We start from the raw sequence: 126,531 nt of genomic DNA, 5'->3' as shown, positions 1-126,531 counted from the left end.
GTTCAGTCGCTGCTCTAAACTGGATCTTCTTACAGGGGAGAGGAGAGGACAAAAGAAAGTTGTTGCAGATCACGATCAGGGGCGTGGCCAGAACTTGTTTTCAGGGGCGGCCAGGTAAGACCCATCGATGTCTTTGGGGTGAAAAAAAAAGAAGAATGGATTATATCGGCTCCGTGGCGTAGGACATAAAGCGCTTTTGACAAGATCCTGCTTCTGCCGTGGCCTCTTTTTGTTTTTCATCATATATCAGATCGGAGAGCCATTTTTAAAAAAAAAATTTTTTTTTTTAAATCTAAAAAAAAGTGAATTTAATAAAGTGTTTATCGGATAGGCAATATTTAGCAATTGTATATGATAGTTTACAATCAGTGTTATAACTGCATACTGTTTCATAAATGCACTACAATACCGATGTAAAAATATCTGCCATTTTTGCACTGCATCTTATTGCAAATGCTGCTATTTTTACAGGCTAAATAGTATCTCGTTATTGCACTATAGTGTAAATAGCATATGGCTAATAAAATACTGATATTTTCACTTAGTGTAATTAGAATCCATTTCTATTTGCACAATGCATCTAATTGCTATTTACATTTAGTATTGGCCTAAATCAGGGGCAAGGCCAGACATCTTTAAGTGGGTGGGCTAGATAAGACTGGGTGGGCCAAACTTGAAAACTGCATGTCAATACAGAAAATACAGCACAAAGGTTCGATATAGGCTATAATACTTGCTAATTAGTAAAATTAGTATAATACTATACTAATAAGGTAGAGTGGGGGAAAACGCCCCCTTAAGGACTGTGTAATTTTTTTTTTCTTCTATAAAACAAAGGTTAAATGTGTTCAGAAAAAAATATCATAGTTTTAGTGACACTGACATAAATTATAAACCAAGTAGTTTTCATGTTGTTATGGGGGTACAAATTAAATGTTTGTTAATAAATTGGTGCAAATTGTACAAAGCAATTTGCTTTAAACATTTACAGCAAAATCAGAGTACATGCAGTTTTAACTTAAAATAATATAATCAATAATTATGGATTACAAATTTATAATTACCTATTTGAAAAGTTAGCTGATGCTAACTGGCTAGCTAACTAGCTACCTGATGCTAACTTGAGGTAATTTTTAAATATAAAGTCCAAATATTTTGATTGAACTAACTAGCTAGAATACATTTGATGGAAACAAAGGATTTGGTGTCCAGAACAGAATAACTACAGTAATTGCCCATTGCCCCCTGGGGGGCGTTTTACCCCACAGACTATGTTTGAGAAAACAATTATGTCATTCTGAAAATATAATGATATTTTTATGAAATAACACGTACTCCCTACTGTTCTCATATCATATATAACTGTGATATTCTACAAAACAAGCTTTAAAACACTTGTTTTCTTACTGAAAATGATACCATTTACTGTGAAATCTGTTTTCTTTCCGGTGCATCACCGGTGTAAGCTTCATGTGAAAACTGCCACATCACTCTCGGCAACGTAGTCCATAGTTACAATAAAAATTGATCTTGAATTTAGCTTGTGGTTATTTTGGGATAACTCTACCCTACATACTAATATGATGTATAAAACACGTTTGGCTCTGAAATCCATCACCCACAGGTGGTCTGGCGTAGTTTCAATTTTTATAGGCCCTTATTCAATATATGCTTTTTAAAGAATTAATCTGATTGAAATGTGTTTGTGGTGGAAATGGCTGGGACTCTAGCTACAATGTATTTAATTATAAAGCCCTTTATAATCTATAATAACATTAAACTTTTTCTTTAAACCTTCTTGGATATTAAGAGACGTCTGCCATTCTGGCCAAATTAAAGATGCATTGTGTGTGAATTTGCACGTTATAATGTAAGCATCATTATGTGTTTAATAAAAAAAATTTAAATAAAGACTGATTAGTGAAATGAAGGAATGATTAAAAAATGAGAATGATTAGTAATTGTTTAATTGGCCCTCAAAACACTTCTTATTTAGTGGTACAGTATTGCATGATTTGTAGATCATATTTAATAGTTTACACTTTGCATAAACGTTTGCAATTAGTTTTTAAAAGGTAACATTACATTCTTAAGGACTAAACGCCGCATACATTTATTTTTAGGAGCATCCTAAGAATAGGAACACCTTCTGATCAATGACAGAATTAACCTTCCCATTATAAGGCCATATTTAACACCTTAAAGGGTTTTTTTCAACCTTTGTAATGCCTCTAACTTTAATAAATGTATGTCATATTTTGTGCCAATACATTTTTATTTAACTTTTTTTATTGAAATTTTTAAATAAACAAATTAAATTAAGATAAAATCAGGAAGGATAAATTACTAGTGAGATGAAATCAGCATTAACATTTCATCTTTGCACGGCACAGAAGAGCAGAAATGTGGCATTAAGGAATATTTACAGACTTTTTGACAAGACCAGAGGTGGCATTAATGCATTTCATAATAACAATGTTATGAGATTAATGTTTTAAATATAAAGTTTTGAATATAAAAATATCAAACAATTAAATGACAATTTATCATTTAAAAATGAAACTGAAACCGCCAGTAGGTGGCAGCAAGTCACTGTCTTTGCCACTGAATCATTCATTTAATCGATTCGTTCAAACGGCTGATTGATTTAGGAACAAAACAAGTGACTCTCTTTATGAATGGGTCATTGAATCATTGACTTGCTAGATTTGTTCAAAAACGTTGATTCATTCATAAACACAGATATTAGATATGTTTTTGCCCCGCTCACCCCACCTTTGAGAAAGCGTGTATAACCATTAAATATATTTGTTAATTTTGTTGCGCTAAGCCTTTATTTATTTCTTTATTTTTTTAAGTTTGATCTTTGAGCTCGCGTCTGTTATTGTCTATGCCTGTAAAGCTGCTTCGCTAAGCGCTCGCAGCGTTGCCATGTCTACTTATATGCATCTTTGAGCTTAGTTGTTTCACATTAAGAGGTGAAGAGACAACTTAGTTCAGTTAGAGTGTGCACACCTTTGTGCCAGTGTCGTATATTTGAGCGGAGAAAAGTCATCTGTTAAAGCTGCCAAAACGCTTGCGCAACAGGGGTGGCCAAGCTTTAATTAGGGGTGGCACTGGCCACCCATGGCTCGAGCAACAGGTTGAGGATTTACAGGATCACAATAGGTGCAGCAATCTGCATCTGGCCGGATTGCCTGAAGGTTCCGAAAAGGATGACCCTATGCTTTTTGAAAAGATCGCTACCGCTTGGCTCCCGTCTCTGGCTCTCCTCAGATGGCGCTAAACCACGGGTTTTCATCTTTAAACTGCTACGGTACACGGACAGGGAGCTCATTCTGTGGGCCGCCAGACTTCATGGCCCGGTGAAAACATCCGACGGAGCGACGCTGTCTTTCTTTCCAGATTTTTCTCCAATCACCGCAAAAAGAAGAGACGCTGGCATCCAGAATTTTCTCCTTTATCCTGCAACACTGAAGGTCATTCTCAATCAAGGTGAGCCTAAAATGCTACACTCCCCAGAAGAAGCAAGAGTTTTTCTCAGATCCCTTTCATCCACCAACTCTCAGTGAACTCCAGCTGGACATTTGCTGTCTAAACGGAGAAGAGATGCTCTAAATGGTTAGGTGACTGTGTCTTTCACTGTTCACTTGTGCACATTGTGTACAGTATTGCTACTGATTATGATATGTTACTTGCTTTAGTTGTATTCTTTATCTCTCTTCTCTCTTTTTTTTTTTTTTTTTTAAATACAGATACTACCTTGTTGATATGTGACTATGGGGTCAAATGTTGGTGCTTCAGTAATGTGCAGGGTTTTGTTGACGCCCCGGACCATATTAAGGGGTGCTGGCAGATCAAGGCTTGTTCTTGGTTTGATCTGCCATAGTTCATGGGAATGTGTGTTTTTTTTAATGGTAACGGGGAGGGTTGGGGGTGGTTTAATGGTAGACTCAACTGGTTTTATTCTCAAACTTGTATTTTGTCTTATTATGCAGTAATTCTGTTTGATACCTATGACTGACCTTAATATTCTGAGTTGTAGTATTAATGGGCTAAATAGCCCTCACAAACGTACAGGTTTTCTGGATTTTTTGTGAAGAAGAAAGACTGATATAGTGTTAGTTCAAGAATCCCATTTGAAAGAGGAGGATGTACGCAGGTGTAATAAGTTTTATGAAGTGGTATCTCACTCATCTTTGGATACGAAAACTAAGGGTGTCCTAATATTGGTGCGGAGGACTTTAAATATTACTATTTTAGATAAAGCTTGTGATACAGATGGTAGAATAACACCTATAAACACAATAGTGGAGAATAGGAATATTGTATTTCTCTCAGTTTTGTCAACCTATCTCTTGAAGTTTTCAGATTTGGAAATTGTATTGGGTGCAGATATGAATTCTGTAATGTCGCATATCCTAGATAGATCTGGACCAAAGGAATCACTCTCTCAAGCTTTGTGTTCTGATAAACTTCAGTAATGTGTAACCTCATCCTCGTTGGCATTTATTAAACCCTTCTGCTAAGTCTTTCACTTTCTTTTCTGCTACTCATAAATCCTATTCGTGAATTGACTATATTTTCATTTCTACTTCTTTATCTTCAGCTGTTCGTGATGCCGATATCTGTTCCTTATCTCTGTCAGATCATGATGGAAATTTGTGCTGATTATCTTTGATCCCTCGGCTATCTCGTGCCACTGGATGGCGATTTAACCCTAAATTGTTACAGGATGAAAATTTTTGCAGTCAATTCAGAAATAAATTTTCTGAGTTTATTGAAATTAACCAAGGTTCAGTGGATGATCCTCGAACACTTTGGAATGCAGTTAAAGGATTTATAAGGAATAACTCAATTTCATATGCCTTTCCTTCAGAAAAACCGACACAAAAAGATAGTTGAACTGGAATCACAGCTCCAGAATCTGACTAGAGATAATCAGCGTTGTTTCTCAGACAATACACTCAGTGAAATCATGGCGGTTAGGTCCGAACTCAATTCATTACTGAGATCCAGGGCAGAATTCCTGATCCAAAAGATCCAGGCAGAATTATTATTTTCAAGGGAGTAGACCAAGCCACCTTTTAGCCCTAAGATTACGCAACAATGAAAAGTTTGCTAATATTTCAGCAGTGAAATCCCAATCTGGGCTCATTATGACAGACCCAGAAGACATTAATATCGCCTTTCACTCTTTTTACTCTAACCTATATGCGTCTTCTGCTGATATACTTCTTCCCCAGGCATAGATGGCATTCCAATCTAATTGTATGCTACTTTTTGGTCTGATTTAGGTCCCCTCGTGTTAGATATGATAATTTTTTCAGTTACTCAAGGCTCATTTCACCCATCCATTAATATAGCTGTTATTTCTCTCTTGTTAACAAAAGATAAAGATCCGACTTCCTGTTCTAGTTACCGGCCACTTTCTTTGATAGGGACTGATGTTAAATTATATGCTAAAGTACTATCTCGTCGTCTAGAGAAATGTATGAACAGGCTAGTTCATCATGACCAAACAGGATTCATTAAATCTCGCTCAGCTTCGGATAATTTACGCAGGTTATATCATATTGTTAATTCAAATAATAGTTTGTTCTCTCCTTGCGCAGTACTATCTCTAGATGCGATGTAAGCTTTCGACAAGCTAGAATGGAACTATTTATGGGCGGTTCTACAGCATCTGGGTCTGGGATTGAGTTTCATAAAGTTAAGTTCTGTATGCCAATCCAGCAGCCACTGTTCTCTCAGATGCTGCTCCTCTAACCCATTCTTTATACATCGAGGTACTCGTCAGGGTTGCACGCTGTCTCCTCTGTTATTTGCCCTATCCTTGGAACCCTTAGCTCAAGCGGTCCGACAATGAATTTATTTGACCATTTTGGATCTCTTTCTGGGTTTAAAATTTATTGGAGTAAGTCATGTTTACTTCCCCTCAATTCTAAAATTGATTCCATGTCCCTTTCTATATCTATTCCATTGGTTCAAAACTTTAAGTACTTGGCGATAGATGTTTTTCCTTCCCTACAGGAAGTCGTCTCATAAAACTATAATGGTATTCTAGCCAAAGTCTCCTCAGATTTGGAAAATTGGTCTCGTCTTCCTACTTGTAAATCTCGGTTTGGTCCCATTGTAACCCATCTCCTCTCCACATGGAGGGATGTTGAAAGACGTTCACACCTAGTTATAAAATGGCATAGGCATTCGCCTGTTTTCCACAATAATAACCTTTTGTCAGGCAGTACTCCATTTCATTGTCCGCAATAGACTCATAATAAAGTAAACACTCTGGGAGATATCTATGATGATAGTGGTTTAAAATCCTTCCAGAATCTTAAAACTCAATATAATCTGCCCGGCACCTCCTTCTTTATGTATTTGTGCATTAGATCGGCCCTACGGGTGTATGGGGTGCCTTGGATCTCTCAACTGTCTGTTCACCCTTTACACAAACTAACCCTTCCTTCTGAGGAATCTCCCTCCTCTGCTTCAGTCATCTATCTCTTTCTTCTTGAGCATTCATACAAACCTTTATCTATTACTACTGTTTGGGCTAAAGATCTTAATGAGGATGTGCATGTTTTATTTTCCGATCAGGTATGGGGTATGTTTAAATGATCTTCTAAAACCCTAATCACCAAATGATTCATTGGAAATTGCTGCATAGGGTTTACTTGACTCCAATGAAACGTTTTTATATGAATCTGTCATCTTCTCCTAAGTGTAATCTCTGTTCCCAAGGAGTTTTAGACACGTTTTTGCATTGTTTTTGGGAGTGCCCATCTCTCTCACAGGACCTATCATATTTGTTGGGTACTGAGATATGTTTGACTCCGTGCCACTTTTTCATGAATGACTTTTGGGACTTCACCTTGTCCGTCCACCAAAGATCTTTACTGTTAGCTGATCTCACAGCAGTGTTAATTTCGTTGACGACGACGAAAAATAATTCGTCGACGAACCTTTTTTCTGTGACTAAGACGAGACGTTGACGAGCTAAAACTAATATCTGATGATAAAAACTATGACGAAATTTATGCGCGTTTTCGTTAACAAGACGAGACGGGACTAAAATGTTATTTGAGGACTACTGGACATTCAAAATACATCCTATAGGCTAAGTTAACTGTCAAAATGTGCGTCTCTGTCATTGGATAAGGTGCGTTTGTATATCTAGTATCAGTATGGCAGCCACAGTGGACGGATAGGCTACCAAAACGCGAACTAGCGATCTGAAACAATGGCCTCAGCACCCGAAGGGTTAGGGAGTGGGTGACCAGACGTCCCGTTTTTCCCGGGAGTCACAATTCATTGTCGATTAACTTAAAGTTAGTGAAGGTGCGATAGGTGGAAACGCGCTGATAGAAGTGCTCTCTCTCGCGCACGCTCCACTTCTTCAGTTCTCATACAGCGCGCGATCAGTTCTCAGTGCTCAAATACACCCACAGCAGTCCACATGTCTCTCATGTAGAGTATCTCACAGAAATACAGTCCGTTATGGTTTAAGTGAGCTTAAACAGGTGGTTAAAACTGAATGTATGTCAGTAGGCTATTACATACATTCCTTCCGTCTTAAATGGACAGCATTCCTAATTATCTGTCATAAATGTTAACCAACAAAAGATGTTAAATAAATGTATACTTGTTAAGTAAACATACTGTATCTGAAAAATGAAAAAAAATGAAAATTTATTCCAGTTTTTCCAAATTCAATCCTTGATTCAAATTTCTCATAACTAAGCTTAATTGATTTGGTCTAAAGAGAGAAGTATTGATGACTATTTTTGTTTGAATACTACATATAAAATAGCTTCCAAAATAAATGTTGGTAACTGCAGTTTGACTAAAAGTTGACAACAATGCAATGACTTTTCGTCGACTAAAACTAGACTAAAACTATGATAGACTCAAATGACTAAAATGTGACTAAGACTATTAAGCATTTTCATCTCAAGATAAAGACTAAGACAATCAAAAATGCCTGCCAAAATTAACACTGTCTCACAGCAGCAAAATAATAGCTGGTCAAGCGTTGGAATCCTCCTCAATGGACAGATGAACCTGGACGGTGTATTTGATGGACATCATCTCGATGGAACTCTCTGCTTCTCATGGATCTAACGTGAAAACTGTTCATTCATGGCATTCAGCTTTTAATGTTGTCTTCTTTTCTAAAAATCTTTGTAAAAATCATTTTATTGTTATTTGTTTATCTATTAATATTAATTAATATATTTTTATTATTATTATTTATATTATTATTATTATTTTAATCTACCAGTGGGTGGGATGGGTTGTGGTGGGTTCTAAATAGGGGTGTGCTCAAAATATCGATTCTTAGATACATACCGATATAATAAAAAAAGATACAGTATCGATATTCTAGCCCTTAGTATCGATACTCCGCCCAGCCATTAGGGGGCGCAGCGGCGCCCGCGAGTTTAAAAAAACTCATGGAAAATGTTAAAGCAAGATGTAGCATTTAAGTGATTTCATAGTGAAATATGTTATGGCAGTACATGGTGTCACAAAAAAGAATTATAAGAAGATTTAATAAGAAGTTAAGAATAATAAGAAGAAGATTTTGTGCTTGTGTGAGCTCAGACTGTACCCTTGGAAAGTTAAATGTTGACTTGTGGTAATTTCCAGATTAATACAATTTGTGTACAATTAATCAGAGCACTTAAAGTTGCAAATATTTAAGCAAAATGCACTTTGTTATAATGCACTTTTGTCTTCATTAAATTGAAGAAAAATGCAGAGATCTGTTTGTTGAGTAAATGTGTTCAGCATTAACTAATTGGCTCTGGCCCATGTATTTTTATTGAATCGTATCGAATCGTGTCACATTGTATCAAATCGTATCGAGACAGCTCTGTATCGAGGTACGTATCGAATCGTGACCTGTGTATCGAGGTATGTATCGTATCGCCAGGTTCTCCAAGGTATACAGCCCTAGTTCTAAATTTGTACAGGTGCTTTTTGTTTTGTACTACTGTTCCACAAAATAAAATTCAATAAACAGTTGTTAACAACAACAAAAAAAAAGAAATGTTTTAGAAGTGTGCATAAGCGCTGTCTAAGCCAGGCTTCCTCAGCGCACTGCAGAGTTTCTCTCTAACCCTAATCAAACTCACCCACCTGTGATTCTCCAATGATCCTGAAGACACTGATAGACATGCTCAGGTGGGTTTGATCAGGGTTAGAGCCGAGCTCTGCAGGAACACTGTTGGGGGTAATGCATTACAAGTAAAGTAAAGTAAATTACGTTATCAAATCACTTTTTTTAAGTAACACATTAATCTTTAATATAAGGAAATATCTGAGTTAATTTTTTAAATAGGTAACTCCAGTTCCTGTGTTTGTGATGTATTGAGTGACAGCTCTGGTGTTGAGAGAAATCAGGAGTAAGTGCAGAGCGTTGTGTGTGAACATGATCTTACTGTAGTTCTAGACTAAATATCATCATGATCTTACTGTAGTTCTAGACTAAATATCAACATGATCTTACTGTAGTTCTAGACTAAATATCTACATGATCTTACTGTAGTTCTAGACTAAATATCAACATGATCTTACTGTAGTTCTAGACTAAATATCATCATGATCTTACTGTAGTTCTAGACTAAATATCTACATGATCTTACTGTAGTTCTAGACTAAATATCATCATGATCTTACTGTAGTTCAACACTAAATAGCAACATGATCTTACTGTAGTTCTAGACTAAATATCTACATGATCTTACTGTAGTTCTAGACTAAATATCTACATGATCTTACTGTAGTTCTAGACTAAATATCTACATGATCTTACTGTAGTTCAACACTAAATAGCAACATGATCTTACTGTAGTTCTAGACTAAATATCAACATGATCTTACTGTAGTTCTAGACTAAATATCTACATGATCTTACTGTAGTTCTAGACTAAATATCATCATGATCTTACTGTAGTTCTAGACTAAATATCAACATGATCTTACTGTAGTTCTAGACTAAATATCTACATGATCTTACTGTAGTTCTAGACTAAATTTCAACATGATCTTACTGTAGTTCTAGACTAAATATCAACATGATCTTACTGTAGTTCTAGACTAAATTTCATCATGATCTTACTGTAGTTCTAGACTAAATATCAACATGATCTTACTGTAGTTCTAGACTAAATATCAACATGATCTTACTGTAGTTCTAGACTAAATATCTACATGATCTTACTGTAGTTCTAGACTAAATATCTACATGATCTTACTGTAGTTCTAGACTAAATATCAACATGATCTTACTGTAGTTCTAGACTAAACAGTAAGATCATAACCAGCTCCTGTCGCATCTGTTTGCAGATCTTTTGACCCATCTGTGAAAATCTGAGTATTGTCTATTCCCTGTCTCTATATCTATATAATTAATCTGTTATATCAGCAGCCAGACTGGCTTAACAGGCCATGCCACAGTTCATGCTTCTTTATTATCATATGATTGTTGTGTGTTTGTTTTCACCGAAACATGGCTAAACGACAACATCCCGGACTGCGCCATTCAGCTGCACGGGCTAACCAGCTACCGAGCGGATAGAGATTCATCACTGTCTGGTAAGACCCGCGGAGGTGGCTTGTGTGTGTATATCAACAAAGACTGGTGTAACAATGCTGCGGTATTATCAAAACACTGTTCATCGCTGGTGGAGTTTATGTTTGTGAAGTGTCGACCGTTCTATCTGCCGCGGGAGTTCACGGCCATTGTTATCGTCGCGGTTTACATCCCCCCGTGTGCAAACGCTAAGGACGCGCTTCGTGAACTGTATAGCGCCATCAGTGAACAACAAACAAATAACCCCGACGGCTTTTTCATCATAGACTTCAACCACGCAAACTTAAAGACAGTTTTGCTAAAGTTCTACCAACATGTGAACTTTGCAACAAGGGGAAACAACACATTGGACTTTGTTTACACAACAGTTAAGAACGCTTACAAGGCTGAACCCTGCCTCCACCTCGGGTACTCGGACCACATCACTGTTATGCTAATCCCAGCATACAGACCACTTCTCAAACTCGCCAAACCGGTTCAAAAGCAGATAACAGTATGGTCAGACAATGCCACCTCAGCACTGCAGGACTGCTTCCAGGACACAGACTGGAACATGTTTAAAGAGGCAGCCACCTACAACAACCACACAGACCTGAATGAGTACACTGAAACTGTGACTGCTTACATCAAAAAGTGCACTGATGATGTGACAGTCACCAAGACCATCACCACACGTGCAAACCAGAAGCCATGGATGACAGCAGAGGTTCATGGGCTGCTAAAGACCAAAGATGATGCATTCAGATCAGGAGATAAAGCAGCCCTCAAAACAGCAAGAGCCAGTCTGTCCTGTGGCATCAAAAATGCAAAACGGTCATATGCTCAAAAAATCAACAACCACTTCACAGACAGCAGAGACACACGGATCCTGTGGCAAGCCATTCAGACCATCACTGACTACAAGCCCCTGCCACAGGCCTGTGATGAGGACACATCCCTCCCCGATGCACTCAACCACTTTTATTCACGGTTTGAAATGCAGAATGACACACCTGCACAAAAACTGCCCACACCTCCCAACAACCGGGCGCTCTGTCTGTCTCCAGCCGACGTAAGGAAGACCCTATCTAGGATTAACCCACGCAAGGCTGCGGGTCCTGACAACATACCTGGCCGTGTTCTGAGAGACTGTGCTGCACAGCTGACAGATGTCCTAACAGATATCTTCAACACCTCGCTGAGCCAGGCAGTCGTCCCCACATGTCTCAAATCCACAACAATCATACCGGTACCAAAGAAATCACCTGTGTCCTGTCTCAATGACTACCGTCCCATAGCACTGACTCCAATCATGATGAAGTGCTTTGAGAGGCTAGTCATGCACAACATCAAAACCAGCCTCCCCAACACACTCGACCCGCTCCAGTTTGCATACCGCTCTACGGACGATGCAATTTCCTCCACCCTCCACCTGGCTCTTACCCACCTAGAAAATAAAGACTCCTATGTTAGAATGCTGTTCATTGACTTCAGCTCGGCATTCAACACAATAATCCCACAACAGCTCATAAATAAACTAAACCTGCTGGGCCTTAACAATTCCCTGTGTAACTGGATCCTGGACTTTCTAACCGGAAGACCTCAGTCAGTCCGTGTCGGCCACAACACCTCGAGTACTACCACACTGAGCACAGGTGCCCCACAAGGCTGTGTGCTCAGCCCGCTGCTCTTCACACTGCTGACCCACGACTGCACTGCCAAGTTCAGCTCCAACCACATCATGAAGTTTGCTGATGACACAACAGTGGTAGGTCTCATCAGCAACAACGATGAAACGCACTACAGAGAGGAAGTGGCACAGCTGGCTGAATGGTGTGGCACTAACAATCTGTCCCTCAATGTGGAGAAGACAAAGGAGGTTGTGATGGACTTCAGAAGAAACTCTGTTGACCACCCCCCACCTACCATTGACAGCTCGACTGTGGAGAGAGTCAGCAGCACTAAATTCCTGGGGGTGCACATCACAGAGGATCTCACCTGGACCACCAACACCATGTCACTCTCCAAAAAGGCACATCAGCACCTACACTTTCTCTGCCGGCTGAAAAGAGCAAGTCTCCCTCCAACCATCCTCACCACATTCTACAGAGGCGCCATTGAGAGTGTGCTGACCAGCTGCATCACTGTCTGGTACGGGAACTGCAGTGCTGCTGACCGCAAGACCCTCCAGCGGACAGTGAACACAGCTGCAAAGATCATCGGTGCCCCTCTGCCCTCCATCCTGGACATTTTCCTTACACGATGCTCCAGCAAAACCAACAGCATCGTGAAGGACTCCACCCATCCCTCCCACAGTCTCTTCCAGCTCCTACCATCAGGAAGACGGTACCGGAGCATCAGAGCCCGCTCCACCAGACTGCTCAACAGCTTTTTCCCCCAGGCTGTGAGAGCCCTGAACTCAAATCACCCCGCACCCCTCTGAAACCCCAATGCAAACCCCTACCAGCTGAAACATGGACCACCACCCACCCCAAACACCCCCCCCCCCCCCCCCAACCTTACCACACCAAAGAAAAAACTGTATGGAACTTTTTTGTGCAATTGGAAGTGTGCTACACACAGGTGAGTGGGCCTGTACAAACCACCTGTAGTAACACACTCTCCTCTATGTGCACTATGGACACTTTACACTATGGACACTTACACTTTACACTATGTGCACTATGGACACTTACACTATGGACACTTTACACTATGTGCACTATGGACACTTTACACTATGTGCACTATGGACACTTTACACTATGTGCACTATGGACACTTTACACTATGTGCACTATGGACACTTTACACTATGGACACTTACACTTTACACTATGTGCACTATGGACACTTACACACACTGCTGCGTGTGCACAATCCCACAAAAGACTCAGCAATTGTTGTAATGTCTGTATTTATGTAGCACCGTGGTCCTGCGAGGCACGACATTTCGTTCCACTGTATGTCCCCACATGTAGCGGAATGACAATAAAGCTCAACTTGACTTGACTTGATATGTCTTTGGAGAGACGTATAGCGTCGGACCTCTGATCACTAAAATACTCATCAGAAGATATGCTTCAAGCTTGTGTCCATATGTGGAAATTGTCTAAGTTTATCTAGGTTTTAGAAGCAATCAGAATTTTGATGACTTATGCATTGACGCAATTAGCAACCTCTGTCAGGGTATAATTGCTGGTGTTTGGTCTGCTAAATGACTAAATAATAATAATAATAAAAAGCAGGTCGCCTACGAACTCCATCGTGAGTGTTAAAGCTGACTTCTGCTGATGAAACTGCAAACTATTTCAGTACATTTCTTTAATTAATCGCAGTCTGACTCCTGGTCTTTGTTCATCATACCTGGTCCATGCGTTTTAACCACAGCACATTTATCATTTACTGGGTCACAATTAGGAACTGTATTTTATTTATTTATTAGCATCTGTCTGTCAATCACTGAATTTATTATTCCAAAACAGGTAAAGAAGTCTGAGCTTTAATAAGATCTTAAGAATCAAGTTTCAGCTGACAAAACATCAATTAATACATTTGTGACTAAATATCAGAAATTGCACAATATATATTATATCTGAAGTGTTGTTTCAGATAAAATAAATATGAGGAAAACAAGTTATAGTTATAAATAGGAAACCAACATAATAACGTATCTTTATAGAAATTAAATTAGGGTTAAGAAATATCATGGCTGTAACAAAAAGGCTGTAATTCGCTAATCTTAAAGGCTCTTGTGGCTAAATGGATACAGCTACAGCCGGAAACTAACAATAAATAAGATGCTCTACCTATTAGATTGTGTTTTATTAACGTCCACCCAAAACAACCCTAAACCTCCTCCTTACAATAATGCAAAAACACATTTTTTTTTATTATTCAATTATGTACATATTAATACAAACATATACATCTCACAACAGTACTAGAAAAAAAATATGAAAAAGGGTATACAGGGAAAGAAAAGAAAAAAAATCTAATAAAAAGATCTGTGCCAGGGAAACAAAACAGCAACATTTAACTAACTAAATTAAACTGACATAAATATTTCTAATAGTACCATATTGCTGAATTTCTTTAATAAAATTTGGCTTAGCTTTAGACCATTTCTTTACATGAATATGATATTTTCCAAGTAAAATAATTAGCTGTGTAAGAAAAGAAATTGTACTTTTAGAATCAATGGTATCTCGTACAAAAACGAATATGACATGATATATTCCTATTTGTATTAATGTCCCAAACATCCTAGAAATGAAGTTAGAGACATCCTGAATATAAACAGAAAAGATTGTTTAATAACACCACATATTCAAATAATTCTTTAACGGGTTCAATTCTGTGTAATATTTTAAAAGATACCTCTTTTACTTTATTACTTATGAAAAACTTATGTGCTATTAACAATACTTACTTCCACTCAATGCTTGCAAAAACTGAATTATTGTAGAGTGACGGATTTACGCTGATGTGCGCATGCGCAGTAGCCGGCTCTTCCGGTGAAAGGATGACGTCAGGGACACGCGCAGGCTGGACGGTCTTTTCCGGTCCGGAGCGGCAGCAGAGACATGTGAGTGAGACATAACGCTTCATTTTTACTGAAAATGTTGCAATGATTTATCGTTCCACGCGTAATATACTTGTCTAACAGTGTTTGGCGCACATTAATGGAGCAGCGAGATGTGTTCAGTGTTAGCAGATGTGGCCACGTGCGTTAGTTTGATCCACTGAGGCTATACAGAAGCCTAAAGGTTCGTTTTAGAGGACTTGAATCTGGGGACTGAAAAACACGAATCGCAATACTTTAATCGTGAGCTGTTTCAGAGCAGCTCCATCAATACGAGCATTGTTATGCCAAGCGACTGATGATAATGATTTAGCGATGGATTTCAACGGTCTGCATGATTTTATTTTGTACTAATATGTTGCAGGAGTGCATGTGGAAGCATGGTCGTTTCAAAATAAGAGTCCCTGCGCGCGGATCATGAGCAGAGGACTGATTAAAGACCCTCGCACCGACCGGTCCGCGCAGCGCCGATCTATCCCGAACAAGCCTAAACAAACTATCAGCAATGGCGGACGTTGCGTTGCTATTGATGTTCATGGCTTTGCGAACCTACATCGGCATCCAAACACGGCGAATCAAACTGTTAGCGTTTAGCTGCTATTTCAAATATGGCGGTCCAAGTTTCTGTTTGTCTTGTTGGTAGTGATGGGTCGTTCTTGAACGATTCGTTCATTTTGAACGAATCTTTAATGTGACTCGGGAAGAACGAGTGGTCTCGGGGAGTGAATCGTTCAGTCGCGCATGCGCATTGGTTATAGTCTTGACAGTCCCTGGCTGTAACCGAAATCGCCCCCTATACCCTCATTCACTATTCCCTACATTAGTCCACTCATATAGTTCACTTGAAGGAGTGAATGAAAACGAGTGAGTGAATTCGGACACTAAGTGCACCGGAAGGACTGCCGTTTTTGCATAGTTTGCTTCCTGTTAAATAATAATTTGATACGGGCAGCTCCAATAGTAAGATTGAAGGATTTATCTAGAACTCAGTCACGGAAATTATGTATAAACCCTAATAGTCAATTTACAATTAATTTGTACCTGTGTTGTATTACGCCGTGGACGAGCGCTTCTAAAATGAATGAATGGATGATTCAGCTGTGGGCGCCATCTTCTGGTGAGACGCGGGAATTCATTCGGCGCGCGACTCTCTCAGTGCATTCTGGGGATTCTCTAGCCGTTGAGTGTACATCGCTTGTACACTCGTTTTTGCGGTGCATTGTGGGATTGAATGAGTGCACTCGAGAACATCCACTATGGTTTCGAACACCACTTAAAATGGCTGTCCCCTCAAATAGTGCACTATTTGAGGGTATAGGGGGCGATTTCGGAAGCAGCCCCAGTCACACTTGGTGGGTGGAGTTAGTGTAAATAGTCAATGCCAAAGGTGGGCTATTTGAACTAAGTGTGAGACACTCCGTTTACATTATCAAAGAACATTATCATTGACTAAAGCACTCTCAAAAACTCCCATTAATCACTGAAGTTGCTTACATTGTGAAATTAATATCTTGCTTACATCGTACGCACTTCTGTACTTTGTTGTTTCTGATGAGAGAAATCGTCAGAGATCAGAATTCATTCAGGGAGCACTGAATAAAATGGTTGTTTCAGCGATGACTCATCTGGACGCCTCTGATTGGTCATTGCACTCATAAACTCAACAGAATCATGTGTGATTGGTTATAATGTGCAGTGCTGTAGAAAATCTCCATGTTGAGCGAACACAGATTTTAATTTAGCAGTTGATGTGCCGATCTAATCACACTGGTGGGATTGTTTATTAAATATAAAAAATATTATTTGGCTATTTTTTTCTTTTCTTTTGGAAGTGGCATTCAAAATCCACTAGCCTCCAAAATCTGAGGGGCACGGTTGAAATCGTGTTCTGGGAGTAGAGGTATTTCGGCTGGGCCCCTCTGCTCCAGTGCCCTGGGCCCCTGCGTTCATCCGTCCCTGCCTGTGTGTTTCTGGCTGTGCGCTCTTATTTTTGCAACACAACAAAAGCTTACAAAACAATAAGCTATTTTCTGTGAATGTGTGAAGATGACTAACTATAATAATATAACACCAGAAAACCATTTGCGCAACAAAAGTTTGATTTCGATAATTAAAATGAATGTGATAAATGCCCGTAGGGCTGTGCGATTAATCGAATCGCGATTTGAGACGTTGTGATTTGCTAATCACAAAGCCTGCGATGTGGATGCGATATTACTCAGATCCAGATCATATGCATGACTGCCAGCCTTGAGTGACCGTCTTACTAACAACAGACAGACCTCCGTTCTCCCCGATCAGCACTGCTCTAGCCAACTGCATATACACCCACCGTTTAAAAAGGGTCCGATCGACAGTCAGGCAAATTAAAACTAAAGAAACGTATGTAACTTCAGCTTCGAAATGACAGACAATGAACAAAAAAGGTAATTTGCAAGAGCATATCAAGAGCTCCCTTATCCATTCTGCTTTCAGTACTGGAGAATAAAAGATACATTTTTAGATGTTTTTATTAGTAGGCTACACGAACCTTATCTTACACATTTTATCTCCCCAACAGATTAATTTGAAATAAGTTTATAATGCATGTTGGCTAATTCAGAAGACGGCGCACGCAGCCCGTGTCTCTGAACGCTTCTCATACTCGCTCCGCTCTGTGTCTCACGGACGAGCCGCACACACGCAGCCTGTCTCGTGATGCTCTTTAATACTCACGGTCTCGCGCCCGGCTCTGCTCCGCAAGTCTCTCACGAGCGCATCTGGCAATATAGACGAGGCTGACGCACGCACACAACCTGTGTCCACTCGCGCCTGGCTCCGCGTTTGAAACGAATGTAAATTCAGTCTAACTGCTTGTTAATTTCACTTGGATAAAATGAAGTATTCAGCACATTTCCCACTTGTTCTAAAAAAACCAAATACTCAAAAATGAATAAATCAGCCTGTGTAACATGTAATACTTTAATAATTGACTAAGGAAATAGTTATTTTATAAAAAAATAAACAAATCTTTCCTGTGAAATTCAGTAATTCTGTAAAAGTAGTAATACCATTATAATCTTCCCTGCAGAAAAAAACAACCCCCCCCCCAGTAGAACCCCTCCCAAAACACAACAGAAAATGTAATGGATTTAAGGGTTATGATGGGAATTGTATTGGTTTTAATGTAAACTATAATGGTGTCTGCTGGTATTTGATGCATTCTATTGGTGGGATGTAATCAAAGTTAATTTATATAGTCTTTGATGTAATCTAGCAGATGGCAACCAATAGAACAACAGTGATTCCTAATGGAATAATGCCCAAAACAAAAATTTTGTATTGGTTTTTATGGGAATTATATGAATTTCTGTGACGGTTTCTATTTTTTTTTCAGCAGGGTAACGATACTCATACTGTCCTGCACGTCATTGACTATATTGAGCTGAAGCTTGACTTCGCAAATTTAAAATCGCAATCGCAATGTCAAAAAAATCGCATTTAGATATTTTCCCCAAATCGCACAGCCCTAAATGCCAGTTTACTATATTAAGTAACATAGTTATATGTATGTATGCAAATATTAGTTTTTCTTTTTCCATCTGTTCTGAGTGGGTTTTATCTGCTGACATGTTAATGAATCGTGTCATTCTGAACTATTGAAAGGAAGATGATTCTCTGTTCACAGCGTGGCCCCAGACATCCGGCTCCTCAGGAGATGTGGTTCCATCAGATGGATGATGTCTCTCTGCTTCAGGAGATGTTTGCCAGGTGCCCACTCACTGCTCATCTTCAGTGCTTGTAATATCTCTGATCAGTTCAGAAGCGAGACTATAGAGTCACACCTTGATGCTGCTGGTTGTCCTGGTGTGCTGCAGTTCTCAGAGTAACTCTGCTTATTCATTGGCTGCTGCTTTTCATTGCCCAGCCAATCACCAGCTCAGAAACATGCCAAATATTGTGGCCTACCGTTTCTCTTAACCAGGTGCGATGCTACAATTTGCAATGCCAGATCACTTGCTGTTTTTTGCAGTTTCAGTTCATTAAAGTCTTCAGATTACTAGAAGAGATGTGATTTTTGTCAACATTTGTCCTGTCGCTCCTGGTTAGGACAGTTGAGTTCCTCTGTATTTTCCTGATCTTGGTTTGTACTGACTCCCATTTCTTCATTGGATCAAATAGTTTGTTCTTCTTCGACAGTGGTGTGATCCTGAATGAGACGTGTGCCAGCTGCTTTCTCCTTTCTGCTGTTCCTGACAAACTCTGAAGCATGACCCTGATAACAGCAGCTGATGACCGCAGGAGAGTTCACACGCTGAAGGTGCTGCTGCGGTTCATTTTTCAGATCTGAAATATTCCTGCTTTCAAAGTAATGTGTGAAGAGCGAGACTAAATAGAGTCACACCTTGATGCTGCTGGTTGTCCTGGTGTGCTATAGTCCTCGTAGAGTAACTCTGTGCTTATTCGTTGGCTGCTGCTTTCTGATGCCCAGCCGATCACATGCTCAGAAACAGATCCCTCTTTATCAGACTGTTGTTGGTTCTGTTATATTCTTGCTCAGCCGTGGTTGAAGTGTAATGTGTCGTTGTCTCTCAAAGCCTCTGCAGATGCTGGTGAATGCAGTCATTAATGGTGTATCGGTCAGGAGGAGCGTCGACCGCTCAACAGTGCTGTCAGGGTGAGTTTGCTTCTTACCGAATAACTTCTGACCAAGACCATTATCCCGGAGTTGTCTAGACTAGGGCTGTCACGATTCCTCGGTTTGAGTACTTGATTTTAAAAAGTCCTTTCGTTTTGCCTGTGTTGAGTAACCGGCAAAATTAGTATGTTTTCGGTCATATCTATTCGATGAAGTAAAGCGAGACTATAGAGTCACATCTTCTTGAGAGCTGTCAAGAAAGCCAAGTCTCTCTATTTTTCTAATTTGATCGAGAAACATCATCAAACTCCTAGAGTTCTTTTCTCTGTTATAAACTCGGTACTAAATCCTTCTGTACAGACTTTCCAGAATCCTACCAGTGCATTATGTGAAGATTTCTTGAATCATTTTGGGAACAAAATTACTCATCTGAGAGCTCAAATGCAAGTGACCAATGATGAAATGATGACGTTAATGAGTCCATCGGCCTCTTGGACCACTTTTAATTCTATCTCCCTGCAATTTTTAAAGGAAGTAATCACAAAACTAAAACCCTCCCCAAGCCCCCATGATATTATACACCCTCGCTACTTGAAGCAAATAATTGATACTGTAGGATCAGGGCTTGTATCTCTACTCAAATGTCTGCAATCAGGGTTCATCCCTGATAGTTTAAAAATGGCCACAGTCACCCCTGTGCTAAAGAAACCCTCACTGGATGCTTCTATTTTAGCAAATTTTCGGCCTGTTTCTGTTCTACCTTTCATCTCTAAGGTGATGGAAAAAATGGTCTCTTTACAACTCCAGTCATTTTTAACTAATCACATCTACGAGACTTTTCAATCAGGCTTTAAATCACTGCATAGTACTGAAACTGCCCTTGTAAGAGTTCTTAATGATATTCTAATGGCCACTGATTCTGGTGATTCTGTCATTTTAGTTATGCTGGACCTGTCTTCAGCCTTCGACACTGTTGATCATGCAATTCTCATCTCTCGCTTGGAGTCTTATGTGGGTCTGGGAGGGGCGGTTTTAAATTGGTTCAAATCTTTCCTAACAAATAGAACTTTCTCAATTAAAATAGGAAATTTCTCTTCCTCTTTACGCAAACTAACCTGTGGTGTACCCCAGGGGTCTGTTCTTGCACCTACTCTCTTTTCTCTCTATCTACTTCCCTTGGGGTCCATCTTTAGGAAACACGGCGTTTCTTTTCATTGTTACGCTGATGATATGCAAATCTATCTGCCTTTGACCAAAAGCATGTTCTTAATAGTTTATCAGCATGTCTGGATGACGTAAAATCATGGCTCTCAAAAAATTTCCTTTTTCTAAATTCAGATAAATCGGAAGTTATTGTTTTTGGCCCTTCTGAAAATAGAACACAAAATATACCTAATCTTGAGTTCTTAAATTTAGCTATTTCATCCCGAGTGCGAAATCTGGGTGTGGAAATCGACAACAGCTTGAAATTTGACAGACAAATCAGCTCTGTAGTAGGTTCTAGTTTCTTTTATCTTCGATCTCTCTCTAAAATTAAAACCTTTCTTTCTAACGCCTCTTTAGAGGTTGCTATCCATGCCTTTATTACATCTCGGCTGGATTACTGCAACTCTCTATATTATGGTGTTTCAAAGACACAAATTTCCCGTTTACAAGTCGTTCAAAATGCAGCAGCTAGATTCCTGAAGGGATGTGAAAAATTTGATCATGTTACACCCCTTCAGAGATCTATACATTGGTTACCTGTTCAGTATAGAATTGAATATAAAATTCTATTACTTGTCTACAAATCTTTAATCTTGCACCATCTTATCTGACGGGCTTACTCCACCCATACACTCCTAAGCAAGGACTTAGATCAGGAAACAAATTCCTCCTTCAGATTCCCAGAACCCGCTTGAAAAAAAAGGGAAATAGAGCCTTTGATGTGGCTGGCGCCACTCTCTGGAATAATCTCCCGACCCAAATTAAAATGGCTTCCACTTTATCTGAGTTTAAATCTGCTCTCAAAACTCATCTGTTTGTCTCGGCTTTTAACATGTAACTTATCCTGTTTTTATTGTTTCTAAGTGACTATTGATTGTGTTTCTTTCTTGTGTATCTATACTGTAATTATTGTACAGCACTTTGGTCGGCTGGCGGCCGTTAGTAAATGTGCTTTAGAAATAAACGGAACTTGAACTTCATTATTCTTCATTATATCGGCGTTATATTGGCCATCAGCCACCCTGCTTTCCAAGATATCGGCATCAGCTGTCAAAAAACCAATATCGGTCGACCACTACTTGCGATCAGAAGCCGAAAAAGCGTATAATATTTGTGATAATTTAAACCTATTGCAAGGGGGGTGTCACCGCCAACATAAAGCGCTTTAACTTTAACCATCTGTTAAATTAAAGACAATTCTGAGAATTGTTTCTAAACATTACAAATGTTAGAAATGTATTGCTGAAACGCATTACAAAGACTCTGAACTATATAGTACTGAATTGTGGAGTCAAACAGTTTTTCACCAATTCTGTGTTCAGGATGTTTTGGGCGGGGCTAAAACGGTGGCCCGATGATGCAATGGAGCCACCGAGCGTGGCCCCGCCCCTAACACTATAGTAACTGTTGAGAGGTCAAGGTCTTAGTTTGTCTTTTTGAATGTCTGTGAAGTTAGATGCACAGATTCTAGGCAGGGACCGTTCTAGGGTGAATGGATGCCCGGGTCTTAGCCCAGAGACAATATGTGGCAGAATACATAAAATAAAAAAAGGAGCGTTCACAATTCGCATCTAGAAACGCGAGCTGTACCGCTTTCTCTTCTTTCAAAGCTTGCCGGAGCTCACGCTCTCGTGGTGTTTGCCGTTGCTAAGCTACCATGAGCAGCGCTGCCTTGACGACGAGGTTTAGACCGCAGCGCTTACAATTAAATAACGATCTTGCACGCTTAAACATGTATGGCTGTATAAATCCAATTAAGCTACTAGAGGTAGTATCAGTAGCATCCATTCAGGTTGTAGCGGTATTTGACAGCTGAGAGAGACGGCCGCTTTCTCGTGAGTGGGCGTGGTTTCAGCGCCGGCAGAGGACACGCCCCCAGCGTTTGAGAGCAGAGAGGCCTGCTTATTTATTTTTTTTTGAAGATTTTGATCACTTATTTTAGTTATTGGTGGTTTATCATTCAAATTTGGCTGGGTGCTTAACACACTTTTCTGTTGTGTGACAAACTCAGAACACATATTTTAATATCACTTTACATGGACTTTAAAGATCACAGCAGTGTGATTTGAACCTTTAACTCCTAAAGAGAGCAGCTGTCATGTATATGAATGAAACCGTTTTCAACCTCACAATATCGTTATTTCTGTTACAAACATTCAAATAATCACAGAAGTACTGGGATAAAAGTTTATAGTTTGGATATAAACCCTGATGGTGTACGGTAGCAGTCACAATAGAGTAAATCACCTTTTAAAAGTAATTTGAATCTTCAAATAAAGATTTATCGATTGTTATGCCAGTAGGTGGTGAAAAGGGGCTGTTAAAATGTATTTGTCTTTTGAATCATTCGAGTTGTTCAGAAACGCTTCATTCATCCAGTAATGAAACAAGTAAATCTAGAGCTGAATCAATCATTCATAAATTACGTTTAGTTATCTAATGTTTTTTCTTCAGAGTCATGAGAGAAACCTAGGCTCCATTTAAAAACCAAAATGATCCAGAATGGTGCAGCTCTATTTTGCGCACAAACAGCTCTTAAATGAGTCCAGTTTTTAATGTAGCCTGCTAATTTTGTTAATGGTATTCAGCTGCGACTAATGTTTGATTATCTAAATGTTTGACTTTTTTGATCACATTGAAAACGAAAATGGGAATTGATAAGAATTTGAATAAGAAGAATCTGAATTAGTCAAATTTAAACAATGCCCAACCCTACTTGCTGTTTTTTGCAGTTTCAGTTCATTAAAGTCTTCAGATTACTAGAAGAGATGTGATTTTTGTCAACATTTGTCCTGTCGCTCCTGGTTAGGACAGTTGAGTTCCTCTGTATTTTCCTGATCTTGGTTTGTACTGACTCCCATTTCTTCATTGGATCAAATAGTTTGTTCTTCTTCGACAGTGGTGTGATCCTGAATGAGACGTGTGCCAGCTGCTTTCTCCTTTCTGCTGTTCCTGACAAACTCTGAAGCATGACCCTGATAACAGCAGCTGATGACCGCAGGAGAGTTCACACGCTGAAGGTGCTGCTGCGGTTCATTTTTCAGATCTGAAATATTCCTGCTTTCATCAAAGTGATGTGTGAAGAGCGAGACTAAATAGAGTCACACCTTGATGCTGCTGGTTGTCCTGGTGTGCTATAGTCCTCGTAGAGTAACTCTGTGCTTATTCGTTGGCTGCTGCTTTCTGATGCCCAGCCGATCACATGCTCAGAAACATGCGTCATCTGCTGCTCTATAATCTCAGACGAACACAAGCTGATGTCTAACAGCTGTTCTTTATTGTCTTAGGGATCATCACACCACCACCGAAGATGAGCTGGAAAGTGTGAAGCCCACCTGTTAAACATCTGTTGCTTTATAAACTTATGAATAAATGATGTTTCATAGCAGAAATATGTAATGGAATATATACAAACAGCTATTGTGTGCAGTGCAGTTGTGGTCTGTTAAGAAGCGCTACTCACTTTTGTAATATAATGGCATCAACATAAAAATCTCCTATCACACGATGATTGGACTGTTATTCTATGTGTGTGTGTGTATGTATATGTATATATATGTGTGTGTGTGTGTGTGTGTGTGTAAAAAAAAAATATTCAATGCAACAACAAGAGGTATTGCATCCATTTGAGCAATGTTTAAAAACATAAATGCAAGTGCTGTTATAGCCTTGCATGTTTACAGGGTAGTTTTGTTTTAAGTTTGTTCCAAAAGGTTTGTGAAATTTGTCAGATTTGTAAAATGAGGAAATGTGTAGAGGGAGCCCATTTGTGTATCTGGTATTTTCCTAGTAAAATACTTTGTTTACATATATATGAATAAGTGTTGGCCCCCTTCCTGATTTTTTTTTTTTTTTTGCATGTTTGTCACACTTTAATGTGTCAGATCATCAAACTAATTTAAATATTAATCAAATAACACAAATAAACACAACATGCAGTTTTTGAATGAAGTTTTTTATTATGAAGGCAAAACTAAATCCAAACCCACATGGCCCTGTGTGAAAAAGTGCTTGCTCCCTAAACCTAATAACTGGTTGGGCCACCCTTATCAGCAACAACTGCAATCAAGCGTTTGCGATAACTTGCAATGAGTCTGTTACAGCGCTGTGGAGGAATGGTCCACTCATCTTGACAGAATTGTTGTAATTCAGCCACATTGGAGTGTTTTCGAGCATGAACCGCCTTTTTAAGGTCATGCCACAGCATCTCAATAGGATTCAGGTCAGGACTTTGACTAGACCACTCCAAAGTCTTCATTTTGTTTTTCTTCAGCCATTCAGAGGTGGATTTGCTGGTGTGTTTTGGATCATTGTCCTGCTGCAGAACCCAAGTTCTCTTCAGCTTGAGATCACGAACAGATGGCCGGACATTGTCCTTCAGGATTTTTTGGTAGACAGCTGAATTCATGCTTCATTTATCACAGCAAGTCTTCCAGGTCCTGAAGCAGCAAAACAGCCCCAGACCATCACACTACCACCACCATATTTTACTGTTGGTATGATGTTCTTTTTCTGAAATGCTGTTACTTTTACACCAGATATAATGGGACACACACCTTCCAAAAAGTTCAACTTTTGTCTCGTCAGTCCACAGAGTATTTTCCCAAAAGTCTTTTTCACACAGGGCCATGTGGGTTTGGATTTTGTTTTCCCTTCATAAAAAAAACTCCATTTAAAAACTGCATGTTGTGTTTATTTGTGTTATCTTTGATTAATATTTAAATTAGTTTGATGATCTGAAACATTAAAGTGTGACAAACATGCAAAAAAAAAAAAAATCAGGAAGGGGCCAACAGTTTATCACACCACTGTATATATATATATATATATGCGACTCATTCCAGAATTGCGGGTACAATTCAAGCTAAGAACACAAAAAATAGGATTTTTTTTTTGTTAAACTTTTTCATAGAACACACTTTAAATTTAATATTTTCAATGTTTGCTGATCTTAAACTTGTAAGATTTTAAATATTCTGAATATCAATATACAAACAGAAAAATCTGTCAACTCTGTTGTAGACAAATTGGGTCAAACATACAGTTAACAAATGTAACACAATTTAAAAGAACATCTGTCTCTTAAGCCATTCATTCAACTTTAAACCTAAATATAGCTGCAAACAGTGATGGTGGGCCCAAGCCATCAGTGCAAACGCCCCCCCGGGGGCATCAGGAGAACTGCCCAGCGGGCACATGCGTTACAGGAACCCTCTAGCTGTCTGAATTTAAGGATACAGCGATGAAAGGGTTAATCTGAACCATCAAGACACACAACAATATATAAAACTTTGGTAACAGTTTCAATAAGGTTTCAGTTATTGACATTAACTATATTAATGAACATGAACGATAATTATATTTAATTTATTAATGTGACTCTCTCACACACACACACACACACATATATACAAGTTTTGTAACACTTTTCAATAAGGTTTTTGTTTTTAACATTATATAAGTTAACATACAATATTGAGATAGCATTTATGAATCTTGGTTAATATGTTCAAAACTGACTACTACATTAATTAAAATTTATAGTTAATGTATGTCAGTTACTGTACCAAACAATGTTTTACTAACACAAATGCAGTAAAAATATTTTGTTCCGAGTTTGTTAGTTGTGAATTAACTAATGTTAAAAACTATATTAGTTAACATTAACAATTATATAGCATTTGTTAATGTTCAAGTCCAAAATGTATTAATACATTATTAAAATTTAAAGTTGTATCTTTTGAACATGACTATTTTAACTAACAATAAAAATATTAATAAATGCTGTAGAAAATATGTTGTTCATTGTTAGTTCAAGTTAATGTTAAATGAGAGCTTATTATAGTGTTACCTAACGCTTTGATGATTCTAAGCATTTTTAAAGGTTTTCTTGCTCTATAAGCATGTGTGAAATATGTTTCCTGCGTTACAGGCTAGTCTTCATCTGTTAGCTGAACGGTTACATTCACCAGATGATGTAAATTCAGATGAAGATCACAGGATGCCATAGGTCAGTGTCAAATTATTATTATCTATATAAAATATTATCTGCAGCGCAAACATTTATAAGACCACGTGCATGTATCTTTAGATTTTTTTTATGTTGTAATTAATTTTATATAATTAGATTAATAATTATGTTATGTTGTCAGTGCCCTACAAATGAACTGGTTGTTGGATTTATTTATTTTTGTCCCTAAGACTGACAGAAACAGAGATTTCTTAAGCTATACTAATAATAGACTTCTTGTTTCTGAGTAAAAATATCAACATGTTTAAATGAAAAGTTGTCAACATGGTGTGTATTTTCTACCTAAGGAAGTGACATTACTTGTTTTTTTCTGTGAAAGCTTTAAAGACTTTTATGCCTTTTTATAACTGAGATAACAGCTGACCAGAACGTAGGGACAGAATCAAAATGTTTGTTTTTTTTATTCATGAAATTACAAAAAATGTGATATGTTATGCAATTGTTTTATGTAAACAAAAATATGAAAATGAGACATTATTTAATGATAATTCAAGCTGAATGTATGAATCAGGAGACTGTAGAGGCAGTTTTTCAGTTATTATTTTCAAGACAAAATGTCCCTTAATATACATAAAAGCATTGTTTTGTTGATAGCTGAATATGATGTGTTGTTATTCAAAACTGATTCAGTGAAGTGTTTGGTTTGAAAAATAACAGGTTTACCTGGGAGACGCAAAATGTACCCCCAATTAATTACCCATATATATATATATATATATAGTACATTTTGCCCCCCAAAATACAGCGCACACTAAAATAAATATTTAATGGCAATGATTTGTTGACAGGCTGTCAAAAGCATTTGTTTTTGTTTCCTATTATTTAGTTTTTGTTTCCTATTATTAGTATTTTTAGCAAATTGAAGCCTCTCCTCCAACATCTGTTAAAAAATAAGGCGGCCTCATTGCCAGTGCACCACTGCATTGCCTTGGAGCTCTTTTATTCTTGTTTTATTAGAACAAAGTAGTATATACATATACAAATTTACACAACATGTCTGCGTTAACAAAACATCCACTCATTAATCAGAAACTGATGTTAGTTCATATTATCAGAATTATCCATGCATTTTCCAAAATGCTTATCCTTTGTAGCAGGGGTCACCAAACTTGATCCTGGAGGGCCGGTGTCCTGCAGAGTTTAGCTCCAACTTGCCTCAACACACCTGCCTGGACGTTATACCTAGTAAGAGCTTGATTAGCTGCTTCAGGTGTGTTTGATTAGGGTCAGAGCCAAACTCTGCAGGACACCGGCCCACCAGGACCGTGTCTGGTGACCCCTGCTTTGTAGGGTCACAGGTGAGGAAACACCCTGGACAGACAGGTGGCTCATCCATCACAGGCCTCACACCTGTGGGCAGGTTATTGTTTCCAATTCACTTATAATGCATGTGTTTTGGGGAAAGCGGTGAAGCTTGCTGTGAGACGATTCTCTGTCATTATGATAATCCCGATCATACTGAAATATTCATGAAAAATGCAAGGCTTCTTTGTTGTTTTGATGTTGTCCAAACAGGTGCTGTAGACCTTTGTCTCCTGGAGGAAATTAATGAAATTTGTCATGGACCCTGACCCTTCTGGAATATTTTATACAGGACAAGAAATTTGAAATTATGATATCTTTAATTGGACTAATACATATCAAAATTATCTTACAACTGAGCCTTTTTGGAGATGAAGGCATTCATGTTTTCTTTTGTTGAAAATGAATAATGTAACGCTAAACTGCTCATGATATAAACCACTGGGAGAGCAAACAATTATTTTTTTAATAGTGTCGATACAATTGAGGGACAAAAAACCTACTAAAAAAGTACTTTTTGCATTAATGGAACATCTGAAAAGCACATTACACTGACACCACAACATACAGTAAGGATGCTACCTTGACAAAACTATTTGTGGCCTTATATATCGCAGCCACAACATACTTCACATTCCCACAAGTTCATGTACGTTGTGGTCTCTACATGTTCTGACAGGTTAATATGCGGGTTTTGGTTAGGGTTAGATAAGCACAGTAAAAATCAACCAAACCCATCCCTTCCCGGAGACCTCAATGAACAAGAAACTGCTTCTGTGCTTGATTCTGGGATTTGTCCACTAACACACATCTTAATTGGGCAGAAAAGCAATTAAATTACAGTTCTCAGCTCTGGACCTCGAGGTGCACAATCCTGATCAAACGCACATGAACAATCTGATCTCGGTGTTCAGGACTGATAAAAAGGCTCAAGGTTGGAGCTCGAGGTCCAGAATTAAAAGCCCCTGAACTGGAACAGGAGTAAATAACAGAATTCATGTTTGGGGTGAACCATCACCTTAATCTCAGTCTCACTGTGAGCAAACAGTTCATCTGTTGTTTATTTCAAGGCCATTTATCATAATACTCTCATAATGTGTGTGCATTCTATATATCTAAACAAACCTGCATATAAGAGAGCAAAGAAATTAAAGCATAAGAGAAGCATGGACAGTTGCAGCCCCCAAAGCCTCAGGCTGAAGTGAACGCATAAGAGAAGGTAAGATGTAAAGAAAGTAAATATGATTATGCAGTGATTGTACTGGAGTGTCTCAATAATTGGGTTTCTTGTTGATAAGCAGGCAAAGGGAGGACAGCGCCGCCCCGAGTTTGGAGGCTTCGCTGCAGGCGGTGGGCAGCAGGGTGTAGTCCGTCAAGCGCTGGAAAGCCTGAAACAGAGAAGAAGAAAATATAACAAACACAGCTGTGAGGAAAGCAGCTTTCTTTTACTTCTAGAAACACAACTGTCAGCTGAAGCCAATGTGACAATGAACAAGAAGATTTGCATTTACTCAAATTTATTAGCGTCTAGCAACTAGTTTGACAGGAAAGATAAGTCAGCTTTTCAACCACAGTTAACTCATTCCAGCATCAGTAGACTGATAGGTTTGGGCTAGGCTTTGCATGTCCATTAGCAGACTACAGTGCATGCATAATTATTAGGCAAGTTGATATTCTCATCATATTTTTTCCAAGCACATTTTCAATTCCGAATCAACATCAATCTTAATAACATATTAATATTGTATGCATTATAAGTGATACATAATTGTCCATGAAGGCTGGAAGTGAAAAACACCTTATATTCAGGTGTGAAAAATTATTAAGCAGGTTTTCTTTTACAGATAAAATGAGCCAAAAAGAGATTAACCTCAGACGGAAAAGTAAGAAATTATTAAATGCCCAAGAGAAATATTCAAAGTTAAGGCATGACCATTGGACAGCTCACCGAGTCAGAAAAAATAGAATATCAATTTGCATAATAATTACGCACAATGACTGCTAGTTAACATGGAGTTGCAAAGATAGTAAGTAGAATGTCTGAAGTGGAGTATAAAGTATAAAGAACAGCATTTATTTGAATCTTCTGTAACATTATAAATGCCTTTAATGTCACGTTTGATCGTTTTATTTTTTGTCCTTGTTCAAAGTTTTTGTTAAAAAAAACGTGTTTTTGAATGGTAACATATTATGGTTTCCACTAAAAATATGAAGAAGCACAACTCAATATTGTGCAAAGTCTAAAATTAAAATACTTGGAAGAACGGTTTCCATTGATGACAAAAGCCCAAAACAGGCTTGTGTTGCTGACTGTTGTGCTTTACTGCACATGCTCTGTTACTCACGGGAACACTGTTGGGACACTCCTCGGCTGTGGGGTGCAGGAGGAAGTCCACTTTAGCAGGACCTCTGATGTAAATGCAGTTAGCAGCGACGTCCTCAGGTACAGACAAGATCTCATAGTGATGGTCAGTCAGCTGCTCCATCGCCTGAAACAAAAAGCACTCTTAGATAACGTCATTATCGAAGCGATTATGTCCCGTATTTGACTTGCACACAGACTCACTCGGAGACTTTTCTTGGCCCCGTCGCTGCTGCTGATGATGATGGTATCGGGGCCGGCCATGGAACAGATGTTCTTCAGACGAGAGCCTCCACACACGGGCACAGTGGACACTGTAAAGTCCTGAGCACACAGCCATGCAGCACCAGACCACTGTTATTTGCACTAAAAAGGATTCCCAAGCCATATCCCCAGAGCAGAATATCACAGGCTCCAGGCTGCTCTCCATACACTTCAGTCAGTAACCACTCACAAGCCACAACATCCATGCACTGCAATGCTGTTTTTTACTATAATGCCATTATACTTTGTCAATAATCCACTTTACACATTCTACTAACTAGAAGTAACTTTGCAACTACATGTCAACTAACTCTCATTAGAATAAGTAGATGATTAGGGTAGAATAGGTTGACATGTAGTTGCAAAGGGGAGACCATCCAAATAAAGTGTGACAGATACTAATGACTGCGAGCTCTTTCTTACAGCTAGGAGAATGTCTAAAGGTGACTACTGAAATAAAGTGTTACCAAAAAGAGAAGCACCTTGTGATCATCTGACAAAACAGCAGGAATTCAATTCAAAGCATTTAAGAAATGAAATTCATTAAAAAATAATAATTGATAAGATAATTATCTGCTAAATGATTAAATGTAAATGTAAAATAATTGTTATCTACAATGTATAATGTGCACAATGAGTTTTACATACACACAGAGGTATGTTGTGTGAACGCGCTCAAGACAGTTGGACCGTGCGGCGGATCAGAAGTAAAAAATCGATATAAATACTGTTGAGTTTCTTGCACAGACCGATCATTTCGTGTCTTTAGATCTCAATGTATTATCATGAGCCGCAGGGTTTAATTTGGTTTTGTTTGTGTATGTTTTTTTTTACTCTCAAAGCCGTGGATCCTATTGACTACCATTATATGACTGACAGACTGCAACGGTTTGAGTTAAAAATCTTCGTTTCTGTTCTACTGAAGAAACAAAGTCACCTACATCTTGGATGCCCTGGGGTTAAGCAGATAAACATCAAATTTTAATTTTTGGGTGAACTATCCCAAAGCAAAGCGATTCATTCATTCACAATCGGACAAGTTCCATGGCATTCCGAATTAAACAGTAAATTCCATTTTTATGACTGGATACCGAGATTCTGTCAGCGTTTTCCGCATCAGGGAAATTACAGGGCCCTATTTAACCCCTGCATGTACAGCATTCTAATCAGCCAACACTAACAGACCCAATTCAAGCGAATCACAACACTCACCTTGAAGGTGTCGGCCAAAACTTCTGCCCCACGGTGATTGGTGTGTTTCGAAATGCCCACAAAGAACTCTTTTCCAGTGAAGAGGACATCACTTCCCTCCAGAGTGGCTCCAGCAGAGCCGCCCTCCTCGTCACCCATCTCCAGCACCGTCAGCTTCAGCTCGCTCAGGACACGCCTCACGGCCTCCGCCTGGAGAAAACACAGCGCTGAGCCCCAGTCACGCCAGAGTCTCCCACAGCCCCGCGAGCGGCCCTTACCTCAGCACGCCTCTGCTGCTTGAAGGGTCGCGTGACCAGCGCCGTGTCGCCCTGGATCACAGCCACGTCTTCGATCCGCCAGCTCTCGGGCAGCTCCGAGGCAGCTGGGATCTCTATCAGCTGCAGCCCCACCTTCTGCCTCAGCGCACCGGTCAGCACCCCCATCTGACGCTGGGCCTTGGCCAGGTCCGTCTGAAGCCCTTCTCCACCCTCCGCCGAGTTCCCAAAGGATTCTGGGATACCTCTGACCACAGCATGAGTGAAGCAGCCATATGGATATATGTTGGCCATGACGCCGTGTATATGAACGGTGTGCGTTTATGACAAGCCTGAATGTGTGTGTGTGTGTGTGTGTGTGAGGGACTCTGATTCACAAACTGAGCAAGTTTGACGTCTATGAAGGACAGTCTTGCAGTGGAAGTGATTGGAAGCCAACAGCAACTGGATCAGCAAATCATTCTCGACATCCCTGAATCCACAGGGTAGACAGCTCCAGGAGTGCGTTTGTCCCTTTAATACCGTCTGAGATAGAGAAAATACATTGAGAGAAAAAAACAAACAAACATATTTTGGTTCTCAGAACCTCTAGGATCTAAAGTTGAAATGAATCAACCTGATGCCGTTTGAGAGCTAAATTAAAAACCCTTCAGCAGAATAAATAATGTCTTTGCACCTGGACTTTAAAGTGGACTCAAAGATCTTATTTTTCAGTTGTCACAGTGTCTCATTCCACATAAGTTTCCTGTTCAAGTAAGCAGTTTTAAACCATTCAAGTGCATAACTGCACTGTACAAATCATTTTTTTGTTATAAAATGTTTAATAGTACTTCTGTTAAATGATTTTAAATCTAGGTTACTGCCTCATCGTTTTACTCTTGCATTTAATTCATTATAATGCTTGGTCTAATTTTAACTTATATTGTGTGTATTATTTGTATTATTAGTCTTTTTTAACCTTCCTCTTTTGTACAGCACAGTGGTCAACTCTTGTTGTGTTTATTTGTGCTTTATAAGTAAATAAATGAGTGAAAATGAAATGAAACCGCTCTGTCAGTGGATTGTGCATATTAACTGTTTTCAAATGAACATATGCATAATATTTTAGCATATGTGTGTGACAATTTAGATCAAATGCAGCAAAATTTACTTTGGTTCTAGCATGTAACCAGAGTAGTAGGGGAGTGTGGGGATGGTTGCAACACTTTTTGCATTTCCTTTAGTTTTTCAGAGACTGTTTGCATTCGAAAGCCAGCATTTTAATACAATAAAGCAACATCAGTCGGCTACTCACCCACATTGCTTTAACACGTGCTCATATTATGATATACACAGAATTTATACTTGAATAGACAAAGTCCAATGTTGCAACAGACCCCACAACAGGGGCAGTTGCAACATTCATTAGAATGTAATTAAAACCATTTTTAAATATCATTTTGCAGGTTCTTTATTTGAAATATCATTTTGCAGGTTCTTTATTTTATTTGTGCATAGACATGGTCTTTAAGAAGTTAAACTGGCTGTATAAAAACAAAGAATAGTAAATGGAAGAAAAAAAAAACTCACATGTAACAACCTTGTCTTGGTTAATTATGACAATACATTTGAAATGCAAAATATTAATGTAATCATGATTAAGACACTAAAACGTAATAATAGCCTACTTCTGTTAACATCTGTGAAAGGTTACTGAACTAAGGCCAGTTGCATGCACTTAGTCACTGTCTTAAGAACTAGTTTGACTGAAGTGTATCAATGTTGTGGTAAGAGACAGCATGTTGGGACGGTCCCCACCCTTGACAGCTGTGATAAAACTTGGTATAATAACTTGACACAATTTCTTTGACACATGCTAGCTATGCCTATTAGAAGCTAAGAAAACGCAGATATAAATCATGTTCTTACAATGCTTCACGCAAACAACTTGGACAGTATAACAAAAAAATCTTTTTTACCATGAAAATTATTTTTGGTAAAAGGAAAGGTCACATGTGCCTAATTTCATCCAGGAAGGATAGGGGCTGATTTAGCATGTGCAGTATTAATATCATTACTGTAGCTCATTCCTGATTGAAGAAATAAACCATGTCCCCACTTTTAAGAAATTTCTGCTTTTTAAAACAAACATATTTTGGACATAATCTGAATTTTAAAATAATTTACCAATAATATAAAAAGTTACTGCAGATAAGGGAACAACTGTATCCACATTGTTCAGGAAAAACAAGACGAAGAACTGAATCTAGAAATGTATCCTACTATAACCAACCAAAATACACCACTGTAGCCTCCAGACATAGACGAGAACACCCTACGAACAAAATATTATATATTATCTATTATCTTATTATCTTATCTTATCTTATATTAAATATTAGCTCACGGATATGTTTGGGTAACATCTGAGTTAACATGCTGCCGATATCGGTGTTTGCAAAGCAGCAGCAGCACGCAAACCTTCACAAAACACGCATTCACTGCACTTTTCCCCGAGATTCGAAGAAAGGAAATGTTTCTGTGAAGTCGCCGCTGAAACACAAAAGCGGTTCAAAAGTTGTCCAAAGTGTCTCGGCTGCCAAAGTTGACGCGCTGTTGAAATACGACGAGAAACACAAATCCTACCTTCCGACACGATGAAAGGCGTTAATAAACCGCCTCGCACAGTGTGAACACCACTCCGTTATTCTCCTCTGTCCCTTCCCCCTCAGTCCATCCTCTGTCCAGGCGCTCTGCTTTCCTCCTGCCCGGGGAGCTGAGCTGATGACCAGGGGAACGCAGTCTTCCTACACTGTTCTTAACATTAGCCTACCTCTGAGCCAAAGTGAGACAACGCTTCTTGAAATCTGCCAAACTCTGATCCGCATTAAACACATTCCTGACCATCTTCCAGGATTGTCCACTCCCTCGCCAGTCCTGTAGTTTACTGCGCCACACCCCCGTCCCTCCCTGTCTTTCCCCGTGTGGCTGGACTGGAAACTTCCTGAAACTGTTCTTACAGATAGGGGGAAGTATGGAGGCACACTCATTCCTGCTAAATAATAACAGTGTTCAGTGGATTGTGAGCTATGACACAGTTAACCAGCCCTAGTCTGCTCTGTTCTCTAATCCACTCTTTTAATATGTAGGTCAGGTTTAGCTGTGTCCTCTGTCTCATCAGATCGCAGATTATTTGTCAAAAGTATGTGTTGTTTTGCTATTATGGGGTGGTGGGTTGACCTCAGACCCCCAGGAGGATTTGGGGGAATGCTTTCTTATGAGCAAAATTAAGAGGCCATACCTCTTTCATTGACAAAACTGAACATAATAAAAATGTTTGACATTTATGTATGCTTTATACGTAAACACTGATCACTGACAAGGAAATGTGCCTTTAATTTCACCAAGCCGATTGCTCACTAACAAAACAACAATGTTGTAAGTCATTTTCAGTTTTATTTTGATATTCACTTACTTTTTAATTGGAGTTTTTCCTGTAACACCATCATTTTGTTCATTCAGACTGTTCAAGAAGGAGGGATATATGGCATGAACCAATCATAAGTCAAGTCAAGTCACTATTATTTGTATAGCACTTTTAACAATGCAGATTGTGTCAAAGCAGCTTTACATCGGCTTGATATAAAGCTGGGTGGCCTTATATCAGCGTTACAGTATTTAGACGGGGAAATAATTTGTCGAAATAGTGTCATTCTCCTCTGGCCAGACTAAATCAGCAGTTTAAATCTAGGCTGAAGCAGAATCAGATTGTGCAAAGGACTCATCTGGTTCCTGTGGTCTTGTCCGGATGGCCGTCTTGGAGACAGGGTCTTCACTGGGGATCAGTCTCTGGGGCTCATCTAGGTGTCCTGGCTGTAGAGGTCATCTCTAGGTGCTGATCCACCATCTGATCTGGATACAGACTGGATCTGGGTGGCTACGGTGATTTACATCTACATTTATGCATTTAGCAGACGCTTTTATCCAAAGCGACTTACACTGCATTCAAGTTACAGTTTTTACATTTTATCAGCTCTTGCTTTCCCTGGGAATCGAACCCATGATCTTGGTGTTGCTAGCGCCATGCTCTACCATTTGAGCTATAGGAAAGCCTATCCTATAAGTGATCTCGGAATAAAGAAACAGACTAATATTAGCGTAGATGCCATTCTTCTAACAATGTAACAAGTACATCAGGTGTTTTGGGAAGTGTTCCCGGTTCCGGTTGACCTAATTAATGCAGCCTAACAATCCTTTAACAGATTTTAATTATAGAAATGTGATATTATGTGTAAGCCAGGTTAAAGAGATGGGTCTTTAATCTAGATTTAAACTGACAGTGTGTCTGCTTCCCGAACAGTGTTAGGTAGATTGTTCCAGAGTTTGGGAGCTAAATAGGAAAATGATCTCCTGCCAGCAGTTGATTTTGATATTCTAGGTATTATCAAATGACCAGAGTTTTGAGATCGCAGCGGACGTGAAGGACTATAATGTGATAAGAGCTCACTCAAATCATAACTCACTCAATCATAACACAATGGAGGCATTCCCTCCTCTCACATGACTTTCTCCCATTCATTCTCTATTACCCCCGCCAAACCCAGCAGGAAAAATAAGTACTTAAAATACATTACATTTCTCCTGCCTTTGTCCTGTGTTTTTTGTACTTATTGTTCTGTAATCTTACCCTCTGCTGTCACTTTAGAAAAGCAAGTGCTTTATACACTTTTTAATGTCATATTTTGTAATATTTGCATTGTTTTCTTTTTGTGCTATGGATTATTTTGTCGTCCAATTGTATGAGGAGGTATTGCCTCCTTTGGGCCCTTGGAGGAAACACCGCTGCTGAACTTTAAAGTGGACTCAAACATCTTTTAGTTGTGATAATCTCAGTCCACATTTATTACATTTATTGTGCATCTGTGTCTTATGACAGAGCAGTCTTATGACATGCTGAAAAAACTGCCATGAAGGGAAATCAATTAGTACTGTCATAGATTCTTACCATACTACTTAATAAAAAGTACTAGGCTATGGAAGGAAACAAGTTCTTTGGATCTGATATCAGAGCAAGCAAGATGAACAGATGTTAAAACGAACGGAGCATCGCTCATGCCCCAGTAAAAGAGTCTAACAATGCCCTTGGAGAAAACTGTGCATTTATTAACGTCTATTGCACTAAAATGAAGTAACAAGAATTACATCAGCCAGTGCTACAAAGTTACAGTACATTTTTGTCATTAGAGTAAAATCTAACTCTAAAAAGTAGGCCTACATGATTTCATGGTTGTCTTTTTTAAAGTTTATTTTATTATGATTTCGACTAAAAGTTGCTTTGCCAAAATGTCACAAAACACAATTTTGGAGATCAAAAACATGTTTGGTACATAAAGAATCTGTGACATTATTATACGGGTCGCCACAGTCTAGATAATTAATGGAAACTCTGAGGGTCCTAAATACACAACACTTTGTGTAAAAAGTTTTCTCACTCAATACTGTGCATGAAGCATTATTTGTGCTTCATCAGTCCTCATACATGGAATGGGTGGGTTTTAGGAATTGGTAAACGTTTATAGACCACATGAAATTCGTATGTGGGTTCTTGTGTATAGGGTGTACATCTAAGCTGATAAGAAAGCATTTGGCAGATAACACATTTCAAATTTCCAGTCTTAAGGGGATGATACACACCAACATGTCTCCGTGTATCTTCACATTTACTCTCCCTGAATATCTGACTAGAATGCTCTCTCAGGCACTTGTGGGTGTGTCTAAATTTGTACAATAAAATCTACAATAAAAATCTCTCATGAATGAATAGCACTCCCTGTAATATTAGCTGCCACTGACAAACAGCAACCTACAGAAAATTGGTTCATGGCTGTGAAGTAAACCAAATCCTATAGTTTAATTAATCCTTAGCCCTTCGCTGTGTCTCACCCTATTTCAGAAGAAAATGCAGTTAAACAGTGGTTTTCAAACTCAGAGCCTCTCCAGCACTGATCTAGGATTGTCTGAGAAGGGAAACATCCACGATGTGCAGCGCTGGGAAGATCTGAAAAACCCTGCGGTAAATAAAACTGCACCCAGTAAGGCAATTTTATAGGACCTTCAATGAAATGAGTCAGTCATTGAAAACGCTGTAATATACACAACAGGATAGCACTGGTGCTGATTCAGTCCAATAGCAACAGGACATTTTACTGTTTGCATCACTCCACTTCTTTGTGTTTGCACATTTCAGATAGGCTGATGCTGATTTTGGAGATTTAGGTAAAATATTTTTCTGCTGGTTACATCATTGTGCCAGAAGGTGGCATCTAGTGACTTAAGGTCTGTTACAAAACACCAAGGACAATAATGATAATGATAACTATAACGTTAACGATACGGTTTTAAAAATAATTCTAAATTTTAAAGAACAGCTGAGTCCACACCACAACTATAATGATAATGGCACAGAGGAACAATATCATTGGATTCACTTTCAAAGCAAATTTTCCCAGCTAATGAATGATTAAAAACATTGACAGCCAATCGGAATGCATCCTGCCTTAACGAGCTTGAGGCGAACTCGTGAATCCCTTTCAATAAAACATTTGCATTCGGTGTGTAAATCATTTTCTATGCATGTTTAAGTTTGTGGTGTTTCAAGCGCTTCGAAAAACTTAATCAGTTTGCGAAGCTTTGTTTCTCCCATCACTAACTTCTTGTTTATTGATTGCTGAAGCAATAAAAGCAATATATAAGTAAGTCATGCTGTGGGTCTGAATCTGCTTCTTAAGTCGTGAGGCATCAAATATCTCAACAGCACTATTTTCCGCTGATCATTTAAAAATGTTTTCACTTTAACAAATCTTTAAAAATGAATCGCTGCCTGTGATTTCGCCACAGAGATAAAGGTTAGGATTTGTCAGTAGTAGTACAGCAGTGCACTCACTATAGTAGGTGTTTTCTTGTTTGTGTTTAGGATCTGAAGGAGCGTTTAGGCCCAGGACATGAGGCCACTGATACACAGACAGACATGACTTCAGGGGAATGGAGCAACAGATCGAGATAGAGACTAACAGAGGACAGACGGGATTAAAGAACAGACCATCTGTCCATCCCTCGCTTCTCAAGCAAAACCAGCAAACAGCCTCACATCCGCCATACAGTCATGTCCTCTTTGGCTCCACATGTATGTGCTTGATTCTGTTGGGAGTGAGCAGTGTCAGTCCAACAGAGGCGACTCTGAAATATCTTCTTGCTGTGTCTGTGTGTGTTTGGGTGCCTCTGCTCTGGCATAATCACTAGTAAACGGTTTATCGTGACTGTGTGTCACAAGGTTGCTGTCATTTGATTTCCCTGCTGCGCTGCATGCCTGTAATTTGGAACAAACAGGCTGTGCATTTGTTCGTTGTTGTGCTCACAAATACACATATACACTGCTATAGTGGCGGCACCTCATTATAACAATTATGAAAATGTATAATTTTCCTGTCATAAAAAAAAGATGTCAGATGTTCTGTGTTTTCTAACGGCTAGGTCACACAGACGCAGACGTATGCTGGGCTTTGTCTGATTAGTGTTTGTTTTCGTTGATTGATCATGTTGAATCTGCGTTTGCGGGGTCTTGTTGGATCTGTGTCTGTTGGTGCAGTGTGAATTGGCCTTTAATTTAGGCCCTAACTCCAGTTCAGTTCTCAAGTGATCGCCACTAAATCAAATAAACCACCAGGGTGGAGTCCAAGCCAGTCAAAGCCCACCACAATCCCATTGTGATTTCAGCTCTAGACAACAGCAAACCAAAAGCTGTGGGAGTTTCATAGTGGCATGCATTTAGATTCTGACTCCATCATAGGAAAGGGAAAATGCTCAATTTGATCTAGAAGAATAGGAAAGGTTGACGCTCCTGGCTTTTTGGCGATCAGAGGGAGACGCACCATCATGATGAAATCTAAAGCATTCCTCCTCATCCTCATCGGCTGTCTGCCTTTAGCAGGTAGGATGTATCTAAACTGAGATTATTCTTCATTCAACCTAAGAAACTTGTGATACTTATCATTTTTATGTCGCCTCTCTGAAGACGATGTGCTTGGTTGGTGTAGTGCTGAATGTAGGTAAGATCTCAGCAGTGATTTGCTTTAAGCTGGAGCTGTTTTCTAATTATAAAAAGCATCACTTTGAGTTTTTGCCATCCAAGGCCTAATGAATGAGAGTACAGACTAAGATTTGGATATATTCCTAACTTCATCAGTATCTTCTTAATGTTTAGAATGAATCATGCACAACTCTATTCCATAACAATTGCTAAAGATTTCAATACCATGTGACTATTCAGATCTAGTGTCCTCTAGAAGAATTAGGACTTTTTTAAACTACATGTGACCCCAGGTCTCCTCTACTTTGGCTCTCAAACCTTTGATTTTAGCTAAAAAAGGTGTAGACACAAAAGCATGGTTGAGGAAGGGTGATCAGGACTCAAACCTTGCTCCCCATGTGTTAATGGGGCACACAGACCTCTGCACCACTGCTCTGACACCAGGGGCCAGTTGCATAAATTTAGGGCCAGATTTTCTAAGAGCTTGTGCCAGTGCAAATCCTCTTTTGGTGTAAAAAAACTACTTTCAGGATTTACTAAATACGTGCAGTGAAAAATTAGCGATGCAAAGGCCTGTACACATCTGTGTGGCTGACCTAATTGCATATGCATTTGTAGAAGTTCAGATTGTAGAAGTCCATTCAGACGCCCTTTCAGGAGAGTATTTCCAAGGTTTCCATTCACTGGTATTTGCTCCGTTATTCACCACCCAAAAGCCTGTGTTAACCCATTTTGCGCTTGACATGGCTGTGATTGTTGATGCCAGGAGGAGGCGCCTCAGAGGACAGAGAGCGCGATAGAAGGGAGAGAATGAATTTATTTGGAATGCCAGAGGAAGACATTATCTAAACATATGCGCTGCTCTTGGTTTTGCATTGGTCATTATGGAAATTACATCTGCGTTCTCAGTAAATAACTTTCCACTCCCGTCAGCACTTTTATGAGACTGCTCTCTCACGCTAATTTGCCTTTTTGTTTTTAGTAAATCCGGTTCTTAGTGTTTATTACGACTGCATCTTAAGAAGTAGTCTGACCAACTAGCAGTTCACCAAGGGGTAGTGAGTCTTACTATTCAGATTAGACCAGTGTAAGTTTTTAGGTAAACTTAAATTATGACCAGTTTTAAAGGGGTCATGAACTGAGAAAACAAAATTCCCTTGATCTTTTGACATGTAAGAGGTCATTGTACTATAAAAATATCCTTTAAGTTTCAGATCTCAAAACTTTCTCATTAATCTAAAAACAGCTTATTGAAGCCAATTTGCCAAAATGACAGCTTGTGCCACTCTGTGATGTAATAGTGTGGCTAAGCACTGCCTCCGCTTCTAGATCACTGCCTGTTTAGCCCCGCCCACTGATTGTAGATCATTGCCTGTTTAGCCCCGCCCACTGATTCTAGATCACTGCCTGTTTAGCCCCGCCCAACAAGAGGGGCGAATGCACAGGTCTACGTAGAAACTAAATGATAAAGATGCTCCGAAGACAAGACGCAGTGCAGTGCCAAGCCATGGAAATAGTCTTTGCTTTGCTTTCCTTCTGATCCCAACATTAGGAAAGAGTGGATGAACTTTATTTTTAATGAAGATCCAGACCACGTCAGTAAGAACTCGGTCATTTGTTCACTTCATTTTACTGTGCATTCGTTTACATACAAGGCACAATTATCAGAATGATTGATATGAGTATTTATGTGTTTTTGATCTAAATCCCAGCAGCGTACATCTGTGAGGAATGTAGGCTGTCAATCATACACAACTATTAGCCAATCACAGCAGGGGGCGTTTACTTCAGAGTCTACAATCCTCCACGCCTATTCAAACAGAGCTTTCTGATGAGGGGGTTAACAACAGCACAGAAAACAGACTATTACTTCTAAATAATGTTTTTTTTTTATGTAAAAACTTGATAACATTATAAGTGGACCTCAGAGAGCAGTACAAAATAAAAACAGAGGCAGTTCAGGACCCCTTTAAAGAAAAAAACATTTGAGGACTAACATGTAAGACTAGTCTAAGCATTTTATGTATCAGATGCTGATTCTGAGATGTTGACTGACTATCCTCCCTCTCTTGCAGTGTTGTCCTTGAGATGCTACACATGCATGTTTCCAGCCATCTCTCCTCTGGACTGTCTGAAGTTCCCCCAGGAATGTCCCACGGGCCAGCGATGTCTTGCCAGCACAGCTGTAGGAGTTAAAGGTCAACTGAACCAAACACTGCACAGACAGTCACTGCACTATTGTACTGACTGATTAACAAATCAGCAAAAGAATGAATCAGCAGAATATTAATCAGCACTGTGGGATTGTGTGATCCTGATTTGATTTACTTTCCCACACCATCATTCACACACAAGATACTTATATCTCGTGTGTGTGTGTGTGATGAAAGGTGTGGGAAAGTATAGTGAAGGTTTGTTTTGAATATGAATTAGAGGACTTTGATGTTTTTAAGGTGAGTTCTGCACTCGTGAGTAACAGGGTGTTCCCTAATAAGCCGCCTGGACCTGATTTTGCAGAACCTGATTTAACACTGCGTAACATGTTTAGTTTTGCAAGCATGGTGTTTACTATCAAAAAAGTTGATATTGTCACTTTATTGCCATTCTAGCCATATGAACTAGATGATCGGAAAAACATGTAAAAGGATAAGTGACAGGTGATTTATTTCTCATCAGGTGTGTGTGGCAGGAAAGCCTGTGGCTGTCGATGGCACAATAATAATCCAGCATGCAGCATGTTGTAGCTTGTTCAAATAATGATACAGCGGATGTGCTGTTGACTATAATGTGTCTGTTTACTTTATAATAACTGTCTGAAATGAAACACCTGAATGTCTTTTTAAGATGTCACAAAGCTCACAAGCAGCACACATTGTAACAGCCTGGAAACTTTGTTTTCCAGTGGACTGGCAAAGACCTGTAATCCTGGAACCTCTGGACGTTGTATCTGTATGCTTTTCTTGCCAAAATTCACAGAGGCTTACATGACGCTCAGGGGACAAAGTAGATTAGTTTTAAAAATATTATCTGTATGTCATTAAACAGGCAAGTAACATTGAAAAGATTAATTTATAAATGTTAAATTCAGTAATAAACAAGATCTGAAATTAGGTCAAGTATTGTATTTCAGAATTGATCTCAACTGCATTTATGAAGAAAATAATACTCTAAGTCGATTTGTGGTGGTGGAAAGAATTTTGTTCTGGTCTGGCTATAACATCACAACATGAGCTGCGACCACAATCTTATACTGTCTGAATAGGCACAGCAGGTTTGTGAAGTCAGACAGTAAATTACAACTCTTACAACAAGCTGTCACCCAAGAAGCATTTGTAAATTCACACAACATGTAGTTCTGGTGGAACTGTGTCACATGCATGTGGCATTGAGCTTCTTGTTTGCTGAAATATTTTTGCATGACCTCTTGCAGTTTGTTTTTTTTGGTAACTTTATGTTCATCAGCAATGTTAAATAATCAGGTGCTGAAAATATAGTGAAAAGCACACTGTGATCTCAGCCCCTTGATTGGGATACCCTGCATCAGCATTGAGACGTGATGTTTGTGTGTGTCCAGGGTCAGTGTCTATTGTCCTGTACGAGCGGAGCTGTGCCCTGCCATCACAGTGTGACCTGAGCGGAGAGAAACACGCGGCAGGAATATACTTCAACTACACCAACGAGTGCTGTGACACGGATCTCTGCAACACTGCTGCGCCCCTCAGCTCCCCCCGCTGGACAGGAGCCGTGCTGAGCCTCTGTGGGCCGGCCCTCCTGCTCCAGCTGGGATGAGGAGCTCTTACTCTCACATGAGGTGCTACCACACCATCAACAAAGAGATTCAGAAACACCACGACATACCAGCACCGTCTGTTTAAAACCAATGCATCTGCTCAAATTTGACATGCACACAAAACTGAAACTGTCCATCTACGCACTTTCTTGCAGACGTCATGCTTGAACGGAAGTGCCTGCAACCACACACACACACACACACACACACACACACACACACACACACACACACACACACACACACACACACACACACACACACACAGACAGAGACAGTGAGTTAAGACTCATGAGAATGAGTCATGTATGCTCACAATACTGAAACTCTTCTTCTAAATATAAACGGTCAAACCCACACAATCTCTAAATCTAATAGCTAATTTGCTTTATTATTGCTGTATATACTAATGACAGTAACTTTTTTAGTAATTTGTATTAATTCTAGAAACACAAATGCATATTTTTCATATGAACAGGCTGTGTTCCAGAGGCTTTTCCATTCCTGTACAGCACAACACAATATTTTCTCCTTTTTTACTTATTTTTCAAGTAAAAAATAAATCTTTTTTACTCTTTGAATTAATTTAACAACATATATTATATTAAACCTAAACTATCTAAACATGAAGGATCAAGAAAAAATGTACTCAGTATTTCATTTTTTTATTTTAACTTTATTATAAACTGTATTGTTGAATAACAATTTTAGAAATGCAGGAAGAAAATGACTTTGTTGTAACATCCCTCTAATCAATAAAATCCTCACTAATCAATATTTGCACTGATGTTGTGTTGTCTATTTGAGTGCAGAGTAAGATTTGGAAATGACCATTGAGTGGTTAAGAGGAAGTGAAAACAGAAGTGCACGGGGAGAGGGCTATCCTGGTATCCTGTAAAATATCCTGGTAAGGTCATCTTAGCAACAGGCTGAATCAACTTAAAAAAGGCCGCAGTTGTTACAGTCACTGGTGTCCTCTTTTTCAGAAGACAACAAACGTGCATATACTTCATAAATCTCCCCGCAGACAATAAATAAGAGTGTTTTAAATGTGGACGTCGACAGTCATAATTAGAGATGGAAGAATATTCTAGTCACTCAAATTTGCACATGCATCATATCAACATGAGACTGTCGATTGGGGCCAGTAACTGATCAAAAAGATTTTCAGTGAATAACAACAGTTATTTTAGTTTTTACTTCTCACATAATGTATGGAACTTCACACACGATTCCTCTGGAGTACTTTTATGATACCTTCATAATTTTGTAACATATCAGTCAACGGAATGTAAAGAGCAGCTTGAAAACCAGTTTATGAAATGTACGCGACCAAAGCAGCCGTGAGCGGAAAGCTGTCATTACAGACTCTATGACTCAGAGAGAGAGAGAGGGACAGTAATGGAAGGAATGAGGCAACAGCATCCTGCTTCTAACTGCTAGCAATGCACTCGTCCATAAACCAGTGAAAAATACTGAAAAACAACCACTGTTGCTGCCTGTAAAACTTTTGATGATATTTTGTAACGTATGTGTATAAACAGAAAAGACCTTGACCTTTCAGTTCAGCTGCTTTAAAAAAATATGAACTATAATGCTGCCTTCACATGCTATCGGAAATTCGATAATTCCCACTTCTGAAATCGTGATTACGAGCTTGTTGTGTTCAGGTGCTTTGTTGTCGGAAAGAATTGAAGATGCCATTGTTTATAATCACATTCACAACAAAGGCATAATGTAGACAAGTTAAGGTTGCTTATGGACTAAAATGGAAATATTTTCAATCATACAGCCCTCTGTATAGTTTTACCTATATATCTAGTCTAGATATTCTATTCTATTCTGGAATATTGGTGAAACACATGCTATTTTCGCTGTGTATAAAACATACAATATGCAGGATTCTTCATATTACAATAGCCTACTACTTTAACGATAAGACAAGGCAATGAAGCTGTTGCAGCAAAAACTACTAATAATGCATACACAGCAGAAATCCTTCTCCAAGCGCCATGTTTAAAGTTTGAGGCCCGCCTATCTTGAGAATTTGAGTATTAAAATTATTTCCGAACTTCCCACTGGTAAACACGACATCAAATGGCGTTCAAGCGCACTTTTTTCTAGGAAACTCGTATTTGCGATAATTCCGAGAGCATGTGAAGGCAGCATAAGACTACGTTTAGTTAAAAAGTGAGACCTCAGCCAGTGCAAAAAGCCTCAGGAACATACAGGAACCAACTGAAACACTAGGACACTCTGGAAAGAGAATTGGTAATAGCGCACATGAGTGTGTGACTGTGTGTGTGTGTGTGTTTCCTTCTTCTCTCTATTTGAGTGCCTTCACAACGGAGGAGTAGGCCACGTGTATCTCCTCATCGCTGGGACAGGTGGAGGAGAACTCCTCTCGGGCATACGCCGCATCCAGGTATCGCCACAGAGACGTCAGCGAGCGAGGGATGGAGAAACCTCGAAACCTCTGACACACCACCTGAGAGCCAGAAAAGAGAGGCTGAGCATTGCATTCGGAAACTCTTTTGAATAAGCATCGGTCTGTCTGACTCACTCCATCTCTTTAACCTGGCTTACACATAACACACTAATACACTTCTATAATTCAGATCTGTTAAAGGATTGTTAGGCTGCATTAATTAGGTCAACCGGAACTGGGAACACTTCCCATAACACACAATGTACTTGTTACATTGTTAGAAGAATGGCATCTACGCTAATATTAGTCTGTTTCTTTCTTATTCTGAGGTCACCGTTGCCACCCAGATCCAGACTGTATCCAGATCAGATGGTGGATCAGCACCTAGAGATGACCTCTACAGCCAGGACACCTAGATGATCCCCAGTGAAGACCTCATCTCCTAGACAGCCATCAGGGCAAGACCTCGGGAATCAGATGAGTCCTCAGCACAATCTGACTTTGCTGCAGTTGAATTGAACTGCTGGTTCATCTGGTCAGAGGAGAACTGGTCCCCCGACTGAGTCTGGTTTCTCCCAAGGTTTTTTCTCCATTCTGTCACCGATGGAGTTTTGGTTCCTTGCCGCTGTCGCCTCTGGCTTGCTTAGTTGGGGACACGTCATTTCCAGCGATATTGTCGACTTGATTGCACAGATACTATTTAAACTGAACTGAGCTAGACGATTGATCAATGAATTCAATGATGAACTGCCTTTAACTGAAAATTGAGCGTTTACTGTTGTCCTTTTGCATTATTGACACACTGTTTTCCTATTTAATACTGTAAAGCTGCTTTGACACAATCTGTATTATTAAAAGCGCTATATAAATAAAGGTGATGACTTGAATTTACTCACTTTGACGATGTGGAGCTTGGGCAGCAGGTTGCAGTCGGCCAGAGTTAGCTCCTGACCATCCAGGAAGGGGCGGGAGGAGGAAGTGACATCGTCAGCGCTGTTCTCGTCGATCTCGTCCGGCAGGGGAGAGCTCAGGTAGTCATCCAGCTTCTTCAGGGCCTTCAGCAAACCCTTCTCCAGATCTGCACAAGCAAACGGTTCGTACAGATTCGTTTAAACAAGAACCCACAAAATTACCTGACAGGCGCAATTTCCTTTTCCTGTGACGATGTATTTCCTGTTCGAGTAGGGGCTTGTACTATTTATAACAGCCTATAAAACCATAATTTTCTATGTCAGTGGCCTGTTCACACCAACATGAATCTGATATTCACATGAGATTTGTGTGTTCAGACCAATGTGGAGAAAAACAGCAGACGTGCTGAATGAAAATGCAATTCACTCTGATATTAGGTGGCAGTATGGACAAGCAGAAATACAGCGGTACACAAGGACAGTGGTATAATATAATATATACTTTTTCTTTTTTTCTAGTTCTGACAGCTGCTTATCAACAAAGATAAGCATGTTTTAAAACATCCATTATTTTTAATTTTTTTTTATTTTATGATGTTTATCAGCTGGCTCTCTGTACTCTTGTATTTGGTGTAGTTTGATACACATCATAAAGTCCAATTTCTTTTCCATTTGCGAGTGCCATCAAGTCGACTCTTAAAGTGTCCCTATTATGGATTTTTGGAAATGACCTTTCATGCAGTGTGTAACACAGTGAATGAAAACATCCTGCAAAGTTTTAAATCTGAAAGTGCACTGTGTATAAAGCTATTGTGTCTCAAAAGAAAGAATAGACTCTGAATCATTGAAATGAGTCATTTTTAAAAGGAATCCCAAGCTAGTTGACGTCAACATGAAACATTAGCATATTGTCGCCCACTTGTTGCGCGCAGACCTGGGAAAACTTGATTTTCGTGTTGGTCTGAATGAATATGTAAATTAATTCTTTGCCACAAGATGCTGCTTTTGGAGGGTAAAAATAGCTGTTTCCCCGGTAACACTGTACACAAAGCAGCACAAACACTGCTTTATCAGGCATTACATGCGAGATGAAATGAAAATGAGACCAATCGACCAATCACCGCAGATTAGCGACCTGCAAAGGGGGGTTTGGAAAAATGAATCGTAAAACAAATAGTTTGGGAGTCGTTGAGCAAATAAGGTAAAAATAAATGTATATTATAAGACAATGAAAGTGTTTTTTGACTTTGCATGCATGTCAACCTGTTGTTGGGGACTCCCAAAACCAAAATATGAACCTTTCATAATAAATAATAGGGGCACTTTAATGTTAGTAAAAATACATACTCTTATCTCTATAAAAAAAATTTAAATGTAAAGTTGCATTGACTTTGCATTGAGCGCATTAACTACAGTTCATTCAAATTAAAATATTTATTGCACTAAATTCGTCTTAGTGTGCACAGGCCTTAACCAGGTGAAATGCGAAAAGCAATTTCTACACATAAAAAAAAAGGGATGTGATGCAACACAATCAATCACAAAACTCAATCACCAATTCAACAGTTTTAGGATTTAGGGTGCGTCAAGGGCACTGATCTTTTCAGACCTTGGACAGTCTTGCACACTGTTGCATACATGTGGTCTCAAGCGGCCAAGACCTTTAGATGTGGGTCCCAAATCTAAAAGAATGAAAGCAGTTAGCAGCACTCTTGCACTCACTGTCGTTCATCTGCGGGTTTGAATTCTTAATGTAGGCGGAGAACTTTGAGAACACATCCAGACCTGCGGTGTTAGATTCAGGATTGCGAGCTGCCAGCCGTGGATATCTGTGGTGGATAGAGGGATGAATAAATGGATATCGATAAATGTAACGGTTGTGAAATGTAGGAATGAAATACAAACACAATAAAGCATGTGTTAATGAAGAGAGCTACTTAGGAGGGCAGAGGGTTTCCTCCAGGAACTCTTCTATCTTGTTGGTGTCCGTCTTCACCTCTGTACCGTACAGCAGGAAAGGAGGCTGAGCCCCAGGAGCCAGATCTTTAAGAATTTCTGGCTTCCTACTCACAAAACAGAGAAAGAGGAATAGCACACCACTTGATTTACAGATGCTACTTTTGCAAAATCCCACAATGCAATACGCTTAACTTGACCTTCCATTTTTCCAGTGTGAATGGAAATGTCTTTTTTTGATTGGACCACCAGTTTTTATTTTTGGAGTACAGTGTCCACAATGTAGCATTCTACTGGTCTGAAACAGTAGCATTCTAGGTTTCACTTACTTGAGTTTTGAAAACAGAAACACCCACCTCTTCATGTCCACGGTGGTCACATTAAAGGTCACGCCTTTCAGCCACAGGACCATGAAGAGCCGCTGAGAGAACGGGCAGTTCCCAATGCTCTGACCATCGCTTCCGGCCTACACACACACACACACACACACACACACACACAGAGGGGATCACTGCAGCTTTCTGAAAGACTGTGTACAAAAAAGTACTTGACTGTTGTTTTTGTGAACAGCAAACAGCCACAGCCAGGAATCATCTTGCACCCAAACTGTGAATGTGAGTTTGCAGTCTGAATAATTAGTGCCGTTGAGCATTAAGAGTGATCTGAACATTTACCCTGACATGCATTCAACTAAAACAGTATAAAGACAACACACTTCAGGTTTTGGCTAATCAGCTGCATTGCTTTTGAAAGATTTTGACGCCTGTAACAGTTCAAAAAAGTTGAGGACAATTTTAGGAATCCGATAAGTTGAAGTAACAAGGTAATTTGAAAACCACATTACATGGGAAACACGTTTAAATAGCTGAGGCAGTTATATATAAAGTATATAAAAAATCCTAATCCTTCATGAGTAAAGATAAATCACCCAGACATTGACGCTGAAGACACTGAAGTACTGGCAACGTGTGTGATACACAAGAAAAACTGAGGGTCCGCCAAAGATTTAAATATAGAAGTATGAATTTCATACACAACTTGCAAAATGTTAATAATTTTAACAATATAAGAGGGACTGTTCACCCTGTTAAAAAGTTTACATATGTTTGTTTCTTAACAGTGTTTGTCATTATCTGGACGATCCATGACTGTTTTTATGTTTTGTGAGAGTTGTTCGTGAGCTTCTTGTTTGTCTGGCTCGCTTCAGGAAAATCCTCCAGGTCTCTGCACACACTTTAATTTTCCAGTATCTTCTATTTATTCAAACCCTTTCCAGCTGTGACTGTATGATTTTGATTTACACACTGAGGACAATTGAGGGACTCATACACAACTAAAATGTGCAGACATTCATGCTGAAATAAGCATCATAATTCATTAAGAGCAGGGGTTGCAAACTTTTGAAAAAGATGTGTACATTTTTGTAATTTTATTTAAAATTGTATATTTTATTTTATTTTTAATTTAGGAGGCTTTCACACTAACAACCAGGGTTTTCCCACCAGATGTATTAGACAGAACTGATAAACAGATACAGTGAACTGAGAATGACTGCACTCAGGCGCTGATATTCTCAGCACTGCTAAAATACAAGTCCTGCTTCCAACACTTGTTGACCAAACCGTTAAAATGACAGATAATAAAGTAATAAATCAACTGTAAATGAATTGCTTTTTTTGCATTTAATAGATTATTTTGTGAAACACTTGTTACATTATAAACACATGGTAGCAACTTATAGTAGGCCTATATGTGGAACAAAGTTTACTTAAATTTAATAATTTTCTCTTAACAAAAAATGATGAGCACATTAGGCTATATTGGGAAGTCAAAGTTTTTCATAAAAATGTACATGCTCCATCATTTTAATTTGCTATGGCTGCAAAACAGATTTGACGTTTTATGCACTGGATTAAAACAAACAAGTAATGTGTAGTTGCATTTTTTTTCAAGCTACCAGCCAATTCGTCCTGCAGTAAGCCTAACGCAGGTTCTTCACGAACTGTTTCGCTTCACCATCTTCCCGTGGTGGAAACAGCTTAGGCCCACACGAGACAATACGATATGTGCACCGTAGATGCATCCTCTCTCTCTGTTTGTGGATTTATTACTGTCTTTCATGTGTTGCTGTTTGAAACTGTTATTAGTTTTATTAATATTATTTTAGTTATTAGTGTTAAAAGGGGACTTTTTATCTTTTGCTTTAAGTTGTGACATTGTGCTACTCTTTATACTGCATATGTACTCTTTATACATGCGTATATTTAAAAGTTGTTTTGGGTTTGCATATTATGAGACATTTCTGTCCTGATAGGAGTGGTCTCTTCCAGAATGACAATGCCCCCATCCATAGGTATGAGGGGTCTCCGAATATTTAAGTATAAAATGATCTTTGCAGTGACCAGATCTCAACCCAGTTGAATGCCCATATGGGAGATTTTGGACTGAGGTGTGAGACAGCGCTCTCTCTACCATCATCAAACACCAAACGCAGGAATATCTCGTGGAAGAACGGTTCTGGAGCGTTGCTGGCAGCACGTGGCGGCCCAACATCTTACTTTCCTGTTTATCGCTCTAAAGCTGCTTTCAATCAATCTGTACTGTATAAAGTGCTATATATAAATAAAGGTGACTTGACTGTAATACTATTACTGCTAATAACATTTAAATGTATTTTGGGGTATGTATGTATTATAATATACATAGATTATTTCTTTTATATTTTTTAGGGTGACAATTGTACCATCAGTACAGGGATGCACAATTCTGGCACTTAGTACTTTTATGTATTATTGATGTGCATTGACCTTGTCAAATAAACCTGAAATAATAAAATAAATATTAATAACATTATCAACAGCAATGAAAATACTAATAGTCACAATAAATGCATGAATCTGGTGGATTTTGATTTTTTTACATTTCATAAGGTAATGCCATAATAATAAATAAATAAATAAAAACCTTATTACATTATACATTATTTTATCATGTTTGAGCCAATTACTGCATTACAAATATTTTATTACATAAGTAATGCAAGGTTTATTACATTATGTGAAGGTATTGGACTGTCTAAAAGAGGCCTGATTGTCCAGGAGCCTGCGGGGAAACTGACCTTCACGAAGAGCTCCACCTCGGGTCTCTCCTCACTCATGCTGGACTCCGGCTCTTCAACACCGAGAATAAACCTCACTTCCGCTGTGCCTTCAGCAGCTTCAAATTCTGAGCAACTTTCCCCCCTCGAGCTATGAATTTGGCAGCGCGAGGGAAATTTAGAGAAAGTCCAAACAAGCATAAACAAGTATAAACTGTATAAACGTGTACTGTTCGCGTTTAATATCGAAATCAAGCAAGATCAGCCTCTCTCTCTCTCTCTCTCTCTCTCTCTCTCTCTCTCTCTCTCTCGCTCATTTCCTGATTTGAACTTCCTCTAACTTGTAACAATGTAACTGTTAACTGTTGAAGGTAATGCTACAATATACTCGCTCGAGCTCTATCAAACAAATGAGTCAGCTGATCAATATGCATAAAGACACTTATGTACTGCATATTTTATAAGCACTGCATATTTTAATTACCAGTTAGTAGTTTAAAATAAGTACTTTTCTTTTAGTATATTTCACTTGTGCAAAACAATAATTAATTTAACCTTATTTTAATGACTAGTATCTATTTAGAGCAAATGGTATCCCGAATTGGGTACAATAATAACACGTTTGCTTAGGTAATATATATTTATATATATATATATATATATATAGGTTACATGTATAATATAAATATTCCTTAAAAAGTGAAGGCAGAGTATCATTTTTACAGCCAACGTAATTCTGACACCTAGTGGTAGAAAACTGAAACATGACTATTTTGAATTAGTTAATAGTCTAATGACAAACCCTAACGCTAATTAGGTAGTATTGGAATACTGAGCCAAGCTAACTTTTCCATGGGAATCACTTTTTCTTCGGAATATAAAAGTTACTAGTACATTTTTCGTCTGAATACTGTTTTATAGTTGTCTTTTAGCTGAAGCCCAGTTCCTCCAGTAATTCAAGAGGCGGATAAAGGGCTAAATTCTGGTTTACCAGCGGGTGGAGCTGAAGGGATGGAGGCTTGGGAAGCAGCCAGATGCCTTGTTTATTCATTAATATTATAGATTTATATAATTATTCTATGAAGTGGCAATTCATTTTAATCTTTGCATTTAAATTAAATTAAATATAGATACTTATAGATAAATAGATACATATATAAGCTTTAGTCCAACTTTTAAAACGACTAAACTTAAATGTTTTCCTTTTGAGCTCTGTGTGAAATATAAATCAATTCAGTTGATTCCTTTGCATAGTCATATATTTTCTTTCTGCTGCCTTCCCAATCTTTTGCTGCTGCAGAAGTGTTTATTCCTGCCTTGTAAATGCATTCAAATTTATTTTTAATAACAACATCTCTTAATTTTTAGCAGAAAAGTGAATTGCACCGACTCTTTTGAGAACTGAATCAAACTGACGCATGGCTGTTTGCTGCATGCGTCACGCTTTTATGTGCACACACTCCAGAGTTAATCACACACTCGGGATCAAACTCATTATATCAAGCCTTGTGATCACCGCTGATCCTGATCTAAACCAGGTTGGATTTGTTTGGTTTTGTCAACTCTGAACCTAATCTGAAACTCTGAGTTTGTTCATCTCGCTTCGTGCTACAGACCACTCGAGGACAAATGCCAAAACAACAAACATACATAACTTATCTACCAAAAAAAGAAAAGAAAATACATATACAATTCCATAACTCCCTCTCTGATTAAACACAGGAGAAACTATGGTCCTAAAAAAGGCATCCCTACAAATGTTTCCACGTAAATGATTTAGAATAGCGAGACAATTCAATGGTTAACAAAGTAGAATATCTGCTGTACACAAACATTTATCTGAAAACACTCAGACTGATCTAAAGCAACAGTAAGCTGAAACACAGCTGTTTACCCAAACACTACAGGCAAGAACCAGAAGATGGCAGTGTCTCTCAAAGACAGAAATTCTCTGGGTTCCTTTGTCCTCATGAGCCTGTCAAACAGACAGCAGGAAGAGCAAGAACAACACAGAAAAACAGGCCCCACATCACACACAAATCATTCAAATGAAATAAAACAAGTTCCTACATCCCTATGGACATACTGTAACACTGTGCTTCATCAAATCTGCCTCCATTGATTTATTTACTGAGAAAACAGCACAATACAGAGTGAGCTGATATCTTCAGCAGCCATTGTTCTGGCACTAAAATAAAATACACAGTTTCACAAGTCTTCAGCAATATGTAGCACTTCTCCTTGATACTGAATATATGAAGAGTTCAGATAACTCTGTTCTTGAACAATTCTCGGAAATCATGTTTTTTCAATTCATCTCAATCAAACTGCAGTTGGATTATTTTGACTAGGTTAAAAAATAACTTAAAAAACACCCCCCAGCTAACTAACACAATAAAACATGATAAAAACATGATAACATAATAAAAAAACACGATTGATCAATTTTTGCAAATAAACTCTTCATATGCTACTGCTCATGATATACCACACATTTGAGTGAGAGAGAATTACAGACTTCCAGTCACGCACTGGCCTTAGGCACATAACAGCACAGAGAAACAGCTGGGCGATGGAGACCCTGCAGTGCTCAGGGGGATTATTGTATGGCGGCGATTTGTCTGTAATTAGATTCTATTTACAGTAAGCGCAAATAGCAGATTATCTTAGCAAGACATGCTATTTACAGTAAGTGCAAATAACTGGATTCTATTTACATTAATTGAAAATAGCAGTATTTTTTAACGATATGCTATTTACAGTAAGTGCAAATAGCTATGTATTCTATTTACACTGTTAAAATAGCACGGTTTTCTGCTATTTATACTACTTCATGCAAATAGAGGCAATTATCTGCACCTCAGTATTGTAGTACATTATAAAACAGTACACAATAATAACGTATTGAGTGTAAATCAGGCTAATGGATGCCCTCCCTACACCTACCCTAACCCTACCCAATAATCTATCTTCAACTTTTTGATTGTTTCCTTCATTTTTATTGAAAATAAATGCCTTTCCGATGCAATATGAGATTTGAAAAGGGAGAAAAAGAGTTCGGCAAAAGGCAAAAAGCACACGCCTTACTATCTACCCATTGAAACAGATTTGAAACAGGTGTTTTTTTGCATTGTTGACGATCCCAATCACACGGTGGTGGCTGAAGGAGGGCTATTTGCACTCAGTGTAAACAGACACTCCATTATTGTATTTCCCACAGTAAAAGAACAAAATAATAAACACTAGGCTTCCTGAATGTTTAATCTTCATATATCACAATATGAATAGAAGGTTAACAACAATAATCCGTTAAAATCTCATAAAAACAGGTGGTATTAAAACCTTTCTGGTGCTTAGAGTAAATTCCTTGTATTGATGCTGTTCATTTCTTTGACTTTATAACTTTGTTGTTCACACTATGATGGTAGTGAGATAGGCCTATTCTTGAGAATGCATGGCTAAACACCTTTTTCTCACTAGCTGACAGAATGTGACCACAGAAACAAAAGAAGATCTAGATGGTTATATAAATCTGCATATTTGCATCTATATTCATCTGCAGTGGGCTCTGTGACCGTGGTGCTTTTTTCTATATCTAGATAGATAGATAGATAAACATAAATTACAGAAACAACGTCTGGGCCACCAACAAACCAAGCCTTTTAAGATCCTTTTTTTTTTTTTTTTTATTAACTGATCTTATTTGGTTTCTATAGATGGTAGTGCAATAGAGCTGTACTTCTGGCTTGTCTGCTAGCTCTTCCTCCATGATTTCAGTCAGTTGTGTCACTGTCTCCGAGGAGCTGCTGTAGATTGTAATTATCATTCTGAACTGAAAGTCATTTACAAAAACAACGACAATCCCAGTGTGCTCTTCTTGTGAAGGAATTTTTGTTGCTTGCCTCTGGCTTGCTCCTTAGGGGCTTAGAGACTATTGATTGAACTATCTGGTCAACTTACTGAGACTATATCATCTTCTGTAGAGTTACTTTAGTTAGTTTAGCTAAACAATTTTTTTTCTGTTCAAAGCCAGGCTGTATTTGTCAGCGAATCACAGTCACCCAGTCATCAGCACCCATGCTAACGAGATCACAGTCACCTGCCTTCTAATTCACCGCACCTGCCACGGCCAATCAGCACCACTATATCTGCACTCTGCCAGCACTCCTTCCTCGTCTGGTCTACCGTTCACTAACCCGAACCTAGCCTGACTCGCTTATGCTGTTAATACCTAGAATATCAAAATCAACTGCTGGCAGGAGATCGTTTTCCTATTTAGCTCCCAAACTCTGGAACAATCTACCTAACACTGTTCGGGAAGCAGACACTCTGTCAGTTTAAATCTAGATTAAAGACCCATCTCTTTAACCTGTCTTACACATAATACACTTCTATAATTAAAATCTGTTAACGGATTGTTAGGCTGCATTAATTAGGTCAACTGGAACCGGGAACAATCCCAAAACACCAGATGTACTTGTTACATCGTTAAAAGAATGGCATCTACGCTAATATTAGTCTGTTTCTTTCTTATTCCGAGGTCACCGTAGCCACCCAGATCCAGACTGTATCCAGATCAGATGGTGGATCAGCACCTAGAGATGACCTCTACAGCCAGGACACCTAGATGAGCCCCAGAGACTGATCCCCAGTGAAGACCCTGTCACATAGACGGGTCCTCTGCACAATCTGACTTTGCTGCAGTTGAATTGAACTGCTGGTTCATCTGGTCAGAGGAGAACTGGTCCCCTGACTGAGTCTGGTTTCTCCCAAGGTTTTTTCTCCATTCTGTCACCGATGGAGTTTTGGTTCCTTGCCGCTGTCGCCTCTGGGTTGCTTAGTTGGGGACACTTCATTTCCAGCGATATCGTCGACTTGATTTCACAGATACTATTTAAACTGAACTGAGCTAGACGATGACATCATTCAATTCAATGTGTTTAATCTTGTCATTGTACGTTAATGACACACTATTTTCCTATTTTGATATTGGAAAGTTGCTTTGACACAATCTGTATTGATAAAAGTGCTATATAAATAAAGGTGACTTGATTTGACTTGACATTATTTATTTCTGAGAAGATCAAGTTTGTAAATGAAAGGTGTGGTGTTGTGAGAGTGTGGTTAGAGCTCTCGGACAGGGTGAAGTCATTAGTAGGAGTGGAAATTATGAGGCAATACAGACGCGCCTTCTCGGTCCCTGCCGATGTCTTTCTGTGGTTACCAAACACATGGCTCCAACACACTGAGTTACAGCTAACAGGGATTTCCCATTCTCTCTCTCATACCACTTTTCCACCGACACAGCCATACGCAGCTCCGCTGACAGAGAAGCGTCTGTTTTGGAAACCCTGAGTCTGTACCAGCACCATAATACTGTTAAGAGCTGAGATACTTGGACTACAATTATGAACGAGCTCGGTCTTGATTGCATACATTTCCAAGTCCATGTCACGGTTAACATTACAGATAAAAACAAGTAACAACTTAATATGTTGTCAAGCTGTGTTTTTTTTTTAATTCAGAGCATCACATCAGAGGAATCCAATACACAACCAATTAGAGAATGTATATTGTTTAACTCTTTTAAGTATAATTTTAAGAATGGCTTCTTCATAATCAACAATTTTAACAGTAATGTTGCTTTATCTATTTTGTATAATCTGTTGTTTAATTTTTATTTTATAGTGTTGTTTATAATTTTTGTTTGTATTTCATTGCTGCTGTTCTTCTATTTTGTGTCTTTTCTTTTTGTAGTTTTTAGGCGTAATAACATCTGGTAAAGAGACTAGCAATGAAAACTAGCCTTCAGGCTAATTTGGGGACGTTTATATTCATGAATGTTGATTAATGTACATTGTCTCTTTTTGTGAAATAAATAAATAATTAAAAAGACATGAATAAATGTAAATAAACTCATGCTCAGTGTCTGGACTCTACTGCTAGGATCTCCCACTGGTGGAGACCATGCATGTATCTGACTAAATAATTCAAATATTGCATTTAATATTAGTACTATTTTAACATGCAATCTTATAGATTAAACAAATGTTTATGTTTATGATGGCATAAAGAAGCTGAATTAAATGTATATAAAATATATTTCAAAAAGGCTGAAATGTGTTAAGTTTGTTTAATGGTAATAAATAAGGTTATATTTGGTAACAGTTAATATTAGTGCTGTCAAATGATTAATCGCATTGAAAATAAATGTTTTTGTTTACATAATATATGTGTGTGTACTGTGTATATTTATTTATGTTTATATATTAAATATATTTATATAATATAAAATATAATAATATAAATACTGAAATATATACATTTATATACATGTAAATATTTTCAAAATATGTACTGAATGTATTTAATAAACACAGCACACACACAAAATTTTATGTAAACAAAAACTTTTATTTTGGATGCGATTAATCACGATTTATCGTTTGACAGCACTAATACTATCCAAAACATAACTGAAATAATAAAAAAAATCAGTTCATATTTATTAATAGTTCATCCAAAAATTACAACTCTGTCATCATTTACTAAAAGAGCAAAAGAACAAAAGTCCAAAGCAAGTACAGTACCTAACCCAGAGTCACTGCTTTGAAGTTTATTCAAATATATCATCACCTCATTCCACAGTGTGCATCCAAATGTAGGTTATATATATGTGTATATAAAAACCTTCAGCAAAAGTTTTGAAATTTTAAATATGTTTTACATGGTAAGTAAATGTTTATTAAAAAAAAAACTTTACCACTGCAGATAAACACAGTGGAGTAAACAATTCAAGTTTTGGGATCTATACATTCTAGGGATTATATCTTCACTGATTCCGGTTCAAGGAGTTACTGTGGCATAGCATTGCACAGACATGCAGGTGTTACATCTACAGCACGGAGCTGCTCCAGATGGAGGCCAGCAGAGCAGCGCTGAGAGCCCCAGCCATGGACAGCTGCGCTGCACTCGCTCCGTTGCACAGGTTTACAGCGCAGCAGGTTTTAGTCACGGTGTATCCCGCTCCCAGGACGCTTCCAGCGGTGTTGTTGCAATCAGATGTGCAGCCACTGGAGGACAGACTCAGAAACCCAGTCACATTGAACTCTGTGAAGATTACAGAGGAGCAGAAGCAAAATCTAAGAATTTATTATTCAACTAATAAAAATAATATGTTTTCCAGAAGCCTGTGTTAGTAGCTTTCAACAGTTTGTAACAGTCCTGGCTTTGGTTTTCTTTTGCAGGTAGATCAGTAGTCTTTATAAAAATCATAAAAATCATAAAAAATTATACTTTTTTTTTTTTTTTAAGGTAAGCGGTTTTTATTTTAGCTACATTTAAATAATAATAAAAAAACTGTTGAAAGTTAGTCAACTAAATGTATTTAAATGTAACTAAAATAAATTGATTGCAACCACTTACCATAAAATATTTAACAAATTCAATACATTTTTTTTTGTCATAGCTTTAAGTGGTTTGTGTGAGGGTTTGGCTTTAGCAAATATCATCATCTCAGTATTAAACCATTGTAAATATCACTAAATTAAGTTCTTGTGTGCGTGAGTGTGTGTGTGTGTGTATGTGGGTATACGTGTGTGTGTGTTGCCTGACCTGCTTTGGCGGTGTAGCAGTTGGTCTCGGAGGCAGCGCAGGGCACTTGGGAATTAAATAAACATTTTCCTAGAATGCCCACTTTACAGGAATTACACGTCAGGGCTTCACCTGGAGAAGAACGACAACATGAAATTAAATTAGCATTCTTGTAAACATCTGGACATATCTCTCCCCCAAAAGGTCTGGGTAATCCTGATTGAGTAACTCAGTAACAGCATATAGAAATAATAAAGAAATTTTAAAGAAAGTATAAAGAAATGTAGTATATGTAATTTCAATATCTTCAAACAGAACAGCACAGCATCAACATAGTAACATTTTGATCATGCTGTGTTTACTACAATCTGAATAAAACGGGACTGTTGCGAGTCAATAATCAAACATGTCAAGCTGGTCCAATGTCAATAACTTAAACATTTTTCCCCTCCTCTATCACAAGCATTTTTCTGATGCTTCAACAATATCTGCTATTTCTTTTACTGCAATTGTAATTATTTAAAAAAAAATGGTAACACTTTAGATTGGGGAACACATGTGTGTTTTCCCTCAGTAAAGTCTTAATTACTGGTTATTGATAGTGCATAATGTAGCTGCTGTGGTAGTTATAGTAGTCAACCCTATTTGTAGTAGGGTTAATCCATTTCAAATGGTCATGCAGAGTAAGACATTAATATGTGCTTTATAAGTACTAATAAACAGCTAATATGCTAGTAATATGCCTGCTTATAAACAACTACTTAAGTGAATAGTGCTCCCTAATCTTGTTTTACCAAAAAGCGCTGTTTAAAGAATGGTGTGTTTGAAGTCAAAAACATTACAGTAAAACTATTCTTTAACAATATTTCTTTCATTTGATGTAACAGATCAAAGATTTTGCTCTTACAAATACACTTAAACACACTGCAAATATAATTGGCATCATTACAACAATGTCCTCAAACAAATGCCAGCCATGTATATATTCAGATGAAAATTCAAATATAAAAGTTATTTTAAATAATAGCAATAGTTTTCAGCTTTTATTGTATTTTAATCAAGAAAATGCAGCCTTGGAGAGCAGAAGAGGCATTAAAGAATCTGAATTATTCCATTAATTAAGGCAAGGGGATGATAACGAGCTATTTCTCTGTAGACTTACTGAGAGTGAGGAACCCAATCGCTGCAATGACTCCAATCACAATCCTGATCATCATGTTGACAACGTGTCCACCAGAACTGAATCTGACTGCAGAAGCTCTTCAGAGGACAGCAAGCACACTAGATGGCTGGTCTGAATCTGTCCAGATATATGGCCGTGATAGAGAGGGTGGGGTTTTTGACAGAGGGGACACAATGAATAAGTGCAGGTGGCATTTAAATGTGAAGAATGAACAGAGCAATCTGGTTTGGGGAGTTAAGAGATTCCTGATTATTGACACACACACACACACACACGCACACACACACGCACACACGCACACACACACACACACACATGCACACACACGCACACACACACACACACACACATGCACATACGCACGCTTACTTATATATATTGGGACATTTTGTAGACGTCAATTATTTGTTTTGTTTTGTTTGTTTTTTTAATAGTTGTTTACAAATGTTGTAACCAACCCTAACCCACACCCTGAAAGAAAATATTCTTACAATGAAAAGAAATGTACAAAAACAGGGTTTGGAGAGGTTTTGACAGATTCAGTTCACTTCTAAATACAATTTTGTCCCCAAAACATGGTAGTATTATGAAGTAGTAATACAGTAGGCACACACACACACACACATGAGAACTTCATTTAGTGATATTGCCATGGTTTAATACTGAGATCATGTTATTTGCTGAAGCCTAACCCTCAATTTTCCCAGCACCCTCGAAAAGAACAAAGAAAATAAATTCAAGCATGATGGACCACCTTCAAGTTTTAAATTATGTTCATTTAAAGACTTTTCCAGCAAATATTGACATCTGTATATTTGAATGAAATAGGTTAATGTTAGTGATGCTATTAATGTTGTAAGTTGTCTTCAGATATACTGAGGTGGGCTATTATTTTACTGGAACAGATTGATATTTGTATGAAGAACATGTACAATGCCAGACCCTCCGTCTCAAGTTTTGACAGTGGGGTTGTTCATTAGTTTAACGTTTGTCCCCAATCTCACACCAGCAATGAGCAGAACATGGACAACAGAAGTTCAGCAGAACTCAAACTATTTTCTTTACACAAACTAATCTGCCCTTCATAGCTCATGTTACTGTACACTGAAGAGTTAAACACATTTACTGTTAGAGGATTTTTGATTTGATTTTTCTTGAAGGGGAGAATGAGGTAAGTTGAGCAAGAGAATAAATGAGCCGCTGCCTGTATCTATGAAACCATAAACAAAAGTGCTCATGTGATCGTATATTAGGATGCTAACGGCACAATATTCAATCCATCTTCAACTCACATGGAGAGTGCTTAAAGCAAACAAAACAATTGGTCGTTTATCATATGATTCAAGTTATCAGTCTTGAAACTTAAATAAAATTAATTAAAAAATAAGATGTAATTAAAAAAAAAACGTTTTGGACATTATGTGAATTTCTGTCAGCGTAAGCAACAAAACATGGTAGCTTAAGTGGACCTGAGCCACTGTGCAAAACAGTTTTGTCAGAATGGAGGTTGTGGGCTAAATTGTGCATCATGTGTGTGTGTGTGTGTGTGTCATGATGAGTCAGTGGCTGACGATACTCTGATGTAATAAATACCTGCTGATTGCTGATTAATGCTGCCTTGCGCAAGTATTACGTCTTATCAAGCAAGTGAACATTCATCAGTTCATGAATATAGTCAAACAGAACAGGTCTCGTCTGGTCACTGTGACACTCAAGAACAACACACAGACATCAATAACAAACCGCAGGAGATACACACTTTTATTCCAATTTTATTGTTCTACGATTTGCAATTTATACACACATTATGATGGCAACTAAAACAGGTCCTTTGTCAAAGCAGGCCACAGCGTTCTGTGGACACTACTGATGGCAGACCTCCAGAAAAACATTCATTCTTGCCCTTTACATACATTTATTTCTATAAAGAATGTCATCTTTAACTGAAGACTTAAACAAATGAACACAATATAAAACACCAAATTTGACAAAAATGGCTTTTATAAACCTTATCTTTGAATATGAAGAATGCCCTGTGTAAATTAATAGGCATGTACAATACAATGGATACAAACCCCAACATTTAAACTAAATGATTTCATAAGCATCATTCATGCAGTTATGATTTGACAGCCAAACCCTCTGGTCTTATTAGGAGACCATGTATTATAAATGAAATGCAGACATAAAATAAAATAATAAAAATACACAGCAAACTGCTATCAAAAAAGGTTTATTTAGGGTATTATTATAATTTTTATTATTATTAAGGGTATCATTCAAACGTCCCTAAAGAATGGTAAAATAATCAGTTTGATTGAAAGCTGACGTGTGTGTGTGTGTGTGTGTGTGTGTAATTGTATGTAAAAAACCTAGCTGTGTATTGCAGGTTTTAATGAATGTTAGTTGGATGAAGTGCTTATCTATAGCCAGAATGCTTTTCATTGCTGACAGTAAATGAGTTCCTGCTACATGTTTCTATTTAGAAAAATGTTAAATTGATGGTATGTTGAATTTATCACTACTTGGCAATCTACTTAAAACTTTTCATATTCCAGTGTCCTATTGTGAGTAATCATTCGATAAGTTGTTTTGAAACAAATTAATGTGGCTTGTTTAGTATGCATGATTTGCTCAGTGTTGTTGTGTATATATATTGTGTGTGTGTGTGTGTGTGTGAGAGAGCTGAAACAATCCACCTCAAATGAGGAATTTGACCATGAACATGGAGCTTATGGTAGCGAAGGCCATGCTGACGGCAGACACGTGGAAGTGTCCCGGAGCTGAGTTGCACAGGTCAGTAGAGCAGCACGTCTTCGTCATCTCGTATACCTTGGAGCTTGAGTTGGACGGGAAATTCACCTTTTCACTTAAGTTGCATTTGGCCACTTCAAGACATCCCTTTTTCTTAATATTCATGAATCCAGCTGAAATAGAGATGCAAGTAAAACAGATTAAGCTTTAAAATCCCATAAAAAAGGTGTTCAATGGCTTTTGAAGGGCATTAACTCACCAGCTTTCCCTACTCCGCTGTAGCAGTGCTCACCAGCATCACACATCTTTTTGGCTGTGAAGCAAAGATTCCAGAAACCCACTTTACACTCAAAACACTGCAGCGCCTGACCTGAGAGAGAAAAGATTCATGGAAAATTTAACCTGTCAGTAACAAGGTACCCATCATGAAATTTATTCAAATCTTACGAAAAAGGCACAGACGTTTGTGCAGTATAAAAAGCAATACACAGTTATTGAGTGGCCTGTTTCGCATGTTTCTCACACAGATCAAATAAGGAACATAAGTAAAATTTTCAACATTTCTCAACAACCCTTTCACCTCTCTGTGTGTGAAGCACCTGAAATATTCACGTAATAAGAGGAAAAAACACTATAACACCTTGCTGTACTGGTCTGGTTTCTTTGGGACAATCCACATCTGTGCTAAATGCGGATGGATGAAGAATTGCACATGTATACATTTAAGTATGTAGTCAAGAGTTCATCTACAATATTAGTTCAGTCCAAAATACAGAAAGTGTGTTTCTAAATGTTTACTTTTGTAACACATCGATTGAGTGAGTGAGGAAATGTTGACAGAATTCATTTCTGAATGAGATAACATTTTAAGGTTGCATACTTTGATACCTGGAACACATGCAAAACCATAGTGTAATGGATTTTATACTGTACAAACTAATTACTATCCCCCCACACCTAAACCTATCCCTCACAGAAACCTTTCTGCTGTTTTAGATAAGTTTAGTATATTTAATAAGCCAAGTGTCCTCATACAAACATTTGTGTCCTCATAAACCATGTAAACCTGTACACACCCACACACACATGCAGAAACTGAATATAGCTGACAGTCTTACAAAAGAAAAGAAAAATCTCCATGGACTGGTTTCGGCCACACCCTGGGTGGAAGCTAAAGCCTTTTAAGGATCAAGGATTACGTGAGTGACCCGTCCTTTCCACCACACCCACCCACCCACGTTTATCTGGAGCTATAGTTTTTAGTTTTTTAAATAACAACTACAGACTAACCACTAAATAGACAAAAATATTATTTACCTATATTTAGTACATTTACATTTAGTCATTTGGCAGACGCTTTTATCCAAAGCGACTTACAATTGGGGAATACAAGAAGCGATTCATCTTGAAGAGGCAATCAGACAGAGGAAGTGCTCGTAACACCAAGTCTCAGTCATTGTTCAAATAAGTACAAGCTAGTAAGCGGAGAGAAATTTTTTTTTTTTTTTTTTTTTTGAGTTTAGGATGAAGTCAAGTACTGCCGAAAGAGATGAGTTTTCAGTTGTTGCTTGAAGATTGCCAGGGATCCGGCGTTCCAGATAGGGGTGGGAAGATTATTCCACCAGCCAAGTAATTAGTAATCATTTTGATCTTTGAGGACATTTTTTTTTTTGTAATCTTTTTAATTCTGGAAACAATTTTTGACCTAACCTACAGCTACGCACACATACACATTCAACTTTACACAATGAAAACATACAGCAAACGCTCCATATTGTGTACTCAAGAATTCCAGTCACAGTTAACTAACACGGTTCTGAAACATGAAGCAGTTAAAGAAAACCATTCAAGATTGCCAACACAGGGCAAACAAGGTGAAGAGGTTAATTGTTTGAGCCATTAAATTCTCTCATCCACCACTTTGTTACACAATGAGTAACTATTAACTGAGATTAATAAAAATAATTTCTCATTCTCCATGCATGATGATTCAGGTGTGCTTCAGGTTTATTTTTAGTTTTGTAAGATCTGGGCAAGCAGTAACCTGACTTTGTGATAGTTCAGTTAATTATGGTGTCCGTCCCTGTTTTCATAAATCCCTGCTGAGCCTGTTTTCCACCGGATCATCTGATCTTCTTTAGAGCAGGCTGTAGGGTGGGTGGAGGTTACAGAGACATTGACACACAAAGTTGCTTGATAATGTTCAGAACAAATAGTCCTTTGGTTACCAACTCAGCGGCTGCTGAGACAGCGGCATACCTTCAAGATTCCAAGTTTCAATACGGAAAATTAAAGCCATGGAAAATGTGTCGGCAAGCGGTTTTCCACAGTGACTCAGTTTTGTGTTAAACGTTACCTGGCTTGTTTGTAACTGTTCACAGATACGGCTAAAGAACACAGAGCGCTTTTGGAAAATTTATGTTTACTAAAACACTAATTACATTTCACACAAAAAATATACAGTACTAGGTGAAACCGTTCGTCTTCAGTACAGATTATCTTGCAACTGCTATATATGTGTGTGTTTGAGAGAGAGTGACCTTGGACCAAAAAAAACTGTCATAAGGGTCAATTTTTTAAAAACATAATAAGCTGAATAAATAATCTTTCCATTGATGTATGGTTTGTTAGGATAGGACAATATTTGTCTGAGATACAACTATTTGAAAAACTGGAATCTGAGGGAGCAAAAAAATCTAAATATTGAGAAAATCTCCTTTAAAGTTGTTCAAATGAAGTTCTTAGCAATGCATATTACTAATCAAAAATGAAGTTTTGATATATTTACGGTAGGAAATTTACTAAATATCTTCATGGAACATGATCTTAATATCCTAATGATTTTTGTTATAAAAGAGAAATGTATAATTTTGATCCATACAATGTATTGTTGGCTATTGTTACAAATATACCTGTGTTACTCATGACTGCTTTTGTGCTGCAGGGTCACATGTATATATATATATATATACATATGAAAATAACAGTTTGAGCCTAAGAGAAAGAAGCGTGACTTGTGTGATGACATGTATACTGAGGTATGTGAAAGAGTTGCAGATAAGATCAGAATGCAGAGTGATTGAAAGCGTGTCGCCCCAGGCTGGGCCTGAAGGTGCTGCTTGCATTTCAGAAGCTGAACGCTATGAGAAACATCAGACAACAGATTTATTAGCATTTTTACATAGCAATGAGGGGAAGGAGACTGGTTCGTTAATTATACAATATTTATCAAATATGAATAAATGCCATACAATTAATTTGTTCATTATATAATTAGATATTTAAGTAAGAGAATACAGCATATATTGACAGGAACTCTGTTTAACAAATAAGTGCACACGTTCTACTCTTTGATGACTGGATTGGGAAAGCGACCCAAACTTAGTTTTGTAGTGATTTTATGTTATTGTTAAGAGCAGGTGTGTCCAGTCCTGGTCCTGGAGCTCTATCTACCTGTAGAGCCCGGAACTGACACACCTGTCTCTAATGATCACGTGCTCATGAAGATCTTAATTGGATGGCTTGTGTTTGAACAGGGTTATGGTGCGTTCAAGTCATGTCGGATAGATCGTATTTACAAGTTGAACGCACATGAACGCCACCACAAAGTCATTATTACGAGTGGGAAACTCCACATTTTCGTTTAAGCCCCGAGTTTCCGAGTTGGGTGCGTGTCAGTGAGGAAATGTGTCGGATGCAATGGAGGCAGCCAAAGATTAAGATATGCAGCATCGGTGAAGTTGTTCAAATTACAATTATTATTTTTGTAATGTATAATAAAACGAAGTTACACAAAACATTGTATTGTTGTATAATTATAATACAATATATAATTATTCAGTTTACATCACCTTCATAAATTACAATAAAAACGGAAAAAAGGAAAAACGCAATGAAGCACATATTCTTCACATGTAGAGTAAAATCGCCATCTTTTTCCGACCAAAGTGACTTGATAAAGTCGTAATAATGACTTGTCAGCTGTGGTGGACGAAGTACACAAATCAAGTACTTGAGTAAAAGTACAGATACGTATTATAAAATATTACTCCTGTAAAAGTAAAAGTACTGCTTTTTCAATTTTACTCGAGTGAAAGTACAAAAGTACTCATTTTTTTTATGTACTTAGCCTAAGTAAAAAAGTACTGATAGATAGATTTATTTTGCAATTTTATATAGACTACTTACTTGATTTAATTTTATATTAACACATATTTTTATAATCCTGTTGCTCAAAATACCTGTGATTTTCCCAAAATAACCACTATATGGAGTCAAGAGATATATTTTGTTGTTGATATGGACTATGTTGATGAGAGTGATGTAGTCATGTTCACTGTGAAGCTTACATTGTGATGTACCTGAGAGAAAACTGATCTGACCGTCTAATTTTCACCAGTAAGAAAAAAGTGTTTTAAAGCGTGTTGTTTTGCAGAATGTCACATATGACACGAGAATTAGGCTGAAGTTAGGAAGAACATTTTAAGGAAAATATAATTATATTTTCATAATGATTTTGTTTTCTTCTCAAACCTTGTCTGTGGTGTAAAAACACCCCTGTCCAAATGCCCCCAGAGGGCATCACTTCCCACTCTGATAATTACTGTAGTTGCCATGTTCTGTTCCCTCAGATGTAATCTGTCTAGGTGGTCGAATAAAAATATTTGGACTTTATATCTAAACATTTCCTCAACTTAGCACCAGCAAGCTTGTTAGCTAGACAGTTAGCATCAGCTAACAATATTTACTTATTTTCAGTATGGTTATGAATAAACATTCATATCTGTCTACTCGGTTAGATGATCTAAACAATATAAAAATGTATACTGTTGATAAACAATATAAAACATAGGGCTAGATGCGTAGCATTTTAATAAAAGTGCTAACGTTACAGCAGCGGGGAATATGAACGTGCATGAGTTATTTTATTTAATCTGTGTTATTTTAATGTTTAGTTTTTTGACCTAAAACATAGAGACACTGTCATTGATCTGTTTGCATTCAAGCATTTCAGTGGGCTTAAATAGATCACCCTTTCTAGCAGATTTGACCTAAATATGATTTTCAGTTACAATAATTAATCCTAAAATTCGACATTAGTAACTTACTTTTCACTCACAAGATCTCCAGTGTTTACTTCGAAGTTCAGTTCACTGGAGACTCGCTCTAAACGGATCATTTGAATCAGTGAGTTGAGTTCACTGGAGACTCGCTCTAAACGGATCATTTGAATCAGTGAGTTGAGTTCACTGGAGACTCGCTCTAAACGGATCATTTGAATCAGTGAGTTCAGTTCACTGGAGACTCGCTCTAAACGGATCATTTGAATCAGTGAGTTGAGTTCACTGGAGACTCGCTCTAAACGGATCATTTGAATCAGTGAGTTGAGTTCACTGGAGACTCGCTCTAAACGGATCATTTGAATCAGTGAGTTCAGTTCACTGGAGACTCGCTCTAAACGGATCATTAGAATCAGTGAGTTGAGTTCACTGGAGACTCGCTCTAAACGGATCATTTGAATCAGTGAGTTGAGTTCACTGGAGACTCGCTCTAAACGGATCATTTGAATCAGTGAGTTGAGTTCACTGGAGACTCGCTCTAAACGGATCATTTGAATCAGTGAGTTCAGTTCACTGGAGACTCGCTCTAAACGGATCATTTGAATCAGTGAGTTGAGTTCACTGGAGACTCGCTCTAAACGGATCATTTGAATCAGTGAGTTGAGTTCACTGGAGACTCGCTCTAAACGGATCATTTGAATCAGTGAGTTCAGTTCACTGGAGACTCGCTCTAAACGGATCATTAGAATCAGTGAGTTGAGTTCACTGGAGACTCGCTCTAAACGGATCATTTGAATCAGTGAGTTGAGTTCACTGGAGACTCGCTCTAAACGGATCATTTGAATCAGTGAGTTGAGTTCACTGGAGACTCGCTCTAAACGGATCATTTGAATCAGTGAGTTCAGTTCACTGGAGACTCGCTCTAAACGGATCATTTGAATCAGTGAGTTGAGTTCACTGGAGACTCGCTCTAAACAGATCATTTGAATCAGTGAGTTCAGTTCACTGGAGACTCGCTCTAAACGGATCATTTGAATCAGTGAGTTCAGTTCACTGGAGACTCGCTCTAAACGGATCATTTGAATCAGTGAGTTCAGTTCACTGGAGACTCGCTCTAAACGGTTCATTTGAATCTGCTGGTCTTTCAAAGAGGGGAAGCTCATTTTCGGCCTACATCATAAAAATTGTCCATTTATTTATACGTAAATTCTGCCATCGTGTGCAGTTTTCTAGCTGGCTAGTTCACCGCCTAGCCTACTGTATGAATGAATGAATGAACAAACGATGTAAAAAACATATTAAACTCGACGGAGGAAATGTGGGAATTAGGTTAAACTGAAACATGGAATGTGGTGTATAATTGTATGAAATGTATAATGAAAATTGGCCAGCAATTTCGCCAAGCAAATACCAAGAAATAGGTTGCAGCAGTTTGTCTTTTGACTACACTTGCAAAGTCCACTATGGGACTGAGCTCGAATCAGTGTTGCCAACTTCTTTCCATGGAAAGTAGCTAAGCCAGTTTGAAAAGTCGCTAAATGTCGCCAGATGACGTCATGCGCTAATTAGCATATTCATTACGTCATCGCGTCATATTGCCTTTTACATTTGTTTGTCTCTCTGTGCTCATACTGTATTTTAATGCAGCCAAATTCTCAATAAAACTGTTTTCCTTTATATATTTTACTGTTTATGTTGTCAGTCAACGGGATAAATATGAAATAGTGACTGAAACGCAGCCCTTTAAGAATACATAACCAGCTCTCCCTCCCAAGAAGTTAGTATGCACAAAAATCCTAATTTATAATCGAGCCGTCGTCTGATGAAATCAAATAATACACACAAGATAAGACAAGACAATTCCTGTGCTGTGATTTCGGCTATATTTGCATGTAAAATTAGAGAAGCAACAGAATATCTATTTGAACTGAACGCGCTGCTCCTCTCAGCCGCTCACTGAACAGAGAAAGAGGTGCGTGCGCGCTGACCTCGCGTCGTTGCGGCAGTACCAGCGATCACAGAGACTCGCTAAGGTTTGTCAAAGAAGTCGCTAGATTTGTCGCTAGTCACTTTTGGGGAAAAAGGTCGCTAGGGTGGTCTGAAAAGTCGCTAGGGTGGTCTGAAAAGTCGCTAAGTTGGCAACACTGGCTCGAATAGCTTCAGCATCAGCGACTTCTTATAGGACACAATCGCTGTCAATCAAAAGGAGATGCAGTCTTTCGACAAACCCTCCAATCATCACGCAGAAGCCCAGAGTCCAGCCCCGCCCGCTGAGCGTCCGGGGGCGGGACATAATTGCAGCATTTATCCAATGACCGTCTAGTTTTGAAGCACTGAAAAAAACTGTTCAAAGCAGCCCCATTGAAGTCAATGGACGCTGGGCTTCAACAGGCAAATACACTGATGATACGGGAATATATGAGAAGGAAATCGAGTCACCTGCTATATGTAGCTGATTTTGAACGAACTCGTCTCTGAGAGGAACGTGTTCTAATGCATTTTTTATCAATAAAATGTTAACACAATAGTACATGTTTGACCATAATTTTTTTGACATTATAGGGGAAGTCGAGCTTCCCTTGCAGTCTTAAAGAAATCCCCACTGATGTGAATCAGTGAGTTGAGTTCACTGGAGACTCGCTCTAAACGGATCATTTGAATCAGTCAGTTCAGTTCACTGGAGACTCGCTCTAAACGGATCATTTGAATCAGTGAGTTGAGTTCACTGGAGACTCGCTCTAAACGGATCATTTGAATCAGTGAGTTCAGTTCACTGGAGACTCGCTCTAAACGGTTCATTTGAATCAGTCAGTTCAGTTCACTGGAGACTCGCTCTAAACGGATCATTTGAATCAGTGAGTTCAGTTCACTGGAGACTCGCTCTAAACGGATCATTTGAATCAGTGAGTTCAGTTCACTGGAGACTCGCTCTAAACGGTTCATTTGAATCAGTCAGTTCAGTTCACTGGAGACTCGCTCTAAACGGTTCATTTGAATCAGTGAGTTCAGTTCACTGGAGTCTCGCTCTAAACGGATCATTTGAATCAGTGAGATGAGTTCACTGGAGACTCGCTCTAAACGGATCATTTGAATCAGTGAGTTCAGTTCACTGGAGACTCGCTCTAAACGGTTCATTTGAATCAGTGAGTTCAGTTCACTGGAGACTCGCTCTAAACGGATCATTTGAATCAGTGAGTTGTCGACTCGAGAACAGCTGCAATCGGATCAGTCCAATTCGTGAAGGAATCGTTTGTTGTGATTTGCGAACCGATTTAACAGGTTCATTAAAAATAATCCGTTTGTTCATTAATTCCATTCAGCGTCTTGGAGCTCGTGATATATTATAACGATGTGTTTTATGAAATGCAGAGAAGTAAAAAGTACGATCTTATGCTTTGGAATGTAGTGAAGTAAAAGTAAAAGTTACTCAAAATAAAACGACTCAAGTAAAGTACAGATACTTGAAAAATGTACATAAGTACAGTAACGAAGTAAAGCTACTTCGTTACTGACCACCACTGCTTGTCAGCTGGTGAGTACGAACGTCCCAGCATGGTGTTATTTTACTGCCAAATGTCGAGAGCGCATTTTTGTAGTGCGAAAGTAGATTAATATAATTTACATTTACATTTGTGCATTTTGCAGACGCTTTTATCCAAAGCGACTTACATTGCATTCAAGTTACAGTTTTTACATTTTATCAGCTCTTGCACGAATGCACGAATCTCCCCGCTGGCACGCGGATTTCCTTAAAACCTTGAAAAATAAGTTACTAGGGTAGTGCAACAAATGGCTAAATCGGCAACACTGCAGGCTAACTGGACATTCCAGCATGTCCAGCTAAAAATCTCAAGCCACTTTTCCGTGGCCTACAGCAGCAGAAACAAGCACGAGGCTGCCTACGCTTGCAACACAAGCCCACACATCTCAGTCTTTTTCCTCCCGCTACTAATAACCCCTTTTTTCTTTTTCAGCAGCCTCCAGCTCCAGTGGTAGACACTAGCGTGAGGCTACCTCCACTAGACTCCTCATGCGGAGTGTGCTGTGGCTTGGGGTCCCCGGGATGAGTTGGGAACCACTGGTCTATATGCCACCGTGCGATCTTATCCTCGTTCGGCTAAAACAAGTTACTAGGGTAGTGCAAGTTACTCTTTTTATCTTGTCTTCACTTGTCCGACTCAGTGAGCCTGATCTCCTGACGGACGCCGGTGAGAGCTATCCCGGCCAGACAACCTTACCTTTTCAAGTCCCACGCTCGGCAAGGCTTACCCGTCTGACATAGTGAGTATTGTGCTCCCGTCGGGCGTCGGCCTCCCAGCCAGACAGACTTACATTTTCTGTCCGCTCACGCCACAATATCAAACCCTCGTCGAAAGCCACATACCCGGTCGGTCAAGCAATTAGCTTTCAGTCCACCACCGGCGAGGCTTAACCATCCGACTCGCGAGTATTGATCTCCCGTCGGATGTCACGAGAACCTCCCAGCCGGACAACCTCACCTTTTCCTCCTACGTCAGCGCTGCTGGCCCATCAAACGGGTGAGCACGCCCACCAGTTGGATGACGGCTAAGGGTCCCAACCAAACTTTACCTTTCTGTCTTTACCTGTTCGACACAGTGAGTCTTGATCTCCTGTCGGACGCCAGCGAGAGCCTCCCGGCCAGACAACCTCACCTTTTCAAGTCCCAAGCTGGAGATGCTTACCCGTCCAACACAGTGGGTATTGTGCTCCCGTCGGGCATCGGCGAGAGCCTCACAGCCAGACAACTTACCGCTTCTTCCTACGGTCGGCGAGACCGACCCGTTAGACTCGGTGAGTATTGGCCTCCCGTAGAGCGTCGGCGTCAGTCTTGGCCACCCACCTAATTTTCCATCCGACGGGTGACGAGGCCTAACCTTCAGTTGCTACAGGTCTCGTCCACCCGCCAAACACCGTCCAACTGTCTCTTCTAGCCTCACACCTTTTCCCCCCGCCTGGCGAGGCTTCGATGCTCTGTGAGTCTCAATCTCCCATCGGATGCTGCGAGAGCCCTCCCAGTTCCGGGTTTTCCCTTCTCCCTACTCGTCGGCGAGGCTATCCGTCTGACATCATAGTCTTGATCTCGTGTCAGTCGTTGACGCTGGTCTCCCGGTGGGCTCCTATGCTTGCCGCCCGCAAGTGAGGCTCATCCATTCGATTGTTGTGAGTCTTGATCTCCCGTCGGATGTCGCGAGAGTGCCCTTGCCGGGCGTCCCAAACTCTTTTTATCTGCCAAGCCGATGGGACCCACTTGTCCGACGTTGGAGTATTGAGCTCAAGCTGGAGGCTTCATGGGCCCCCACGGCCAGACAACCGTCCTCTGTCCTCTGATTAGCAGGGGCTTACGGCCAGTAGAGCCCGTACGCCGACTCAGTGAACTATCCCACTGCAGGCAACTCAGGTCCTCCTGGTCCGGGCCTTAACCACGCTGCTCCTCCAGCAGGACTCACCCATCCCAACGTGATGAGCACACCGTTGAGCTTCGGTTCGAGCCCTCCCCGACCGGTCGCCCTAAACCACGCAGTTCACACCATCGACCGGTGGGGCCTAACCATGCATGCCAATACGCTCCCTCAGAGCTCATAGGCTCCCCCGGCCCTGCAATAATGGCCACTCCTCGTAACTAGCTCCCGCCAGATCTCTAGTGCGTATTTTGGGGGGAATCTAGCTGTCCTACACCCATTGCCCTTTGGGGGATACTCTGGGATCGGGCCATTCCCGAGCTCAGAGCCCTTCCCCTGGACAGCACGCCAACTACGTATTAACATACTCGCCAAATACGCATTACGTAATTCGTGCTAAATATATGTAAGTGTGAACTCGTGAAATTATGTTTTATTAACAAAGTTCGGGAGGAGCACGTCAGATACTTAGCCTAATTAAACACAAGTGGCACGTAATCAAGTCAATCAACTCATAGATATAAATACAGCTAACATACCTCCACTCATTTGACGGTGACTATCAGCATCCCTCCACCACCCCTTCTCCACCAATATCACTAAGTTCTCACCATACTACGGGGGGGATACTCTGGGTTCGGGGCATTCCCGAGCTCAGAGCCCTTCCCCAGGACAGCACGCCAACTACGTATTACCATACTCGCCAAATACGCATTACGTAACTTGTGCTAAATATATGTAAGTGTGAACTCGTGAAATATGTATTTATACCGATTTCATCAGGTTCTGAAAATTCTTCGTTGAACAGAACAGGGTGTTCAACGCACCACCGTTTCCATTTAATAAACGCTTTGCACCGTTTTTAGGGGCTTATCGTATTTTAGGGTTATGGGGGTGGTGATGGCGCAGTGGATAAGACACATGCCTTTGGTGTAAGAGACCCGGGTTCGAATCCACTGTGAGACACCAATGTGTCCCTGAGCAAGACACTTAACCCCTAGTTGCTCCAGAGGCGTGCGACCTCTGACATATAAGCGATGGGTTCTATTTACACTAAGTGCAAATAGCAATAGATGCTATTTACACTATGTTAAAATAGCAAGATTTTCTGCTATTTATACTACTTATTGCAAATAGTGGCAATTATCTGCACCTCAGTATTTTAGTACATTATAAAACAGTACGCAATAATAACGTACTGAGTGTAAATTATAATTTTAATTCAAATTTATTAAATGGATGCCACCTTATTGGGACAATAAAGCCCTCCCTACACCTACCCTAACCCTACCCGATACTTTATTTTCAACTTTTTGATTATTTCCTTATTTTTATTGAAAATAAATGCCTTTCGGATGTGATATGAGATTTAAAAAGGGAGAAAAAAATGTTTGGCAAAAGGTGGGCTCGAACTCGGGTCGCTCGCATCAGAAAGCATACGCTTTACCATCTACGCCACTGAAACTAATGTTGAACTAGCTTCTTTTTTTATTGTTGACTAACCCAATCACACGTTAGTGGGCGGAGTTAGTGTAAATAGCCTTTGCCAACAAGATGGGCTATTTGCACTTAGTGTAAATAGACACTCCGAAATTTATATTACATACGACGACATGTTTACAGGATAATTGCCTTTATTTTCGTTAAATACAGTTTTTAATACAACATATTTTTGTTTTGACCGTTTAAACAACAAACTTAGCTGTAAACTTTTAAACTGCTTGATTTGTGTTTAAACGCCTATGTGAAAAAGCTTATTCTGGTGAGTACTAAATGTAACATGCAATTTAAAATATTATTTTTTCCCCCGGCTATTATTAATATCTTGCAGATTCTGCAAGTTGAATGTAAACTTATGACTTAAAAATTTGTGGAGCGTGTGTCACAAATAAAGCGAAAATTAAATGAAAAGTCAAATCTATTGCAGCATTCAATTTAGATCTGTGCATGGTGCATTTCTTTTCAAGAGTTTTTACAGCGTTTCGCATTATAACCAATCACACGATTCTGTTGATTTTGGCCAGTCAGAGTCTGAAGAGTCTCCTCATCGCTGGAGTGTTGGTCATAGCATACAGCATCACTGATTATAACTGGAGCTTTTAGAGTGCTTACACTCATGCTAGACTCTGTGATTATTATTTGATAATGTAAATGTTCTTTTCTTGCTTGCTGTATAATTTGTTGGTTGTTTGAATAACCGTGGTGGTGTTATAATTAGAAACTTAAAATGTCTTTTTTATTAAACCTGTGATCATCAGGTTAAATACAAATTCAGTCTTAAAATATATTGTAACATAAATGGTACTTGACTAAAAGGACAAAAAGGAGTTTATGATGTGTGTGTAGTTAATGATTAGGCTAGTGGTTTGAGCTCGTTTGACTAGAAACTATAGCACGGTAAAAGAGCTGTTATATATGATTGTCTTGAGGAATGAAAAAGCTTCGGAAAATGGCTCATAAAAAGGACGAGGACGTGAATGCTTTCACAAGTCGGAATCTAAAATGACGGTAATATGGCGAGAACATTTCACATGAAATTCTGTCAGTCAGCAAGAAAAATACAACCAGAACTATCTCTGGTCATTGTAAATACAACTAATTTAATGTTTTTTTTTTTTTTTTTAGATTGTGTGCAATCACAAAAAAACAAGTATCCTGTCCTGTGGATGATCGAGGAGCACAAGAAGAATCTGGAGGGGCATAGAAAGCCTGAGTTATATCAGCCCAGTCTGCTCTGTAACGTTACGCAGAGTCAGATTTTTTTGCACATTAATCTGGCAATAAATGTGGCACACCCAGTTTTTCTGATGCACACCCAGAGTCCCGTTTCTGGCTAGACGCTACTGATGCAAACAGTATAAAAACTCTTTTGTGCTTCTTTGTACTATAGTGCATGCTTAAATAGCTTGGAGTGTAGATAATCTTTTTTTTTCTAAAGGGTAAATTGATTGTATTTTTTATCTGATAACTAAACCAACAGCGCCCGCTGTTATAAACACTCGCTGTATCGTTATAATGAATGTTATTTTGAACCCATTTTTCCATGAGGATGATAATCCCTCAGTTTGAATGAGCTATAAATCTTCCGTCGTGTTCCATTTTTATCTGCGAGGAAAATAATGCATCGCTTGGTATTTTAAGGTGGCATTTGGTTTCACAAGAATATCTGAGGGCTAATAATTTAAATCCTCTGTAAATCCTCACTTAAAGTTCCCAGATTTGTCTTTACACAGGCACTTAATGTAAATGTAATTTTCTTCCGCATAAAGTTGGTAGGGATAAATCCATCCTTAACCAAATCTCTCTGAATGAGTAGCACTGAAAAAGCCTCAGTGTTTGTTCTAATGGAGTGCAAATGATGAAGTGGCCTAATGTATGGAAATGTTATGTGCTGTTGGGTGCGTGATAATCTGCAGTTAGGCAGATTTTTAGTTGAGACTTTACATGTTTTTTTTTTCTTTTCTCATTTCAGACAAGAAAAGGAGCAAGAACCAAAAAACACAGTGAGATTACATTACATTATCTAAAATGATCCACGATTTTAAAACTACAGAGCGGTGGTCTAAAGTCAAATTGACTGGTTCATCAGTGGGCAAGTTCTTTCACGAACTGGGTGGGTCTCTCTGCCTCAAGCTAACCTGTGTCTCTCTCAAAAACAAGCACACATCTACAAGTGAGTAAGTGCATGAATAAACAGCTTCCCAAAAACAATGTTCTATTAACAGGTTACATTACTGCATTTTTAAGAAGAAAAAAGTTATCAAAATCCAGATTATTCCTTTTCAGAAGCTTGATGTAGACCCAAATCACTAGAAGCAATACCTTAATACTCATATGAGAATTACTCATAAACCACAGACTTCTACATTTAATATGTTCGTGACTCTCAGATCCCTATGTCCCACAATGACTGGAATCATGTGGAATTAAATAGCTCATTCATCACACAAATAAAACAACCAGAAATAACAGATAATTTACAATTACAAATAATCTATCATTCTAGTTGCTATTCGAAGTTACATGCACAGTGTGCACTTATTAAATATCGTTTAGTAGGTTTTGAGTCGAAGGAAAATAATACAAAAACTGTATCTTACCCGCTGCGAAATAAAGCGCAACTGCAAAGATTCCGAGAACGATTTTGTTCATGTTTCGTGTTGTATGTGAGCTGAAGCAGAGGACCGTTAGACTCTCGCCAGACGCTGCTGTGATCCGCTAGATTTATAGATCCACACCCAACGCGCCGCCCGCTACGCTCCAAACAAGGAAACGATGAAGCGCAGCCTGCGGGCACCTGAGTCTCCAGGGCGCGGTGCGCATTGGGCTACATACTCCCAACACACTGCTGTCTCAAAACACTCTCCCACTCAGCCCAGTTTTGTTGTGGGAATGTCAAAATGAGCCTAGAACGTCACCAACGTTAGTCAACTTCATTAAATATTAATATTCGACCAAACGCAGCCGCTGTAGGGGCAGGTGGGTTAGTGCCCCTCCAAAATATTCATCCACTTGAAAACATACAACTAACAAACGATCTTGCAAATGAGTTAGGGGGTTCCTAAAGTTTCCAAAAGTTTAAATAAAACGTTAAAATTAAAATTCATATATTGACTAAATTCTTTTCATTGAACATATTAAATTAAGTTTGAGAAAGTTGTCGGGAGCGCGTGCTGTACTTCGTTTATAGTTTAAGTTTAGCTTTTTAGTTCTGGCGCTTTTATTTAGGCTTCAAAATTCGTCAAAGTTATATTATTTTGTGAAGATTATGTTGGACAATACGTGTATATTTCATGAACTATGATTGAACACTGATCTTATTTTATTTTTTTGGCGATAATCCAGAAGCCTATGGAGAAATCCTATTGTGTTTTTGTCGAGGAAACCAGTCTCAATCTAACAGCCGATCCGTCTACAAAGTGACGTCATAGTCCCCCCACTCTATTCCTCAAAATCAATAAAAACATTCAAATGCAAACTCAGAATATTATACAAACTTGGAATAATTAAATATGTTAAATAAGACAAATATCATTTATGTATTTAATCCCATTTTAATAACCAATGTCTGTGCTACTGACTTTCGATGATCCAGTTCAACCATACTAAGAAAAAAATGACACATTTGTTTCATTTTTTTATTGCTTAATATTATTGAAATTTCTTCTCCTAATTTTTTAACTGCTCCCTCTATTGTACAGGCATGAATTTACTTTAATTTCATTTCACTTTTGATGTGAAAAGGGTTTTTACATTTTATATAAAAAAATAAGCAAGCCCTGGGATTTAAAAAGTAACTCAAAAGTATAAAACTTTCCATAAAAAGCACTTAAAAGTAACTAACATAATTAGTTACTTTTTTAGTGAGTAATGCAATATTGTAATGCATTACTTTTAAAAGTAACTTTCCCCAACACTGGTGTTGCTAACAGTGGATGTCACCCCTTTAAGAAAAAGAGGAATTCTGTTGGGACTGCTTTGTATGCTAAAGCCCTTGCCAGTGATTCATTGCTACATTTCTGACAATTTCACGTGTAACATTTTATTACAGTGCTGTTTCAGTAGCTGTCATTCTACTAGAATCTTCTGAAGCTATGCAATCATCTTATGACTTTGATTAAGTTACTGACTGTTAGGAAGACTAAAGGTTTATTTCATGTTTTCTGATCACAAATTTCTCTTCTTCTTGGATCTATATATTTAAGCATGCCCATTTTGACCATTTTGACTCTGTCTGGTTAGACTCCAGCATCCCTGCAACCCTACACTTCAATAGCAACTAGACAAGGCAAACATGAGGGCTTAAACACACATAACAAAAGGGAACCTATGACTGTATGATAAGCAAATAGAACATGACACTTGAACAGGGGAAGCACATGAGGGTGGTAGAACAAGGGAGGACTGAAAGGCTAGATCCATGAAGCGGAGGAGGCCTGGACCATGGAGCAGAGGAGACCTGGGGCCGTGGAGAAAATTATTTATTGTTGGTTTCCGGTAGCTGTATCCCACCGTGAATTTAACATGTAATTACTATATTTGCATTACTGCAAGGGTAGGTTTAGGGTTGTGGCAGGTGTAGACATTAATAAATCATAATTTAACAGGTAGCATTTTTCGTTGTCGAATTGTACTACCTACTGTTTTAATGGGAGGTAAGAAAATCTGACAGGGTAGCACAAATCAACAGAACACCGGTGTGAAAAATGAAAGCTGAAAAAGCAGTGACATTTCCTGCAGACATTAATAGATGCCATAGCCCTTATCGATGTCTGCATGAAATACCTCTGCTTTTGATTAACGCTGTGTTGATACAGTAAGCGTTAATCATTCCAACGCGATCTTAAGTTGAATCACATAAACATAAATAATAGCCTATAAAATATTTACATTCACTACGGAACTCGGATGAAAGTTAAACAAACTCGGTAACAGCTCAAATAAAATATGGCTTAATAATTGATGTAGATTTAATATATACAGAGATTTGCATTAAACTGTAAGCCCTCACACAACAAATAAAAGAAAATCATATATGGAAATATTACCTGTGGCAGCTCTTTGATCTCCGGCCACTTCCACAAAATACATCGTTTCAAAGCAGCTTACAGTAAGTTCTGTTACCTCTATAATGGCTTAATTCTTTACACTGAGCAGATTTACTGGGCAATTGTGATGTATAACAATGCTAAACGATTCACTGTTTAAGATCTAGCTATGTATTCTCCCCTTTAAAAAATAGCCATGGTTTTGCTGCTTTAATCAAAGTGTTTTAGCAGTTAGTCTGTATCAGTTCCACTGCAGTGAAGGAGACTGAATAATGAAAATTTGCAGCCTCTCAGACAAACCAAAGAGCGATTTTTTTTATTTAAAGAGATTTACATATTAGTCCGTTTTATTCTAAGAGTATGTAAGATGGTTTTCAAAAAATATTAATAGTAAACGGTCGGCTTTTTTTCTGTGGTGATTTGCATGTGTTTACACTGTGCGCTCTTGAGCGTGACCTAAAACATGGAGGAATTCAACACGGCGTGACGTAGATTCCCAGACTCTATTATTGTTTTCTTTTTTTTTTCGCTCCGTTTCATTTCTCTCTCGCTCTGTTTTTCATGAGTTCATCAAACAACAGTGGTAAGTGAATCATTCATCAATCACGGTGAGTAATGGCTTCTCCTTGCATCGTCAGTTGCACTATTTGCCACATGTACAGTTTATCTCTCTCTGTCTGCGACGAGGTATTCACATGTGATAAATGCAGGGATATAGTTAGGCTGACAGAGAAGATTTTAGAACTAGAGACACGCATCCAAACTTTAGTTGAGGATAGTAAGAATGTGAGGGCTGTAGATACTGCTTTGGATGCGACTAGCTCAGGGAGTCCTGTACATTGTTCGGTTCCGGTAGAGCCCGTGCAGCAGGGCAACTGGGTGACTGTGATGCGACATAGTTGCGGGACAAAACACTGCTTTTCCATTCTGATCAAAACATCAAACAGGTTCTTCCCACTCAGTGACGCACCCATTGAGAAACCTGATGAAAGTGCGATTCTATTGTACGGAATGTGAAAATAGAGACACCAGACACCATAGTCCAATGTTTACCGGGAGCCAGAGCGCCTGACATCTTGGCAGATTTAAAAGTGCTGGCTAATGCTAAACAAAGTAAGTTCAGTAAGAATGTTATTCACGTCAGCGCTAATGATGTTCTACTTCGCCAGTCGGAGATCACTGAATATAATGTTAAAGAGGTGTGTGAACTTGCAAGTACGATGATACACTGTAATATGCTCTGGTCCGCTCCTTGCTTACTGTGGCGATGAGATTCATAGCAGACTGTCGTCACTCAATGGCTGGATGTCTAAGTGGTGCCCGCAGAATAACATAGGTTTTATAGACAATTGGAAGAATTTTTAGGGTAGACATGACCTGTTGAAAAGAGATGTCTTCATGCCTCCTGGGGTGGTGCCGCTCTTCTCTCTAGAATTATGGCACATATTCTTAGAGTTCGTACTTGAATAACTGGGGCCCAGGTCAGGAAGCAGACAGACTGGCTAAACCGACCGTCTGCTAGCCGCCTCACGTCACATTCAGTTAATCACGCCTCAAGTCAGTTAATTCTCAGCACATAGAGACTCTTTCACCTAGATATCACAATATAGAGACTGTGTCTGTTCCCCGAACTAGAAAATACAGAAAACATCCAAACCAAAGTAAGAGTAACAATTTAATTGATGTTCAACAAATAAAAACAGATACAATACAGATAAACAAATGATAAAGCTTGGCTTATTGAATATTAGATCCCTTTCTACAAAAGCACTATTTGTAAATAAAATGATCACTGACCATAAACTAAATGTGCTTTGTTTGACAGAAACCTGGCTTAAACCAGATGATTACATTACTTTAAATGAGTCTACCCCCAAAGATTACTGTTACAAACATGAAACAGGTAAAGGGGGAGGTGTTGCTACAATTATAGCAAAGTTTTCAGTATTTCTCAGAGGTCAGGTTTGAAGTATAATTCGTTCGAAGTAATGGTGCTTCATATAACGTTATCCAAAGAAACAAGTGTTAGTGATAAATCCCCTGTGATGTTTGTACTGGCTACTGTATACAGGCCACCAGGGTACCATACTGTTACGATGCTGTGCGGAACAAGGAGCGCACGACGAGAATAGACAATAACACTTTCTTTTAATCAAGAATCCAGGAGCAGAATACATTCAAGGGAGTGCACACACATCAATAATAGAGACAATAACCGACAGTGAGACTAACTAACACAGGAACTTATAAAGGGGCAGATAATTAGGGAGGACAGGTGAACACAATGACTAATCAAACTGAACTAGGTCAAAAGGGAAAACAGAAAACCCGACATGGAACAGTCACAGGGGGAAACAGAAAACCCGACATGTAACATTTCGCCCCCTCCCGGCAAGGCGTGACCTCACGCCGTAACATAACAACTGAGGAGGGAGGGTGGGGGCTCTGGAGGAGGATGTGGAACAGGAGGGTGGCAGGGAAAAAACAGAGTCCAAACAATAAGTCCATGGGGGAGTGGAGGGTGGGAGGAGCCAAGGGGGAGCCAGGAACAGGAGGAGCCAGATGACGACCCAGGCCACAGTCAAGATGGTGGCCCACGGGGGAGCCGACGGAGGGAGGAGCCATGGTGGAGGAGTGACCGCCGACCCACGGCGGCGGAGCAGGTGGTGGTGGAGCCCGAGGTGGAGACAGAGAGCCGAAGAGCCAGGGTGACGCCGAAGATCCGGAGGTCCAAGGCGGAGCAGATGTCTTTGGCGACCTCGGCGCAAGCGGAGATCCGGATGGCCGCGGCGGAGCCGGAGCGACAGAGGACATAGGTGGAGCAGGAGGGAAGGAGGAGCCGGAGGGACGAAGGGACGGGGCACAGCCCAAGGAGAGTAGTCCTGAGGTGCAGGTAGGGGGACAACTGACCAATGCGGAAACGGAAGGACGAGGGAGCTCGGATGAGCTGGTGGGCAGACGGGATCCGGTGGAGCCGAGGGAGCTGGAAGACATGGTGGAGCCGCTGGATCGCCGGGCGGAGGCAGAGTCTGGGTCTCGGAGGCTGAGGGCGGAGACGAGGGATCCTCCAGACTCAACGCCAACAAAGCTGGAGATCGGCAGACATCTCAAACAAGCCTAATAACCGACAGTGAGACTAACTAACACAGTAACTTATAAAGGGCCAGATAATTGGGGAGGACAGGTGAACACAATGACTAATCAAACTGAACTAGGTCAAAGGGCAAAACAGAAAACCCAACATGGAACAGTCTAGCTTTGTGTTTATTCCATATAGCTTAAGCTGTAAAGCCAACTTCTTGTTAGAACCATCACTTCTACCACAAAAGACTGCTTTATAAATAATCTTCCTGACTAACCTCAGTTCCTCAGCATATCCAATAGCTCAGAACAACTTGATGATGTAACATAAACTATTGACTGTCACTTTTCTAGCACTTTAGATACGGTTGCTCTTTTACGCTTAAGGAAGATTAAGAAAATGAGTCCAAAACCTTGGTATAAGGAGCACACTCGGGCCCTAAAGAGAGCAGCCTGGAAAATGGAGCGCAGCTGGAGAAAAACAAAACTAGAGTTATTTTGTATTGCTTGGCTGGAAAATACTCTCTCCTACAGGAAAGCCTTAAAAACTGCTAGATCTGCTTACTTTATAATCCAAAGGTTGTGGGTTCGAGTCTCGGGCCGGCAGGGATTGAAGGTGGGGGGAGTGAATATCCAGCGCTCTCTCCACCCTCAATACCACGACTGAGGTGCCCTTGAGCAAGGCACCGAACCCCCAACTGCTCCCTGGGCGCCGCAGCATAAATGCTGCCCACTGCTCCGGGTGTGTGTTCACGGTGTGTGTGTGTTCACTGCTGTGTGTGTCTGCACGTTGGATGGGTTAAACGCAGAGCACAAATTCCGAGTATGGGTCACCGTACTTGGCAGTATGTCACTTCACTTCACTTCCAAGATCGAAACTATTACAGATAAAATTGTAACCATACAGCTGTCAGCCACAGTATCATATCAGATAGTATGCTACAGATCCCCTGAGGAACAATTCCACTCATTCTCTTCTATTGGAAATGAAGAATTGTATAAACTTATTAAATCATCTAAACCAACAACCTGTATCTTAGACCCTATTCCTTCTAAGCTCCTAAAAGAGGTGCTTCCAGAAGTAATAGATCTTCTTATGAATATTATTAATTCATCATTGTCATTAGGATATGTCCCAAAAACCTTCAAACTGGCTGTTATTAAGCCTCTCATTATAAAAACACAACTTGACCCCAAAGAATTAATTAATTACAGACCGATCTCGAATCTCCCTTTTCTGTCAAAGATATTAGAAAAGGAAGTATCATCACAACTATGTTCCTTCTTAGAGAAAAATGATATATGTGAGGATTTCCAGTCAGGTTTTAGACCATATCATAGTACTGAGACTGCTCTCATTAGAGTTATAAACGACCTGCTTTTATCACCTGATCGTGGTTGTATCTCTCTATTAGTGCTACTGGATCTTAGTGCTGCGTTTGACACTATCGACCACAACATTCTTTTAAATAGGCTAGAAAATTATGTTGGCATTAGAGGAAGTGCACTGGCATGGTTCAAATTGTACTTATTAAAAAAACACCTGATGAAACCCGATGACCTGATCACCTGATGACCTGATGAAACTTACCAATTTGTAAAACTAAAAGAATGTATAGTTGATATCAAAAACTGGATGACTAGCAATTTCTTACTGCTAAATTCTGAACAAACAGATGTGTAAATTATTGGACCAAAAACTTTTGCATGTAATAACCCAGATCACTGTCAAATACTTGATGGCTGCTCTGTAAATTCTTCATCATCCGCTAGGAACCTAGGCATACTTTTTGATAGCAATCTTTCCTTCGAAAAACATGTTTCTAGCATTTGTAAAACTACATATTTCCATCTTTAAAATATATATTATACAATGTCAAATGCAGAAACATTAATTCATATTTAATATTAATTCATATGTTCATATTATTCTTTTATTATCTGTGTCCTGTCCTGTAGCTGTCTTTCTGTTGCACTGTGGAGCTTCTGTCACTACAAGAAATTCCCTGTATGTGTAAACATACTTGGCCAATAAAGCTCATTCTGATTCTGATTCTGATTCTTACCTGACCACCATCAATTTGTGGCAGTAAATGAAGAGGTATCATACCAATCACAAGTGCAGTATGGAGTACCTCAAGGCTCAGTACTTGGCCCCTTACTTTTCATGCTTTACATGTTACCCTTGGGAGATATCATTAGAAAACATGGTGTTAGCTTTCACTGTTATGCTGATGATACCCAGCTCTATATTTCTTCGCGACCTGATGAAACTTACCAATTTGCAAAACTAACAGAATGTATAGTTGATATCAAAAACTGGATGACTAGGAATTTCTTACTGCTAAATTCTGAAAAAATGGTGTTAATTATTGGACCAAAACCTTTTCCATATAATAACCTAGATCACTGTCTAATACTTGATGGCTGCTCTGTAAATTCTTCGTCATCAGCTAGGAACCTAGGCGTACTTTTTGATAGCAATCTTTCCTTCGAAAAACATGTTTCTAGCATTTGTAAAACTGCATATTTCCATCTTAAAAATATATCTAAATTATGACCAATTCATGCATTCATGACCTCGAGGCTAGATTATTGTAATGCTTTATTGTGTGGTTGCTCTGCACGTTTAATAAACAAACTCCAGCTGGTTCAAAATGCAGCAGCTAGAGTTCTTACTAGAACCAGGAAGTATGACCACATTAGCCTGGCTCTGTCAACACTGCACTGGCTCCCTATTAAACATTGTATACATTAAGATCTTGCTAATTACCTATAAAGCCCTGAATGGTTTAGCTCCTCAGTATTTGAGTGAGCTCTTATCGCATTATAGTCCTTCACGTCCGCTGCGATCTCAAAACTCTGGCCATTTGATAATACCTAGAATATCAAAATCAACTGCTGGCAGGAGATCGTTTTCCTATTTAGCTCCCAAACTCTGGAACAATCTACCTAACACTGTTCGGGAAGCAGACACACTCTGCTTCCCGACACACTAGATTAAAGACCCATCTCTTTAACCTGGCGTACACATAACACACTAATACGCTTCTAATATTCAAATCCGTTAAAGGATTGTTAGGCTGCATTAATTAGTTCAACCGGAACTGGGAACACTTCCGAAAATCACCCAATGTATTTGTTACATTATTAGAAGATTGGCATCTACGCTAATATTAGTCTGTTTCTTTCTTATTCCGAGCTCACAGTAGCCACCCAGATCCAGACTTTATCCAGATCAGATGGTCACTGCAGTCACCCGGATCCAGTCCGTATCCAGATCAGATGATGGATCAGCACCTAGAGATGACCTCTACAGCCCTGAACGTCAGAGGAGACCAGGACACCTAGATGAGCCCCAGAGACAGATCCCCAGTGAGGACCCTGTCTCCAAGACGCCCATCGGGACAAGACCACAGGAACCAGATGAGTCCTTTGCATAATCTGACTCTGCTTTAGTCTAGATTTAAACTGCTGATTTTGTCTGGCCAGAGGAGAATGACACTATTCCGACAAACAATTTCCCCTTCCAAATACTGTAAAGCTGTTATAAAGCCACCCAGCTTTATATCAAGCTGATGTAAAGCTGCTTTGAAAAAAAATTGTATTGTTAAAAGCGTTATACAAATAATAGTGACTTGACTTGACTTGACTTGACATGCATGACAATTAGACAACATAACACATTACTATGACAACTAAAGAGAACATGACACATGAACAGGGCAAAATCACATGATGGCATGGGAAACACATAACAAACAAGAAACAAGGCTGTGACTAAACTTCAAAACAGAAGACTTGAAATATAAGCAAAACCAAAACCTTAGACATGACAGATTAGCTGTGTTTAATTAGTGTTGAAACTAAGCTGTGCTGGGAGGTAAGTGTGGGATTAAACACCCTCACAGTAGTGATTTTTTAAATTCAGACTATGATTGCATCCAGTCAGGGATTTAGAACACATTGTTTTCATGTGTCACACAAATCATAGCAACGAGCCACATGTTTCTATGTGAGTCTGTTGTGTTTAGAATGACTAATGTTGATCCTCAACTGCACGTCTTTATTTTGTGGAACAAAAAAGCAGACCGACTATTCAGTCTCTCTCATTTATTTAATAGAAAAATATATGGGATGATGTGAAGTAAATGCTGGAGGCTGTCAGTCTTTAAACATGCTATATTACACCTGTTTTTTGTGTTCCACAAAAGGGTCATTGTCATACAGGTTTGGAACAAAATTGTGATGTCTCATTCTTTGGTTAACTAACTATTTATTTTCTAATTTAGAAACTATAATGGCCTAGAATAGCCAAGTAAACGTGTGTTGATTGTCTAATATTGTAAAATAAACAAAGCAATTTCACTACTTTTATGCAACATGACTTTGATGAGAAAAAAGATATTGGATTTCTGAGCTTTTCAATGACAAAAAACTATGTCAGTTTGCTACCTAAATTTCAGTAACTCATTTAACTCATGAAAACAAGCTGTGAACTGAAGTCCTTAGCATCTCCCTGGAATCATGTGTTAAGCGTAATCTGTCATTTTGTTCTCAAGGAAAATCATGGAAAGAACTTTCTTATGCAGCTTGCTTAGAAGCAGTCCAAGCTGTCATTGAATTAAAGCCCTTACTAATTCTCTGGCGTCATTATAGAACTATTCCAAAAAGCGGTAACACTTTAGAATACTGTTTCTTACTTACTGCATAACTAATAAGGAATTATTGAAGAACTAACAGGTAATTATTCATTAACACTTAACTCACTACTGTTAGCTACTAAGGAAGATGTGTTAACTAATCAGTATGTAATACAGTTTTATGATTGTGTTAAGTAACAGTTAGCTACTAAATAAATAATGTATTATTTAATACCTCCTTAAGAACTACTATTAATTATCTACTAGGTTCAAGAAAAATAACTATGAGGTAACTACTAATGAACAGTCATACACAATTAAATTGAGTTGTGACCCTCTCATATAAATGTTATTAGCAGTAGTAGTAGTAGTATGAAAATGCAATATTAATAAATGCAATACATTTTATAGAGGTTTTGCCTGTGTAGTGAATTCTTTTGTGAGTGTGTTTTGTAAGAAATCAGCTTCCGACAGGAACCTCACCACCACTCCAGTGTCATGCGATAACTTACCTTAGTTTTTATATTTTATATAAAGCACTCTATGTGTGCCTCCTCACCATATACACCAAATAATTCTGCAGGACTTTTTTTGAACCTGAAACAGTAGGCCTATTCTAAAGTGAAAATATTGGGAACCCATTAGTAATTAATAAAGAATTATTAGATAATTCCGCAAGAATTACTTAGAACCTGAAACAGTATTCTCAAGTGAAAATATAGTGAAACCTTTAAGTTGGATAGTTATGGCAAGACAGTGGAGTTGGGTTTCCTTTCCGAAGCAGATTTCCTACATGCGCACAATGCAATTATTTAAGATACAGGCAAAAGCATAAGGGGCGAGAACCAGAAAGGCGTAAGTGACATTTCACCAACTTTACAGGAGGGCCAAAACAAAAATTTACCATTGGTTGATCTGACTTTGTGCACTGATTTCAATCGTTTATAATAAACATTTGTACACTCATGAATGACAGTATGCTTTTGTCAGTAGAAAGTTCTCATCAAGAGCTTTATTTTGATACATGTATGTGTATGTATATATATTGTAGAAGAATGTGGCTTATTAAATATGACATTTCCTGATCAACCCTCTGCTGGAACCAACAAGAAGCACCTAGACAACATAGAAATTGATTTGAATGATCTTTTAGTACAGGGAGCTCGGCGACACCAGGATAAGGAGGCCAAGAAACAGGAACGGAAGGAGCGTCGCAAGGGGGCCAAGAAGAGAGATAAAAGGCCAGAAGATTCTCTTCAAGATGAAGGAAATTCTCAAGTTAATGAGGAAACAAGAAGTGTTGAATAAAAGAATAATGAAATTAATGAGGGGAATGATTAAACTGTGATTTCTCAGATGAATTGCAAGTGTTAACAAATGAGTTAGAAGTGATGGAGCTTCAGTCTCCAGCTATAGGACTATAAAGGTCAGGTGTTATGTTAAAAGTATGTGCTGTATAGTGTGAGAGCACAGGTATCACTTGTTTTGAGGTTTTAGTGTTTCGTGCTAAGAAATGTTTGCTTTGCAAAAACAAGGTTGCAGATCAGGAGATGCATCTTGCATGTGCATGCAGGATGGACAAGGATGGACCTTCTATCTATAACCAAAGCGTAAGTGTTAGTTACACCTTAGGAGGTGTGAAATAGTGGTTTAGTCATATATGTGTAAGGTATGTAAGGTGTTATGATCTTATCCTATGTATTAAAATAGCAATAGGCACGCTTCGCAGTTAAAGGGATTAACCCTTTCTTTTGAACTCTTGCAGAGTGTTCTTTGATAGAAGTTGTACATCTGTTCTGAGCACGAGTGGAGAAAAGGTCGGGACTGATACCGTGGAATGAGATAAGATATCTCGCCTCGGTCGTGAATATCAGAATTCTAGAAGGAGCGGAAAGTCCACCTTTTATATACTCAAGTAAAGGAGGTAAAGATGGATTTCCGAAAGTGAGGGTCTTTGACGAATCCGAGGGAGAAGTGAAACACATCCCCGTGAGAAGTTGGGACTCTTTAGACTATGATGAACCGGACGCCGGATCTGAGAGAGGATCCGTGGCTCCGAGTTTTTTTCCCCGTAGAGAGGGAGATAGCGCTCTGGATCCAAGTGCTCCACCTCCGCCCAACCCCGAGAGCCCGAGCTGCGAGTTCACATCAGATGAAGAGGAACAGTATAGGGGCTATTTCGCTAAGGGAAAAAATATAGTTGTCCTTAAAGAGGGACATTTAGAAGACGAAGAGGAAGCATGCATTATAGTTAATGCGGCTAATAAATTTCTCAGTCACAACGGAGGAGTAGCCGCCGCGCTAAGAGAAAGAGCAGGTCCTAGATTCCAGGATGAATCCTATAGAATTGTACAAAGCCGTAAGAACCCTATTCAGACGGGCGATGTGATATTACAAAAAATAGGAGGACCAAATGGAAAACCCGTTTTTCATGCTGTAGGACATGAGAAAGGACGTAAGAGCGAATTAGAGGAATAGTGTTATAGTGGATAAAATCTGCGAATTAGATGTTATAGTGGATAAAATCTGTCTATTGGCCCGGGAAAACAGTTATAGAACGGTAGCGATGCCGATCATATCAGGAGGGCTTTTCGGATTTAACGAAGTAGTAATGGGTGCTTCGCTAGTGAACGTGTTGAGAAGGAAAACAGACAGAACAGAATGGCCAAGAATGTGGATAATCTGTCACCACGACGCTTCCGTGTTAAAGGCTATAACAGAGAGGGTGAATCTAGACCAGACTGCTGGTGAAGGGGGATCGGGCCAGGGGGCGACTCGTAGGCAGGAACAGCCGGCAACACAGTGCGTGTAGCTACCCCACTTGAATGATGGTCAAATTACTCCTTAAACTGATGTTTCCATTAGCGTTTTATTCGTGACACTCATGTAGACACCGTAAGAGCTACAGCAAAAACAAACAATAAAAACAAACAAACACTGTCACTCCAACATCACAATAAAACGATACAATTACAAAAAAAAAGATAATCAAACTTAGTTTACCTTATAACCCTCAAATGGGATGCACAACACTTCATGGAGGGAAGAAAACCGTCATACATTAAGCTGCGTCTTTCAAGAAAGTGTGCGCACATACACCTAGCGGAAACAGAACGCGCTTTATACACATGTTGGTGCTCGTTAAGGCAGTATCATAATAAAAGTCCTTCAAAAATAACTATACACATAAATCGGTACAAACCTTATAAACATCAAAAAAATTAGTAATCATTTACACTCCCACCAAATCATGAGTTATAATAAACAAATGATTTCAAAATTACAATGACACTTCCAAAAAAAAAAAAAAAAAAAAACTTTAACAAGTCTCCAACAATAAAACCAATTTTTGGACAGGTCGTTCAATTACAGAAAGCTTCCCTAAACGTTCTCCCTTCTTTCCAAGATTTTTGTCACCAAGATGAACCCTAACTCTCCTCACAAGTCCATCCGAATCTATGGTCGTTTCTACAATCCTACCTAACAACCATTTGTGTCTAGGTAGATCATTGTCCTTGACAATCACTAGGTCCCCTATGAGTAGACTACAAATAGAAGAATTACGAAGTCTTCCTCCCACCTTAAGCACACCATCACTATCGAGAAATGGATCAAGATTGTACAATTCATTGTGAGATGACAATTGGATACCTTTACTTACTGCTTTCAAGTCAGTTTCAAACACATGTCTTTGCAGAAGTTTGATTATGTGGAACTCAGCCTTTTCTCTTTCCTCAACTGTAGAAAGTCTGTTTGACTTATCCTTGCGAATCCGTCGTTGAATACGTGCAATTGCTCCTATTACCCGAGACCAAGACGAGAACTTTGACAGGCGATTTACAATAGTTTCCTGTTTCACTGCCTTTGTGTTAAGCGTTTGAGAACATCTGACTTCGGAATCACCTAATTGTAATTCTGTAATCTCGTTGGCAGGAAGAACCATCTCCTTACTCCATAAGAACCTCGGCCCTGTGAACCAGTCAGATGAAATCATTTCATCAACAGTGAGACCTCTTGAGACATAATCTGCAGGATTGTCCCTTGTTGGAACATACCGCCATTGCTGCGGAACTGTACTTAAATGAATCCTTTGTACTCTGTTAGCGACAAACGTATGAAATCGTCTGGCCTCATTATTGATATATCCCAGAACAACCTTGGAGTCAGTCCAGAAAAACTCTGTGATGTCAGTATACCGAAGTTCTTGCTTAAGGATTTTACTGACATTCACTGAAACGACTGCAGCAGTCAACTCCAACCTTGGAATAGTTGTAATCTTTAAAGGAGATACACGAGACTTCCCCATAACAAGAACAACATGGACATCTTTACTTTCATTCTTCAATCTCAGATATGAGCACTGTCCATAGCCACTAGTACTAGCATCTGAAAAATGATGCAGCTCTACTTCTGTTACCTTTCCAAACCCAGAAGGAGCATATGTGCGGGGAATATTCACCTTCTTCAAGTTGCCCAAGTCTCTTCTCCAGCACTCCCAACTTGGCTGCAACTCATTTCTCAGTGTGTCAACCCAACCTGTACCATGTCTGCAGACTTCCTGAAGTATTTTCTTTCCATGAAGAATGAATGGAGCTAAGAACCCTAATGGGTCATACAATGATGCAATCGTAGATAAGATTCCACGTCGAGTTGCTGGCTGTTCCTTGAGAGAAATATCAAACTTGAAACAATCACGTTCCATGTTCCACTGAATCCCCAATGTTCGCTCTGTCAAGGAATCAAATGAGAAATCAGGTTCCTTTACATTGATTGCTCGTTCTGAGGGAGGAATACTTTCCAGCACAGCATTATAGTTGGACACAAATTTGTGAAGTCTAAGGCCACCAATGGCACAAAGGTCTCGAGCTTCTTGAGCAAGTTGAATTGCATCCTCTATTGTTTGTACACTTGTAACACCATCATCTACATAGAAATCATTCATTATAAACTGAAATCCCAAAGGGTACTGATCCTTGTTACCTTCAGCCAAGTGTTTTAATCCATAGTTCACACACATCCTGGAGATGAGGACGCTCCAAAGAGATGAACTGTCATTCTGTACTCTTGAGGTTGTTCTTTTAAGTCTCCATTTCTCCACCACAAGAAACGCAGAAAGTCTCTGTCTGCTTCAAGCACATGGAACTGATGAAACATTTTCTCAATATCACATATTAAAGCAACAGGGTGTTGGCGAAATCTGAGAAGAACACCGGTCAAATTGTTCATCAAGTCAGGTCCTTGTAGAAGATGGTCATTTAAACTTATTCCACCATACCTCGCAGAACAATCAAAAACAACTCTCAGCTTGTCCGGTTTCTTCGGGTGATAAACACCGTGATGAGGAACATACCATTTTTCACCTTGACTCCCTCCATCTTTAACTTCCTCTGCCTCTCCTCTATCAATGACCTCCTCCATAAATTTCATATAATGCTCTTTGTACCTTTGGTCCTTTAACAATTTTCTCTTTAGATGGTTAAGTCTCACAAGAGCAAGTTGTCTGTTATCTGGCAAATTAGGTCTCTCTTTAAAGGGTAGAGGCATTTCATAGTGTCCAGAGCTATTTCTCTTTATACCACCACTTAATTTGTTCAAAAAGGCAATGTCATCTTGAGAAAGAACTTTGTCCTCATCATTAGAATCTTTAAAATCAGATTCTAAAATGCGTATGGCATCTGCTGGAGTCAATGAAGGAATTTCTTTAACAGAAAGTCTATGACAGAGACTAGTGATACCTGAAGAGTCAAGCCTGGGTAATGAAGGTCCAACAATGCTCCAACCCAAATCAGTTTTGACAGCATAAGGTTCATCATTCTCTCCTAAAATCGTTTGTCTTGGTGCCAGCGCTCTAGCACAATTATAGCCAATCAAAAGACCAGCTTCACAGTCCTTCAAAGAGGGCATCTCCTCTGCAATTGCAGAAAGATGATTCCAAAGTTTGGCTGTTTCACACGTAGGTATATGTGCAAGGTTGACTGGAATACAATCTTTAGTATAAACAGGGGGGAGTTCAATATAAGTGGCAGAACTATAACCCCTTACACGAAGTCCTGAAATCCTTTCACTCGTCACTATGGTATCCTTTCCAGTCATAGTGGTCAGTTTTAACTTGACAGGAAATTTATCTGCCTGCAAGACATTGCTCACTTCTTGGTCAATAAAGGTTGTATCACTCTGTGAATCGAGCAAGGCATAAACAAGTTTTTCCATACTCGTATTGTTACTTGATGATAACCATACTGGCACAACCATCGATGTATAAGATGATCCCTTTCCGGCCACACTCAGAGACAGAACGGCTGTTGACTCATCTTCTAACCTTGAAGCAGATGCCGTTAATGGAACTAGCCTTTCTCTTTTGGTGAAGTTATCGTCGTGAAGGCAAGTGGGATGTTTCCCTTTACACGAGTTACAGGAATGACGATAACGACAATCTCTTACACTATGGCCAGTTTTCAAACATCCATAACAAAGATTATTTTCCTTTACATATGCCCGTCGTTCTACTAGTGTCTTGGTCATTAGTTTGGAACAATCATAGAGCTGATGGTTAGGATCTTGACAAAACACACAGGGAGGTTTGACATTTTTCTTGATGATCTTTGGTCTGTTAAATCCCAAGTCAGTCTGAGTATTAAGGACATTAACCTTATTTCCTTTGGACTCTCTGAAAGTTTGTTTATTAACAGATGTTAAACTGAGAGCGTAAGATGACGTGACTGGATTACAACCAATCTCTGCTTCTAACGAAACAAATGCTGCAAAGGTCTTAAAGTCAGGAAAATCTTTATTATCTCTCAAGGTTTGTGTAACTTGTCGATTCCAACGTGAAGCAGCCCATTCAGGTAGTTTTTGAACTAACTTTTGATTTTCGTCACAATCATTTAAGATTTGTAAACTTGCAACATGAGGTATGGCGTCTTGACAGGCGTTAAGAAAATCCGAAAATTCTCTAAGTCCAATAGCATCCTTTGATTGAATTTTCGGCCAATTTGCAAGTTTCTGGCGAAAGGCACGTTGAATCACAAATGATTGACCATACCTTTGATCTAATTTACTCCAGGCATCCTTATAAGCTTTGTCATCACTCCTGTAGAAGGTACCATCCAAGGTTTTGCGTGCCGATCCACCCACATACCTTTTTAGATAATAAAGTTTGTCAGCAGCAGATATACTCTTTCGATCAATCAATGACATGAAGGAAGCCTTCCACTCAACATACTGAATGGGATCACCATTAAACACAAAGGGCTCTGGAGCTGGCAATCTGTTCAAATTTATGCTGTCTTGTAGGGCTTGAACAAGAAAAGGCAGTTCATTTTGAGATGGTGATATATCATTAACAGGTTGGCTAGAAAGGCTTGGAGGCAGGCAATGTTGTTCTCTGATAACCCGGTTTGTTGAAGGATTATCAACTTCCTGTGCTGCTATCCGATTGTAGGCCTCGAACCTTGCCTGTGCTACTTTTAAATCCTTTTCCGCCTGTAATTGCTCTAATTCACGTTTCTGAGCATCAAGGTCTCTTTCTTGTTTTTCTTGCAACTCGTGAATTTTCTCCTTCCGTTTATTTTCCTCCATTAGCATTTTGTACTCCACTTCCTTTGCCGCCAATTCTGCAGCTGCTTCAGCATGTTTTGATGCTACACATGACGATGCAGAACGATGACTTGATCGGGCACTAGACTTATGGCTAATTTGAGAAACAGTAGAGCCATAGATAGAACGAGCGTGGCTAGATTTAAGCAAATTCTTCAAGCGATGTTTTACTTGTTCTTCATCAAATTCATCAATGCCTGATATTCTTTCATAAGCAACTTTTATTATTTCTGTTGTCACGGCCTCACAAGCATCAATACGACGTCTCAGTTCAGTAGATGGTGTGACATAATTTCTAACTTCAACATAGATACGCATAACTTTCTCCCTTTCCTCTTCCAGGGTGTCAATTAGAGTTGCTAGCTGGCTCTCAGTAATATCAGACTTGAGTTGATTTCTAGCCTCACGTGCAGACATTTTCCATTGTTCGTACATGGAAATAAGCTTTTTTTCTCTCTTCTGAATTTCATCCTTTTGAAATGCAAGCATTTTTTCTGTAGGATTTCGTGGACGAACAGAACGTCGAGGACCTTGAGGATCTGCTAAATCTTGTTGAAGTTTACTTAAGTTCACTCAAAGTTTGTTCTTTAGTCTCAATTGTCTCTATTATCTGTTGTCTCTTTAAACTCTCTGTTGATGTTTGATATTCATGATTAAGGGTTTCAATATCATGTTGGAGACTATTAATCAGCCCTTCACATTCAACAATATCAACACAATTATTTGACTCAATCATTTTAAAATTACCAAATTAACACACAATAATATAAGATGTCCAGCGCAGTTAAAAAGTCATTTAAATTACAAAACAGTAATCATGTAGCCTCAAACATTAATATCAAGTATTTTAAATAACCCTTTTTAAAGACAAATATTTACTTTAAAACTCGTATAAATATCCCTTCTTCAAACACAAAGGATTTGGTCTTTCAAAATACTTTAAACATTTCAACCCTTGTATTAAACTTGAAGAAAATGTCTATCGTTGGTTAAATGTTTCACCTTAATATCCTTTTACTGCTGTAGAAGTGCGTAGAGGGATAAATGTCACCTGAAGAAGAACACAGTCTTTCGCAATCCGTAGTGTATCGTTTAATCCTTGATTTCAGCCGTAGTTATCCGTAAACGAACCACATTTGACCATCGGAAATTGACCTGCCGCCCGTGAATATCCACTTCTTAAAGACCCGTCAGCATGGACACCAATCATTAACGCAGCAGAGTCAAACGACGAATGGCCAAGCTCTTACTGTAGCTACCCCACTTGAATGATGGTCAAATTACTCCTTAAACTGATGTTTCCATTAGCGTTTTATTCGTGACACTCATGTAGACACCGTAAGAGCTACAGCAAAAACAAACAATAAAAACAAACAAACACTGTCACTCCAACATCACAATAAAACGATACAATTACAAAAAAAAAGATAATCAAACTTAGTTTACCTTATAACCCTCAAATGGGATGCACAACACTTCATGGAGGGAAGAAAACCGTCATACATTAAGCTGCGTCTTTCAAGAAAGTGTGCGCACATACACATAGCGGAAACAGAACGCGCTTTATACACATGTTGGTGCTCGTTAAGGCAGTATCATAATAAAAGTCCTTCAAAAATAACTATACACATAAATCGGTACAAACCTTATAAACATCAAAAAAATTAGTAATCATTTACAGTGCGGGGCCGTAGAAGAAGAACCTCTCCCCGACTACCCCATAATAAAGCGAACATCGACATCTAGGGGCAAGAAACATCCTGTAGAAAATCCATTCAACAAATTAAAGCGTGATAAAGGCTTTGAGACATTCCAATTAGGAAAAGGCTTATATAGACCGACACACGCTAGGATAGAAAAGGAAGAAACTAATTTAGCCCGTAAAAACCACTGGAATGTGGAATAGGTTTGGTGTCTGTTAAACGGTGGAGATGCCGCCGAAGTTCTCTCCGACGACAAATTGACTCACCGCACTAAAAAGGCAATATTAGCGCAGAAAGAACTAACAAATAGAGCCGCCTTGGAGAGAATAGTGAGAGAGGGAGTTGGCGAAGGAGTGTTTGAGGAATATTATTCAGGACCGGAAAGTGAGGGTTCAGAATATGAGCAGGACGAGGATGAGGACGAAGAATCTGATTATGAGGAATTAATATATCCAGAGGAGCGTACTCCCCGTAACCTGACGCCCATACCGAGCAGGAGCGAGTCCGTTCCGAGGAGATTGAGGTTTAGGGATGAAGTTTTAGAAACAGACTACCCTAGGGGTCAAGATGAGGCGCGCTCGGTTGAGATTAATGAAATATATCAGCACCTAGAGGCGCTGCACTTAGGGACTCCAGGACAGAAACGGCCAAATGTCTCTGTTAGACAGGCGCCTTCTCCTCGGCAATGTGAGCCTAGCGGCAGAAGGGCTGAGGCGTCATTAGAAGAATTAATGAGAAGAGACCACGAGATGAAGCTGTTAAAGAAAGCTAAATTAAAAAACGTAACCGTGAAAGGAAAAGTTAAGGAGTTAGTCCATTACGCAGAGCAGATGAAAATTTCAGCAGAATCCGTGGATGCCCATATTTTAGCTGAGTTTGGTCTCCAAGGGGGAAGGAAATTAGCTAAAACTTTGGAAGGATTAATTCCAACTAATAAAGACGAATTAGAGCAAGAAAATTTTGAATCGCAGTGGCAAAAAGTGGGAGCATTATCAGCTTGCCAAGAGGTGGCCTCGAAAGGGGTCGAGGGAATTTTGAAACATATTTTCCAGGGAGTTAAGAAAAACACTCTGATCGGAGCGAGGGAATTTTTATTATACGGCCCCGAAACATCCCCAGAGGAGTTAGAGAAAGCACTGATACGTTATGACAGAAAAACAGAAATAATTCAAATAGAAAAGGAAAAGGCCAGTAATAATAAATCTACCCGCCCCAAAGAGCAGCCTAGGAGATCCGACCGAGAAAGAAAGCCGTATAATCGTTACGAAAGGGATAACCGACCCACTCCACGCCCAGATCGTAAGTTAGAACAGAGATGGAATAAAGGGCGTGCAAGGGCCGAGCGAAACGACTCTAGAAATCAGACCCCGGGGCAAAAAAATTTCAGAGATAGGTCCAAAACAGGGGCGCGGCAAACCGAAAGTATTCAGGGCAGAAGCAGTTACATTAGTCCGGAGAAGTGGGATAAAATGAGTGCGGAAGAACGCGCACGGGTAGTGGCCGAAAGGAATAAAGGTAGATCAACTCCAAGAATTGGGCAGGTGAAAACCGAAAGCCAAGGAGAGTTTGAGAGACCAGGCGAGAGAGATACCAGGGAGGTTAAAGTGAAGAGAAAACGAAACCAGAAACGGAGCGCCGAGGAGCGGCTCGCATGGGCTGCGCGGCTCCCCTTCAAAGCGCTCTGTTAAAAACAGAAGAGATTGACGAAAAATTGTATAAAGTTTATGATAATACGTCATTTGAAATTGATACAGGAGCGGACCACTCAGTATTAAAGCCCACAGAAAGGCACGACGAATTATTAAGTGAAATAATGGTAGAGGATTTTGAAGGAAAGTCTAGAATAAAAAAAGTCTGGAGAAAAGACGGAATAAATGTGATTTTTGGAAACGATAACTTGTTGTGCCCAAAAGACCTTATAAAAATAAATAAAATGGGAGTAGTCGATCAGAATAAAGAAATCGAACGGCTAGTAAGCGAGTCAGAGCTGAGCAACAAAGGGGAGCTGGAAAAAATTATTAGGAAGTACATGCGTTGTTATGCACGAAGTAAAAATGACTGTGGAAAAGTACAGACTAAATACGAACATGTAATTCAGGGAGGGATTCCTCCTCCCCAAAGGCAGTATAAAATTAATAGTGCCGCCGTAGAAGAAATCGGAGAGACTATTAGAGAACTAACAGAGCAGGCAATTATCAGTAGATTGGAAAAAGGGCAGTATGCGCCGACTAACGCTCCGATTCAAGCTGTCAGGAAGCCGGATGGATCCTGGAGGTTAGTAACTAATTATAAAGCATTAAATAAAGTTACAGAGCCTGATACAAGATATTTGATCAACTGTAATGAGACATGCGGAAGCATAGGCAGAGACAAAACCTGGCTGTCAAAGATTGACTTAGCAAACGGGTTTTGGAGTATTCCTCTGGCGAAAGAGAGTCGGGGGAAAACAGCATTTACCTTAGGAGGTAATCAATTTATCTATAATCGCCTGCCTATGGGCTATCGAAACGCTCCTAACGAATTTCAATCAATCCTACTGGAAATTTTGGAGGGATTACCCGTTACTGTATATATTGATGATATTTTGATAGCCACGTCTGACGAAAAAGAGCATTTGGAGCTCTTAGAACGGACTCTAGACAGAATAGCTGCGGCCGGACTCAAACCGAGCTTGAAGAAAATGGAGATTGGGAAAAGAGAAGTAGATTTCCTAGGGTTTAAATTAGGAAAGGATACGAAATCTCTGACAACTAACACCAGAGATAAGCTGGAAGAAATGGAGAGTGTAGGGCCCCTGAAGAACAGGAAGCAGCTGCAGTCACTGCTGGGTACACTTAACTACATCAGAGAGTTAATACCTAAATATTCCAGGGAGGCTAAAGTTCTATACCAGGGAACAAGAGAAGGAAAATGGCAATGGACTGAACAGATGGAGAAAGCTAGATTAAAATTAATCAGAATGTCTTTGGATAGCGGCAAGCTAGAAAGAAGAAACGACAGAGTCCCTTTGCATGTACACGTCTCAGAGCAAGGAGAGGAAGCAATGTTAACTCTTTCAAACCAAGACGGTAGGGGCCCCATTGCTTTCTTGACGCATCAACAGGAAGCTACCATGAGGAAGTTCAGTGAGAATGGGCCTGAGAGAGCTTTAGCCTCCGTAGCAAAACGACTATTGCAGCTAAAAGCCATAGCAAAAGAACAGCCCATAGTAATTTTTTCTATGGCAGGTGAGCTCGCGAGAATAAAGAAAAATCTCATCCTTAACCAAGCTAGCGTCAACTCACAAAGATTTGACCAGTGGAGTTTGATTCTTTCAGATAATCAGCTCGATTGGCAAACCTGTAAGTTAAAAAGAGAAGAAAGAATAACTAAATATCACGACAAACATCAGAACCTGCCAAAATACTTCACGGATGGAAGTGAAAGAGCAGGAAAAGTAAGATGGGGTTATTTAGTCAAGCATAATGGGAAATTAGTCACATCCCAAAGTGGAGAAATAACTGGTACAGCCCAGTTAGCAGAAATAACAGCTGTAGAAAAGGTTAGGACATAAAGAGATAGTTATCACGAGTGATTCAGAATATTTGACGGATGGTATTAATAAGGAATTGGAAACATGGAAGGCTAATGGTTTTCACACAGCTCGAGGCAAGCCAATGGCTCATAAACAGCAGTGGGAAAATATTAGTAAACTTCTGGAACAGGTAACAGCGCATTGCTATCATCAAGTATCACATACTAAGCAGGATAGCGAGGCCGCGCAGGGCAACAGAGAGATCGATAAACCGATAGCGCGTGTAAAAGTGCCCGAAGTAAATGAGTTGTTCCAAAAGATGCACGATGAATTAAATCACCCGAGTGTGAATATGATTCAGATGGAACTGAGGCTGAGGAGCTTAAAAATACCAAACTGGCGTAAACATTACCTAGACATTAGAAAAGACTGCAGTGTGTGCAGAAAGTTTATGACCGCAAAAGGGAGTCATGAGAGCGAACTACCAAAGGATTTTCGCGGACAACAAATTAGTATAGATTTTGCGGGGCCGCTTCGGCCCAAAACGAAGTTAGGGAACTGCTATTTTCTACTAGCTATAGATAACCACACGAAGTTTACAATGGTCTGGGCTATGCGAACCGTGCTGGAGAAAAATGTCATAGACTGCCTGAAAGAATGGATCAGGTGGGAGGGGCGAACGCAGAGTCTGCGCGCGGACGGAGCCCACAACATAAGTGGAAAGTTAGTAGAAGAGTTCTGTCGAGAGAATAAAATCGTTTTGACCAAAAGTATCGCTTACAGACCCGAGACCAACGGAATAGCGGAACGAGCGGTGCGAACCGTTAAGGAATGGTTCGCTAAGAACAAAGATTTAGGCGATTGGGATGCGAATATCGACAAGTGTCTTTTCGATCTCAACAGGAGTGCAGTGAGACACGAGTGCAGGCAAGAGGGATAACAGGTGCTCAGTGCCGAAGGAGAACAAAAGATTTCAGGTAGGCGAAGAAGTTATAATTACGTGAAGGCGTAAGGAAGGTCGCTTTTCTGAGGGATTAGGTACCGTAGATAAAGTCAAGGCAATAACCGGAACGAACACGGTAGAATTAGAGAATAACGGGATTCAAAGTAATAAGGATTTAATAAAGAAATAAAGAATGGAAGAGCTAGAGGCCGTAATCAATAGAAGGGGTTTGATCAGAGTGGAGCATAACAGACACGGGTCCAGAGCTAAATTATGGTTAGAACCAGAAATGGAACGATTCCTCGGGTTTCGAGGAGAAAAGAGCAAAGCAGCGCTAAACGCGGTGAGACCGTGGTGCTGTATTATCTGCGATCAGCCATGTGCTCTGCCTAGTATACCGTCGTGTGAAAGGCGAGACATGGGAGCAGAGTGGATGACTTATACCCAGACAGAGGTTGAGTTGTCAGGAATTCTGATATGTTCACGTTGCAGAGTGGGTAATTCGAAGTTGAGAATTGACTCATTCAGAGTCTCCGCTGACTACGGAGAAGTATGCGTATGCACCTGGGATGGAGCATGTTTTTCTGAATGTATGCCATGCAAATGTAGACACCGCGTGTTAGTGTCTTCCAGGGCGATGTGGGAGAGCTTAAGAGTTCTCAAGCCGCTGGGATATTTCAAGGACACTATACTATCAAGATTTTCTAGGCACCCGTATTTGGGCATGAGGGATCACGAAAGAAATGCATTTCTGGATGCACGTTTTCCAATGTTACCTAGGGACAAAAGGACAGAGATAAAGACTTGACTTTAACTGACAGTGAATCAGCGAAGTGGAACTTTACTCTATGGCAAGAGCCGCTTATGAGATGTTTTCCAGAAATAGACATGAAGCAGGGGTCCCGCGGTAAGATCGCGTGGATCTATGTCAAACTGGATGGAAGCTGGCAGGTGAGATCTTGGGCAAATCTCGCCATCGAGCTAGCGCAGGGAGGTGGATGGCTAGAAACTTCTCATTATGATAAAGATTATTGTGGAAGTCAGCGTCGATCTAACGTTACGAAGCAGAAGCGAACAAGCACAAGGAAAGTGAAGTTCGTTCCTTTGACTGTGTCAATGCCGCATGATTTAGGTATACACAAGGTTTGGTGCCCAGAGACAGAGACATATATTCATGGTGCTTACTACGACAACATGCAAACAGTGGAACAACCTGATGATGTGTTTAAAGAAGTAATGCATTTTAAGATTAATATATTGACATGTGCGCATCCCGACTTTGATTGGGTCGGTGGAATTGAAGCCGAGTTGCATGGAGAGCAGCCTAATGTGAAAGTGGTTCGCAGAGGCTTGTTTAGGAAGACTCGGAGGCTCGCAATCAAGCCTCAGAGCTAACCTGTCGTTCCAGCAGTGTTAATTTTGGCAGGCAATTTTGATTTAGTCTTAGTCTTTATCTTGAGACGAAAATGCTTAATAGTCTTAGTCACATTTTAATCATTTGAGTCTATTATAGTTTTAGTCTATTTTTAGTCGACGAAAAGTCATTGCATTTTTGTCAACTTTTAGTCATTACTTTTAGTCAAACTGCAGTTACCAACATTTATTTTGATAGCTATTTTATATGTAGTATTCTAACAAAAATAGTCATCAATACTTCTCTCTTTAGACCAAATCAATTAAGCTTAGTTATGAGAAATTTGAATCAAGGATTGAATTTGGAAAAACTGGGATAAATTTTCATTTTCTGGTAGAAATATAAATTAAACTAATTTTTCAGATACAGTAGGTTTACTTAACAAGTATACATTTATTTAACATCTTTTATTGGTTAACATTTATGACAGATAATTAGGAATGCTGTCCATTTAAGACGGAAGGAATGTATGTAATAGCCTACTGACATACATTCAGTTTTCACCCACCTGTTTAAGCTCACTTAAACCATAACGGACTGTATTTCCGTGAGATACTCTACATGAGAGACATTTGGACTGCTGTGTGTGTATTTGAGCACTGAGAACTGATCGCACGCTGTATGAGAACTGAAGAAGTGGAGCGTGTGCGAGAGAGAGCACTTCTATCAGCGCGTTTCCGCCTATCGCACCTTCACTGACTTTAAGTTAATCGACAATGAATTGTGACTCCCGGGAAAAACGGGGCGTCTGGTCACCCACTGCCTAACCCTTCGGGTGCTGAGGCCATTGTTTCCGATCGCTAGTTCGCGTTTTGGTAGCCTATCCGTCCACCGCGGCTGCCATGCAAACGCACCTTATCCAATGACAGAGACGCACATTTTGAAAGACAAGGCAGTTAACTTAGCCTATAGGATGTATTTTGAATGTCCGGTAGTCCTTCGTCTTGTTAACGAAGACGCGCATAAATTTCGTCATAGTTTTTATCATCAGATATTAGTTTTAGCTCGTCAACGTCTCGTCTTAGTCACAGAAAAAAGGTTCGTTGACGAATATTTTACGTCGTCGTCTTCGTCAACGAAATTAACACTGCGTTCCAGGAAACGAGAATGCAGAGGTCCGTGTCGGTGGAGAGCCTCACAGAAGAGCTGATGGAGGCGAAGAGGACTATCGAAGCGCTACGGACGCATCGGAGGATCTGCAAGTGGATAAGTATCTTTCTTTGGATTTTAGTGATATTAGGGGTATTTGTGTTGATATTAATCCGAGTTAGTTACATGCTAGAATGGGAAATTATGACAGGAAAAATTATTCTAGCAGAAGTAAGCGTAGTGAGACAAAATATCACCGGTTACGAAATAACAGCGTGGGGAACTCGAAAACAGAAAAGAAGAGAAATAGAAAAGAATATAACAGGTTTTTGGAAGTGGCTAGACGAAGTCAATACGGACAAGATAGGGTATTATATGACCAGGAAGTTGAGAACGAAAGTAAAAAGCACTGTGAAGATAAGACATTGGCATAAAAAAGAGGTAGAAATTTACGAAGAAAATAGTTTCATTGAGGAACCAGATGGAAATGAAACTGCTAAATATTTTATAGGGTCAACCTATAGGACTAGTATGAAGGAGGAGATCGGCGGTTGTTGGATATTTTCCGATCTAGAGAGAATTTTAACCCATGGAAAGTTGGTCAGTGCAAGGATACAGGGGTAGTAAAAAGGAGTAAGAGAAGTAAAGAGGAAATGAAAACAGCGTCCGCTGAAAAGATAAAAAAGAATATTGAGGACTGGATTAAGACTAGTAAAATATTAAATCCTGAAGGTGAGTTTGTTTTACTAGCAACAGCGAAAGACAGAGTAGTCGGTTCTAGAAGGACGGGCTATGCAGAAATGAAGGCTAGATCAGAGACATGGATCGATTTGAAATTAAATGACTCACATCCGTGGATATGGAAGAGAAAAATGGCACTGCCAAGGGTCAAATTTAATTTTAAAATAGGCTATTGGGAAAAAATGGCGCCGCTGATGGCAGCTATTGTGCGTTGCTCCTCAGTGTTTGTATTGTTTTTGTTTGTTTTTCCTGTTTTTTGTTTTTCAAATAAGATCAGCTTTACCAGGGATGATCTGCTGAACATTCGGCAGAACACACCACAAAATCTTCTACCGGTTTTTGATTTTTCGGACGTTTTGCTGGACATTGTAGTTGGCGGAGCCATAGCTCTGGTCAAACGCTACAGGAGGCGCAGACGGGGAAAGCGAGCCGGCGCGCTCGTGAAACTTCGTCAGCGCGGATTTAGAACGGCGTTGCCTAGCATCCATCTGGCGAATCTCCGCTCTCTACCCAACAAAACGGACGAATTCCTTCTGCTCTCCCGGACAAACAAGGACTTTTCTAACTCTGCTGCTCTATGTTTCACGGAAACCTGGTTGAATGGCGACATACCGGACAGCGCGATCCATCTGCCTAATTACCAGCTGATAAGAGCAGATCGGGACACAGAATCAACGGGGAAATCGCGCGGCGGCGGGACATGCTTTTACATCAATGAGAGGTGGTGTACAGATGTAACTGTGTTAAAGAAGATGTGCTGTTCAGATCTAGAAACGCTCTTCATTAACTGCAAGCCGTTCTATTCGCCGCGGGAGTTCTGCTCGTTCATTCTCGTGAGTGTTTACATTCCACCGCAAGCGCACGTGAGCACAGCTCTACAGAAACTCGCTGATCTGATCACAGAGAGTGAACAACAACACCCGGACTCTGTTTTAATCATTCTCGGGGACTTTAATAAAGCAAATCTCTCCCGTGAACTGCCAAAATACAGACAGCATGTTACATGTCCCACCAGAGACAGTAATATATTGGATCACTGTTACACAACAATAAAGGACGCATATCACTCGGTTCCACGAGCAGCTTTAGGACTCTCTGATCACTGTTTGGTTCATCTTATTCCATCCTACAGGCAGAAACTTAAGTCTGCGAAGCCTGTATTAAGATCTGTTAAAAGATGGACTAACGAAACAGAGCGGGATTTACAAGCCTGTTTCGACCTGACTGATTGGACTGTTTTTGAAGCTGCGGCAAATGACCTGGACGAGCTCACAGAGACTGTAACATCTTATATCAGTTTCTGTGAGGACATGTGCATTCCTACCAGGACTCATCTATTCTACAACAATGACAAACCATGGTTCACTGCCAAACTCAGACAGCTACGTCAGGCCAAAGAAGATGCTCACAGAAAGGGGGATAAAGTCTTGTACAAACAGGCCAAATACACACTGGAAAAGGAGATCAGAGTGGCAAAGAGGAATTATTCTGACAAGCTCAGGAACAAATTCTCTTCCAGCGATCCGGCTTCAGTGTGGCTAGGATTAAAGGACATCACCAGCTACAAAACACCACCCCCCAGCACTCTGGAGAATCAACACCTGGCAGACGACTTAAACGAGTTCTTTTGTCGTTTTGAACGATCACCCCACACCCGCCCAGAACACTCCTCCACACAACCATTCACACCTCCAGCAACCCCTCTCTCCCCCACACCTACAATTCAAATCAGCGAAGACGATGTGTGCCAGGTCTTCAGGAAGAACAAAAGAAGGAAAGCACCTGGTCCAGATGGTGTGTCACCAGCCTGCCTAAAAATCTGTGCTGAGCAGCTGGCCCCCATCTTCACACAGATCTTCAATAGATCACTGGAGCTGTGTGAAGTCCCCTCATGCTTCAAACGCTCCACCATCATCCCCGTCCCAAAGAAACACAAAATTACTGGACTTAATGACTACAGACCTGTGGCACTAACGTCTGTAGCCATGAAATCATTCGAAAGACTGGTTCTGGCTCATCTGAAGGACATCACTGGACCCTTACTGGACCCCCTGCAGTTTGCCTACAGAGCAAACAGGTCTGTGGATGATGCAGTCAACATGGGACTGCACTTCATCCTGCAGCATCTGGACAGACCAGGGACTTATGTGAGGATCCTGTTTGTGGACTTCAGCTCTGCTTTTAACACCATTATCCCGGAAACCCTTCAAAATAAACTAACTCAGCTCTCCGTCCCCACCTCCGTCTGCCAGTGGATCAACAGCTTCCTGACAGACAGACAGCAGTTAGTAAAGCTTGGCAAATTCACATCCAGCACTCGAACCATCAGCACTGGAGCTCCTCAGGGCTGCGTACTCTCCCCACTGCTCTTCTCCCTCTACACCAACGACTGCACATCTAAAGACCCCTCTGTCAAGCTCCTGAAGTTCGCAGACGACACCACACTGATCGGCCTCATCCAGGACGGTGACGAGTCTGCTTACAGACAGGAGGTTAAGGAGCTGGCTGTCTGGTGCAGTCTCAACAACCTGGAGCTTAACACGCTCAAAACGGTGGAGATGATCGTGGACTTCAGGAGAAACCCCCCTGCTCTCCCCCCACTCACCATCATGAACAGCACCGTGACTGCAGTGGAGTCATTCAGATTCCTGGGCACCACCATCTCTCAGGACCTGAAGTGGGATATTCACATTGACTCCATTGTCAGGAAGGCCCAGCAGAGGTTGTACTTTCTTCGCCAGCTGAGGAAGTTCAACCTGCCACAGGACTTACTGAAACAGTTCTACTCTGCCATCATTGAATCCATCCTCTGCACCTCAATAACTGTCTGGTTCAGCTCAGCTACCAAATCTGACCTCAGAAGACTACGGAGGGTAGTCCGGACTGCTGAGCGAATCATTGGTACAACCCTCCCCACTCTCCAAGAACTGTACTTATCCAGAGTGAGCAAAAAGGCTGGTAAAATCACTCTGGACCCCTCACATCCAGCACACAACCTCTTTGAACTTTTACCATCTGGTCGACGCTACAGAGCTCTGAGCACCAGAACGACCAGACACAGGAACAGTTTCTTCCCTCAGTCAATACATCTCATGAACACTCAATAAATAAACGTAGAACACACAACTAATACATTATCCATTCACCACACTCACTTATTTTATTTACTCATTTCTAATTTGCACATACTTGACCTGTACATACATAGTCGCCTATATTATATATTATAAATTGTGTATTTTTTTTTTTGCTGCTTTGTACATTGGTCATTGGCTATTTCCTGTTATTTTGTTTCATTACCTGTGTCCTGTCCTGTTACTGTCCTTCTGTTGCACTGTGGAGCTTCTGTCACTACAACAAATTCCTTGTATGTGTAAACATACTTGGCCAATAAAGCTCATTCTGATTCTGATTCTGATTCTGATTCTGAAATAGACGATGTAAACTGGGAAACAGATGTGTATCTGATTAAAATGGAATTGAATAAGGCGCTCAGAACAGAAAGAGATATCATAGTGTATTATGAGAGAAGTGTAAGGTCTATGGCTTTCCTGTAGCTCAAATGGTAGAGCATGGCGCTAGCAACGCCAAGATCATGGGTTCGATTCCCAGGGAAAGAAAGAGCTGATAAAATGTAAAAACTGTAACTTGAATGCAATGTAAGTCGCTTTGGATAAAAGCGTCTGCTAAATGCATAAATGTAAATGTAAATGTATGGATAAATGTGTACGAGAAGAGCTTAACGCTAGGAGGCATGGTAAGAAATATTTTTATACAAGAATAGATCATATTGATGCTTCTTTTGCTAATTTTTGCGATAAAGATAAAGAATTGTTGGATTGTGGTGATTTCCTCAACGGAACTGATCCCTTTACAGGGAATCGTACATCAGAAGTATTGAGCATTAAAAGAAAATTGAAAATGAGAAAGGTGAATGTGTATAGGAGGAAAGATGAAACAGGGGTTCTTAGGCAGAACATAGTTTTCTTAGAGAGGGCCGTGTATGGAATTGCAGGGCAAGAATGCGGTGAAGTTTTGAGAGCGTGTGCTGGAGGACACGACGCTATAACAGTTAATCAAATGGCAGCCGTTTTGTGTTACATGGAACACGGGATAATGCCATTGCCGTGGATGTTTAAGTGATTAAGCTCACTTAAACCATAACGGACTGTATTTCCGTGAGATACTCTACATGAGAGACATTTGGACTGCTGTGTGTGTATTTGAGCACTGAGAACTGATCGCACGCTGTATGAGAACTGAAGAAGTGGAGCGTGTGCGAGAGAGAGCACTTCTATCAGTGCGTTTCCACCTATCGCACCTTCACTGACTTTAAGTTAATCGACAATGAATTGTGACTCCCGGGAAAAACGGGGCATCTGGTCACCCACTGCCTAACCCTTCGGGTGCTGAGGCCATTGTTTCCGATCGCTAGTTCGCGTTTTGGTAGCCTATCCGTCCACCGCGGCTGCCATGCAAACGCACCTTATCCAATGACAGAGACGCACATTTTGAAAGACAAGGCAGTTAACTTAGCCTATAGGATGTATTTTGAATGTCCGGTAGTCCTTCGTCTTGTTAACGAAGACGCGCATAAATTTCGTCATAGTTTTTATCATCAGATATTAGTTTTAGCTCGTCAACGTCTCGTCTTAGTCACAGAAAAAAGGTTCGTTGACGAATATTTTACGTCGTCGTCTTCGTCAACGAAATTAACACTGCGTTCCAGGAAACGAGAATGCAGAGGTCCGTGTCGGTGGAGAGCCTCACAGAAGAGCTGACGGAGGCGAAGAGGACTATCGAAGCGCTACGGACGCATCGGGGGATCTGCAAGTGGATAAGTATCTTTCTTTGGATTTTAGTGATATTAGGGGTATTTGTGTTGATATTAATCCGAGTTAGTTACATGCTAGAATGGGAAATTATGACAGGAAAAATTATTCTAGCAGAAGTAAGCGTAGTGAGACAAAATATCACCGGTTACGAAATAACAGCGTGGGGAACTCGAAAACAGAAAAGAAGAGAAATAGAAAAGAATATAACAGATTTTTGGAAGTGGCTAGACGAAGTCAATACGGACAAGATAGGGTATTATATGACCAGGAAGTTGAGAACGAAAGTAAAAAGCACTGTGAAGATAAGACATTGGCATAAAAAAGAGGTAGAAATTTACGAAGAAAATAGTTTCATTGAGGAACCAGATGGAAATGAAACTGATAAATATTTTATAGGGTCAACCTATAGGACTAGTATGAAGGAGGAGATCGGCGGTTGTTGGATATTTTCCGATCTAGAGAGAATTTTAACCCATGGAAAGTTGGTCAGTGCAAGGATACAGGGGTAGTAAAAAGGAGTAAGAGAAGTAAAGAGGAAATGAAAACAGCGTCCGCTGAAAAGATAAAAAAGAATATTGAGGACTGGATTAAGACTAGTAAAATATTAAATCCTGAAGGTGAGTTTGTTTTACTAGCAACAGCGAAAGACAGAGTAGTCGGTTCTAGAAGGACGGGCTATGCAGAAATGAAGGCTAGATCAGAGACATGGATCGATTTGAAATTAAATGACTCACATCCGTGGATATGGAAGAGAAAAATGGCACTGCCAAGGGTCAAATTTAATTTTAAAATAGGCTATTGGGAAATAGACGATGTAAACTGGGAAACAGATGTGTATCTGATTAAAATGGAATTGAATAAGGCGCTCAGAACAGAAAGAGATATCATAGTGTATTATGAGAGAAGTGTAAGGTCTATGGATAAATGTGTACGAGAAGAGCTTAACGCTAGGAGGCATGGTAAGAAATATTTTTATACAAGAATAGATCATATTGATGCTTCTTTTGCTAATTTTTGCGATAAAGATAAAGAATTGTTGGATTGTGGTGATTTCCTTAACGGAACTGATCCCTTTACAGGGAATCGTACATCAGAAGTATTGAGCATTAAAAGAAAATTGAAAATGAGAAAGGTGAATGTGTATAGGAGGAAAGATGAAACAGGGGTTCTTAGGCAGAACATAGTTTTCTTAGAGAGGGCCGTGTATGGAATTGCAGGGCAAGAATGCGGTGAAGTTTTGAGAGCGTGTGCTGGAGGACACGACGCTATAACAGTTAATCAAATGGCAGCCGTTTTGTGTTACATGGAACACGGGATAATGCCATTGCCGTGGATGTTTAAACGGACCAAGACCACTAATAAGTATGAGGCAAATTATGGTGCTGGGGGAGTTGTTAGGATAATAGATAAAAATCTTAGTTGGAAAATAATGCATGGGCCAGCCCAGATTGCCGTGAATAGCATGATTCGGTACAGGGTACCAAAAGGAGGAAAAAATGTACCATTAACAAGACTGGATGCTATTGCGATTGATGATTTATCTCACACGATTGAGAGGAAAGATTGGAAGGAGAAATGGTGTAAAGGAAAAGATGATAATTATTATCTAGGTTTAGGCTGGATGAAAAGAAGTCTTTGTAATACAAGCACAGAAATTATAGGAGAAAAGGTCAAAGGTGGGCCTAGTATGAATCACCTGGAGAATTTGTGAGGGAAGGCGTAAAGAAAGCTGCAAAATTCAAGGCGTAAAGAAAGCTGCAAGTGCAGTTTTTAATTTCGTATCTAAGGATATGTGGGCAGGATTACTAGGATTTTTGGTTAATACAGGTTGGTATATATTATACGGAGGGTTGGCTGTAGTAGGACTAATACTATTATTCATTGTCGTGAAATGTTCATGCATGGCTTTAGGCACACGAGTGTGCTCAAAAGCAGTCGATAAAACTGATGAGTTAGCAGTGTTGGAAAAACTGATTGAATTTCAAGATAAGAAACAAAAACGTTTTAGAAAACGGCAGAAAAGTGTTTCAGAGCATCCGTTGTTATAAAAGAGACGGTTAAGATGGAAGAACACCTGTAGAGACAAGCTAGCAGGGAGGAAATAGGAGAAGTTAGACATAAAGAAGATATAGAGTAGGAGTAGCAGATGCGCGAACCACTCGCAAACGGACGAAACCGTAGTTTTGATCTTCAAAGAGCAACATCTTTGGACATAACCAAAAATTATTTTGATTTTGGAAAAAGAAAAAGAAAACAATTGTTTAGGGTTAGACCACCAGAGATCTATCATTCAAATTCATAAAAGTTAAGAAATGGCATCCAACCAAATTGACAATCAAACTGGCAATGGAACTATGGAGGAGAATGGAGCAGTTCTTCAAGCAGTTCCAGATACCTTAATTCAGGTTTGTGAATGTGTGATTTATATAATGTGGATGCTAATACAAGGTGTGACCTTAAATCTCTGTTGGCACCTAATTTTGGGTTTATTGCAGATAATTAGAATTTTATTAATGAAGAGAATTAGTCAAATAATTTTGGTGTGTAATGTGATCGTAGCTTCTGATGGATGGAGCAAAATGATTGGTGTTCAAGGAATGATAACGATGATTGTAACAAGCGTATACAAATTATGCATTGATATTAGTATCAAGATGTTGGAAAGAGATGATTTTGTTATATGGTGTGAAATGACAATAATTGTAATTGATGCTATATTCCTAATGGGGATATTAATTGTTAGATATGGGAAAGAGGCAAGTTTATGGATGATTATTGGATCCATAACCTTGAGTGCTTTCCTGATAGGAGGTTATTTACAAAATGTTGAAATTCTGTTGCTAGGGATATTGATTATGTTAAATAGATGGGATAAGATGCATAAGAAACTTCAGCAATGTGTAGGATGCTGCAAACGAGTGGCAAATGCAAGTTCAGCACATCCATTTCTTACCTAACTTTCAGGAGCTGGTGGGGAACGTAGCCCTAAATCAGATGATTTGGGAGGCGGCCAGACGAACTGAAAGGAAAAGGGGAAAGTCTAGCGTGACGCAGAGATGTGGTGGATGTAGGAGCTCAGTTCGAAGAATATGTTTTGAATTGATTAACTATCAACGATATTGTACTAAATGCATGAAAAAAGAAAATTTGAATGTAATCGATGGATTGGGAAGAGAAGTTCCAATTTGGAGTCAAGTGCACGCAATGGCCATTAACGGTGAAGTGAACTGGAGGTGGCAGTTGCACATGCACAAATTTGTGGTAGTAGAATTAGCGAAGGATGATAAAGGTATTTTACATATACCAATATGGGCCAAGTTATGTGTAATGGGGAGACAATTTGGACGACTTAGAGAGGAGTCAGGGCGTACATGCATAGTGTTTCAATTATTTGAATATTTAGGGCAAGTTGAAAAAGAGACAAAGAGTGACAAGACGGATGAAAAAGAAACAATGCTGATAAGTACGGGGACCTATGGTTTATCATTCATAGATGGCTCAAATTTCTTTTACAGAACCCTATAGTGCTGATCCGAGGGGAAGACGGCCAGTGGGCTAGAAGGACTCTCGGATGGTTCCAGTATACGCTTCTAAACCGCCCGCGAACCATAGAGAGGGTCTGCTTCTCCTGGGCTGCACTGAGGAGTTTTGTGCGGAAAAAGAAAGAGACATAGATGAATGTTTATTACATCGAAACCCCAGAAAATCATATCCATTTGCCCATAAAGAAGTTAAAAAATTTCAAGAGGTGTCATTTTATAAACAAAATGATGATGTTTTTATTGTTTATGTTGAGAAAAAGTTTATGAGTAAAAGAATTGGTATAGCTGTTATGAAATGTAGGGAAACCAGGATACCTATAGATGGACATTTTACCAGAGAATGTGATCATGAAATGCCAAGAGAGGGTGTAGAAGAATGTGGCTTATTAAATATGACATTTCCTGATCAACCCTCTGCTGGAACCAACAAGAAACACCTGGACAACATAGAAATTGATTTGAATGATCTTTTAGTACAGGGAGCTCGGCGACGCCAGGATAAGGAGGCCAAGAAACAGGAACGGAAGGAGCGTCGCAAGGGGGCCAAGAAGGGAGATACAAGGCCAGAAGATTCTCTTCAAGATGAAGGAAATTCTCAAGTTAATGAGGAAACAAGAAGTGTTGAATAAAAGAATAATGAAATTAATGAGGGGAATGATTAAACTATGTGATTTCTCAGATGAATTGCAAGTGTTAACAAATGAGTTAGAAGTGATGGAGCTTCAGTCTCCAGCTATAGGACTATAAAGGTCAGGTGTTATGTTAAAAGTATGTGCTGCATAGTGTGAGAGCACAGGTATCACTTGTTTTGAGGTTTTAGTGTTTCGTGCTAAGAAATGTTTGCTTTGCAAAAACAAGGTTGCAGATCAGGAGATGCATCTTGCATGTGCATGCAGGATGGACCTTCAATCTATAACCAAAGCGTAAGTGTTAGTTACACCTTAGGAGGTGTGAAATAGTGGTTTAGTCATATATGTGTAAGGTATGTAAGGTGTTATGATCTTATCCTATGTATTAAAATAGCAATAGGCACGCTTCGCAGTTAAAGGGATTAACCTTTTCTTTTGAACTCTTGCCCCCGTCTGCAGAGTGTTCTTTGATAGAAGTTGTACATCTGTTCTGAGCACGAGTGGAGAAAAGAAGGGGGGCTGAAGGGAAAAAATGACAGAAGGTTATTGTTATGAGACTGAAGGTGACGAATGAGAAGCTATAAAAGGTTGATGCATTCATCATACGTCGCCGTCATTCCGTGGTGAAGACTTCTCGTTGTTATTTTGTATTTTGCTTATGAGTTACTGTTTTTAATAAAACGAAACCAAGGTGTTGGTGATTCGTTAAATTTTTATATACAGACTCTGGATATTTTATTACATCATAACCAGTTATCAGAACTTGAATAAAAATCCTATTATCGAGCTACAACAGGCCCGGACCTGACTGAGCCGGTTCGGCAACCGGGTTGTAAAGGTTGTTGATCATCGTTGAACATCTCTCAGGATACCAGGTAAATATGGAGACGTCTATTATGATACCTTCGGGAACTGAGATAATGATGTGATATTAGATGTACAGCCTTTAAATCGGTAAATATATATATATACATACATTTCACCCAAAGTGTCTCTTACGCCCTTCTGGTTCTCACCCCTCGTTATGTACAATTATAGTAATGAGTTCTTTTGGGTGTGCAGCAAACAAAATGCATATTTCATTTCCATTATAGGCTAATAATAGTAGTAGTGGACTGTAACCCGTCCAAGCCTCCAGTCCCGCCAAGGCCGTCCAAGCTCCCTGATCCGCCATGGCCGTCCAAGTTCCCTGACCTGCCAGGGCGTCCCGAGTCTTCTGATCCACCATGGTCTTCCGAGTCTTCAGTCCCGCCATGGCTCCCCGAGTCTCCAGTCCTGCCATGGCTCCACGAGTCTCCAGTCCCGCCATGGCTGTATGTATCATTCTTACCTTTATGAGCAAAAATTACGGCATATTTTGTTTGTTTCCACTGATGTCCTGAAGAGCGCTCCAGCTTCCACTCTCCGCACAAACGGATATGCGCCTAATAGCGCACATTTATCTAGGTTAAATGTTTAAACTAACATTGTGATATACTTTAAGTATTTATATCTAAATATTTTATTTTAAGTCCAGGAGGACCCCACTCCTGTGGTCCCAAGTCCAGTGGTCCTGGAGGACCTGACTTTTGTGGTCCCAAGTCTGGTGGTCCTGGAGGACCCAACTCCTGTGGTCCCAAGTCTGGTGGTCCCAGAGGTCACTAAACAGCCCACTGTCCTTGTCTCACCCATGATCATTGCCCTGCCGGCTCCAACCATGATCCTTGCCCCGCTGGCTCCAACCAGGCTCATTGCTTTGCTAGCTCAAACCAAGCTCCTTGGTCTGCTGGCTCCAACTATGATACTTGCTTTGCCAGCTTCCTGCTTTGTTGGCTCAGGAGTCTGCCTCAGAGTCCAATTCAAAGCCTGCACCAGTCCGGGAGTCCTCAGAGTCCACTCAAGAGCCTTCTCCAGTCCAGGAGCTCTCAGAGTCCATTCGAGAGCCCGTTCCAGTTCAAGAGCCCTCAGAGTCCACTTCAGAGCCCGTTCCAGTCCGGCAGTCCTCAGAGTCCATTCAAGTCTATGAGTTTATTCCAGAGCTCACTCAAATTTATGAGTTCACTCCAGAGCCCGCTTAGGTCCATGTGTCCACTCCAGAGCCCACTCAAGTTTATGAGTTCACTCCAGAGCCCACTCAAGTTTATGAGTTCACACCAGAGCCCTCTCAAATCTATGAGTTCACTCCAGAGCCCACTCAGGTCCACATGTCCACTCCAGAGCCCACTCAAGTTTACGAGTTCACTCCAGAGCCCATTCAGGTTCACGTGTGCACTCCAGAGCCCATTCAAGTTTATGAGTTCACTCCAGAGCCCACTCAAGTCTATGAATTCACTCCGGAGCCCACTCAGATCCACGTGTCCACTCCAGAGCCCACTCAAGTTTATGAGTTCACTCCTGGGCCCATTCCAGTCCTGGAATCCTTCCTGAGCCAACTCTAGTTCCTCCTGAGGTGGTGGCTTCTGCTGCAGAACCTCCTGAGGCGGCGGTGTTCGCTTCAGCTCCTCTCTGGGCTGTGACACCCACTTTACTCTTAGGAACAACCTGGTCTCCTGCTCTGCCGGCCCTGCTTTGGCCTCCTGGTATACCTCTGTCTCTAGGCCCTCTTCCACTACACGGGCCTGGCCCGTCATCCCTCCCCCTGCTCCGCCTTAGTTCCACCTCCCTCCTTGGCTTCATTCTAAACAATGCATGCGCATGGTGCCACTGCTTACGTAACAAGCACATGTGTCATCAAGCGCATGCGTCGTTTACATGATGTGGAAGTAAGCACATGCATCGTGATACTCTGTCCACAATGGCAGTGTGTTGCAGGAGACTGGCTGAGGAGGACTAGAGTTAAAGTCATTATTTTTGTTTTCTTTGCACACAAAAATATTATCGTAGCTTCATAAAATTATGGTTGAACCCCTGATGTCACATGAACTATTTTACCGATGTCCTTGCTACGTTTCTGGACCTGGGAACATTGCAGTTGTGTTGCTCTCTATGAATAGTCAGAGAGCTCTCGGATTGCATCAAAAATATCTTAATTCGTGTTCTGAAGTTGAATGAAGGTCTTATGGGTTTGGAATAACATGGGTGTGAGTAATTAATGACAGAATTTTCATTTTTAGGTGAACTAACCCTTTTATATCACCATAAACAAGGTTAAACAACTTTCATATCTAAGCTATGATATGAAAGTAACAGTTTTACCTAAGATAAAACTAAAAACCTTTTGTTAGACAATGTGTAGTTTACCTATCATCAAGACAAATTCTTTTTAAAATATGCATCATATTTTAAGTACTAACAATCAATCATTCAATAATCAATAAATAAACAAACAAACAAACAGACTGAAAAAATATTAAACTAAATTTCTGCAGCCAGAAAAAAATGGAAATCATAATTTTGAATTAGAACAATATAAAAGGAACCTTAAACAAATGACAGATGTTTCACTTTTTTCAGTGCATATTTTGTATGTCTTACATATTTAACAAACTCTGGGGGGTATTCCAGAGAGCAAGGTTAACTTACCGTCACATATACCCTGAATTCTTGGTTGAGAACCGCTTCTTTAAACAGTCATATACATCGGTGCTGAAACTTTGCATGGTGTGTTCATATTCTGGGTTTATCTGCTTGCTTGTTCATAGTTTGTTTCATTTATAAGATGTACTGTATAATGAATTTATTTTTTCCAGTATCATTCTTTACTGCATTATGCTTTCTCTTTCCTTAAACTGTCCCTGTCTAGCTTTTACTCATTGAAACAATACCTGAAACTTTGTATTACGAGCACTTCCTGTCTTTATTTGCCTCTTTAGGATGAATCACTTATTGTTTTCCTCAATTGTAAGACGGAGAAAGGTGTCTGCTAAATTAATAAATGTAAATGTAAAAAGCATTTTCTTTATAATATATATAAAGCACAATTTAGCATGCTGCGTTCATATTCTGGGCACATCTGCTAATCTGTATATTATTCATCATCACTAAGATTTATACTGAGTTTGGTCTTTAAATGTTACAGTCTTAGTACATTAAATGATGAGCAGCAAAGGAAAGTAAAACAGCCTATTACATGACACTCTAGGTGTGGCTCAGTCAGTCCTTCAATTTGTTAAGTAAAAGCACACCTCTCCCCAAAAAGCAGAATCATTCACATCTGTAGTACAAATGCTGCAGGACAAGTTACACCCTAAAATGTAATATTTATTGGAATTATGTGAACAAACCACTAAATGTATGACAAATAATAAGTGATACTTGCCTTAACAAACACCACTAATAAGGTTTATTTGATGTTGGCCTGAACCAGATCCTAGTGACACTGGATCTATTTTTTTTTTTTTTTTAATTTATTTATTTTTTTGCTTTTCTAAACATTGAGTGTCCTATAGACAGTCTCAGAAACAATTTTTTTGAGAGATTGCAAATGCAGCATATTGCTAACAAAAGAAGCTTTAGAAACCTCAATGCTGTCTAAAGTCCTGAATAGTTTCTGTCATTTTGTAGTGGTGCCTGAATTCTATGTGAACAACTACATTCTCTGCATTCTTTCTCTCATTTATACCCACAATGCACTATGATAGTGCAAGCAAAAAAGTTGATGTTTGCAGATTTCTTGATCCTACTCTAGTTTACCTTTTTCATGAATCTTTATGTGAATTAAAACATACTAGGGATCTGATTAGTTGAGTTAGATGTGTTTTATTAGGGAGACATAAAAAACGTTAGGGTACTCCAAGACCAGGATTGGGAACCACTGGCATGGATACATTTTTCAATAAAATGAAATTATATGGATACGGTATTTTATTCATGACTTTTAGCCATTTACAAACCTTAAAGGGATAGTTCACCCAAAAATGAAAATTCTGTCATTAATTACTCACCCTTATGTCGTTCCAAACCCTTAAGACCTTTGTTCATCTTTGGAACACAAATTAAGTTTTTTTTTTTTTTTTTTTGATGATGAAATCCTCTCTGACTTCTGACACTGATGAGGCGAAGTGGTCAACCTCTGCTTTTCTAAAGAAATCCCAGATCATTAGAATAATTCAGAGGTGAAATCGTCATTACCCCAGAGACATGCCACCCCAGGACATCTTGTCCACTCCTTGGTTAAACCTGCCCACAGAGCCGGTTCTAGACATTAGGAGGCCCTAGGCAAAATTTATGTTGGAGGCCCACCCACCCTCAATAAAAAGCACTTGAAACAAATATGATTCCTAACCTTTTTATTTATACAACATTTAACATAAACTTTTGCATATTTTTACTTATACAGTACAAAAATTTGGAAACATTGCTATTTTAAAAGTTTTTGAAAGAAGTCTCTTATGCTCATCAAGTGTGGATTTAGCCTATTTGATCAAAAATACAGAAGAAAAACAATTATATTGTGAAATATTATTACAACTTAAAATAATGGTTTTCTATTTTACTATATTTAAAAAAATATGCCTACTTCTGTGATGCAAAACTGAATTTTCCTCAGCCATTACTCCAGTCTTCATTGTCACATGGTCCTACACAAATCATTCTAATACTTTTTTTTTCAGGATTTTTTGATTATTAAAAATGTTTAATATATATATATATATATATATATATATATACACACATATACTGTACATATATATATATATATATATATATATATATATATATATATATATATATATATATATATATATATATATATATATCTTTTATAACAATATAAGTCTTTACTATTGTCAGCAGATAGACACGGGACACAGAGGTAAGTGCAATACAAACAACAGGTTTATTGAAAGCCAGCAGAGGTGAATGAGATGAGCAGTAATCAGCAGTAAGCAGGCGGGGAATGGGAAATTCTCTTGGGACTTATCTGAGTGCTAATGTCCTTTATCTAGGGGATATATAATGTTTCTTTATCTAGGGGATCCAGAGGGAACAGCGGAGCGTGGAGACGGTGGAGCACAGGAGCGATGGAGAACGGGGATAGGAACACAGGAGCAACTGGTAGGTAGACAAAAGGTAAGTGGGTCAGGTTAGTCAACATAAATGTTTGAGACCAGACAGTGAGTGAAAAGGAGGAGTGCAGGGATATAGTGCTGCTGATTAGTGCTGACAGGTGGCGGTGATCAGAAATCAGGGGATTTGGATCTGGTGAGTGTCGTTGGTGGAGACTGCAGTGACTGTGGTGACTCTCTGACAACTATCACTTTTTATCTATTTAACACATCCTTGCTGAATATTACTGTTCCCTTCTAGGAACTTCGAGCTGCGTCGAAACGCATATGGGAACGCCTTCAGCGTGACCAGGCACTGAATATGATGTGTAATCAGTCAAACAAGGGCGAGGCGTCACAGGCGGGGTGACGTCACGACCAGGAAGCATATAAGCACGTGCGGCGGAGCCGGCTTCAGCTTTTTGTCATTCAGCGAAGCGCTCTGTGTGTGTCAGTCTTATTCACTGTTGTTTGTCCTAGTTTAAGTGGAAAGCATTCAGTATCATGCCAAAGCCAAGGGCAAGCTCAGGGGTGAAGCTTTCAGACCACGTTTTAAGTCGTGTGTGCATCCTTGCCCTCGCTATATCACGAGCGAGGACACACACGATTTGTGCGTGGTCTGCCTGGGTGCGGAGCACGCAGATTCGGTCTCCACACCCGGAGGGCTCTCTTCGAGAAGGGAGCCTTCGCGAGCTCCCCACGCGGTGCCGGTCCCGCTGCTGCCGAGGCAGAGCGGCGACTGCACTCGTAGGGCTCGCAGGCTGATCTGGCTGGCGAGTGTGAGACGGGAATGTCCTTATCTCCTCCCGTATCCGCCAGATCTGGCGCCCCGTCTCTCGGTGTGGAAGCGGTCTCTTCCCCCGAGACGAGGGCTCAATGCTTCGTCTCTCTTCCTCTGAGGAGGTTGATGTGACGAGCGTTCACGAGGTTTCGCCGCCTCTCTCGCCCCACTGTGAGGAGCTACTTCTACACAGGAGCCTTCCGTTTTCCCCGATCTCCACACCTTTGGTGGGCAGAGGGTATGCGCGCTCTCTAAACTCAGGTGGCTGCTGGGCGGGCGCAGCCTCCTCCGCATACCAGCTCCTCGCGCAAAATGTCCTGACGGGCGAGCCCCAGGACCGCGGAGGGCGACCCCTACTGGGGTGGAGCGGCTTGCACCTCGGCACACGGTGACCGTCTCCCCTCGGTGCCCTCCGGGGATTTGTCTGTCAACCCTGCAGTTCCAGGGCACAGCAGGTCCCAGCGAGTATTACTCTCAGGTTCTTCCGCCTGTGATTTCAGCGGGCCTGAGAAACTCGCCTCGGCCGCCAGATTACGCGTCTCCTGCCAGTGCACCGCAGCGAGGCAGCGGTCTGGCCGCTTCTCTAACACCAGAGGTCAGTCTCGAGAGACTGATTCCCTTAGTAGATCGTTTGGCAGCCTGGCAGCGACTGCCGAATGTGTCTCTTTGGGTCCTGAGGACGGTAGAGGCTGGCTATTCCATCCAGATCGATGGACCACCTCCGCTGTTCAACGGGGTCTGTGTGACTACGGTCCGCCCCGAGCAGGCTCTGGTCTTGGAACAGGAAGTCGATACTTTGCTGAGGAAGGAAGCCATCGAGTTGGTTCCTCCTCACGAAGTCCACGCCGGCTGCTACAGCCTGTACTTCATTGTTCCAAAGAAGGATGGGGGGCTGAGGCCCATACTGGATTTGAGTCTTCTGAACCGCTCAGCCAGAAAGCTGAAGTTCAAGATGCTCACTGTCAGGCAGATCGTGTCTCAAATCAGGTCCGAGGACTGATTTGTCACGACAGACCTCAAAGATGTCTATTTCCATGTACCCATCCTTCCCTCTCACAGGGAGTTCCTGAGGTTTGCTTTCGGGGGCAAAGCGTATCAGTATCGGGTTCTTCCCCTCGGCCTAGCACTCTCACCCCGCACTTTCACCAAGTGTGTGGATGCGGCACTGGTCCCGTTGCGACTGCAGGGCATCCGCATACTCAATTATATCGACGATTGGTCGATCCTCGCTCAATTAGAGCGGGCGGCGATTCGGCATCGAGGTGTCGTTCTAGCCCACATGAAAGATTTGGGGGGTTAAGACTAAACGCCAAGGAAAGTGTGCTTTCTCCAGCTCAGAGAACCACTTATCCAGGTGTAGTGTGGGATTCGACCACGATGCAGGCTCGTTTGACCCCTGCTCGGATCGAGTCGATCCTCACGGCAGTCGAGAGAGTGAGAGAAGGCCAGCCATTCACTGTCAAGCAGTTTCAGAGACCGCTTGGGCTCATGGCAGCTGCGTCCAGCGTGATTCCTTCTGGCCTGCTGTACATGAGGCCCCTACAGTGGTGGCTCAAGACCAAGGGGGTCTTCCTGAGGGGAGATTCGCTCCGCGCTGTCAAAGTGTCACGCCGCTGTCCGTGCCTTAGACATGTGGAGGAATCCTTGGTTCTTGTCCCGGGGCCCGGTGTTGAGAGCTCCTTGTCGCCGCGTCTCGCTAGCGACGGACGCTTCCCTCACCGGTTGGGGTGCGGTCATGAGTGGCCACCCTGCCCGCGGTCTGTGGAGTGGTCGCCACCTGACGTGGCATATCAACCAGCTAGAGATCCTAGCTGTGTTCCGTGCGCTCAAGCACTTCCTCCCAGACCTAAGAGATCACGGCACGACAGCACGGCAGTGGTCTCTTACATCAACCACCAAGGAGGTCTGCGGTCGCGCCCCTTGTATAAGCTGGCACACCAGATCCTTGTGTGGTCCCAGGGCAAGCTCCTATCACTGAGAGCTGTGCACATTCCTGGGCATCTTTATGTGGGAGCAGGCGTCCTGTCGAGACAGGGGCCGAGGCCCGGGGTATGGATGCTTCACCCCGAGGGGTGAAGCAGATGTGGAAGGTTTTGGCCAGGCACAGGTGGACCTCTTCGCCACTCGAGAGTCAGCGCAATGTCCCCTCTGGTTCCTCCAGCTCCTCCGGGACTGGACGCTATGGTACAGACGTGGCCGAGGCTCCGTCTGTACGCCTTCCCCCCGATCGCTCTGCTCCCGGGAGTTCTGGCGAGAGTGCGCCGGGACGAGGTCAGTCTACCGTTGGTAGCGCCGTTCTGGCCGGGCCGAGTATGGTTCTCGGACCTGATATCTCTCCTCGACGGCACTCCGTGGGAAGTGCCCGTCAGGAGGGACCTCCTCTCACAGGCCGGGGGCACCGAGGTGCACCCTCACCCGGAGTTATGGAAGCTGTGGGTGTGGCCCCTGAGGGGCACAACTCATAGCTTCCGGTCTGTCAACCGAGGTTGTCGAGACCCTCCTCCAATCCAGAGCTCCCTCAACGAGGAAACTGTACGCCTTGAAGTGGAGGCTCTTCACTTCTTGGTGCGGGGACCGCCATGCTCGACCCAGTGAACTGCCCCGTTGGTGCAGTACTGGAGTTCCTGCAGGCCCGTTTCTCCGCAGAGGTAACCCATTCCACTGTTAAGGTCTACGTGGCAGCTATTTCGTCATACCACGCCCTTATTGGTGGCCAGTCAGTGGGTAGACACCCCCTAGTTACACGTTTCCTCCGCAGTGCGCTGAGGCCTCCGGTACGATCTCGCGTCCCTACGTGGGATCTGGCTGTGGTTCTGGAGGCTCTGTGCAATGCACCTTTCGAGCCCATTCAGGTGATAACTGAGAGACTCCTCACTATCAAGACCGTCTTCCTATTGGCTATCACCTCTCTGAGGAGGGTGGGTGACCTTCAGGCCCTGACAACGGCCTCTATTCACTTTGCGCCCGGTTCGGCGAAAGTATTCCTCTACCCCCACGTGGGGTATGTTCCGAAGGTCCCATCGGTCGTTCCACAGCCGGTCGTACTGCAGGCCTTCTGTCCTCCTCCCTTCGGGGAGCCAGACCAGGAGAAGCACAACCGTATGTGTCCAGTGCGAGCACTGGACGCATACATCCACAGGTCCTCCCTGTGGAGAAAGTCGGACCAGCTGCCCGTGTGCTATGGTCCGCCTAGGAGGGGTCTTCCTGCTACGAAGCCCTCTCTTAGTAGGTGGATTGTGGGTGCCATGGCTTTGGCATACGAAGCCTCTTAGCTCCCCCCGCCGGCGGGAGTCAGTGCGCACTCAACCCGAGGTGTGGCGGCCTCCAAGGCCTTCTGGGCAGGTGTTCCATGCAGGACATCTGCAACGCAGCTGGGTGGTCCATGCCCCTGACTTTCATTAGGTTCTATGACCTCGACATCCGAGCCACTCCCGGCTCCTCTGTCCTTTCGTCCTGACACCAGGCAGGGACTTGTCAGTCTGGCGGCGTTGGTATCTCGTTCCCATATGCGTTTCGACGCAGCTCGAAGTTCCTGGAAGGGAACGTCTCAGGTTACGTATGTAACCATGGTTCCCTGAAGGGAACGAGACGCTGCGTCGCGTTGCCACACTTCCGGCATCCCTGCCAGCGCTTGCTTTATGACTTGAAGCTGAAGCCGGCGCCGCCGCACGTGCTTATATGCTTCCTGGTCGTGACGTCACCCCGCCCGTGACGCCTCGCCCTTGTTTGACTGATTACACATCATATTCAGAGCCTGGTCACGCTGAAGGCGTTCCCATATGCGTTTCGACGCAGCGTCTCGTTCCCTTCAGGGAACCATGGTTACATACGTAACCTGAGACGTTTTTTTCTCTATATTTCTGATCCAATAAATGCAGTCTTGATGAGCATAAGAAATTTCTTTCAAATACATAAGAAATAGTAATGGTCCAAACTTTTGACTGGTAGGCTACTGTATATATTAATCAAACTTTATCTAAGGTAATCTCTTTGTTTGATGAAGATGTTATTATTGTTGTTGTTGTTATTTCGTGTTGCTTGGCGGGAAAGTACCCTATCCTACAGAAAAGCATTAAAAACTGCTATATCTGCTTACTTTACGTCTCTTTTAGAAGAAAACAAACACAACCCAAGTACAGTGGCTAAATTAACAAAAAATATAACATCAGCAGGTGCAGACATTACCGGCAGCACAGTAGTAATGATTTTATGAACTACTTTACTTCCAAGATCGAAACTATTAGAGATAAAATTGTAACCATGCAGCTGCCAGCCACAGTATCGCATCAGATAGTGCACTATAGATCCCCTGAGGAACAATTCCACTCATTCTCTTCTATTGGAAATGAAGAATTGTATAAACTTGTTAAATCATCTAAATCAACAACCTGTATTTTAGACCCTGTTACATCTAAGCTCCTAAAAGAGGTGATTCCAGAAGTAATAGATCATCTTATATGATATTATTAACTCATCATTGTCATTAGGATGTGTCCCAAAAACCTTCAAACTGGCTGTTATTAAGCCTCTCATTAAAAAAATACAACTTGAGCCCAAAGAATTAATTAATTACAGACCGATCTCGAATCTCCCTTTTCTGTCAAAGATATTAGAAAAGGTAGTATCATCACAACTATATTCCTTCTTAGAGAAAAATTATATATGGGAGGATTTCCAGTCAGGTTTTAGACCATATCATAGTACTGAGACTGCTCTCATTAGAGTTATAAACGACCTGCTTTTATCACCTGATCGTGGTTGTATCTCTCTATTAGTGCTACTGGATCTTAGTGCCGCATTTGATACTATTGAGCATAACATTCTTTTAAATAGACT

The 126,531-nt window shown here is 40.1% G+C and overlaps 6 protein-coding genes and 1 long non-coding RNA gene across 11 annotated transcripts; 2 read left to right on the top strand and 5 right to left on the bottom strand.

Annotated features, from left to right (window-relative positions):
• The first annotated feature begins 15,094 nt into the window (after positions 1-15,094).
• On the top strand, positions 15,095-24,560 carry LOC306847261. Its single transcript, XR_013782138.1, has 6 exons — positions 15,095-15,167; positions 18,832-18,914; positions 19,344-19,464; positions 19,742-19,821; positions 23,888-24,008; positions 24,276-24,560. It is a non-coding gene; the product is annotated as an uncharacterized lncRNA (long non-coding RNA).
• A 3,361-nt stretch (positions 24,561-27,921) lies between these two features.
• LOC306847250 (putative hydrolase DDAH2) lies at positions 27,922-35,378 on the bottom strand. 2 transcript variants are annotated; one of them, XR_013782137.1, is made up of 7 exons: positions 35,039-35,378; positions 32,417-32,938; positions 32,160-32,348; positions 30,888-31,007; positions 30,667-30,810; positions 28,284-29,709; positions 27,922-28,150 (listed from the first exon to the last, which is right to left on the bottom strand). XR_013782137.1 is itself a non-coding variant. In XM_079381097.1 (6 exons), the coding sequence occupies exons 2-6, from the start codon at positions 32,705-32,707 to the stop codon at positions 29,593-29,595; spliced, it is 861 nt and encodes a 286-aa protein (XP_079237223.1). In that variant the 5' UTR covers positions 32,708-32,938; positions 35,039-35,378; the 3' UTR covers positions 27,922-29,592. The 2 variants fall into 2 exon arrangements, 1 of the variants encoding a protein (XP_079237223.1); XM_079381097.1 differs by having other exon boundaries at positions 27,922-29,709.
• A 4,785-nt stretch (positions 35,379-40,163) lies between these two features.
• Positions 40,164-45,041, top strand: LOC306847256 (uncharacterized protein). Its single transcript, XM_079381104.1, has 3 exons — positions 40,164-40,379; positions 42,554-42,676; positions 44,053-45,041. Exons 1-3 carry the CDS (start codon positions 40,325-40,327, stop codon positions 44,265-44,267), a joined length of 393 nt encoding a protein of 130 aa, XP_079237230.1. The 5' UTR covers positions 40,164-40,324; the 3' UTR covers positions 44,268-45,041.
• LOC306847247 (chloride intracellular channel protein 1-like) lies at positions 44,941-52,969 on the bottom strand. Of its 4 annotated transcripts, none has more exons than XR_013782136.1 (7): positions 52,682-52,965; positions 49,920-50,029; positions 49,545-49,670; positions 49,330-49,436; positions 47,593-47,774; positions 46,446-46,756; positions 44,941-45,869 (listed from the first exon to the last, which is right to left on the bottom strand). XR_013782136.1 is itself a non-coding variant. In XM_079381091.1 (7 exons), exons 1-7 carry the CDS (start codon positions 52,859-52,861, stop codon positions 45,858-45,860), a joined length of 870 nt encoding a protein of 289 aa, XP_079237217.1. In that variant the 5' UTR covers positions 52,862-52,969; the 3' UTR covers positions 44,941-45,857. The 4 variants fall into 4 exon arrangements, 3 of the variants coding, with proteins under 3 accessions (XP_079237217.1, XP_079237219.1, XP_079237218.1); XM_079381091.1 differs by having other exon boundaries at positions 44,941-45,878; positions 46,613-46,756; positions 52,682-52,969; XM_079381093.1 differs by lacking the exon at positions 46,446-46,756 and having other exon boundaries at positions 47,741-47,774; positions 52,682-52,969.
• Positions 52,970-59,057: 6,088 nt separating this feature from the next.
• On the bottom strand, positions 59,058-61,647 carry LOC306847258 (uncharacterized protein). The gene is made up of 3 exons (XM_079381106.1): positions 61,416-61,647; positions 60,275-60,385; positions 59,058-59,770 (listed from the first exon to the last, which is right to left on the bottom strand). The coding sequence occupies exons 1-3, from the start codon at positions 61,468-61,470 to the stop codon at positions 59,556-59,558; spliced, it is 381 nt and encodes a 126-aa protein (XP_079237232.1). The 5' UTR covers positions 61,471-61,647; the 3' UTR covers positions 59,058-59,555.
• A 1,531-nt stretch (positions 61,648-63,178) lies between these two features.
• Positions 63,179-79,025, bottom strand: LOC306847257 (sperm acrosome membrane-associated protein 4-like). Its single transcript, XM_079381105.1, has 3 exons — positions 78,771-79,025; positions 64,450-64,560; positions 63,179-64,363 (listed from the first exon to the last, which is right to left on the bottom strand). The coding sequence occupies exons 1-3, from the start codon at positions 78,820-78,822 to the stop codon at positions 64,137-64,139; spliced, it is 390 nt and encodes a 129-aa protein (XP_079237231.1). The 5' UTR covers positions 78,823-79,025; the 3' UTR covers positions 63,179-64,136.
• Positions 79,026-93,949: 14,924 nt separating this feature from the next.
• On the bottom strand, positions 93,950-98,015 carry LOC306847017 (uncharacterized protein; the record flags this gene model as incomplete). The annotated part of the gene is made up of 2 exons (XM_079380750.1): positions 97,985-98,015; positions 93,950-97,883 (listed from the first exon to the last, which is right to left on the bottom strand). The coding sequence occupies exon 2, from the start codon at positions 97,025-97,027 to the stop codon at positions 93,950-93,952; it is 3,078 nt and encodes a 1,025-aa protein (XP_079236876.1). The 5' UTR covers positions 97,028-97,883; positions 97,985-98,015.
• Positions 98,016-126,531: the final 28,516 nt, after the last annotated feature.

The sequence above is a fragment of the Barbus barbus genome (genome assembly GCF_936440315.1).
Source record: "Barbus barbus genome assembly, chromosome: 27".
In the NCBI taxonomy this organism is placed as follows: domain Eukaryota; kingdom Metazoa; phylum Chordata; class Actinopteri; order Cypriniformes; family Cyprinidae; genus Barbus; species Barbus barbus.
Note: the sequence above shows the minus strand (reverse complement) of the source record. Positions and strands in the feature narration are given on the sequence as shown.

What these genes read in the sequence shown, in the direction of transcription:
- LOC306847258 (XM_079381106.1), bottom strand. Translation starts at nt 61,470, where the DNA reads ATGATGATCAGGATTGTGATTGGAGTCATTGCAGCGATTGGGTTCCTC. An exon ending in GATTGGGTTCCTCACTCTCA is followed by an intron (nt 60,386 to 61,415) that starts GTAAGTCTACAG and finishes GTTCTTCTCCAG; the next exon opens with GTGAAGCCCTGACGTGTAAT. An exon ending in CTGCTACACCGCCAAAGCAG is followed by an intron (nt 59,771 to 60,274) that starts GTCAGGCAACAC and finishes TAATCTTCACAG; the next exon opens with AGTTCAATGTGACTGGGTTT.
- LOC306847257 (XM_079381105.1), bottom strand. Translation starts at nt 78,822, where the DNA reads ATGAACAAAATCGTTCTCGGAATCTTTGCAGTTGCGCTTTATTTCGCA. An exon ending in TGCGCTTTATTTCGCAGCGG is followed by an intron (nt 64,561 to 78,770) that starts GTAAGATACAGT and finishes TTTCTCTCTCAG; the next exon opens with GTCAGGCGCTGCAGTGTTTT. An exon ending in CAGCGGAGTAGGGAAAGCTG is followed by an intron (nt 64,364 to 64,449) that starts GTGAGTTAATGC and finishes TCTCTATTTCAG; the next exon opens with CTGGATTCATGAATATTAAG.
- LOC306847247 (XM_079381091.1), bottom strand. Translation starts at nt 52,861, where the DNA reads ATGCTTGTTTGGACTTTCTCTAAATTTCCCTCGCGCTGCCAAATTCAT. An exon ending in ACCACCGTGGACATGAAGAG is followed by an intron (nt 49,671 to 49,919) that starts GTGGGTGTTTCT and finishes TTTTGTGAGTAG; the next exon opens with GAAGCCAGAAATTCTTAAAG. An exon ending in ACGTGGCCTACTCCTCCGTT is followed by an intron (nt 45,879 to 46,612) that starts GTGAAGGCACTC and finishes AATTTCCGATAG; the next exon opens with CATGTGAAGGCAGCATTATA.
- LOC306847250 (XM_079381097.1), bottom strand. Translation starts at nt 32,707, where the DNA reads ATGGCCAACATATATCCATATGGCTGCTTCACTCATGCTGTGGTCAGA. An exon ending in GGGCCAAGAAAAGTCTCCGA is followed by an intron (nt 30,811 to 30,887) that starts GTGAGTCTGTGT and finishes TTTTTGTTTCAG; the next exon opens with GCGATGGAGCAGCTGACTGA. An exon ending in AGTGTCCCAACAGTGTTCCC is followed by an intron (nt 29,710 to 30,666) that starts GTGAGTAACAGA and finishes TCTCTGTTTCAG; the next exon opens with GCTTTCCAGCGCTTGACGGA.
- LOC306847256 (XM_079381104.1), top strand. Translation starts at nt 40,325, where the DNA reads ATGATGAAATCTAAAGCATTCCTCCTCATCCTCATCGGCTGTCTGCCT. An exon ending in CGGCTGTCTGCCTTTAGCAG is followed by an intron (nt 40,380 to 42,553) that starts GTAGGATGTATC and finishes CCTCTCTTGCAG; the next exon opens with TGTTGTCCTTGAGATGCTAC. An exon ending in CACAGCTGTAGGAGTTAAAG is followed by an intron (nt 42,677 to 44,052) that starts GTCAACTGAACC and finishes GTGTGTGTCCAG; the next exon opens with GGTCAGTGTCTATTGTCCTG.